Source organism: Thermobia domestica, chromosome 17, assembly GCF_964235325.1.
Source record: "Thermobia domestica chromosome 17, izTheDome1.hap1.1, whole genome shotgun sequence".
Lineage (NCBI taxonomy): Eukaryota > Metazoa > Arthropoda > Insecta > Zygentoma > Lepismatidae > Thermobia > Thermobia domestica.
Genome location: NC_137470.1, coordinates 159,295,846 through 159,440,024, shown reverse-complemented (window position 1 = coordinate 159,440,024; position 144,179 = coordinate 159,295,846). Strand labels below are relative to the sequence as shown.

Below are 144,179 nucleotides of genomic sequence, written 5' to 3'. Positions count from 1 at the left end.
TATTCCAGAACTGCAAATTCACCTGTATTCATAATTTACTTCTATCGTAGTTTTGATATGAGAATGAGGTGTCTGAAACTGCAACACAGGTCATTAAGACTTTTTTTTTTTGCTTTAGTCAGATTTAGCAGTTTTACTTAGCAGTTAGTCAATTTGGATCTGTGATTTTAGAGTTTTAGAGATTTCCTTAAATTTTTCATTTCTACAACAGTTGGCAACTAACACCATTAACGTATCTCTTTCGATATTTCCATAGGCAATGGCTTGGTCACTCCCAGTATATTTCATACAATGAACTACGGTGTCTTACTCCATTAATCCGAACTACATTTAATATCCAACAACTCTGTACATTTTCTCTTAAATCTGCAAACTTTCTACTAGGTTAAAACTGAGTATTTTCTATTTTCTTCCTTTCTTGCTAAAACGAAAGTGTTCTTTAGACAACCTGAAATGATGACTCTATATTACATTATGTTGCATAGGGCATTTTATATAGCATATCATTTGACAGTTGGACACTTGCTTCGTATATTGAAAGCAACAGGGATTAAGTCCTTCTACACTTACATGAGAAGTAAACAAACTCTTTTTAATTCGTGGAATTGTGCCAATGCACTAGGTCCAGAGAGTTCTTAATTTAAGATGATGATTATTATTATTATTATTATTATTATTATTATTATTATTATTATTATTATTATTATTACTATTATTATTATTATTATTATTATTATTATTTTATTGACTTAGGTTTTCCTGAATATTAAGCAATATTTCACAAAAAGCTGGTATTTTTAAACAAATGGGTTCGACCCCAGCTCGCACCAAGTGAATTTTGTGGTGGACAAACACCATGTGCATGGGTTTTCTCTGAGTTCTCCCGTTTTCTCCCACTTTCTTCATTCCACCATTTCGTTCATTTCTCATCATCACCGTGTCTTTTAGCCTAGTCGGTATAACCGTGGGTCGTAAAACTTAAAGATTTGATCTCAATAATTCCAACCCAAACAGTTGCAGGAAGTCATTTCGAATAAAACAAACTACTCTATAAAATTCTGAGTATTATTATTTTTTAAATATACAATTCTAGCGGACCTTATTTCTAAATCGAAGGGTAAGAAGACTAAATTCACTCTTATTATTATAGATTAATTTCAATTGAAGCAGTTAAAATAGTTGGGGAAAAATTAGAAAGCCATACCCTATATTCCAGTGTGCCACAACCGGATAACAGGCACACTGGCGTGCCCAACAAATTACAAGAATATTTGTCGAGTTTATTTTATTTATTAGTATCAACGATTCTTCCATGGATCAGCTGTCTGTATACAGTTAAACAAACAAGTATCACGTTGAGGGAATGAGTGTAATTATTTACTTTAATAGTAATAGAAAGGTACATTTTCTTGTATTTTCTACCGGGAATAACTGCATCCGGTCTAGAAAGCTGGGGCTAACAACGAAGGAACCCGATGTGCCAAACACACACCACTCTATAGTCATGAGTGCCACTACGTCTTGGCACCCTAAAGGATGTTGCCTTCAAAGAGAGAGAGAGAGAGAAATAACTTAAGTCTATTGCACTTCCATGCTTAAATAAATACATTATGTAAATAACTGTTTCGTTTTCTGTTTTTATTATTATTATTATAAATTTCTTAGGAAGTTGACTGCCATATGTATGCACACTGCTCTCCCGTGCAGCGCCTCGTGTATGATTTTCCATACATAAACTATATATTCCAAGTTTGTTGTGTTCGTTCTATAGGTGTGTTTGTAATTAGATGCATATGGCGTAGAAGTCAAAATTTAATGTCCACGCTACATATATGCAAAACCATAGACAAAGAAATTTATGAACAAAGACATTTATGGCGCTAAAACAAAGGGCAAAAATAAAGAATTACTGGCGGATTGTTGCCCGTTGTGCACAGGTATTAACGGTTAACAGTGTTAAATTTAAACACATAGTTTTAATTAAGCACGAATTTAACTTATAGAGTACAGTGCGGAAAGGCTGAGGAGTTTGCTAGGATCGTTACAATATCGAACCCCGTAAAATGTACTGCAAACCTGTCCGCAAGCCCCCCGTAATGTTCAACAGATGTTGTGTATTAATGCTCATTTCAATGCAAACCTATATAGACCTACGCACTTCAATACTCAACGAAGGTGCAGAGACTATTCATGAGTTCCAGTATTAAACTCTCTCACCCAATGTATTCTCCTAACATGTCTCCCAGCGATTACAATATTTTTTGGTATCTCAATCACTTCCTAGTAGATTAGCTTTAACTAGAGACCACTGATTAACCTGGTATTGGATGTTTCACTTTCTTACCTTTGGAGTTGACAGTCATGGGTTGGACTTTTACACGCAAATATCTAATATTAACAACGTTTCTTCTAGAATTTCGTAATATTGTATTATTTCTTTGTATTATTCATTAGCTTGGTTAGACTTGTTTAAACACTTTTCTCTTTGCACCTATTCCTTAACGTTGGATAAAAATACACTAGCTCTCACCGGGAATCAAATCCAGAACCAATGCACTTGAACCATTTGGCCACAGCAAGGCACATTTAAAAAGAAGTTTCGATTTTCTTAGGAAAATTGTGATTGGGTGTAACATTTAAAAATATATTTAAGAATGGGTACGGATGAAACGCACTGAATTTTCTCGCTCGAATTTCTCAAACTGACTCGTGTTAGGCTGCAGCTATTGCTGTAACATTTATTTGGGAAATGCGAATAAAATAATGTGTTTTAGAAAACTTTGTTCGAAGCAACTTACGTCCAAAAGTAAAGTACCCATTCGTCATATTTCTGCTAGAAATAACTTATGCCATACTTTAGAATTATTAAGGAGATAATTGTATGTGAACTATGAGCAAAAGCGTCTGAGTACTTTCTGAGAAAATCGTTAAAAAAGTCATCCCCAAGAATAAAATATCCCTTGTATATCTTTTCAGGACAAACGAGTTATGCTATTTATGAAATACGAACAAAATTGCCAGAGTAATTATCGACAAAATCGTAGGGTAAAACTTGCTCCGAAAAGTAATATACCACTTCTAGCTTTTTAGGATGATGGAATTATACCATATCGTTAGGTTATTTATGTAACATTTATTTATGAAATATGAACAAAATTAGGTCAGGCGTTAATGGGAAAATCGTTGAAGAGTAGGCTAAACTACCTCTTCTGAATGTTTACAGGACGAACGAGTTGTGTCATATTGTCAGGTTATTAATGATACATTTATTTATAAAATGTGATTGAGAAAATTGTTCAAAAAAATGCATCCCATTCAGTAAATTACACCTTACGTATTTTTTCAGAGCAATGATTCATACTATATTTGTAAAAATACAAACAAAATCTTTACAGCCGTTTTTGAGACAATTTAATGATTTTAAATTTTCATCCTTCAGTAAACTACCCTTATTTTTAGGTGTCGGAGGATATAGAATTCGAGACGATAGTGTTATAAACACAAATCTCCGGGTGTAGATGAAATTCCGGCTGAGTTAATTTTAGCTGGAGGCGAAAAATTGTGGAACAAGATACACAAACTCATTCTCCTTATATGGAACAAGGAAGAATTGCCACAAGAGTGGAAAGAATCAATAATTTTTCCAATTTACTAGAAAGGCGACAAAACTGACTGTAATAATTATCGAGGCATTTCTCTTCTATCAACATCCTATAAAATCCTTTCAAATATTCTGTTAGCAAGACTGACCCCATACGCAGAAGAAATTATTGGAGATTATCAGTGCGGATTTAGACGAAATCGATCAACTATCGACCAAATATTTACCATTCGCCAAATACTCGGAAAAAAGTGGGAATACAATACCCCGGTACATTAATTATTTATTGATTTTAGAAAGGCGTACGACTCGGTTGGGAGAGAAACATTATACAACGTTCTTACAGAACTTCGAATACCGAGAAAGCTAATTAGATTAATTAAGATATGTTTAAATGAATCCCAAAGTAAAGTCCGGGTAGGAAAATTTTTGTCCACGAGCTTTCACGTCGAAAATGGCCTGAAACAAGGAGATGCGTTGTCGCCATTATTATTTAACTTCGTTCTGGAATACGCTATAAGGAAAATCAAAGATAGCAACCAGGGCCTACAGTTGAACGGTATTGACCAGGTTACGGCATATGCTGATGATGTAAATTTAATAGGGGATGATAGGAGAACAATAGAAAGAAATGCAGAGATCTTATTAAACTCTTGCAGGGACATGGGTTTAGAAGTAAATGCAGAGAAAACTAAATACATGGAAGTGCGTCGGGACCGGAATACAGCAAATTATGGATGTGTTAAAATATTAAATAATACTTTTGGTAAAGTGGATAGTTTCAAATATCTAGGATCAATATTAAGAGAGGAAAATCATATTCACGAAGAAATTAAATGTCGATTAAAAGCAGGGAATTCGTGTTACTATTCGATTCAAAATCTCTTGTTGTCGCGAATTCTGTCGAGGAATTTGAAGCTTAAAATATACAAAACGATTATTATGCCTGTTGTTCTGTATGGCTGCGAAACATGGTCACTTACTCTGAGGGAAGAACATAGACTGAAAGTATTTGAGAACAAGATCCTGAGACGAATATTCGGACCCAAGAGCAACGGGAATGGGGAATGGCGGAAACTTCATAACGAGGAACTACACAATTTATATGACCTACCCAACATTGTTAGGGTCGTCAAGTCTAGGAGGCTTAGGTGGGCGGGTCATGTAGCTAGAATGGAAGAAACTAGAAATGCTTTCAAAGTCTTGACTGGAAGACCAATCGGAAAACGAACATTAGAAAGACCTAGGCGCAGATGGGAGGACAATATTAAGATGGATCTCGCAGAGATTGGAATACAAAGTAGAAACTGGATGCAGTTAGCTAGGAATAGAAGTCAGTGGAGAGCTTTTGTGACCGCGGCATTGAACCTCCGGGTTCCATAGGCCATATAGTTAGTTAGTTTTTTTAAAGTGTTATAAAAACTTCATGTCTAGAATTCGGTCCAGATACGTCGAACAGTATGGCCTCTATTTGAATACATGAAAAAGCGTGACGAACCGACAGACGAACAGATGGACAGACATCAAAATTACTTTTTCGATATGTGGGGGCGTGAAACTTGAATTCATTGAAATCTCGAATTCGATTTTTATCACTATTACTACAATTTCTTCTTTCGTCATTTGAACGTCAAAACGAATAGGAATACAACGACACGTAAGGTGATAATTTGTAATTCCCAAAATTTAATGAGTTAAGTTTAATGTGTTGCCGTGCTAGAAAAAAAGCTTATGTCTGTTTGTTATATCATTTTAATATCAGTTTTTCACGCTACTATATAATGTAGAAATATGGTATGATTATCGTTCATATTCATGCTCTCTTTTGGAAATATTCGTGTTCCGCATACATAGATCTGTATAATTTAGCTTCCTTCAACGAATACATTCCTTACACAGACTTATGATTGCATTTTGAAATCGTGTTTTTGTCGTCGTTAGAATTTAGTAAATATAAGCATAACACTCAAATTAGTTTTTGACTTTTACAGAAAACCAAATTTCTGTAAAAGAAAAGAAGAAGAAGAAGAAAAGAAAAAGCCCAAAAGAAAAAAACTGCGGCTGACTTAATCCCCACCCTCCTTGTGCAGTGCATAATAAAACGCAAGTGTTATATAAATTATCCCCTACTCTCATTCGTTGCTGCTAGCGCAAATTATAAATAAAATTTTTAAAAAAATCATTCCTATAAATCAAAAAGGCCATCTAATCAAAGTAAATAATTTAAAAGAAAATAAAAATTAAAAATAAAGTAATTGTTTTTAAGAAGCACTTAGGTTGTTAAGTATATAATTTGCTTGTAGTTTACTTATTGTATATTATTTGTTTAATCATAATACATAATACTCGTAATTATAATCTCACGTTAAATTCTTAGCCGTAATCGCTCGTAACTTTACAGTGTATTATAAAGATTTATAAATTATTTGTTTTAATTTGTTTTTTTTATTCATTATCTTTACGGCAAGCACTTTTCTCTTCCCCAATATCTTTTCAGCGGCCGGTGAAAACGGGAACTGCTTATATAGTTTATAATGACCTTTCGTGGGTGCTAAGAGCCACAAAGCCAAAGTTTAAAGCAAATGGTTAAAAAAATGTCGTCTGTTAGCAATCCAAAATAAATCGTCCTATTCCCAATAAACCCACAAAGGTCGGTCATAATTTCTTGCAATTGTGGATATGAAAAAAAAGAGAGAGGGAGAAAGTCAATACTCTAAAAAGAAAAAGAACACAAGCACACACACACACACACAGACAAACGATAATTTGACATCAGCTTTTTCCTTTCTTCCTTTTTTTCACGACAACAAGCATCATTCGATGTAACGTCATGTCGATATAACAAGGTGTAAACTTGGGAAGACTGTCAAGGTCGCGTATGTTATTTATCCTGTTCTTGACACACAAATCCGAAGTGAGTTGTCTGCTGTTCAAGAACGGGCAGGTAACATACAAGACCATAAACTGAAAACAATAACTGTTTCCAATAGTACACGTATTCTAATACTGAATAAATACGTCGATTAAAGGATACTATCAATAACTTATTTCCTTATTATACTGTTTCGGTTCTTATTAACATGAAAGTTATACACTTCCAATAATGTTTTGTTAAAAAAAATGGGATGGGATAGGATGGGATTCGATGTGGTGTCAAAATAATAAAATATCTACGAGTGTGACACTTTATCCACCTAACCACAGAGGCTACGTTGTGTTTGTTCTTTTTTCTTAAGAAATAATCTTCATAACCATGGTGCGTATCGCTTCGAACCTTAACATAAGAGTTTTTCTGTTTAATTCTATATTTTCGTACGACATCTTAGTTACAGAAGCTAATTTATATTTGGCAGGTAATCTACACACTAGGTTTTAACCAATAAATGCAACACTTTAGTCCAGTATCCTGTTCCTTGATCCATCTCCTCGACTTTCCTACTGAATTCCCTCCGCAATCGTGCTGTGCTACTGAAAAAATCCCTAGAAATCATCGTTGCCAGTATACACAAAACCGAGCATAATTTTGTTTTTTGTTTACATTTTTATTATTTTATTATATTTTTGGAAATATCTCCTTAGATGGATTGCTCTCTATTATCTCCACATACTAATAACTCAATTTTACCCATAAACGTAAGGAAAAAGGAATAAATACGGAAAATCGTGAGTTCAGTATACGCGCAATTTTATTTGCGCATGGGAGTACATGTGAAAACTTGAAAGTGGACCCAAAGTGTATTTTGAAATCAATTAAAGACTGGGAAACGAGCAAAATTTTAATATGCCACGGCTGTTCTGAAGCGGTTGAGAACCAAAACGGAGATGACTGTTTATTTATGTCCGAAGAAGAATTGGTTGAAAGGGCAGTGCGAAATCTAATTGAAATAGATATTGATGAACTATTTTATACGTACGCAAAATCCCACATGATCGGAATATGCACACAAGAGATCTTTTATGAAACATATTACGAATTGATTGAAGAACGGGACAACCAATTTTTAACCGAAGTGGTTGAAATTTTTAAAACTAAGGACAGGAAGAAAGCATATTCGAAGTAAGTGTTTACCAATGTGAAAATAAACTAAACAATCGTGAATTGTGTGTTTGTGTATATAGTTTACCAGAAAGTGAAAAGTGATTGTGTAATTACTTTGAACTGCAACAAGAAAAAATCATATTTAAACTATTTGATTACGATTAATCATGAACTTGTGTTTTACTTAAGACATTAGTGAAGTTTATGTTTTAAAAACTATATGTGTATACTTACGTTTAAACAATATTTTATGTGAACATTGCGTGTTGAAAACTTTATACGCAAAGTGCATAAATATGGGATTTGTTGATCCGTTTTTTTATTGGAACGTAAACGTGAAATTCCAACATGTGATAATGACATACAAGATCATGAATTTATTATTTGTGAATTTTGTTTAACTTTATACAGTACATTTGCATTGTTTAATTATTTCGTTTGTAGAATACAATTTATTCGGGTTAATAAACAAATTGAATTAAAAATATTTTTCCAATAGCTAATATTATTAATTTGTAAAATAAACAACATGCAGTATGAACAAAGATCATGTTTGCTGAGAATGTTTAATAACGGTAACTATTGCAATGTGTTTGCTGTAATTTCAAATGTTGTAAATATATGATAAAATGAAAAAAATATAGAATCAAATAAACTTTTCATTATACTAAAAAAAGTGTTGTTTTTTCTTTTGCAAAAAAATAACAATAAAAATAAATAGAAAAAACTTTACGAAGGAAAATGTTGGAAAGTAATACTTGTATTATATTTATATTCTTCTGCATTTACATTTATTATTTGATGATTAGTATTATTTCACATGTATGCATTATTTTAATTTTTAGTTATATCGTTTTACACTTTAAGAAACTATTTTAAACTTGAATAAAAATAATCTTGAAGAGAAAACCAACTAAGTATTTACTAAAGTATTACAACTTGAAATATAAATATCTTTTGCTTTAGAGAACGATAGAGTATATAACATGAAATAAATGTTTTATGGCAACACTTGTAGGGAAAAAGAAACAAACTTTCGATACTATTTGTTACTTGTTGAGTTTATTTTTTGTTAGAAGACGTGTTTCTGCATTAGCAAAAAGTATTAATTGCGTATGTAAAAAATCACTTATTGACATTAATTGTATTACATCCGCTTTAATTAATTAGATACCAAACAAATTTTTTCTCTGCAATGAATGTTATATTGGTTTGAAAGATAATAATATACATAGCTGTATCTTAAAAAGTAAACATATGTTGGACTTGGAAGCTTTTAGTATTTTATCAGAATACGATACGTACAAGAAAATTATGAAAATATATATGAAATCACATAATATTCGTAGTAAGAAGGATTATATTCTTATTCAATATATTTTTAACAAACATTATGAAAACGTTCTATTTCATTTGATATTATCCAATTCTGATTTTCCAAGACAGATATTTTTGCACAAAGATTTTTTACATGGCATGAATATGATTGGAGAAAAATAATGCTAACTTTTGTAGAACGCATGCGCATTCGTTGAAAGTTTTGTGCGCTTGCGCATTTGTTTATATATTTCTAAGAAGAAAGTTTAAGTAAAACAGTTTTTGCAAAGATGTGTAGTAAGCGTGTATTTGCTTCCGAGTATATTTCTCCAAGAGAAAAGGAAATTAAATCTGCTAATAAACATAAAATTATTTATGTAGATGGTGATATTTCTGAAGAAGAATATAAACTGAAAATATTATTACGTAAGGAAAAAAATATTGATTCGTTTAGAAGATTTTATAGATATGATGATGAAATTCGATTTGAAAAAGTGTATCCTAATTCATATATTGAAATTCCTGAATTAGATATTGTGAACTGTAAGTGCAATCGATTTAACATAAGTGAATTGTGCGTAAAAGAACTTTTTGAAAATTATCAACTGAATGAACCATTACTTTGCTTTGCTTGCTCAATAAGAATACCAGATGAAAGACTTCATTCATGTACATTAGCGTGCGATAATAGTTTGAAACGTGCTGTGTGGGAATTTGTCATTAAGAAGAAAACTCGTGACATTGTATTTGAACTTTATTTCAAGAAACATTGCTTAAGCAGTACTTATAGAAAAAATAAATCGTTTTTAAATAGATTTATCATACGAAGGCCTCTCGTTTTCTGATTCTTATATTTCACAGTTAGTGGAACTGTTTTGATAGAAAGACAAGAATGTATATGGAAAATAAATTTTGCGTGTACAATTGTACTTCTTTTAATGTAAATGAACATTGTGTGTTTGAATGTTATTCAAGATGGAACCCGCAACGTCGAGTTTTGTGTTACGGATGTTTTCAAAATCGAAGTGTTTTAGATGAGCATGAATGCATTACGTTAGACTATGATATGTTATGTTATAATGCATGGCGTGCTATGGTGAATATACAGACTTTTGATGATTTATATGAAGAATTTGTATCATTGCATAGTGATATAGAAATTGATGAATGGTCATTTAATTATGCGCTATATAATATTTTATTAAACAGAAAATATATTGAGTTAAAGTTAGAATTACTCCTTGAGAAGGATTTCTTTTATAATTTTTAATTTTGTTAGTGAAACATGTACAAAAGGTATAAATTGTAATTTTATATTGCTCATTGAATTTTTAATTATGATTTCTTTTGCGTTTACTGAAAAATATTATATAACATTGTATATGATATACTTTATTTATGATTCATAATCAACTTTTTTTTATATTTATAAACATGATTTTAAAATTTATATTATATGCAAAACATTCTTTTGTAAATAAAATATTATTCGTTAATAGTATTTCTTCTTCTTCTTTACATATTTTAAAATATTTTTGTTTTAACTTTTCAAAAAAGCTAATATTCTACCCAGATACATTTAAGTTCATACTCAAAGTTTGAAAAAAGAAAATAGTAACCGTAATATTACGAAATGTGTTAATTATATTCCGTGAACGCTATGAAAGAAGAAAAGTTATTGCTAGTATTGTTTGGACATTATACAGAAAATCATAAGCGTATTTTCAAAATGCACAATGTATGAATAGTATCACAATAGTTGTAATAATAATAAAATTAAACTGAACTGCCTTGATTATGATAGACTGTTTTCTAAGGATGAATGCTTTGCCAATCATAAAACAGTATTTATTTGCGGAAAGAGTTTATACGTTTAACATACCTCCACATAAGTTCTAAAAATGATTGCGGTGAACGTTATTCTAAAACATGTTATACAAATGTAAACGTTGATCATAATTATTTCGTTGAACGGTTACGGTACAACATGTAGGTATCTTTTTGTATATCATCTTTGATGTAAAATGAACAAGGAGAACAGGAACATCAGCTCATTTGTATTTATCCTTGCTACAAGTGTAAGGACACGAATCGTGATGATACATACTTTGTATGCGGAGATAAAAACGGATTCTGTTTGTCTACAACATTGATGGATAATGTATTAATAACTCGACCAATGTTTAAAAAATTATTCTACTTTCACATAATGTCAATAATTATGATATGCAATTTTATGTTTAAAAACTTTACCCCTGAAGTAATAATGTCGGGGCAAAAATTGATGAAATACGTTTAGGACAAAAGATTTACGTCCATGACACGTAGCTGTATATGGGAGTTAAATTATTTAAACTACCAAACACATTAGGTCTTTTTGGCAAAAGCGAGGTTTCCTATATTTTGTTTAATACATTAAACAACCAAAATTATGTAGGACCCTATCCGGGAATAGAATACTATGACCCTGAATCGCGAAGTACTGAAGAGAGACAACGGTTGGAGGTATGGCACGAAGAACGTGTGCAACTGGGAGAGCAATTTAATTTGCAAAATTATATGCTGGAGTGCTGTGAAAACGATGTGAGAATTCTCACAGAAGGTGTTATCAAATTTAGTAATATTATAGAAGAGAAAACGGCTGGTTTACAATGTTTCCTTGTTTCTCAACATTTGCAAGTTTAGCCATGCAAACGTATCGAACATCATATCTTCCAGAAGAAAGTATCTCTATTATACCACCTTTCGGGTTCCATCATAAAACAAAAACAAGCGAGAAAGCAATGAATTGGTTAAAATATATGGAGCATCAAATGGGTATAGAAATTCAACATGCTGGACGAAATGGAGAACAATCTTTTGGAAGGTATAATGTTGACGGATAAAATGCAGAGCTCAACGCTGTTTTTGAATTTATGGGCTGTTACTGGCATGCTTGTAAGACCTGTTTCCCGAATAACCGTGATGCCATAATAGATAACGCGCATGGTCCGTACAACACATTTGAAAAAAGGTATGAACATACGGAAATCCGTCGAAAATATTTCACAGAAATTCTCAAAATGAATTTGTATGAGATATGGAAGTGCTCTTGGGATGATAAAGTACGCACAGATGTAGACTTGCAAAAGTTCCTTAAAGAACATTGCAGTACTACCGCAGACTTTTTTATTCCTAAGAGTTGCTACAACGGCGGACGAACAGAAGTTTTTCGTACATATGTGAATTGTGCGGACGATGAAGAAATAAAATATTTTGATATCACATCGCTATATCCATGGGTAATGGCAAGGAAACCTCTTCCGGTGGAACCGCCTAAGGTACATAATGGACCGGTTTTCCCAGATGTGGGAAAAATTCATTGGATTTGTAAAATGTACAGTATTGGCTCCAAAACAACTCTTTTTTCCCGTTTTGCCGTACGTAGCGCAAGGTCGTTTACTTTTCGGACTTTGCAGACTATGTATGGAAGAAGAAACTAATGACAATTGCACACATAGCGATTCTGAACGTGCATTAACTGGAACATTTTGTACACCAGAGCTTCACCGTGCTCTTGCAAACGGTTATAAGATCGTCAAACTATATGAAATTTGGGAATTCGAACTAATGGGTTCTGAAGATCGGAATTCACCTAGTTTATTCCGGGACTATGTGAATACGTTTCTTCAAATGAAGCAAGAAACCTCAGGCTATCCTGCTTGGTGTAAAACTGAAGAAGACAAGCAAAAATACATTGACGATTATTATGCTCATGAAGGCATAAGATTAAATAAAGATAATATTAGAACGAACCCTGGACTTAGACAATGCGCGAAGTTGTACCTCGATTCCTTATATGGAAAATGGGGGCAGCGCACAGATATGACGCGGTGTGTGATTGTTGATAGTGGGACAGAGTTTCATAGGTTCCTTACTACACCGCGGTATGAGGTTCATAGTGTTATTCCAATTGGTGAAGATCATCTCATTCTCACATATAAATACCTGGAAACTGAGAATGTACCTCTGGAATTTTCCAACGTCATACTTGCTGGTTTTATTACCTCATGGGCTAGGCTACAATTATATGGTTTACTTGTGACTGTATGACCTAATGACGTAATTTATTGTGATACAGACAGTATTATGTTTACCTGTAGAAAAGATAGAGAACCTCCGTTGAAGCTTGGAAACTATTTGGGTGATTTGACTGATGAAATAGAACAAAGGTGGGAGTTTGTGACGTTTATAGGGTTAGGGCCAAAAAATTATAGTATGAGGCTTAAAAATGCCTCAGGGGAATTTCGTTATATTCACAAAATTCGGGGAATTTCACTATCTCATCTGATTCATTGGATCGCTTGCCTAAGCAAGCTCCGAGGAACTATTTTCCCTGTTGGAATTTTAGTTGGATCCTTGGAATTGTAATGTTTTATTGAATTAGGGTTAAGAAATTATGCATATAGGATGAAACCTTGATTATGTAATTTAAAATTAGAGGACGTTGGAGGAAAATTAATTGTGATTATTTTTAAGACGTAACAAAATAGAGTTAAACAACCCAGGGAATATTGTAGGAAAAGAAAGAGGGATTATCATTGTATTCAGGTCTAACATGTGGAAAATAAAAGACGCCAATTAAATCATGATAGTGTTACGGACATTATCATACGGTTATCGAAGTATTAAACCGTGTTAAAATAATTAAAAATGAAAAAAACTAGAACCGTGAAGACATGCATCTATACTAAAGATATTCAAAGAGTATTCTGAAAATCAACATAGCAAGCACAGAAAGATACGAAAAACCAGAAAAGAGAACCGTGAAGCCATACCTCAATACTATACTGCAAATCAACATAGCAAGCCCAGAAAGATACGAAAAAACCAGAAATGAGAACAGTGAATCCATACCTCAATACTAAGGATATTCAAAGAGTATACTGCAAATCAGCATAGCAAGCACAGAAAGATACGAAAAACCAGAAAAGAGAACCGTGAAGACATGCATGTGTACCTCAATACTATACTACAAATCAATATACCAAGTCCAGAAAAATACGAGAAGAAAAAAATCGACAAATTTTTATGTTCTGCCTAAGGTATGTGTTTACCAAATGTGTATCGTAAGCCAAATACTATGTATGATGGTATACATATCTTGTCCAGCAGGAAATGTTTACATTTACTAAGTGTTATGTACTACCTATTCCGTTCATCGTGCATATACTACCTTTATATCGCATATACTATATGATAGCCGTCATACATATACTGGATAGCATAGGAAAAGTCAGCCATATTTTTTTTTTCAACTTGAGTAAGCCTGGTGGATGCAAGTTTAAGATTGTACGTTTAACCATCATTAGTAGCCATATAGGGGATGGGGGAAGTCGTTATTAATATCATATCCCTAACAGCACAATTACATCACATGTTTCCTTGGGTACATTGCGAATGTCACCCATTTTAAAATATTATTCGTTGGACATGTACAATATGATAATATATGAATTATGTATAAAAAGTTGGTAATATCTACCATAGTCAGCGCCATTTTTATTTTTCTCCAGGTAGCGCCATCTGTTTTCTAGCTGACGTACCACTACCGCCATTAGTTTGCCCGCGCGCCGCAACCGTGTGTCATCTTACTTGCGCGGTGTTGTTACTCCCGGGTGCCGGAAGTAGCCCGCCCAATTGCCGGTAAGGTTTTTCGCTCCGTCCCGATCGCGGTTTTTCCCGTGCGCGACAAAATGGCGGACAATACGGATTCACATTTACAGTCTCCATTACCATTTACCAAGAATACATTTTCTATTAAGATATTTCTCAAAATAACATGAACCCGTAAAAATATTCTTATACTTATCACCGTACCTATATATGCTGATACACATTTAAGATGAAAGCTGACCCCTCCATGGGTAAGCGGTTAGCGTACACGCCTTTGGCGTGGAAAACCCAGGTTCGATTCCCAGCGGAACGGTTCGGATTCCATGACAATAACTAGATCTTCGTCTTATATAGCCTCGCTGCTCAAAAGGGGTGCTAAACTAAATTCAACTCAACTCAATTAAAATGAAAGCAATGTCTTATCGTAATTTTATGAAAAAAAATTACTCCCTCCGAAGCTTACTTTACAATGCAAGTTCGAATTCTCCATGAAATTTGAGACATCAAACAATAAACCCAACTCATAGAATAGATATCTAATATATACATTTACATAGTTATTATTATTGAAAAAACAGCTCCACTGTGTGCATCAGCTTGTACTAATCAAAATTTGTATTTATGCAACACGAAGGTTATGGCTTTTTTCTTTTCATTATTCATATCTCTCCGTGTTCTTTTAACAAAAAATAGACCTTATTTTCTAATAAGACAGCTTATGTTCCATTTGCTTTTTGTACACTAAGCTATCTCTAAAATCACTGTAATCTTCCGTTTTAAAATGTATAGCTATAATATATCAACGAACTATATGTTGGATGGTAAATTTCAGAGCGTGGTCTCCCCTAATCTCATAAGTTTGTTTGTTCCCCTACTCAAAAAAAGACTAATTTTTTAAGAAATGTTCACTTTCCTTTTCGTCAAAAAAGAATGAATGAACCATTGTAATATACTTACAGAGTTCAGAAAACCTTGTCCACCCCCCTCTCCGTTGGTCACACTGCACGACGTAGGGTAAAGGTTCATAATTCTTTTCAGGTAGAAACCAGTGTTGCCTCTATTCCTTGGCTTCTTTCATAGTTGAAACATATATATATTTGTTGTTAACTGGGGATAGGAAGGAAGAAAATCTTTCTCATTTTGTTGGAATTTAAATACCCAAGTGGTTTGTGGGTGGGGAATGGACGGAGTTGTACCAGCTCTGACAACAACAGTTTGCGGCCATGCGTTCTCTCTCTTACATGAATCACTCATCCGTTGAGATAAAGGGTTATATAAGTAGGAAGCAGTAAAACCTGTTTCAGACTTACCACAAAAGATATTTCCAATACCAACCATTTTTTATTTATTTAAAAAGATATTCATTTTAGTTGATAAATCATAATCCTATCTTATGTCTGAATTCAATTTTTCAGTATTAAGCTTCTAACTGAAATCACTGTGTCTTTTTCTACATATCATTAACTAGACATTTAACGTATATTAACAAAAATTATCTGTGTTGAGTGAAAAATCAAAATTACCTATAATTCAACTCAGGTTTCATATGTATGCAAATCAAACAACAACAACAATAATAATAATAATAATAATAATAATAATAATAATAATAATAATAATAATAATAATAATTTTGGAATGAAAAATCTAACTTCAACGGTTCAAATTCTATGTTAGCAGTAAGGCAACGTGTTATATAGTTCAATCATTATAATTGATCCTCCTTCTCCTCCTGTTCTTCTGCGTATGCCTGTTGATTCTATTACAGGATTTTCAAAATTACTCACCTTTACGTTCTGTTAGAGGCTGTAAATAAAAATATTTTCTTCTCACTTTTTTTTCTCTCTTAATGTCTGTGTTAGACAAACTATTTTTTTTCAATGTACATTGTAAGTGGTTCACGATAGTTCAAATCAGAGAATATTATTTGAATAATAATAATAATAATAATAATAATAATAATAATAATAATAATAATAATAATAATAATAATAATAATAATAATAATAATAATAATGTGAGTATTGTAAATATAGGTTCATGTCTCAAATAGCAATGCTCTTGCTAAAAATCACAATTTGAAAAAATAACTTAGTCATATATTAGAATAAAAAGGAGAAAAAATACACTTCGCTTTTACTTTGTCTACACAACTTTAATTATATATATATATATATATATATATATATATATATATATATATATATATATTACATTTTTTACTCAACTAGAGTTTTCTTGTTTTTAAGCGAAGGCGGCGCTCCAGGGCCTCGATTTTTTTAACATTTATAATAATTCTCTCGGCCTCCTCCTCTTCTAATGGAAAGAGAGCCCACAACGCTTCTTCTTGTTCCTCATCCTCCCTCTTTTGACACACTTTTCTGTTTTTCTTCTTTTCCACTGCACAAGATTTATCCCATTCTTCGCAACCCTCTAATGCAGCATCTATTAAGTCCCAGTTGCACTCCCATCTGTTTTGAGGGGAATGTGGCATTGTCGGGTCAATTCGCATTAGCACACACTGTTCCTCGTTGCACGTTTTGTATTGCAACGGCACCTCGTCTACAGTAGGGCGACACATTGAACAATCCCCAGATGATGTAGATGGCGAAATATCATGATCACACATTCTCCTAAAACAAAAGATATACATTCATAAGTTCTTTTTTATCGATAAGTTTATTTTTAAACATGAGTAATATATCTCATTGTAAAGATCAAACTATATTCCAGATGTATTAATCAATTTCTTAAAGTTCTGTCGTAAAGTTGTGCTACAAATTATACAAGTAATTTACATGAATTGTAGTATTTATTCTCTCTAATACTCACAAATGAGGTAAATACGGTTCTCAGCAATAGTATAATCTAAGATTTAATCCACCCTAAAAAAATCAAAACACAGTTTTTCCTTTTCTTATATTATAAGCTAACTTTTTACAAATAGTAGTAATGACATAATCGTTCAATGGTACATCGTTCACCTCCGGTGTTTAAGTTTGATCCCGCTAGCATTGTGTGTGGTGTACAAACATTTTGCTCGTGGTCTTTGGCGTGGGAGACCCGGGTTCGATTCCGGCGGGCCGGTGCGGATTCCACGTTAATCAATAGGTCCACGTCTCATATAACCTCGCTGCTCAAAGGGACGTTGAACTAAAAATCAACAATCATTTTGCTCATGAATTTTTCAGCTTTCATGAACGCGTTGGATAATAATATATATCCAAACTTAAAATATATATCCAGGGTTTATTTTTATAATATATATATATATATATATATATATATATATATATATATATATATATATATATATATATATATATATTAGCACTGCTGTAATATAAATCTAGTTCACATCTAACCAAATAACGTATAAGTCTTTCATACCATCGTCAACGAGAACGTATATGTTTTTTCTAACTCAAGTGAACAATTTTAAAAATATCATCAACTTTTCAGATAGCAAAGCTTATGTTAGAGTAATCAAATAATAATAAACATTTTATTTATAGTGTATTCAAATGATTTCTTTCTAGTGGATGTTCTCCTTCAGATTAGATAGTACAACAACGCACTGAAGCATATTGGGTTACCTACTACTTAGGGACTATGCAGATTTCAACCTTTTCTCTGCTTTTTTCCGATTCTGTGTAGAATAATGTTCTTCAAACCGTAAATCTTAAATTTCGTTTAACTGTGTTTCAATTTACATTAATAAGAATTTGATTTTAACAACCAGAATACAATAATAATAATAATAATAATATTTCCCATCGATAAAAACTCCAATCTTCAGTATCCCAGGTAAATAAATTTCAGCATAGCCAACCAAAATAAAATGATCTAATTTCTATCCTTTTCAGAATTTTCTGTAATCTAATTTCTCCATATATATATATACATTTATTATACCCCCTTCGACAAAAAATTTTCTGAGTGTGTCCCTCAGTCTTTTCTTATTCACAAGTTTTGTTCCCATACCCTTTATTTCATTACTAAAAAATATAAATAATAATAATAATAGTTTAAGCTACATATGTATCAACAGTACAAAAATAGTTTAAATCGCTTTTACAAAAAAATCCTACAAAAAAATTCAAAGTATGTTCCAAAAATTAACCCAAACGTATGTCTGACCAACACTTCTATTTAAAACTTGAAAATATTATAGGACAATTGTTAATATCACAGCATAATACTTTTCAACTCATATGTTTAATCAAGTTATTTATTAGTCTAACTAAATCATTATGTTAATAGAAGAAACAATTCTTCCAAAGAAATTTACCAAAATTATTGTATTTTGAGTAAATTAGTTGATGTATTCGATAACGTTCTCGCCTTTTCTGTGAACGGTCTCTTGTTCAAGTCCTGATAGGTATAGTCATTCAATCAAAAATAATTCTTAGAGCTTTTCATGGAATAGAATCATGCTAGACCCCCACCAAAAATTAATTTCTCCATATATTAATAAAATTTCGTAAAATGTATAAAGTATTTCTCTTCAAGTTACAAGAAAACATGTCACAAAGTTAAACATTAACATCTCTCTCTCTCTCTCTCTCTCTCTCTCTCTCTTTAGCTATCAACTGTATATGTTTTTCGATACCGTACTAGTTTAGTGATAACCCATATCATGTACATGAATTTTCTAATGCTACTCCCCCGTTTCCTCCTACTTTTTAAAACTATAAAAAAGCATCTATATGGCATATCGTAACGAAAATTGAAAATATTTCATGTAGCTCTGGTAATTGGGGGTCCCGGTTTCGATCCCAGCTCGCGCCAATTATTTAAACAGATTTATAAGAAACCTGAGGTTTGGATTATTTTATAAATGTGGTGCGTTCCCCCCATCTTTTCTCACATATTTAATCTACCGTTTTTACTCATCTTAAAAGTTCTGACATAAAAATAGCATAACACGTATAAGGGCTGTACGGTGAGACTATGCTCACAATCACATACACACATATGGAAATAAATCCAATCATATACATTTGTACCCGAAGCTGATCGGTTATATATCTTCAAACTTTATACAAAATACGATACTAACTTCACACCGTTCTTTAGTCATTCCTAAATATATCAATTTCCCATAAAAATGTCTTGCTACGCCATTACAACATTCCTACTCGTTTCTTTTCTTGTAGTATCCAAGAAAACAGAAATACTTTCTATGTAACACCATTGTTTCTAAGATCCAAAAATCCCATATCTATTCTAATAAGACGCATATTTATAAAATTTTCCGTGTACGTAACAAATAAATCTCCAATATTAAAGTTCGGACATCGACACCCGCAACATGCATATTCCACTACGTATCTTTTCCTTCGTTTACTAAAACAAAAATCAATTTCAAACATTATACTTTACGAAATCTAATTCCCCAAGCCTATCACTCTTATCCAATGTAAAACATTAACTTTCGCTCAGTTACAATCGCAAGTTAGCGGTTTGCTGTGTAAACTCCTTATTTATTTAAACTCTCGTAATTAATTACTCGAACCTATAAATAATTCGATTCTTGGTAGGAAGTTTCGAATATATCGAGGTCCCCGTCTCATTTGGACTAGTTGCTAAACAAGCAAAACGAATTTAAATTCTGTTTAAAACTACCTTTCGTGTAACCCCTTGCTCAAAGCACTGCTACACTTGATAAATTTATATGTCCTTCCATATAATATGACATTTATCTTCAAATGTTCGTAGATTAACGAAACGAAACAAACATTCCAACTAAATGATTTGTTTATCTACATATTATTTTTATTGTCCTAATAAATTGATCGAAAGAGCAAATATTTCCTTACCTGATACTTTTCAAACTTCACTGTCTAAACACACAGGATAGTCCGCCGTGAGAAGTAATCTAAAAAAAAGAAACACAATTTATTATTATATTTGAATAAAAAATATTAAATAATAACAAAAGAAATGTTGCACTGTGATACAATAATGATAATATTCATATTTTGTAGGCGGTACTTTTTTGTCTTAAAAACTCAACTATCAATAATTCTCATGTTAAAGTTATCATTTCGCAAAAATAAATTAAATAGTGTTCTACTAAAATGATTATTTAACATTTTCTCAATAATATAAATTAAATCTCATATTACTAATATAAATATTTATCATTTTCTCGATCATATAAATTAAATCTCATCTTATTAAAATGAATATTTATCATTTTCTCAATAATTTAAATTAAATCTCATGTTACTAAAATGAATATTAAACATTTTAACAAGGCAAACAGAGTTTTATTTCCATGTGTATATAATTAAGGAAAAAACAGAAATCAACGTACCTTTCAATATAAGTAATGGTGAAAAATTTTGTAATTACGCCGAAGCACACGAATAAATGAACAAGTCCAAATAGCAACACTCGCAACCAGAATACTTCACTTCTTTAAACGCTGTTTTTATATATATAACATAACCCACGCTAACTTCGAGGAGAAATTATCTTCTCTTTTTTTTCTTTAAAATCGTCTCAAAATTAAGTCCAAGAAATTTTTTTTACAAAAATACCGTCTTTAGCTTGTACAAATAATCATACCTGTTCCTTTAAAAGACAGTAATTGTTAAACCCCATCCAACTGCATACAGTAAAAGAAAAAAATATCATCTGATACCTTTTCCTGTAAATCCATACCAGTGTCAAACCAAGCAGAAAACATGATTTTTCTCTAAATACATTACCGATTATACCCACACATGAGTAAACAAAGCTCTTCCTTCCTTCACAACAATAGAATTCACAGTTGCAATCTGTTTGTGGATGGGTCAACAGCATTCGTTCTAAACATCAACTGTCTATACCAGCTGTTCACAAGCTTGATTTTTTTTCAAGTAAGTTTTCATTTTAGATCTTCTACAAATTATCTCTATACCTTACATCATTGATACAACACTTAGCTATCAAGCATGAGATCCATACTTCGATTCCCGATAACAAACAACATTCAATCCATGATTTTCGTTGCCTATACAAAATTGAGCCCGCGTAGCGTAATCGCTAACGCTCTTGCCTTCGGTGCGAGTGGTCCCGGGATCGATTCCCGGTGGGGCACTCGGTCAAAAAAGTGTAAAACGTTTTTTCAGCCCAGCCAGACTGAATGAGGTTTTTCCTGGGTTCGCACCAGGCAAATGCCTGGGGTGGTACCTAACTTATAGGTCCCAGGCCGCTTCCCCATCCTTTTGTCCTTCCCTTTCCCTGGATTGTGTACTCGCCGAGGGGTCCTCAAACGTGCAGGGTTAAATGGCCTTAGATGTTAAAAGCCCAGAAATCTAAATCCTAACCTAACATGCTTCAAAAATTGTGATATTTCATTTCATTTATTAAATGAGTACAAGTTTCACGCAAGCTATTCTTACATATGTTAATAAAACTAATTATCTCTCTTGTTTCACAAATCTATGATTAGTCATTATCCATTCGGGTTTGTTTATCTTTTCATAGGATGGATCAGATAAACTTCTTATACAATAAAAGACATAAAATTCATTTTCATTCAATCATTTATGTAACTCTAATATAAAGGTTCCATGTTTCGTTTGCTGTCATATGATTTGTATTCCACTCACAACATTTAAAAATCGTTATGCGTTAGCTTCACAACAAACAAAGTGCATTCACTCCGTTCAGCTACAATACGTTGGTTCGATTCCAGCGTTCGTCAATATAGTTTATTCATATTCTCTTTTTTTCAAGATTAATTTAATAATAACTAAATGCAACATGAAAAAGGTATGAGGGAAGAGGATTGGGGTAAAGGAACTTCCGTGTAAATTGCAAAGTTAAAAAACAATGGGGTCAAATGTTCCATAGCTGGTAAAAGAAATCGGTTCTCACGGTCAAGTTACCAAACTTTTAGAATAACAAGACACATGCTCTCCACCCTCTTTTTAAAGCAGAAAAGAAAAAAAGAATTATCTTTTCCTAAAATGTAGAAAAATATAACAACCATTCACAACATCTGCACCCCTCTCGTAAACAGGGCTACAATGTATTCTTTTTTTTCTCACGGTTTTTCAACAAACATATATATATATATATATATATATATATATATATATATATATATACAGAATCAATAGGGCTTCATCATAATGGATGGATTCTCATTCATACAACGGTTACACAAAATAGTTCATTTTTCAGCTTGCACTTGATATATATATATATATATATATATATATATATATATATATATATATATATATATATTCTCTTGAGTCTTGTAAACATATCCCTATAATTGGAGCTCTCTTTTCTTAGACATCACAACACAATTACCAAAACACACAATACGACATCACCTGTTATTCTCAACTTCCATACAGGATGTATTCTCCCCAACCACCATCCCCTCTGCAATTCAACCATTCTCATTATATATATATATATATATATATATATATATATATATATATATATATATATATAAATGTTGTTTTTCACAACTTGTTATTCTCAACTTTCATTATAGTATTTATTACAGTATTCCACCCACCACCACCCTCCTCTCCAGCTCAGCCTATTCAATTACATATGGTACAGCTGTGTTTATCTAGCCTAACCCTCCCCCCAAACTCTGTTTACTCTTCTTCTTTTGTTCATCAATCAATTTTGACAGTCAACATAACGTATATTCAACTACTCACCAGGAGCTAATATATTCGGTAGTCGAACTAGGAACCCCCATATACCAAATGTAAGCCATTTGCCGCTGTACCGTCTGCTCATCTTTTCAGCACCCCAGCTGATCTAATAGCTAACACGGACATGTGGTGAACGTGGTCCTGAGTTCGATTTACAGATGGGAGAGCATTGAAAGTCAAAAATAAAGCAAGCTTATTATGATAACTGTTTTCAAGAAACATATGAGCTTTTCCAAGTGAATAAAATCTCCCCACCTCTACCCTGCTACATTTAATAATCTTATTCAGCTTCACATCTGAAACAAATTTTCACTTCCTTATTCACACACATTATTCGATAGGTGTATCAAAATAGCATCTTTAGTAAATCTTATCTATTAAAAAACTTATTTTACATTACACATAACTCAGCGTTTTCGCATTCAGATTACACTATCTTCAGTCGCACGTGAGTATGTTCGTATGTGAAGACGACAACAAACATACATGTAATCTCAAATGCTGTATACGCTTGAAAATGCGATATTCACGAATCATGCAATGCGATATACACCTTAGCAACTAAGGTCTCTTCGATCAAAGAACAGTCTGCAAACAAATTCTATTCCCATGAACACTTACAAGTGAATTCGTGAGAATTCCAAGACCAAATTAGATAAAGCAAATAGTTCACGCCTACAGTTCATAACCTACAGGCATTTTGTGGGCGTAGTCTTTTGTGCTATGGGAATATGTTATAATTCAATATCTCATCACGGCATCAAAATAAACGCAAATTCATTTGGCATAATTTGATCTTTGATTTCTCTACATAAGTGATTTTAATTACTTGTCATAACAGACACCATCATGTGAATATCCACATAACAATTTTCACATGCAATACAATCGACCCTGCTGATTTGAGTATACAAATTTTTTTCATCCTACGTTTTTAAAACATTATGATATGCTATGAGTAGACTTCGGATTTTTGCATATTTGCATGTTTTAGTCCTGATGTGATATTGGTATGCTCTTTATACAGAAATTCGTTTCAGCTGTTTTGGGGCAAAATAGCAGAGTTTTATAGTGCATATATTTGCATATTTCGGAGGTTGGTGCATGTTTATGTCGTTATTGCATATAAATGCATATTTAAAGGAACGAACGAACTGATAATTTTTAACGTTCGACAACTTTCTTTATAAGTGGAATTTCAAGTTTCTAATATAAATAGACTCAAAATCTTTAAATAGTTCATTATTGTAGGTTCAGAATATCTTCCAAGGTCACGTGAAAGAAGAATAAAAAAAGTTTGGGTGATTCATCCTACTAGCAATGATGCATGAATGTCAGCTTTTTGGAAGAAAATACAAATAACGATGTTAAATCACCTAAAACAAAATTTCTTCATCACTCATCTCGGCAGTTAAAGTTGCTACTGTTGTGTGTGTGTGGATTTGAAATTGTGTGGTCGTGTGGCTGTATAGGAATACCAAAAGAAAAATCAGGGTCCATTTAGTTGTAGTGCGACATCTTCAAATTCGAATTTCAACTTGCTCAGGATTTTGTTCAATTTTTGTCCATTTTTGTCCACCCAAGAAAAAATTTGTACCATTCAAATAAACGAGGGAGAAACATTTCCAATTTTCGGTCAATTCGATCACCTGTAGTGCAACATCTTCAAATTCGATTTTTAACTAGCTCAGAATTTTGTCCATTTTTGTCCACCCAACAAAGAAATTTGTACCATTTAAATAAACGAGAGAGGGCCATTTCAAAATTTGTCCACATCGATTTAATCTTGTCCACAAAAAAAATGGCAACATTCAAATAAACGAGGGAGAGCTATTTCAATAAATTCGGCCATTTCGATCACCTGTAGCGCGAGAGCTTCAAATTCGAATTTTAATTAGCTCAGAATTGTGTCGAATTTTTGAACATTTTTGTACCACGAAGAATAAATTCTGTACTATTGAAATAAACCAGGGAAGGTTATTTAAAAATTTGGCCACTTAGATCACCTGTAGTGAGACGTTTTCAAATTCGAATTTCAAATATCTTTGTGGTACAAAAACGTACAAAAAATAGGAATAATTCTAAGATAGAGTTCGAATTTAAAGATATCACACTCCTGGTGATCGAAGTGGCCAAAATTTTGAACTGGTCCTCTTTTGTTAATTTGAATGGTACAATTTTTTTATGGTACACAAATGTATGGAAATTGGATAAATTCTGAGCTAATTAAAATTCGAATTTGAAGATGTCGCACTGCAGGTAATCGAAGTGGTAAATTTTTGAAATGACCCTCCCTCGTTTATTTTCATGGTACACCTTGTTTTGTTGTGGTGTATGAATGCACAAAAATCGAACAAAATTTTAAGCTTGTTAAAATTCGAACTACAGGTGATCGTATTGGCCAAATTTGAAATAACCCTCCCTTGTTTATTTGAATGGTACAAAATTTGTTCTTGGGTGGACAAAAATGGACAAAAATTGGATAAAATTCTGAGCTAGCTAAAATTCGCATTTGAAGATGCCGTACAGGTGGTCGAAATGGCCAAAATTTTGAAATGGAAAGGGATGCGCACAAGACGAGTCGAGACAGGATTTTTCCTGACAAAATTTGAGTCGAGACACGGCTCTTCCAATAGAGAAATATACATTCTTCGAGTCGAGACATCACTTTTACTGCACATTTTTGTGACGAGACAGCCACAAATCTTGTATCGTGCGCATCCCTAAATGACCCTCCTTTGTTAATTTGAATGGTACAAATCGTTTTCTTGGGTGGACAAAAATGGACAGAGATGTCGCACTACAACTAAATGGGCCCGAAAAATCTTCTGAAACAGTGGATTGAAGTTGAGAGACGTTAACAATGCAAAGTGTATGCTAAACAAGGAATATTTTCAAAGCAAGCAAGCTTGATTTCAGAAGAGGACATTTCTATTATTTTTGACAGCAAAAGCTCAAACGTCAGCAGCGCTCAATTGTTTGGCCTTCTTATATTTTCATAGCAGTTTCAAGCCTAATAAGGAGTTTATACAAGGAGTTTATAAGGAAACAACTCAAATGTGGCTTTTTTAAAATACCGACAGAGTTCATCCTAAAGAAACCGTTGAAGAATGTATTTCAGGAAGAAATGAACTACCCTTTGGAAATGATCTGTAAATTAATTAGCTCTTAAATGTTTGGTTTAGAAAATCTAAAACTTGTCACAGCAGTTACTTTGTGAAAGAAGGAGATAAGTTCCCAAGTTTTCATGTAAGGAGTTTATGAGAGTATTTAAATATAAGCTTGTGTTGATTTGATACACACCTCTGTTTCTCCAAACGTAACTTTCCTACTAAGCCTTCTGTTATGTTTTCGATAACTATATATTCTTTCTATTCATGCTCCATGTCTCGCTCAAATCACTTTATTCCATTTTAAAGTATCAATATTAATATTATACATTGCAAATTATTACTGTTTGAAACATCCAATGTTCCCTAGGAAAAAATATTTTGGGATTTACACATAATTGGATACAAAAAGTAATTTCAAGTGGATTTATTTTCTTTTAAACAAGAACATAAGGTTTCTGATTACAGGTTTTTAATACAGAAAAAACTGCCTTCAACAGGTACCTTATTAAACGGAAATTTATTTTAAACGGAAATATTTCACCTTCCCATGAATTTAAAGGTAAATGAACATGGTTAAATTCTCTTGATTAGGCGGAACCTGTGTTGCGAAGAACAGATGTTAAAATATATTTTTAATGGAAAGTTTAAATTCCGGAATGTAGCCGGAATTTTCAAACATTTAGAAAATTTTTCGACATTTTGTAAAAGGTTAGATATATGAACTACGTTTTCTGTAAAGATCTTCGCTTAGTTGTTACAAGACCCGAAACCAGCCACAGAGGTTTGGGGGGGCATGAATATGTTGGGGGGTCAAGTCATCAAAAATTTTCTTACAAATATCTAAATTATGTTTTTTGTATTGAGGTCTGAAGGGGCCACGAAAAGTTTAGGGGGGCCTGGCCCCCTAGCCCTCCTCTAGTTGCGAGCTTGCTTGTTGCCCTACATATTTAACCTTTAGTCCACCCCATGTAAGGCCCTAGATACCGTGCGATTTTTTGAACGAAGTTCAATTCACATAGTAATTTTCAAATACCAATAACTCGTTCTCTAGCTGGTTTAGAGACATTGTACAAGGAGCATAATATACACAATAGTTCAAAAGGGAGCCAACAGTAGAGGGAAAAGCGCTGAAAAGAGGCTGAATAGCATGTAGTTTTTGTCTTGGCCTCTGAAACCGTAGGTAGGCTTTTTTTTTTTTGTTTGTTTGTTTTTTATTGTAAGTTTTATGTGTATTAATTCGTAGCACAAATAAATACTGTAATTGAATACGGTAGGCATATGTACTCCATTTTATTTTATCTCGCTATATCCATTATATGTATGTACATAACTTAATTTTTTAAAACATACATCTATCTTCGTTAACTTTAAAACCTTTAATGGACATTTTTGAGAGTCCTGTTCAATTTCGCTAGGTAGGTTTTATTATATGTTTATGCCAGAAATGTTTATTTACTTCTCTGAGTATATTTATTCTGTATTGACAGATAATTGGCGCATTATTTTATATTTGCAAATATATATATATATATATATATATATATATATATATATATATATATATATATATATATATATATATATATATATATGTTATATAAGTAGATGTATATTTTAATTTCACATCCAGACTATGAACGCTTGCGGAGCTAAACACATTACAAGCCACCATGCGTTTATCAATACTCATTTCAGTTTGATTTCAAAGATCATAACGAGATTAGAAGAGCGATGATTAGGACTTTGTAGTGCGTTTGAGCAGTTTGATTCAACAACGAAACCGACACCATCAAAACCAATCGGACAAGCATTTTTTTCGAAAAGCACAGTCAATAGATGCGAAAAATCCTAGCATAAAATACTTGTCTAAAGTAAATAATATGTTCATGAGAACACCGACGCATGAGTTTCAGATTTATCGGCAAGTAACATTGCTTCTTTGAAATACTCTCTCTTAACGACTCGTGACACGGAAGGAACATTTTCCATGTACAGTAATGTTTTGACTGATAAATTCAGGGTTTTGCCAAAAAATCACGGAAAACTACATAGTTGTGTATTGTAGCATGAATGCATCATAGTTATACACCAAGTATAGGTAATGTAATACACCTTTTTTCTCTTTTTCTTCATTTAACTTTAGCTTTTAAATGGTGCATACTTACTAATTTTAGTGCATATTTGCATATTTTCAGTGCATATTTTCGTCATTTTTAGCGCATATTTGCATGCATATTTTGCCGTTTTTTAGTGCATATCGATCCGAAGTCTAGCTATGAGAATCTTCCGCTACCAATACGTTTTAAAACAATCATGAACTGCAATAATCATCTTATCAACTCAATTTCCTGAGAAGGTTCCAGACGAAAACTTTCACACAAGGGTAGTAACCTACAGACGTTTCATGAGAATAAGACAAGGGCTAAATCCTCACACTCTTTCGCAGGAGATCTGCGGGCTTCCATTCTTAGCATTACAAGATGTGTCTGGGGGCTGAGGGGGAAATCTAGCTATCCAATACAAGACGACTAAAAAAAAAGAAGACGAAAAGTTTTTTTAAAAATAAAAATGTAATCTATATGTGGAGCACTGAGGCTCAGTGATAGAGTGCTCACCCCAAGTTGGGTTACTCGATGAGAAAGCATTCAATACTTTAAGACATTAAGTTAATTCGTTCCTCTGGGGAAATCGGTTCCGATGATGTGCAAGTCAGTAGAAGATGTTTATACATGTCCCATATACTTAGGAAGAACCGCGACCCTTGGGGGTCCGGGTTCGATTCTTGATGAGAAAGCATTAAATATTTTAAGGCATTAAGTTAATTCGATCCTTTTTGTCGTGAAAACGAAGTGAAATTGTTTTTTTCATGCAAGGACTAGTTCAACTCTAAAATCATGAAGTACCAAATTCGATCCCAGCTCCCCATCAAAGTTGATTTTTGTGTACAGAGTGTTTATATCGTAAGTGAGCGATGCTACAATCAAGGTTAGTTGTCTGTTTCACTTTTCACTTCCAAAATAATAATAATAATAATAATAATAATAACGTGATGCTGTATTTTTTAAATTTATTTTTATGTTTGTTATTTACGTTTTAATACCACTTTGGTCCGGATTCGATTCTCGATGAGAGAGAGAGAGAGAGAGAGAGAGAGAGAGAGAGAGAAAGGGAGCATTGAACACCTGAAAGCATTATAGTGCTTCGAAATGAAGAGCTTCGAACAATGTATATCATATGCTACGCTAAAATGAATACGAAGTGCTATATACGTGAAATTCTTTTTTTTTTTTTCATGCAAGGATTAATTCACTCTAAATCGTGATGTACTGGTCTTGCGTTCGATTCCAATGATAGAGCTTTCAAAATGAAAGCATATTTAGGGTTCAGGTTCGATTCTCGATGAGAAAGCATTGACTATTTTAAGACATTAAGTATGCTCTACGGTTTCCCAGGAGGAACGGGTCGGGGAAAGACGAAGACCAATCAAATTGGAGTGCTTCGATCACTGAATATTAAAGGATTGGGGGGTAAAGGTCTAAAATAGCTATCCTATGCCATGCAAAATAGATATTCAATACATAACGAAAAGACAAAAATCAATCAATCAATTTGGAAGCTTCGATCGTGATAACTGAAAGGACTCTGATGAAGATCCGATAGCCGTCCAAGAGTATGAGCATAGCAACAACGTCCGCTTACGTTCTTCGCAGGAGAGAGTGGGGGGTTTTGGGGTTCAAATCACTAGCCAATACACGACAAGAACATGAAAATGGCATGTTTTATCTTGTTTCTACATCTGATAGGCGTCAAAGACTATGACCATACGTATACCAGCTTAGCAACAGCTCCCAGGGAACGTTCCCATGGGAAAATTTTTGAAAATTTTCCCACGCCCGACCCAAGTATATTATTCACTACTCCGGGGCCCGAGCGTCAGTCAAGGGATGAGAGCGAAGGAAGGAGGCGCGTCAGTGAATGTAGTGAAAACGAGTGGGTTTCGGCAATGATACGAGTTTGAATAGCAATATTCATGGTATCGAGGTAGTAGCGCTCCACTTGTAAACATAAACTATAACTTCTGTAAGCTATACAGAAATAAAACGGTGGTGGAAAATAGTATCACCGGTCATCTTTCATATACACTCCCTTAGGTAAATGTTTCGCAGAAGGTGACCAGAAGTAGGCAAGACATACGAAATTTACAGGAGAAATGGAGGATGCAAGTACTTAGACCTAACGCAACCTAACGAAATCTAACCTAATGAAATTAACTAACTTAAACTAACCTAGTATTAATAGAAGTAAGCAAAATTCTATCACATTTTGAAAATTAGCTGGAGCCATATACTAATATAATCTAACGTAACATAACCGTAACTAACCTGAACCAGCCTAAACTAAACTAATGTAAATAGAAACTACCGAAATTGTAACATTTCGTAGAAAAATTAGCTGGACCCTTTCTGCTAAACATTTTCTCTCACTTATTTTATCCGTCGTTAAAACTTTATAATGATTTTACACTAGTAACCCTACAATTGTAAACATAAAATACAGCTGTATTACTTTGTATATAATTCTGTTTGCAGAAATTTGATCCTTATAAATATGTCTTTTCATGCCAAGTATTAAATTTTATTTGTAAATCTTCTAAATTTTATTTGTAAATGTGGTGCGCCAAAAGTATATCAATACCCTTCTGACATATATATATATATATATATATATATATATATATATATATTTAGAGGTATCCAATTTAACAATATAGCACCTGGTATTAATATCAGTGGGATGTGCAGTATGGTTAGCATAGTAATTCTTCAATTTTCTACTTTTATTAAAAGAACTATTTCACAATGTTGATAATCGTCATTTAGTCAGACAAGAAAACTTTTCACGTGTATGGCACAAAAAGGGTAGGATTTCCTACAAGATATGTCGTAACATTTTTCCGAAGATATTTCCTAGGATTGATCTCGTAGTGTATAGCACTCCGCTGGATGAGCAGAAAGACGCCGAGCACTTTCCGTTAGGATTTGCGTGAACGCAACGGAATAATATGCGAGCAACGGAATAATTCCACAAAATAATATATTTTATAGCCATAATACGGTGGCTCGAATACTCTCCATATGAATATTATTAAATTTTATTTTATAAATTCATCACATAGTTAATTGTTAAGTTTTGTTAAATTGCACGATCTGGCAACACAAATCTCAAAGTTTTTAATTTCATGATGCTTGGTATTTGTGTTCTGCGTAGTCAATCCTAGTCATTCGGAGGCAAAATCAAGTGCAGTGAAAAAATGTTCTGATGATAATGGAAGGATTTACTTTAAAAGAGCAACTAGATTCTGCCCACAGCCATATTGAAGATATGGGATTGGCTGATAATGGTAGACAGATTCATCTTGCAGCTGATGTTAGTGAATATGAACATACACAACAGGTTTGTTAATGTTTCTCTTGTAAACAAATTGAATTATTATTGAATTGTACATTAACCGAAGTAACTGCCAATATTCAAGAATACAGAATATTCAAGAATGCAGAATACAGAATATTCTCTGGTTGATAATCTAGAGAATCATATGAAAAGGTTTATACTGAACCTAACCTATCAACTTTTGACAGCAAAAGAAAGAACACTGAGATTGACAATAGCGTAGCATACTTATAGCTACAAGTTCAGTGAGTTTTCCTTTCCTTATAGTGATCGAAAAGATTTGCTCTGGGCAGCATGACAATACCCCACTTTGCATAGATGAATGTCAAGGTCGCCACCATAAGTAATTGTTGAATACTTAACTCTTCACGATTTGCGTACAAGTAAGACATCTAAGCATGGCATAAAAACTGGTGCACAAAACGGTGCTGATGTAGTTTAGGCGCATCACATTTTGGAGCTTTTATAAATAAAATGGATGGAATTTAGTATCTCCCCAACTCGTTTCATGGTTCCAAAACCGAGTACCTTGTTTTTGTCTAAATTGTGACAAGGTAGAACTACAAGGGTCCTGGGGACTTCTAACTCCCTTTGCTACTTGTCCCTAGCTCAGCTATATTTTGTGAAGTAAGTAAAACTGTAAATCTTATATGGGTTATAGTTAAGGAGCCGTACTTCCTATTTAGGGAAGGACGAGAAACGCCATACTTTCAGGAATTATTCAATGACTATCTAGGATGTTAAAAATTAGGTAATAGACTGAGTTCGTGCCCTTGTACTTAGGGTGTTTAGGTAGTGCAACAGTAAGATGTGCACGGGAGATGAGAAGTAGCTGTTCTTAACTATTACCCTTATATGTGCAAGATTGGGGGAGATACTAAATATCAGTCAAATAAAATTGAATACTTTGCATGGAAACACATTTGTAAGGAATAATTTTGTACAGGCGACAGAATTAAATACAATGTAATACAGCTGTATTTTAAGTTTGTAGGTGTAGGATCACTAGTGTAAAAGGCATTACACAAGCAGACGGTTCTACCAAAGTTTGACACGTTTCTTGTATTTTCAGGTTAGGTTCGGGCTTTGTATTTCCTTTAGTGGAATATGCACTAGCAAAAGTGCACTTTGAGCAGAACATTCATAGGAACCGATACCTGACCTAACCTATTATGTACAAATAACAGTGATTCTATTCCTCCAATGGTACATCCTGTAACACTCATTTGTTCTGTTCAAAATATACTCTTATCCATGCACTAAATGAGAAGCTCTATTACTAGTTGCAGATTGACTTCAAGGGGGCTGTATATAAACAGTGTTAGCGTATGGCATAAAATTACAGTGCATAAACCACAAACCAACTTGTGCTAGGTGGCCACTAAGATGCAGTACAGTAATGCTATCTAACCGAATCAGAGCAGTAGCGACCGAGTGTGTCCTCCGTTGGGGGTTAGCGCGTCAATGACCTGGGTTTTATGCATACACAAGAATAGTGGGAAAACACTTAAAATATCTGTAATGGTGGTTCTTACCTTCAAAGATCCTGTAGATACTAGGGCAAAGGTGCATTTTGAGCAGAGCATTCATAGGAACCATACCTAACTCTAGAACACAGGCCCCCCCATATAGGTTAGTACCTAGGTTGGTTCGTTTTTGTCCAAAAGTTTAATATTTAATTCAAATAGTATTGCCGAGCGAGCGTCAGCGAGTGAAGGTGGGTTAGTACCCCGCAGGGCACGTAGTTTTCGGTCTTTATTACAGCTAAATGGGAAAGGGGACCTGTGTTCTAGAACCTCGCCAAGTAAGTAACACTGGGGGCCTTATTTATTTTTCTCACCCGATGCATTAGGGTTCTCTAAGTTAATCATAACCAAATCATCATTTTAGTTGTACTCACAGTTGACTCTGAATACCAAAAAGTGCACCTTCCCTAGTAAAGAGTTAGTATTTTTACTAACTAGTCTGTGACTAACCCTCGATTGACGAATCCCCTTTGAATACTGCCCTGGGAGTCTTACATTTGCAAGATTAGGGAACAAACTAAAAGATACCCAGAATCACTTGTTCTAGTCAAAGTGCACTGATACCGATACTTGTAATAATTCTTATCTTCAAAACGGTTTCACTGCTTTCCAGGTACAACTGGTCCGCTGCGAGGAGAAATTCGTGGACAACTGTCGACTTTGTTGCAGATTGCTTGAAAATCAGGGTTGGCGAAAACTATGGTTTTTATTGAAAAACAAAAACAAAAGAAAAAAAAACTTTTTTTTTTTTAATAATTTGCTGTATGTATTTATATCACATATGGATAGAAATAAGTTTGTTTCGCCTTGGTGTCATTATGCTGGAAGGGGACCCTTAAGCTTAAAACGGAATCCAAACCGTTGCTCGCCTTCCGAAAGAAATTATCCTCCATTTAGACTCGAAACCGGGACGAATTGGCCACAAATGCGATACGTCTGCCAACTCGCTCACGAAGGACTCGTTGTACTGATCTTCACATACTTGATAGTATAATTGTCAAGTCATTTCAGAAGGTCAAAAGGATGCACAAGTGAAACCATTATACAGAATTACATATGGACAATTTTAAAATACTACAGAGTACAGAAGAACTAATTTAGTCCAAGTTAGTTCACTACGACTTTTATTACTCCAAGTTACAGAAATACAACAAATTAATTTGCATATCACTAAGAGAAGTGAATAAAGATACGAATTATTTGAGTCCACTTTGGCTCTGTCCCATTTATACATAAAGAGATACCAAAGATACTTCTGATTTCAATAAATGCCTCTCGTGGGGTTTGTATGACCCCTCCCCTTTAAAAAAGTACGACATTTCGATGTATTTTATCAATAGTAAATATTATTAAAACTAAACAGTTTTTAGAATTTCTATGATTGCATAATAATAATAACAAACCATAAAAAATCACAAAAGAAACATTCTCAAACTTATTTATATCTATATATCTATCTATCTATCTATATATATATATATATATATAAGTTACTTTTGTAGTATAATCTCTGAGTAACGAATGGGGAATTTAGGTCTGAATATAATACGAATAATATACGGGAGTTAAACGTGATAGCACACAAATGTGTGTTCATCAAGATTTTACGAAGACTTACACTTTTACGGACATTTTTCGTTTTTTGGTTTAATCCAGTTTTTTTTTTTTTTTTTTTTTTTTTTTTTTTTTTTTTTTTTTTTTTTTTTTTTTAGAAACCAGGTGGTTTAAACCAGCCAACCCTGTTGAAAATATCTTCGGATATGTGACCTTTGAAATGATTTCTTCTGCTTTAACGGTGGGATTGAATAACGGACATTCCTCCACTTTATTTCTATACACTGTGTGTGCATTGAAATTTAATTCTGTCCCATCAACAGTACGTTCTTCTCATCATCCTCACCACTTGCTACTGTTGACACAAATTCTACAGAATGGTTCACTTGCAGATCTATGAATCCTTTGTGATTAAAACAATCCTATGCTTTCCAACAATCGGAATTTATTGTTGTACCAGGTTTTATTTTCTGCTTTATTACAAACACTAATGATTCCTTCGTTCGAGTCTCTACGGGAACCAAAAAGAATTTATTCTTATCTCTTTCCACAGCTCCAAACACCAGTGCTTACACGCGCCGACCTCTGTTAACCTCTTCCTGCATTTGGCATCAATTGATGCCACATCTTTCGGCGGGAAAAAATGTACTTGATTGCATTGAAGTAGTATCTATCGCTGCTTGCTGGCAACGCTTGTTGCCCGGATGATATTTTTGACGCGCCACTAGGTGGCTGGAGCAGCCACAACCTGTAGAAAATTTTGGCGCGCTTCAGAGAACTGCTTGTTTTGCCACTTTCTGTGTCGCTCCGTTTTGTATTGTTTTTTCATTAGGAAGAGTCGGAACTGGAGGTAAGTAAAAATCATATTCTCAGACAATGGTATCCCTTTTTTCATATTATTGTGTGTATATTGTAATATGTCGTTCCTTTCGAAAATTATGAGCCAATTAAGTGATGGCATCAAATGATCCCTCCATGCAGATACGGTTCTGATCAGTCGCATATACTTGATAACCGCTTTGAAGTATAAAATAGTATCTAAATATTATTTCTTGCCTACATTGTGTAACAATAGATATTTGAAACAATCGCAGAGCCACATAAAACGTGTTTTCAGTGTCGTAGTCTGAACTTGTAACACGGAGGTCGCCAATAAATCACAATAAAATGCTACCTTCTTATGTGCTGACTGCATTTCTCGACAATAAACACGTAGAAACGTGAGATTGAGGAGAATACGGAAACGAGGGAGTGTTTTAGGGCTTCGTACCAGCAAAACCTAAACTTTATTAGTAAATTGTGCCTAGTTTTAGATTTAATTGTACATAAAATTTTCTCTGATATTGAAACTGTCTTGCACGAATCCTTGCCGTAGCACTTGGTTCACGATTGCTCATTGCAAAATTAGATAATAGCACATATTTCAAGCAATAAAAGGCAAGATTGTATATTACTGACCCCCATGTAGGGCACCTATAGAAGATTTAATATTTTCCAAGTACAAATGTCAATATATTATCAACTAATATTCCTAATAATATAAATAATTATGTTTGATTATTTCTAAAGCAAATCAACCTGAATTTCGTAACCTAAAGCCAATTACGGGTATGGGAGGGGCAGGGTCAGATATCTACTTCCTTCCCAAACAGAATATTTATTTTTGGCAGGTTCATTCTACACAAGTTTTAGAATTAAAATGCTCAGTGGCGGATCTAGCCCGGGGCCGGGGGTTCTAGGCCTCCCCTGTTTTTTGGGCTACAAAATTAAATGAGGTTAAAATACTTATAATTAGACTTAAAATACTGATCGTATGTTTACCTACTTGTACTTGAATATTTATTATTTTTTACAGCATCTGCATGGCTCAAGGATTGAGGCAGGAAGAAATTGCCAGACTTCTGTGTTCAGAAGTCCCATCAGACTCGGAGGCCAGCTTCTGCAGTAGTGATGAAGATGAATTCCCGCGCAACGATCAGCGTCATGCTCCTTTTGAGGAAGATTTTGCTGAATCATGTGAAGATGACAGCGAAGTGAGTGCTTCCTGAAGTGAGTGATCCCTGAAGTGAGTGCTTCCCAAAACGATCAATCACGAATTACGATAGTAAATGCTCCTGGAAATCAGGTGCCTTCGGCGGCATCCCCAAGTAGCTCTGATGAGAATTCACGCCCCACATCACAAGATAATTCAATTTTTAGTGTGAGAGTGCCTACTAATTCTAAAAAACGTTCTTTGATTTGGTTTGCTGGTAAAGACAATGATTACACAAATAATGTCCCTGCTTTCAGCGGACAGCGTAATATCAATATTCACGGAAACGACCCATACGATTACTTTGTACACTTGTTCCCTGAGACATTGATGGAACACATTGTGACAGAAACCCAACGGTATGCTTTGCAACAAGGTAAACATTCATTCAAATCACTCTGAATGAACTAAAAACATTCTTAGGGATTAACATAATGATGACATATATAAAATATCCAGACAGACGTATGTATTGGTCATCAGTTCAGGGGTTGAGAATTGACCTTATAGCCAACAGCATGTCAGTGAACAGATTTGAAGAAATAAAGCGCTTCATACACTTCAACAATAACGACCTAAAGGACGATCTGCAAAATGATGCATACTGGAAAATACGTCCAGTTATTGATACACTTCATAAGACATTTCATGAGTCTGTGGACCCAGGTGAACACCAAAGTGTGGACGAAATGCTAGTGCCGTTCAAAGGTAATAGTAGAATGAAACAATATGTAAGACCAAAGCCGAAAAAGTGGGGTTTCAAAATTTGGGTTCGATCTGGTCCGGATGGTTACGTTCATTGTTTCAAAATGTACGAAGGGGCAACGAATCAAACAAGAAGCGAACTCGGTCCTGTAGGGGATACTGTTGTAAATTTGTGCCATGATATGGAGGGTAAAAATTACAAACTATTTGTTGATAATTTTTTCACTTCCATTCCTCTACTTGAACATATGAAAGAGAAACAGATTTTTGTTTTAGGAACTGTTCGATTGAATTGAGTACCCAATGTAGAATCAAAACTTGTTCGTGGCAACGATCTACCACGTGGTGGTTCTTCCATTGCAACCTCGAACACCAATTTCAGCCTTGTACGATGGAAGGACACCAGAGAAGTTCATACCCTATCGTCTTACGCAGGTGCGCAGCCAGAAGATGAGGTACAAAGATGGGACCGCAAGGAAAAGTCTCGTATTCAAATACCTAGACCATTTGCTATTGCTGAATACAACAGATTTATGGGGGGCGTTGATCTAATGGACAGGATGATTGCCCATTATCCTCATGGATTTAAAAACAAAAAATGGTACCTGCGAGTGTTTTTTCATCTCCTCAACATGAGCATCGTTAACGCCTGGATATGCTACAGAGAAGTGTCCAATATTCCATTACTTCAGTTTAAAGCTGCTATCGTTTCCACCATCATATATCATGGAACAAACAATGATAAGAAACGAGGACGTCCATCAAACGAAGGGGAACCACAACCAAAGAAGAAAAAGAACTTCAAACCTCCACATCCACTGCGATACGATGGTATAAACCATTATTCAAAAAAAGTAAAGGCCAAGCAAGCTCCTAGATGCCATGACAGATTATGCCGCAAGAGAACCAGGTACAGTTGTAAGAAATGTGAGGAACCAGTGTGTCCAGAATGCATGGAGAACTTCCACACGAGACAGTGAAACGAACGGCAGACTATTGGCTGCATAGGTTTTTGTTCCTTTTCAGTAAAATCACTTTTCTGTATTCACATATTGTATTGTTTATTAATTTTATGTAGCACTTTTTGGTATTCTTATATATATATATATATGGGCTGGTAGGTAACCAGTAGAAGATTACCAATAAAAAAATATATAGCTAGTAAATGTTTATGTGAAGAACTTTCAAGCGAGACAATGGAAGAAACAAAAACATACTATTCATGAACATTTTGCAGTGGACTTGTGTGCCTTTCTAGTGAAATAACTTTTTATATACACAGATTATGTTATGTGTCAACTTTTATGTAGCAAGCTGTTTAAAATTGTAATACCTTTATTAAATGTACTTTTACTGATGTAAATATTTTATAATTTATGAGAGTCAATCCTGAGGATGTCATCACTTTCATCAAATGGAAGGAATGGCAAACCACTATGGACTCACCTTGCTCAGGTATCTTCGGATATAATGTGCCTTTAGGAAGATCACCACATCATCGTCATCATCATCGAAGAGGAAGATTGCAAATTATTTGTCAGTTTGTCTCAGGATACTGACATCGGTTTATGCCAAGTCAAATATTCCTTAATTGCATGCTGGCAACAACTGATGCCAGGTCCCTGGGACCCACTGGGACCCTGAGAGAGCAAAATTGATAGTTTTTCCGACTTATTCGTCTAAATATTAGTCTGAATACAACATGTCGATTTTTTTTCAACACTGGAACACATAGCATGCAGGAAGAGGTTAAATTTCTGTGTCCACCTAAATACGTGCGAATTTCGAAATGCCCAGTCCACGCACCAGGGTTGGCTGGTTTAAACCAGCAGGTTTTTTAAAAAAAAACAACTGGTTTAAACAAAAAAAAAAAAAAAAACGAAATATGCTTTAAATCGTGTGAACTTCATGGTGACGTTTCCACATATCAAACCATCCGCATTACGTTTATCTACTTTTCACCTTTTAATCAAGGGGTCCCGTGTTCAATTCTCGATCGAACCAAAATCCATCTTTCAAGTGTAAACCAAGTAGCGATTCGAGGTGTCCCTTTAAGCGAAAGTCTTCTCCGTTGTAAACTTGGTATTTCGTAAGGATGTTAAACCTAAACATACGAAATGAAACCAAATTATATATTTCTATTGAATCACTGCCTGTTGTTTTATAAAGAAGCAAGGTTGTTTAAATATATTGATAGAAATTGGCAAAATTTATGAATTGCCTACGTAGCTTCCAACATCAACTTGGATTTGACTTTAATTTGATTTGACTTAATTTATTGAATATCTACATGCCAAATTTGTAATTTAATACCTCAGTTCTAGCGTAGTGATTATGATACGTTGGCCTTAAAGTTTTACATACAAATACATTTAAAGTAATAACAGGATTTTCCCAATGGCTAAAGCGGGAGTTTCCCGATTTATATATAATTCTGGTATAATGTTTTTACTTGTGTAACTGTTTATCTTTTTGTCCTGAAATGACTCTTGACAATTACATTAACAAGTAGGCCTATGTAAAGATCAGGACATCGTATTTTTATCAGGAGTCATTCGTGAGTGAGTCGGCAATCGCATTTGTGACCAATTAGTCCCGGTTCCGTGTCCAAATGGACAATTTCTCTTGGATGTAAGTCGAGAAGCGGTTTGGATTCCGCTTTAAGCTTATGTGGCACCTTTCAGCATAACCTTGTTGTTGCATAGTAACACCAAGGGGAAACAGTCATTTCTGTTCATATCTAATATAAATACATAGAGTAAATTATTAAAAAAAAAAAAAAAAAAAAAAAAAAAAACTGGTTTAAACAAAATAACCTGGCTGTTTGGTTTTTTCAATAAAAAACCATGGTTTTTCCCAACCCTGCCACGCACACTTCTCTACGATACGAGCTCCAGTCGCTAACAGTTGATGTGGTTATGTCAAGTTTACTTTTTATTATTTCATATTTTGGATATTTCAAAACGCACCGATGTATTACAAATGCCAATATTTTCTCCACAGTTAATTTCGATCCTTCTAAGAAAGCATCTTTCACAGCTGATACGCTGTGTTAAAGAAAAAAATGTATGTTTGCATTACATCCATCGCACACGTCCATTACTAACGTACAAGGTTTGTCCAAGAAGTGATGAGACTGAGTCTATAAACAGAAATTTATTCATTCGATTTTAAGATCTCAAAATTCTTCAAAATAGGTCCCTTGGGCGTCGATGCACCGCTGCCAGCTCGATTTCCATTATTCATACCCTGCCTGGAAGTCAGTTTCCGAAATACCTTTTAAAGATTTGGTTATGGCGGTAACATCATCAATGGGGCGATCTTTCAGGGCATTTTTCACTTTGGGGAAAAGATGGTAGTCTGCTTTACATTCCACAACCTGCACCATTGCACGGCACACGTATACTCGTCGTTGTTTTTGTTCATCACTCAACACTTTTGGTAACAAACTTTCTCATCTTCAATTTCTCGGTTACAACGTTCTGTACCGTTGACTTGCACATGTTAAGTTCTTCCGCTATTAATTGCAAACTCAACGGACGGTCAGAGTCCAAGAGTTCTTTCACCTTTGACACATTTTCATCCGCAGAGCTCGTCGAAGGGCGTCCAGATTGATCTTTGTCCTGAACTGTCTCCCGTCCGTCTTTGAAGTCCTTTTGCCAGCGAAAAAGCTGGGCTTTCGACATGGCGTTGTCTCCGTAGGACTGCTCAATCAAGGCAAGAGTCTCTGAAGCACTTTTGCCCAACCGAACGCAGAATTTAATGGCGTATTGCCGCTCCATTTTCCGCTTTCTACCCCGTGACCAAGATGAAAAAATCACACTTTGCGCAACTACCGATCTCTCACTGCTCAGAAGCGACAGTCGCGCAATGCGATGCTTAGGTAATACCCCCACCACCGATACCACCCATTGAGAGCGCTCTCGGCGGCCAGTCTCATAACTTCTTGAAAAATCCTGTACAAGCCGAAAGTTACTGCCGTTTATTTCTGCTCTATTTGCATTCTTGTGTTCGCTTCAGTAAATAGTTACACTACCATCAAAATTCATTTCAATATGCTGCAGGGTTTCAAAAAACCCCACCCACCTGGGCGCATGTGGGTTTTTTCGGGTTTAATTGGGTTGTTTCTAAATATTTCAATGTCTTTGGGGTAAAAATGTTAAAATATGATTTACATTTCAAGATTGTCATTGTCACATCTTGCAACAATTTTCTATTAACTGCTGTTTTAAAAAAATTGCCACTATTTTGAAATTTTATATTGGATCGCCGAGAAAATCTATACAGCAAATTTAGAATCTCTTGTGCTTCTACCCTCAAAATTTCAACTTAAAAAGTCCGAAAATTGAACCCTGTAGCATGGATGCTCGCTATTTTGAAAAATAGCCGCCATTTTAAAATGTTATGCCCCCAAAATATATAGAGGTAATTTAGTCTCTCGTGCTTCTACTCTAAAAATTTCAACTTGAAAGACCGAAAATTGCGTTTTGTAGCGTGGATATGTTTTTTTTAAGGCGTAATTTTATAATTTTACGCTAGTATGGCGGCAAGAATCTATACAGGAAATTTAGTGTGTCTCCGGCTTGTATCCTGAAAATTTAAGAGACCGAAGGTTGAACACTGTGTGGTACAGGCAGACAAACGAACAAATATAGATCGAGTCATCCCAGGAGCCTCGGTGACTTTCGACAAATATGAATACCAAATAGCTATATTAATTTGAAACAAAGACATAATTCATCAAAATGTCTTATATGAAATAAATATTTTTCAACGTAAAATGAATGGTTTTATTGTTGAAGTTCACTTTCGATGCTTTATGCTTTCAATTACGGGAATTTCCGGCGCACTTGTTGCAAGACGGTTCTTTTCCGAAAATTAATTTAAAACAATTAACAAAGATAGGCCTATAATTCATATTTTATAAGGTAAATGTTTCAGAATGTCTGAAATGAAACAAAATATCTTCCAGCGTAAGATAAATAGTTTTAGTTTTGAAGTATCCACTTCCGATGCTTTGTGGGTTCAATTGCGGGAATTTCCCGAACACTTCTTTCACAACGGGTTTTCCCTGAAAATGCAGCTCTGTTTTCTGTACAACGAAACTTCCATTAATGCTGAAGTGTGAATTCAGCACGTGAAATAGTAAGCGTTGCGTAGTGTTCGGACCTCGGAGCATTTAGCTTCTTAATTTTGACATGAATTTTTACGCTATTGCTGGTGTTGATTCTACAGAATGCTTATTTGAAGAGTAGAACAAATGACTTAACTAAACTGTTATTGTTGGAGAACCGAATTTTACTGAATACTTTTGTTACCATCAAAGATAAGAAATAATACTAATAGTTTTACTAATGTATTTACATATTTACTGTTAGTACCTGCATCTATGACCTTAAACCCGTCAACGTGTGAAGGATAACATCCCTCGGCGGCGCCGAATCAGGGAGCACAATATTCACGGATAGTGTTTTCTAAAATATAAAATTGCATATTTTACTTCAAATAGGCTATAAGCATAATCCATACATTAATTTGTTCTATAATTATCTCACGCTAAGGTGAGTTTTTTTTATTCATTCATTCAGTGCATTCAGAACTTCATAAAGGTCTTATGTTGAATGTTGTTGTTTAGCTTAACGTGAAAGCATCTAATTCGCCCAAAGTAAGTTCAAAATCTGATAAAAATAACTTTCAATGTGATCACCTTAGTTGTACCAATAATATACTAACAAAAAGGTTAAAAACCTAGTTTTTTTTTTTTTTTTCAGGTGGGTCCGACCCGAAAAAGCCAGCGGGTTTCTTCGGGCTGGGCCTGCTTGGGCAAACCCTGCTATTATTATCGCTGCTGCTTTCCTTATCTTCATTTGAAGAACTACCAGTACTACTTCTATACCTTCCTTCAGTACACCACCATTTTCCACATTGCTTGATGATATTCTTACTGTGATATACATCTCTGCAGTGTCCCGGTGTAACGGAAGCTGTGGTTTCCTGTGTTAATTTCAGAAGACATAATAAAATATTTGTTGTTACTCTTTGATTTGTACCTATATCAGTTCTCTTTAATTAAAATGGCAGTGGTAAGGAGGATGTGTAACTATTTTATGCCCATTTTCGGTAGCGATCTTGTTTATGACGTAGGTGGGAATAACTGAAGCTTGCGTTTTTGAACAAGCTCCATCAATTCTGCTTTTTTTAAGAGTCTTCATCCCGGCGAAATTAAAATAGCGCTAATTTTACAGTAATTCTGTGATATCTTCAAATAGATAAAAGATAATCGAAATGTAGAACAAGAGCGCCCTAGACAATATTATTTTACATGAGAAACCGTTATCACGACTCACTTATCTGCTTTCGTCCCTTTCGATTTCGAGCTATTTTGAAAATCGGCATTTATTTTCGCGTTTCTAAACAGCTGAAAACGGAAAGCCACTAGGTGACTTGTGATAACGGTACCTCACGCAAAATAATATTGTCTAGGGCGCTCTTGTTCCAGATTTCGATTATCTTTTATCTATTTGAAGATATCACGTAATTACAGTAAAATTAGCGGTATTTTAATTTCGCCGGGATGAAGACTCTTAAGGTCCGCTCATACTGGCACATGCTATTGAATTAACCATTGGATGATATCACTTTTTTTGTGGCCATTGTTGGAGTCTTGTTTAAAACCACTGATTGATATTTAGCATTGTCCATTATAATAATAGACAGTGTAGTAGGTTGGGAAGGAGTGATTCCTGGAACCATGTAAGAAATGTATCTTGATTCATAGTTTATCTTCTTTTTAAGAGGTGAACAGAATACAACAGTTTGGGAGGAACCTAGTGAATGTACCAGCATGAAGAAGTATAATCCTTTCTTCTTTACCTAGTGGCAATCTCATTGTCCCCTCAAGATTGTTGTTGGTCCATCGTTTATTAACACTGTGATTGGTGTTGACCTACGTTTAATCAAACTACACTATTTGATCAAAATTATGCTGTAGTATTTCCCGAAGAAATGTATATTGCCATGAATATCTCCGGCTTTTTTATAAGAATTTTTTATTTTCTTGTATAAAAATCCCAAATTTTTAACCATTGTTCTAAGTGAACTCTTCCTGCCATGGTTAAGTGGCGAGTACAATTTTGGCTGTGGAGTGCTCTCTCTCTCTCTTTTTCAAATAAGCATAAACATGTCGTCTAATAGCATTCTTTGGAAACTATCCAAATTTTTCACTCATTTGCACGTTATCCTCTTTTTTTTTTTTCCCTGGTGATTCTAATTTTGAAGACACTGATTGATTGTCTTTTATTTCAAACTTTTCTTCCCGAATTTTTACAATGGTGCTTTTGTTTATTTTTGTAACAGCAGAAGTTCTATCAAGTACTTTACTTATTGGAATAGGAGGCCCTTCATTGCCCCATTCTTGTTTGAAGTAATCTCGAACCGAATAACTTCATAGTAACACCTCTTCCGAAAGTGTTCTTCCTCTGAGTATTTTCCTAGTTCGTTTCCCGCGAAGAATCTCGTCCGATCCAATAACTATGTTTTAAAATATATTCCTCACACTCACAACACGCACACGAGGATACATACAGATATAAGTATATATAGGATTATATATAGAGAATAATGATAAATATAAGAAAACGACAACGAAATTCATTTCATGCACAGATGGATTCCTTCCATCTCAGTTGACATGTACTTCAGAACACGTTTTACAGGACGGCAACATTAAAATATTGTTCTTTCTTCCTGAAGACACCACCCGCTTGCAACTACCATAATCACTTTCTGATTGACCCTTCTCTTTGTGACCTTAATAACACCCGTGACATATATTCCCTTCACCATCAACTTCGAACATGTTTTTGAACTATCAATTCATCTCTTAATTTAATCAGAGTATAATATTCATACGGAAGTAAGTATTCATATAAGAAGTTACGCAACGTAAAGGCCCATTCTTCGCTTTTCTGCACATGTTAGTAGCCTGTAAAGGAAATTCAGTCTCATAGCAACCTTGAACTAAAGTGACTGTTTTACTTCTTCATTTCCACAATATTCTCATGCCTGTAACTTCAAGATTTTCCTTGAACTAAAGTGACTGTTTTACTTCTTCATTTCCACAATATTCTCATGCCTGTAACTTCAAGATTTTCCTTGTTTTAAGTACAATTTTTTTCTTAATAGTAGAACTCCTTTAAGATGTTTCTCATTCTTGACAAACCTAATCAGGCAATAGCAGGAAGACGTTCGTAATATTTTAACTTTAACACAGGTACAATCTGACACTTTTTGTTAAGATTAACTAATACTGATGTCCCACGGCAATCCTAAAAGGATTGTTATATTCGTAATATGTTTTCAGTAACTAATTCTGTTTTCTTCAGCAGCTAGACGGTTCGACTTTACAAATGAAACTCAGTCTTTTTCCACACAGTAGTTGCAATGTAGTTTGTACTTACAATCTTTTTACATCTTTGCTGAATATCACGTAAATGTTTCTGAAAAGCTCAATTAAGTAACTTGCACCGAAAAATTACGTAGTAGTGTAAACTTATGCCGTTTACTAAACATTATTAGGGTTATCAAGACTAGAAGGCTCAGGTGGGCAGGTCATGTAGTCAGAATGAAAGATAGTAGGAACGTTTTCAAAATTTTATCTGGAAATCCAATCGGAAGACGACCATTAGGAAGAGCTAGGTGTGCGGATGGGAGGAAATTATTAAAATAAATCTCGCAGAAATAGGAATACAAAATAGAAACTGGATCCAGTTGGCTACCGACAGAAGTCAATGGAGGACTTTTCTGAACGCGGCGTTGAACCCTCGAGGCTCCATAGGCTATAGAATGAGTGGGTTAGTGTAAATTTATGAACCCAGGGCAAATTCAATTCAGTGTTGTGACAAGAACTGCCTGCCTGAGACGTTGAAGGTAAATACTGTTGCAGTGCTGTCTTAGTACATATCTGTTTATTTCTTTGCTGGAGTATTAAGAACAATTTGTATTCCGGCACGTATTATATAAAGTATCTGCGTTTATTTGGATATCTATGATAAGATTTATATCTTTGTAACTCTGAGAAACGCAAAGAAACGAATGTTGTACGCTGCACTCTTGATTATACTATACAAAACATACATCAACATATGTTACGTAAGAGTCAACAGTTTACCAAAAGTTGCTTATAGTTTTACGTAAGAACAGGATTGGCTGGTTTAAACCAGCTTTTCTTATAAGGTTTAAATTAAAGAAAGAAAGAAAAAAAAAAGAAAAAAAAAACGAAAAATGCTTTAAATCGTGTGAACTTTCTGGTGACGTTTGCACATGCCAAACCGTCTGCATTAGTTTTATCTCCTTTTCACCTTTTAATCAACGCATCCCATGTTCAGTTCTCGGTCGAACCACAACCCTTCTTTCAAGTGTGAACCAAGTAGCGGTTCGAATGTCACTTTAAGCGAAAGTCTTCTTAATAACCTAGGTATTACATAAGGATGATAAGTTTAAACATACGAAACGAGACCAACTTGTATATTTCTGTTTGCCTGAATGCCTGTTGTTTTATAAAGAAACCAAGGTTGCTTAAATATATTGATAGAAATAGGCAGAATTTATCGACTGCCTACTTAGCTTCCAACATTAGCTTGGATTGGACTTTCAGTTTTAATTTAATTGAATGATATCTAAATACTAAAGTTGTAATTTAATACCCCTGTTTTAGCGTACTGATTATGATACATTGACCATAAAATTTTACGTGCCAAGCAATGACAGGATTTCCCCATTAGCTAAGGCGGGAGATTCCCGATTTGTATATAATTCTATATAATAGTTTCATTTGTGCAACTGTGTATCTTTTTGTCCTTCTGAAATGACTATTGACAGTTAAATTAACAAGTATGTAAAGATCAAGACAACGTATTTTTATCAGGAGTCCTTCGTGATATAGTGTGCAAGCCATCTAGTAAATTTTGAAAATTTGACGGAAGCCAGCACAGGTCACAATCAGTATATATCGTGTGAATTATAACTAAATTTGAAACTCAACAAATATTTATTAACAAGTAAAAGAATGATTTTTTTTTTCAACACGTTGAATAACAAGACAGCCCTGTTCGTTGCTTTCAACGACAGGTGATCCGTAATAAACGAGGTTCAGAAATAGAAATTCATATATTGTATTCTTTAAATACTTCTTATCCATAAATATTCTTTTTTATACTTAATATTTAAATACCACTTGAAATAGAATGTGAAAGTGAGGACAAATGATACGTGAGCAAAGGGCCTCGCGACAAGTAAAGAGTAGCAATATTTTTGAAGGTTAATAAGACTAAACATGTAATTAAATGAGGCCTTTTTATGCTGGAATGGTACCGTAGAACTTCCTTTCCCATTTACACATATATTTTAGAAAAAAATTAGTTACAACATAAATTGAGACCTAAATAGAAGTAGTAAATAACGTAATCCTACTTCTTACCTGCGAAAATCCAGTGATTGAAAATCGGTACGGCACGGTTAAGTTCCGGCTCTAGTACCGCAATTGCCCTTAAGATGGCAGCACACTTCAGACACAGGCTAATATACAACAGATTATCTCTCTGTTTTTACAGAGTTTTAATCATTGTGCTCTCACAATATATTTAATACATAGTAATAAATACAAATGCATTTATTGGGACTATTCGTTACAGTGAGTGTGACGGCAGACTCATTGCATTGGGCCAATTAGTCCCGGTTTCGAGTCCAAATGGAGAAGAATTTCTCTCTGATGTAAGCCGAGAAGCGGTTTGGATTCCGCTTTAAGCTTATGTGACCGCTTCCATCATAATCCGTTGTTACATAATAACACCAAGACGAAACAAACCTATTTCGGTCCATATGTAATATAAATACGTAGAGCAGATTACTTAAACCAAAGAAAAAAAACGGGTTTAAAAAAATGGTTTTTGTGGTTTGTTCAATAAAAACCGTGGTTTTTGCCAACCCTGCGTAAGAAGTAGGCTTCCATTTTTTTTCTTCGCTTGTTCCGGAGATTACTATTCACACAACGGAAAGTTCATTTCATTTTATGTCCGTCAACACGTAAGATGTATTCGATAACGCTTCTTACGGTTATGTTACTTTCTAATAAACTTGTAACAGAACTGCTTTCGTTATATTGTTTAGTGAATACAGTAGATCCCGTCAGGCACGGGGAGATTATTTATCCTTGTACTAATTTTCTATTTCCGGGCGTGTTTCGATTATAATGTTATTTTCACTTATTGATGCTATTCTAGTTATTTTTGTTATTTTTCCGGTTTGTATGCATTATCTGATACTTACACTTGTTTAGAAAAAGCATATAGATTTCAGGTACGATATTCTCAATTCTCGAATGACTAAGAATTATGTGTATTATTATTATTTCTTATCGTTTGTATAACTAAAATAAAACTAAATTGCTTTAGATCAATATTTCCCCCCGATATTTTGTTCATTCCGAATTTCAAGTTGTGAGAATGTGCAGAGTTTTATATCCAAATTACTTCGTACGGATGATTGCGTTGTTTATGTCGGGTTTCGTGTTTAGGTTTCCATTTGTTTGAGTTGAGTTTCAATACTTAATAATAGTGAATGGTAGATGGTACTTGTAGCGGAATTTTCTTCTGCTAATCCCAAGCATACATTGCCTATATATAAGGAAGAATTTAGTTTATGTATTCGAAACAAGTAAATTTAGAAATTGTTGGTAGGGAATTACGTAAATCTTACTAAAGAATTGATTCAGATATTTAGATTTTATATCCATGCTGATTTTAGTATATATTTTGGTGTTGGTAGAACTATTTCTTGTAAAGGAAAATTACGGATACCTTGGTAGTAGTTTTTGTAATACGTTAAGCGAGACGCTCCGAAAAAAAAAAAAAAAAAAAAAAAAAACTTATTTCTGTATGCTGTCAAAGGATGGACGGTGGAGATTATTTCATATTGTGTAAAACTGTTGAATTTTGGAATTATCTTGTAACTTTTTTGTTCTGCCTATCTATATAGAAACAGTATTATTTTTAGAAAAGCCAACGTTTTCTTCCTTTGCTTTAGCAGTGACTAAGCTATAAATAGATGAAATATTTTATTTTCATGTAGTCGTATTTGAATAACAACTAGTTTGTAGAGAATGCGTTTGAAGGGGATATTCTGAAACCAAGATTCGGGAATTCTGATGTGCTGTTTATTCTTATTTTGATGGATTATAAATTAGCAGTTTCATTGGAACTTGTAATTTACAAAAAGTTGTGTACGGAATTTTATTTAATTTTAGTTTAGTTCAGGTAGATACTTCTTCATTCGTTTATATATGTAGTAGCATTATCAGCTATTTTCCAAAATTGACATAAGTATAAAGAGTAGAATTAGTACCCTAATATTCTTTTAATTTGAAAATTTGCAATAACCATCACATTTGATCAGTTTGAGTTTCATCTTTTTATTTTGATGTTTGTTATATTGACATTAAATAAAAAAAGTGAAATTCTTTGGAACTTTCGGAAAACTATTGTAAGCTTCACGAGACCAGTGATTATGAATACTAAGACATTCAGACTCAGATGCGTTAAAGAGAGCAATTAGAAATCTAAGTTATGTCCCAGTAAAATTAAAAGTAGTTAAAATTTCAGTCGATGTTATGGTGTATAGTGATTTTATGAATAATTTTATTATTGGATCATATTTTTTTCATTGTAAATTACTTCACTCAACAATGTATACTTTATTATTATTTTCTTTTAGGCTGCTTTGAAATATGAAGCAAAGAATGATAGAGGCATTGACAACTCAACAAATGGAGAAACCGGCAGTTGTGTAAATGAAGAGCTTGCCCAGGATGGAGGAAGCAAACAAGGTTGGGGAAGCGTGGAGAGTGTTGCCGTTGGAGGTGCACGGCCAAAGATTAAAACTTTCATTCGTAGTGTACCGAATAGATTAACCACTCAATGCTCTCCGGTTGCTGCGTCCAAATTAAATAATAGTATTTCGTCAAGAAAACTTTATAACACAGATGATGAAGTTCGTAGTATGCCTGCTCAGAACAATGGTCGTATACAAATTGGTGAAGTTGAAGAGACAGAAGACATTGAGCAAGCTAGTAGTGGTAGCAATTGTGTAGAAGCGCGTGCTGTCTGTGGTAGATACTCGAAAGAGGAATGTGATATGAGTGCCTTGGCGAGACGTGACGCTGCTTCAGATTGTAATGGCTCAGACAACGCGGAAGGTGGCAAAGGATACGGGAGTGAAAATGATTCTGATAAAGGTGATAGTTGTGCAACGGATCAGCATGATGATGATGATGCATCTAGTGATCAGGTTGAGGATGGAATGTTTGACGAGTTTTGTATTTATACATACAAAGGAGATCAAGCAGCTGATCTAAGTTCATTCTTCAAAGTAGATATCTTAAACAATGATCGCTTGTATTCGGATTTCTCAAATGTTGGTGCTAGTGGTGCAGTGCGATTGCCTGGAGTCCCTGGCCAGGAAATGCATGGTTCCAGAGAAAGAGCTTTAAGTGATAACAGTCGCAGTGTACATAATAATATTTCAGACCTAAAATCGCCTAACATTAGCCTGCAGTCAGCTTTATATCATTGCGTTATGTCCAAACAATTGGTGTTGAACAAGCAGGCGTCGTTAGCAGATGAAGAATCAAATACGGTAAGTATTTTTATTACAAAGATATTTATTTATTTGTTTGCTTTTTTTAAAAAATTTAGATAAACTGGTTTCTACCTAAACTTATTGTGTTAAAATTGAAATTTAATTTATTTTTATACAAATACTTTATTGTTCAGTCACCACATTTTCTTCTTTTCCTAATAGTAGCTGCCAACCACTACAATAAACCGGAAAATATAGCTATTAGCAAAGTACTTAAACTATTCATGATCCCGATATTGCTGACCAGAAGGTAGTTCGTACAGTTGCTGCTTTAAGTTCGGAAGTGTTTACTCGTTGCAAAGAAATTTCAAGTATTTTTAGTAGATTAAGGATTTTTTTTTTAACAAAATGCAGAAAGAATTAATTCTGTCAAGTGAAACAAATGAAGCGTTTTACTGCAACAGTGACGAACCAGGTTGCTTACCGTGGTTTTGGTCATATTTGAATAGACCTCTTGAGATTCTATTAATATGACTTTTAAAATAAGACTTAGTGAAGCATTAGAGAACTAATGTTTCTATAAAGCAATTATATTTTGCCCTTCCTACAACCTTCGCAGTTATTTTTAATCACAAATCCAAATCTTACATCATTTATCACAGCACAATAAATGATAACATTGTTGTAGAAATTCCAAAGTTTTGGCCATGCAAAATTGTGAGTAGTCTCTCTATAATCTGTACAAGATTGTCGCATTTTCAGGATGATGTAATAGTATTCATACAGAGCATAAGATCATGATTGGCAATAGCGTTATAAATATTGGCTATTTGCTTTATTTTGTAATAAATCTATAGTGAGACCCTAATTCGATTTCCTATTGGGAGCACGTGTGGATCGGATTCTGTATTATATTGTAAGCCCACGTCATAGATAGTCTCGGTACTGAAAGAAACTTCGATTTTGTAAACAATGTAAATGCAGAATAAATTGTTTATATATATATATATATATATATATATATATATATATATATATATATATTCCTATAACATTTCAGTCAGTCATAATATTACCAGATACAAGAAATATTCGTTTGCAGATGTCTCGTGTAATTCACAGATGAATTTCAATGTATAAACTAAGTTAACAATGCATTAAGCAACAGACAAAAAATATCTGAGTTATTCACAGTTTCTTTAAATACCTTTTTCTTAGTTTAGAATATATTGACAAAATTGTCCATTACTAAAGTATTACTTACTTGCACTCACGAATATCTGACGCGTAGTCCTAGGTTCGAACTGTGCGTTATATTGAAGGTCCAGGTTTCATATACTATAGTTTGGGTGCTGAGATTAAATTTCAAATTATGTAATCAAACGAACTATTGTACAACGCCTCGGGCAAAATCTCGATTGAAATTCAGATTTTTCTTCATGGGTTAATCCTATTGCTCATAACCTTTTCTACAATGACGGAAAACACTCAGTCAATCTAATTAAGAACGTTAATGTATTGCGTCATTGACAGAGTTGTAAATAAAAAAAAAAAAAACATAAAAATACACGAGGCTCCGTTTTATTTTTAAAACAAGTATTTTTTTTTAAAGACAAGTGTGAAAAAAGTCTATAACAACTAATAGAAAATAAAATGGGCTAAGTTTAACTTCTAATGTAGATTTACACATTAAAAAAAAAATAGCAATGAAATTTGTACGAATGCCTCCTATATTTTATATAGCCAAATTAATGAAAAGATGATTAAGATTTACTTTCATTTCAGTCATTAACAATTACAAGTTCATTATTATTGATACAGTGTGTGTCATAAGTTTTCATCGAAATGGTGAAAACGGTGGCAGTGTTTACTTCTCCATTTCAGCCCGGTGGACCAATGAAAATAAGATGCCACTAACTAAGGAAGAACGGATTGACATCATTGCGTTCGCTGGGAGTCATCCGTCATATAGCACTACAGAACACAGATAACCCGTGACACGGTGGCCAAACTTAGGTTCCGTCGCCGTAACCAGTTGTTTTGAACATATGACAGTTGAAGCTTGAAGCACGATAAACAATCCCCTTATTATTTACATAATAACGATTGATTTGTATATAGTCTATGTTCTCTCCTCGGGGCCCCTTGCTGCAGCAATGGCTAGCCCTTTCTTTGTGGAGGCCATGAGAGGATGACACTATTAAAACAAGCCAACCTATTAGATCCTTCGATTTCAACAAAGATATATTACACAAAAAGCTTCGATAATTATCATAATGAATAGGCTATATTTGTGATCGGTTTCACCGACGTTGTGACTTTTGAACTATTCTACAGGGTGACCCAGTAAAACCTCCCATATATTTTAAAAACTAATAAAACAAGAAGGATTGCAGATAGAAAAGTTATTTATTCAAAAATACAAAATGGCACTGAAAACAGATTGTAATTACTGCTGGTCTTTTAGAAAAATCCTTCTTAGTGGGGCCGCGGTGGCTCAGTGGTAGAGCGTTCACCTCTGGTGCTTGGGGTCCCGGGTTCGATCCCAGCCCCCGCCAAGTGAACTTTGTGGTGGACGAACACCGTGTGCTTGGGTTTTCTCGGGGTTTTCCCGTTTCCTCCCACTTTCTTCATTCCACCATTTCATTCATTTATCATAATCACCGTCTCCTTTAGCCTAACGGGCATAACCGTGGGACGTGAAACTCAAAGATTTCATTTCATTTCAAATCCTTCTTACACTCTCTCTAGAAAGCAGTGTTGCAGGATTGGGAGATTTTTTTTTTTTTTTTTTTTCAAGTGCCCTTGCTACAAAAATTTCAAGTTAGGCGACATGCTTGTTTTTGGGCTACTTTTAATTATTTGCTGGCTGTAAATCTTTAAAATACGCCACTTTTTAATTTTCGTATATAAAATCACAAAACATTGTTAGGTTTGTGTAACACACACACACACACAAAAAAAAGTTGTTTGTTGAATATAGCTTTTATTAGTTGAATAGATAAAATAAACATAGATTAAGCTTATTCTTGAGCTCTCAGCGGTGCATGTGATCTATATTCGAGAAAACTAATCGTGCTTTCATTACGTTGAAATTTTATATTGATTGAAAATTACTTGCGAAACATGGACATACATTTTATATAAGTGTATAGGTAATTCGAGCTATCTGTATCTATTTTGTCTCTCTCGCCAAAACAAGTGATTCTTAATTTTCTAGGTTTCTTTTGTATTTTCGTAATTTTGCTGGACGTGAAGGATTGAATAGTCAAAGTATTTTTTTCGCTGTATGATTTTCGTTAAATTTTGGATCCATTTTTACCCGATCATATACATTTATCTGAACTTTAGAGGTAGACTATGCTAAGTCACTTTTTGAGTTAAGAATATTTTTTTAATGGACTATGTTGTTTCTAGTGGTGCAATAATGTAAGTCTAAAAGCATCCTACTACTTCGTATAGTTCGAAAAACAGTACTATAGGTCTTACTTAAAGAACCGGTTTTTCGCTTCTGCAAAATTACGAAATTATGACTTGGTTTAGTTTACCTCTGAGGTCCAAATCTAATAAAAGTCATCACCATCGTCATAATCAACTATTATCAATCCACTGCTGGATGAAGGTCTTTCCAAGTCTATTTTGGGCAATTCTTTTCCCGGTTACTCCCCAGTGGTTTTTGATTTCGTCACACCTTCTTGTATGTGGACGTTTCCTAGCCTGTTTTTGTCTCGTGGTATCCAGTCTAGAATTGTTTTTGTTCATCGATTATACTTTCTTCTAGCAATATGTCCAGCCCATGTTAAAAATTATTTCATTAGTACGAGTCATTAGTTGCCAAATAATTCATTCCTGTTTATTTGGGCTACAAATAGTTCAAATCCGCTACTTTTGGAGCACATACACGCTACTCTTTGATCTTCGGATCTGGCAACACTACTAGGAAGCCCAGGAGATGCAGCATGCTACCTTGCAGAACTTTTTGGCACCTGCAAACCAGACTGTCTCACAGCCTCAGTATTATCAGGTATACGAGTATTTCTAGATTGGCTAGATGTTTTTTCAACGCTGAACCCGTTGTTCAGGACCCACTACAAGATAATCTTCCGATCTTTTCATTACACGGAAAAAGCAGACTTTTGCTGTAATGACAGAACTGCTCGTTTTGAAAACCATTTCGATGCATACGCACGTCGAGCTCCTGACCAAACCAAAATGACGACTGAAAATAGCAAGAGAGTGGTTTGCTGAAGGAACATGTCCTACTCCTTTCGCCGCCCCACTGACAGCGCTACAGCTGATTTAAATATCTGAGGTTTTATTTGGTATTATTAACAATAATTCTAGTGTCAATTGTTGTGTCATTTCAATACACAGTAGAACAGAGTATTCAAATCAGAGCAAAGTAATTGCAAAATGTCTTCAAATATCATTTTACATTTTTGAATGAACAACTTTGTCTGCAATACTTTTTTGTTTCACATGTTTTTAAAATATGGAGGTTTTATTGGGTACATTTCCTCCCACCATCTTACTCCACCAATTCTTTCATCGTTCATTGGCCTTAATCATCCGTCTCGATTAACCTAAAGAGCACATTTGTGGGACGTTCAACTGAAGGATTTCAAAGATTTTGTTCTCCTTTACCCCTCCTGGCCCAAACTATTCTCTTCAACACGTTTATATTAGTTCCTCTTTACAACTTCTACATAGTATTTCAAGTAAAATTATTGGTATGTCCGATATAAGCCTAATTATTCTAAATTTCCTCGCTCTGGGCTTAATTTTTAGCCTAAGTTGTAATTTTTATATCCTAGACTAGCAGCGTTCACCCCGCTTCGCTGCGGTCACCCCGGAACGCAATAAACTTTGTTACTTAGATAATTTTTACTTTTTCGCTTTCAAGTGATATGATAAAAACCATAGAAGATTGCACTAATGTTAACATTATATCGCCTGTCATTTATGTTAACCCGCCCCGCTTCGCTGCGGTCACCCCAACCCGCCCCGCTTCGCTGCGGTCATCCCGGAACGCAATAAACTTTGTTACTTAGATAATTTTTACTTTTTCGCTTTCAAGTGATTTATAGCGCCTGTCATTTATGTTAACCCGCCGAGTCACAGGGTCATGCGGGTTGCATATAAGTACGTTTATTTTTATATGATGAACTAATAACAAAGGATTTGTACGTATGGACACCTGAATGGTCAATTATCTCAAGACACTGGTAATTGAAAATTAAAGTGATATGATAAAAACCATCTAGGGTCCAAATCCTAACAACCCCCCAAAAATGAAAGAAATCGGTTCAACCGTATTAGCGTGATGAGCGGACAAAGGATTTTTTCTACGTATGAACACCTGATTGGTCAATTATCTCAAGACACTGCTAATTGAAAATTAAAGTGATATGATAAAAACCATCTAGGGTCCAAATCCTAACAACCCCCCAAAAATGAAAGAAATCGGTTCAGCCGTATTAGCGTGATGAGCGGACAAAGGATTTTGTGCGTTCTCTTTTATATATATAGATATCACTTGGTTGCTTTCTTGCCTTACGTTTCATTTTTCAACGAAAAATTACATAGTTAAACATTTCTTCCTTTGGTTTTCTCCCGTACTCAGTTCGTACATTGGGGGGCGCGGTGGCTCAGTGGTAGAGCGTTCACCTCTGGTGCTTGGGGTCCCGGGTTCGATCCCAGCCCCCGCCAAGTGAACTTTGTGGTGGACAAACACCGTGCTCGTGGGTTTTCTCGGGGTTCTCCCGTTTCCTCCCATCTTCTTCATTCCACCATTTCACTCATCTCTCATCATCACCGTCTCCTTTAGCCTAACCGGCATAACCGTGGGACGTAAAACTCAAAGATTTCATTTTCATTTTTCAGTTCGTACATTATTCTCCCTAGTGCTTTCCGCTCTTCATATTGCATAAGCTTTTCCGAATCTTGTTACAAAAGTATCGTTAGCTTCGTATCTTTGTCGCTCACTTTGTTTTCTCTTTTAACATAAATACTAGGTGAGCAGTTTCTACTGTCATACGTTGTTTCCAGTATATTCTTTTTATGTTCCGAGATTATGTTCTCCTGAGTGATTATCTTCTCATTCTTGCAACTAGTATATCCGACAGTGTTAGGGCTGTGTGTCATCGTTAGAAGACAAATAATAGATATAATTTGCTAATTAACAACGTGTTTTTGCGTATACAATACATAAATAAATAATCTGTTCCGGCGGAATAAAATTTAGCAATTATTATTGGTGTCGAACAACATCCTTTTTAGCGCTATAAAAATTATTTTTCTCGAAAACTACACATGAGAATTTACCGTCAAGCATCCTTTTTTTTTTCAGTTCGATGTGATATATCAATTAATATCTTATTATCGGACAATAGTATAGTGAAACAAAAATTGAAGGTTTTTTTTTTTTTAAATTTAAGAGGCGGAGAACTTTATGTTGAAATAAAACAGGGAAATATGTTTTTAATATCCACGAAATTGGCTTTATTTGACAGACCATTTTATGACATTAATGTTTGAACATAATTTCAGGCATGTGCCCACCGCAGCTGACGCGTACATGTTGTAACCAGGATTTCCAATTTTCATACCTGGCCAGTTAACAGGTCCATTTTGTGAAATTAATCGTTCGTCAAATGTTTCAATAAATTAATTGTGGCGCGCGCTCTGTGGCATGTGGCACCGTCCTGCTAAAACCACATGTTTGCAACATTAATGTTTTTCAATTGAGGCACAAAAAGTGTTAGTGATCATGTCTCTGTACCGCTTACCGTTGACTAACGTTCTGACCAGCATAATTTTTTAAAAGACACATGGTCGAATGATTCCACCGGCCCATAGAGCGCACCAAACGTTGATCTTTTCCGGATGTAATGGTTTTTCGAGAATGGCTTGTAGATTACCATCGATTATGCTGATGGACGATTATCAGCACCGCAAAATGCACGTAATGCCCGATGATTTTGTCGAATTGAACCATGGTTTTCAAAATAAATTTGCACAATTTGCAAACGTTGCTTCGGTATGAGTCTATTCATAGTGAATTGCCAAATTAAACTAACCTCAAAACAACCGAGAACTGTAATATCCGCTGTCACGGAAAACAGTGTTGCTAGTTTAAAGTTCTCTGTCTTAAAAACAAATTTTAAAAAATGTATAAAAATCCTTCATAAGAGTTAATGCTAATTTTTGGCTGTAGGGTAAAAGCAAACAATTCAGGACATTGAAGGGCAAAAACCATAATGCTTCCACCATAACATGCTATACATCAATAGAAAGAGAATGAAGTGTAATTACATGGTTTGCAGAATTTCTTATGAAATTGTTGTTTATTGTAAAGTAATCAGCTTGTTTGTAACAGAAAGTGTATTAATGTGCTGTTGTGAAATGAAAGGGAAGTGCATAGTTTAGTTATTGTTTCACTGAGCATCTGTGCAATACTTTCACCATTCTTCATAGAAATCGTCTATGGAACGTTACCTTCCAGGCCAAAACAGAAATTATCAGCTCTATGTGGGTAGGCATCGCTAGTTGCAGTGAAATCGAGAAGACCCGTGGTGTTATGTTACGTACGTCACGGAAAAGGGGGTTAAGTTTATCCTGTACAATGAAAAGCGCGTGGACAACTTTCATTCGTTAAATTATTCAAATAGGTCATACCTTCTAACAGTAGGAATTTACCGCAAAAGTTTGTGACATCTGGTTAGCCAATAAAGTGCGTGACCAACGAACTGAATGCGTGACGTACGTAACATAACGGTATTTGTTACGTACGTCACGGCAATTAATGTCTAGTTATGCCTGATACTAGCCTTTTTTAGCAGTGGAAACAATATATATTAATTGTTCCTGAATCTAGTAGTATTGTTAGTACAAATGGCAGTAGTGCATCGACTGCTGCGTGTTCATTAGAGACAGGATTATCTTAGCGTTGATTTCAGTTATGGTGTGTGTTGAAAGTGCACCATTGTCATTTCTTTTCTGCAACTTTCATATATAAATATGGCACCAGTTAGCCCCAGAAGTCCACAACGGAAAACGCTAGGGAAGTTAAGTGAAGAAGAAAAAGCAGCAACTCATGAGAAAGAAAAGCATAGAATGCAGCAGTACCGAAAGACAATGTCAGCATCGAAGGCAAAAAGTGCGTCGACAGACAAAAATACGCATGCAGAAGTCCGCAGCGAAAGAAACCGAGAAGAATCTGTCCTATCTGGATCGAGTATGGGCTATCAGAATGCTGCATCGTTAGCATAGCCCTAGAAGAAAACTCAGAGTGATTAAAAAATAGTGGAGCTGTTTGGCGTGGCACAAAAGAAAACACAACAATGTAAAAGCATCGTACTAAGAAGCAACGCAAAAGCAACCGTAATTAATTTCAACAAGAGTGACAATATATTCCGAATGCTCCCTTGGAAAAGGATACCGTTTTCATATACAGCAGTGATGGGAAAAAGGAAAGATGCAAAAGAGATTCATGATGTTTTACATCAGCGAGACACATCAGCTCTTCATTACCGAATTTGCAAAAATATACCTATGAGTTAAACTAGTTTCCTAAATCTTCACCCCAAAGAATGCATTACTGTATCTAAGTAGGATCACTTGTCTTGCTTGTCCATATTGTGAGAACATTCAAAAAATGATTGGCGCCAAAGTGAAATGGAACGAGCTACCAATGACAAAGAACGTGCTTGTTGAGGGAAGTGTATGCGATACAGAGAGTGAGATATGTATGAAGAATAAGTGCATGACATGTACGAACGTAAAACATACATCCAAAGTCGGTTGCGTGAACCGGAAGATCGTGAGGAATTGGTTGAAGTTTATCAGTGGAAGAGAGGCACCTTAGAAATTGTTCATTTTGACTTTCAATATGTGACAGAAATGGAGAAACAGTTACTAGTGTATCGGTGTCACATATAGAACATAAGAAGACAAAACCAGGAGCTGAGCACCTTCAAAGAAGAAATGAAAATAGGGCTTCATATAGATGAAGTGGGTTTGAAGACAGACTTCGCAGAAAATTACGCAATTAAACATCAAAACGAAGTTATGGCCGCCCACTGGTCAAACGCAGCTGATCCTACTGTCACTATTTACATCACAGTAGCATACTTCAACAATGAAGAGCGAAGTTACGGAGTAATATCTGACACGAAAAACCATGGTACTTTCCAAGTAGCTGTCTTCAATGATTTAAGATTTTGCTGGAAGTGCCCATTAAAAAATACACCTGAGGACAGACAGAGCGAGGCAACATTTTAAAAACCGGAAATCCATTGTCTATCTAAAGCTACTAAATGAAATTGTACCAACAGAGTGGAACTTTCACGAAAGCTATCATGGAAGATGAGCACATGATGGAGTTGGAGCAAAGATGAAAAGAGAAGTTTGGTTCCGTGTTCTTCAAGGTAAAATAATAATGAAAAACGCTAGTGATTTTCATTCCGTCGCTCTCAAAAATACCCAACAAATTGAATACCTTTTTATATTGCATCAAGACAGCCAACTACGACTTTCCCTTTGTTACACACTTCATGGACGTGAACTTACACCAACTAAAATCAATCAAGTCCGTAAGATACGTTGTTCCTGCTAAAAGGTTTGTTGCTGTGATATATGAAACACAAGTGCCAATCTTGAAAAACTCGTACCAATTGCACATTGCAATTTACAGCACCAGTGGAAGTGATACATATTCAGATCCAGATGAGCCTGAGAAAAATATTTCGCAAAGTGTCAGAGACAAATTGCTTCCCTCCCAAAATGTTGACATCAAAATCGGAAGTTATGTTGCAGTGGTGTATGTAGTCGGACCGCGACATAAAACATGTGGAACACGTAACTGCTGTTGAAAGTGATGGAATGCACCGAGTGAAATGCATGCGTGAAAGTGATCAGGGAAAAGATACATTCTTTTGTCATCCACGTGTAGATGACTTTAGTTCTGTGGAACGAAATCGCATCCAGGAAGTTCTTCTAAAACCCCTTGAGAAACGAGATCGCTACACTTTTGCCCACGAGTACCTGAAGGATTTGAACATTACTAATTAAAATACACACTATACATTTGTATGCGCATTTTTATATTTTTCATACTATGTTGAATTTTGCGATGTCTGCCACTTCCAAACGACTGTGCGTTATCATCAACAAATATCAGTAATTTATATTTGTTCTGTGGCTTTCCAATCGATCTCTCTTCGAGACTTTCAATTTTGAGTCTCCACTCCACAATTGTTTCTTCTAGCCAAAGTGCACGCTGGTGGCTCAGTGGTAGAGCGTTCACCTCTGGTGCTTGAGGTCCTGGGTTCAAACCCTGCTCCCGCCAAGTGAACTTTGTGGTGGACAAACACCGTGTGCGTGGGTTTTCTCGGGGTTCTCCCGTTTCCTCCCACTTTCTTCATTCCACCATTTTCATTCATCTCTCATCATCACCGTCTCCTTTAGCCTAACCGGCATAACCGTGGGACGTAAAACTGAAAAATTTAATTTCATTTTTTTTTCCAAAGTGCACGCTGTTACGTACGTCACGAAATATGTGCGTACGTCACGCTAGTTATGATTTTTTTGCTAAGATACTGATGCATCGAAAACTCCGGTTACAATGCAGAAATAGCATAGCAGTAGTCACCTATACACGCAATTTTCTTCGAGCATACACATGCAACAGCAGAGCAGAATTTATCGTTTTCTTCTCGATGTCTGACTTCAATGTCCATTTCATTGTGCGTACGTCACGACGTTTTGCACATTTATGCAATTTGTTTTTGGTAATTGATTGATGTGTTTTTTATACCACCTTAAATCTGCATTTCCTATCTGCCCAATAAAAAAAGAAATAAAGCGGTATCTTCATTTTGAAGGCCGCTACACTCAAAGAAAGTCAGAAAAGGGAGTCAACATGTTACGTACGTCACGTTGCTTTCACCCTGTAACCATATTGTGTACTGCCATTTTCGTAGTTCCATAGTAAAAAGTTTGATGAGGGTACACGTCAATAACATTTTCATCGTGTTAAGTGATTTTAATCGTGCACAATTAATTTTTAGGTTTACAAGAAAAGTCACTTTTTTCGTAAACTATGCATAAGAATTTATACGCTCACTCATATTTTTTTTTTCAGCTCTGTGAGATCTATCGAGATAGATAGCATATGTGTCATATTGGCTTTTTTGTTAAATGCTAATAATAATAATGTAGAATTTATAATATAATAGTAGAGAGAAGAAGGAAAAGTCGAAGCACTAGTTATAACATGATGCTTCGTATAAAATATTTCGAGTAAAATTTCTCCTTTAGCCTAGCGAGCATAACCGTGGAACTTCAAGTAAAATTTCAAATTTGTCATCACTTAGTCACGACTGAAGGTTTGAAATGTGAATGGGAAGTAGCTAAAACAGTCTATAGAAAGAGGGAAAGGATGTTTTGTGGGTCGTTAAATAAAGAGTTACGGAAAAGTTTTCTCAGTGTTTAATATGGAATACAGTGTAGTGTAGAACGAAATATAGACATGACGAAAGAAGATTTTAAAACGACCAGAATTCTGTAATGTGGGTAAATATTGAAAAACAGAAAATTAGGTGGGTGAGACAAAAAATAGGTATTGGAAAGAGAAGAACAATAATGAGGATGGGGATAAAGAGGAAAAAAGTGGTCAGAGTATTATTTGAGAAGAAACTATTATGTTACGGATGGGGTATAAAAAGACTACAATTGATGAACAATATAAAAGAAAGTGATTATTACGTCAAAACGTGAGATTAACGTAATACCGGAGTGCATGAAAACTTTTACATTTATGTCAAGTAACTAGCCGCTTATTGCTTCGTAATAGACACATTAAACCAGAAATAGGCATTATTGGAAACTATAAAACCTCAGTAAGTTGTTTGTTTAAGTTGGGAAACGGTGTTAGTATTGCAGGGTGTCTATCGGTCACGAAATCAGAAAAAACGTCATGAAAGTCAAGAAATTTAGCTTTTGGGTCACAAATTTTTTGTTATCTGTATAAATATAAGTAAAGACTGGAAAATTTTGCTCTATAAAACGTCAAAATTCACCGCCAAATATGTTTATGATCGGCTTTAGACGCTACAAATCGCAAGCAAAGCATGGTTCTATCGCATGCATGAGAATTCGGCCTAATTCGTACCAAAATTCACTCGTAAGATTGTCCCTCTGCTGTCATCATTGAGCAATAGCGATGCAAATCGCATCGCATTGCCGAAACCACCTACGCATCTAACCAGTTTATTCAACTGTGAGAAGACTCTCCAAGTTTTTATCGCTCCAGGGAACAGCCTTTGAAAGTAGAGATAACATAGATAAGTGCTAAAGAATGTTTCGAAATTTTATGGTTTGGTAAAGAAAAGGTCACGAAATTTCATTTTGGAATTTTAGTAAACACCCTGTATTGACATGGAATACTTTGAGAAAGAGACCGAATACAGGTATTTTAACCAAATCTGATATGTAACTCTTGGATGGTTAAAGAAAGCTGGCATCTGACAGATGTAAGTGTTGTAAACAAAACGAAGGGGAAGGTTGTTCGCCAATCAGTACAGTATTCTGTCACACTGTTTCTAGGCAACCAAGGTCACTGACCGCGCTGTTGCCAGTAGTTTAGTGTTGAATCTCCTGTCAAATATTCCAAGTGCTATTATTTTTATTTGGAAATCAGACGTTATAAATTACTCTGTCATATTATTACTATTATAGAATTATAACTTGACAAATGTTACTAATTTCTCAACAGAGCTGCAATCTCTATTGTTCCAGAGCCTTTGGCAGCATCACCTTTTATGCACCATATATTCGTTTCAATCCTCAGACTCCAGCTTTCTTTGTGTAGTTGTACATATGTGTATCTAACGTAGTATGTGTACATATGTAAATCTAACGTTGAAAGATGATTCAGCGTGATGCTGTGCGCTGACAGAAATTACTTACATTTACACTCTCATTCGTTCACGAAAAATATTTCACATCGTATTATACCTATAAATTTTCTTTTTGGTAGAACCATCTGTTCGAGTGAGCCTGTGTAAAAGGATTGCAAGTGATTTATGACGGATAAAATAAGTGAGTGCATATGAAAGATGACTCTATTAGATTTTATTTTCCACCGCAGTGTATTTCTACCCAGTGTACAGAAGCTGTATTAAAATAGAGCCTTACTAGAAACCATGACAAGTGCTATTGAGACTCGTATCGTTGCTAAAAACCATTTCTTTTCACTGGCGTTGCTTATACGTAAATCTAACATCGCTAACGTGCCCGCTTCATTCGGATGCACCTCAACGCTATCGCGCGGATCCAGCAGCTTTGCCCTGAACTGATTCGGTTAGATGGCATTCTGGCTTTTTATTGGTCACCCAGCACAAGTTGTTTTGTGTTTTTTGCACTGTAGTTTCTATGCCATAAATTCGGGAGCCTTATTTATACGCAAATCATAAAAGAATTGTAATTTTTCAACGAATACCTGTGGTGGCCTCTTGAATTTTCTCTATGCCAAGTGAGGTGTTTTCATGTTGCCCACCGTAAATCTTTTAGGTGAGAAGAAGAGGAATATTAGTTAAAATAATTGTATTTTTTCAACAATTATTTCGAGTGGTGCGCCAAAAGTAAACCTGCACGCGGAAAAGCAAATCAATCTGTGCTAGGTGTCCACTAAAAAGCAGGAAAGCTCTTTAACTGAGTCAGGGCAGGGAGAAGGCGGCGTAGCCATGCGAGAGTGCGTCAGCGAAGTTGGTATTGCGGGTAAAGAAAAGCAGTGGAAATATGTGGTTTTTCGCAGTGATATGAATTTTTATAAAACTTGGGATATTTTCACACTAGTAACGCTATACTTTTAAACATAAAATACAACTTCCGTAACTACAAAGAGGGTGCAGTGTTATTTTGAATATTGAAATTTTAACTCTGTTTTAAAGTTTTGTGTACTCCATCGATGGTATTAAAAATTCAGTTTTCATGAATTGAAGTGTATCAGTCAAGATATGTGAGGATCTAGAAGTGATGCCATAAAATGGAAAGAGTTTTAGGTGATCCCATGTTCTAGTATTCCAAGAAAGTTCTTTTCGAAGGCGAATTGTGGAAGGACAGAAGAGTAGCAAGAGAATAGTTACATACGAAGGGCCCAGAGATGGCTGAAATTATATAAAGGAAATAATAATAATTTTTATACAAGTTAGTGCTTGTTTGTCACAACACTAACTTGCCGCCTTTCATATTAGTAACCTGTTAAACTATAAGATACACATAGTCGACGGCCGTATTTTACATTTTAACTACTCATATTTTTTAGTCAGTGGCTCTTTATGCAATGCGCAATGGGAAGAATACGTTTCATTTTGGACATAAATGGCTGAATTTGGATTTAAACAGCATCAGAAGTGTCACTGTTCATGTCAGCGGCTGGCAAAACTATGGATTTGACAGTAATATCGGTCATTTTTCAGTCATTTTAAAATATCTTCCCTTCTCTAAGTTTCACCGTCAGAGTGAAGCGATAAACATCCTAGGCCCGAACCTCATCTATATTGAAAATTTGTTCGAGATCGGTCGGTTGGTTCAAGAGTTATTAAAAAAATGAAATGAAATCTTTAAGTTTTACGTCGCACGAATATGCCGGCTAGGCTAAAGCAGACGGTTATGATGAGAGATGAATGAGATGATGAAATGAAGAAAGTGGAAGGAAACGGGAGAATCCCGATAAAACCCACGCACCACACAGCTTACATGGCGGTGGGAGCTGGGATCGAACCAAGGACCCCATGTACCGGAGGTGAACGCTCTACCACTGAGCTACCGCGGCCCCACTAGAGTTATTAAGTCATACACGTAGTCACTTCCATTTTTATTTTTATATATCTCCTGTCTTCTCCTCTCGTAAGTTGCAGCTTCAAAGTGAAATGATTAAATCCAATCCAGGTTCGAACCTGATATATATTGAAAATTTGATCGAGTGCTGTCGGGTGGTTTAAGAGTTATTAAGTCACAAACATAGTTACTTTTATTTTTACATATATAGATAAGCATGCCTGTACGGCAGTAAAAAATAAGAGTATTGAGAGAGTAAATTTAAAAAAAAAAAGTTTAGTGGTTTAGTAGAAGAAATACTGATTTTAAGGTAACTTGTTAAGGGAAAGGCACAATGATGATCATTATTTTCGTAGTCTTATCCAAAAGGACTCGAATGTAGAGGGATTTTCATGTATTTATCAGTCCAGTGCATATCTCCACTCCACCCCTCCTCATTACATGCTCTTTAAATGGCGCCCAGTTATTTTTATGACACTGATTCCGCTTTAGCTTTATTATAGACAGCCATTCATCTAAGTATAGATTATATGTAGTGGTTCTTGGTGTCGGTGATCTCACGATAACCTGTGGACAGTGCTGATGGGCATTAGCGTTAGTGAGGAATATTTCCCGAAATTACGGCAACAAAGTTACGTAATTGAGCGCTTTTTAACTTAAATAAATGTAGGATGGTGGGACACTGAACAAATACACTTCCGTTTAGTGGTATTACTACGATTCGTAATACTGTACAGGGTGGTTCTAAAGTCAATACTTATTTGAAACAATGAATATTTCAAAAAGTAAACAACTTATCACAGTTTTATTTCCATTGAATACATTATTAGTGTGTACCATTTGGTTATTAAGTTACATTTCTACGTATGCAACAGCTTTTTTTTTTTTTTTTTTTTTTTTTTTTTTTTTTTTTTTTTTAACATATTTCTGGAATATTTTAGGAACAGAATCCAGGGCTCTTCTTAGCATCTCAACTAGAATTTGCAAACACTTCACGGACATCTTTTGTTCAAGACTGTTAATATCCCTTGGTTTTACCTTGTACACGTGTTCCTTAGCCCAACCCTGAAGGAAGAAGTCGCATATAGTTAGATCGGGGCTGCATGCAGACCATTCTGTCGGTCCCCGGCGGTCAATTCATCTGCCAAGGAAATTTTCATCAAGCCATGCTCTCACTGTGATTGCATAGTGGGGCGGAGCTCCATCTTGCATGAACAGCAATTCCCTTCCAATTTTCCCATCCATGAATCATAGGTCATACATACGTCCGAAGTATCTCCAAATACCGTTCACTATTCATAGTGTTGCGCATCACTTATGAACCAATGAATCTGGTAGATGTCATTCCACACCAGACGGATACCTTTGGTCTTGATTGCATTTTTCTCCACCAGATCGACTTGCATCTAACACATTACCATTTGTATTAATTTTTTATGACTTTTGTCGTCTTAAGGTTAAGCGTTGCATTTCTACCTTGTTCTTGCCTTCATCTGACTACTGAAATTATGCATAGTTCTTGTGCAAACTTCTTGAAAAAGGACACGTTTATCGAAGAAGAAACTTGTCATGCATCATGAGAATCCTTGTCACCATAGAGTGTCGTTACAATGGCTAAAATGAATGAGTTGTGCGCAGTGCTCGAAAAATTTTCTTCTGAGCTAGGCGCTAATTCAAAAACCGGGCACCGTAATAATCAAAATCCTACACGTGTTGGCCTTAAATTAGATAGGCACCAGACTCGTATTTCCAGTCGCCATTGCGATCTGAGGTCCGGGACTTTTCGAGCCTTCGAGTGTAGTATGATTCGTTTGCTACCCAAAATTGAAAAAATGCCTTGCTGAAGATGTATTTTCTTCAAAGAGCTTGAAGTACAGAAGAAGTATTTTTGCAGGCCTAGATGAATATTCTTTTCGCAATGGCATAAAACCTTTAGAACATCGTAGATTCGATTTTTAGTGCCAAGGAGACTTGAAGAATAAACACAATTTTCAAGAGATAAAACAGTATTTGGTACGTCATTCCGAGAACTTCCCAAATGATCCTCGAATATACTCTTCTTAATTTTTCTCTAAACAATCTCCTTATTCCTGATCATTTTATTTTCGGGAAGGAAAGGATTGAGTGTTCATTTATTTATTTTTTTCTTTCTCTAAATTCTCTTTTTCTCATTCTGTTCGGAAAATATAGGGTTGAGAATTGAACATCAAAACAGAAAAAGATGAGGAAGGAAGTTTTTTAAATTTATTTTTTATAATCCTAACTTAATCATATATGTACTAAGTAAATTAAGATAGTACCTACGCAGTGATCTTTTGTAATCAAAGCGTTCACAATCTTTCGTCCACTCCTATTGAATTCCACCATGTAGTTGAAACTAAGGTTAAAAGTCTTTTAAAACAAACAGCACTAAATTAAACTTTCTTTTTGACGAAATTTGCAGTATAAAGAATGTTTATTTACTTATTTAGTAATAAATTTCCATATAAATCTATGGAACTATTTTACGAAGAACTTAATTATTTGCGTAACGCAGATGGAATTTTTCGAAGAAAGTTGGTCAAGGTTTATATTTAAAGTATAATCCCAATGTTCTTAATGATGCGAGAATTCACTCCCGCCTAGTAATGTAAAATTAAAAATTTTAAAAAAGATATACACTTATTTGTCTACAACTTGCTTGAAATAGCACGACTTTGGAAATTCCTTAGCAATGGTTACTTTTAATAACAATAATAATAATAATTCACGATTTACAATAAAATGATATCGAGCTTGTTTGATGCTTTAGCACCAATTTCCTTAGTACAACCTATACAAAAAATAGAATCTGAACAACTATATTTTCACGTTAGATTATGATTTTATCAAGATTGAAGTTATACTATATGCAGACATCTTACACGCAATTCATATTTAAAAAAAAAATAAATAAATAAAATTACTCACACTTGATATTGATAAATATTCAGTTACCTGTTAATGATGTTAATGGCACCTTCCAGAATTTTAATATTTACAAATGACAATTTTAAATAAATGCACAATTAGATATTTAACTCAGATATGCGGATTTCAACAGTAAAATAATCAAAAATTCATTGTAATGATTTAATATGTAAATTAATAATTTCTAAACCAAATAAATTAATTTTAGAAATGCATTCAAGGTTAGATTATTTCTCTATATTTTTAAAAAAATAATGTTCTTAGAATTTACGGATAGTTCCGAATGGATAAGCAATGTCCCGAGGTTATTTTAAAAAAAAATGTGGGTACGGAGAAGATCACGAATCCCGGAAATTGGCCTCTGTTTTTCCTCAATAAAGAAAATATTAAAACTGTTCATCCTACCTTATGAAGACTTTCCTTCTCCGCTTACATATCCACACTTTATAAGAAAACTGCACTTTACTTTCCTGAGTACCACAGTGGTTCCTAGTGTCCATTTCCAAGTCTTCCGGTAGCGTCTCCCGCTCAGCTTCCTGGGTTCACATCCCGGAAAAGAAGTCCTCTTCTTGCTGGAAGTCCTCGTTGGCCTGGAGCGTCTATCTCTCCTCATGGTAGGGCATCTGTCTCGGTTGACGAGCTTCTTCGAACTCGTGTCTATGTCCCTCTCTATTCTCATGGTGTTGGGATGCGTCGATATGTCTACTTGTAAGTGTTTATCCATTGGCACGTTCATCTTCATTTAAAATAGTTTTTATTAAGCACGACAGCACCACAAACTTCTGCCTATTCCTCCTTCACTGATAGCATAGTGCTAGACATTTTCGATGCACGCAGCTCACAGTCACCAAAAGCAATTAATTCACCGAATAAAATGAAGCGTCACAATTAAATCCTGATAATAATGCGATAACCATAATAATGTATTAAATATTTACAAGAGAAAAAATCGATATCGGACGTAATTAGTTATGGATAAAATGTGGGCACCGAGCCGGCAGGTACTATAGTATTAGCCTGCCATGTTTATTGAATGAAGCACTTAAAAATATATATGTTTTGCCTGAGTATTTAGGTATGACGTAGCGTAATGTAGATGTGCTCGGTACGATAGACGATCTTGAGGTGTTCTTCTCTTCCGCTGAGGCGTTTTTCGAAGTTTTCTTTAAAAAAAAAAAGCTTCTTTTTTCTTTGTGTCAATTTTGAATTTTTGCTTCTGATTCGCTGTTGTGGGTCCGTGACACCATTTTCCAAAAAATCGGTTAGTGGCGTGGCTTGGCTTTCTAGCGTCGTTTTCTTGCTAGTACATGATTTTGGTGAACTTCATATGCACTTGCGAAGATGCAAGATAAAAATTTTTGATTCCTGGTTGTCTGCTGCGTGAGGTTCTCAAGATTGCTCACCTTATGTCCTCAGAGATTCCTTCTCCACTAACAATGGCAGTGCATTAGCGTTGAGTCGAGAGGTGCTATGGTGGGTGGTCTTTGAGCGCGGCTGCCGTCTTAACATTTTCTTTTTTTTTTTTTTTTTTTTTCTGAACTACAAAGAAAATTCTCTACCTGAGAAAAATAAAGGATTCGCTTTGCAGAAGAAATGAAACAAAATAAAATATGTTTCTTGGGTTTCAAGATTAATTCAGTTTAAATATTTATTTCTGATCTAAATACATGACTAGTTAATCAAGTGTGTGCTAGTGATTGTCACAGTAACCTAGATTTAATGATTTACCTGTCAATTTAATCTCTTACAAGATCTTACAAGATTTCAGATCTTACAAGAGTCGGCCTCACCAGAAGCTGTTAGTATTGATGATGATGGTGACGACGATAATCATTATATAGTTACGTTGGTCGTAGGGCCAAATGATTTACATTTGAAACGAGACATAGGTGAAACAGAAGACGCAAATGCGCTAGAATTTAGAAGAACTTTTAACTGCTGAAAGTCATTCCGAGGTTCTAGTAGAAGAAAAAGAAAGCATAAAAGTAGATGGAACAGTTGCAAGTGATGTGTGTGAACCACAAGTGAGTAATCAAGAAGACTTAGTTGTGACGGAAGAGAGTACACCAGCAGAAGTAATGGCATCGACTGCAAAGGAGAACACTATTGCCAAAGTCTGATTTTATGAAGTTAACACAATGATTTTCCTCTTCTTGAAATGGTTATCATATCATATAACAAATGTATTACTGACTTTACTTACTGCTCTAGCTAAAGGCTGGCGCGTGTATCATTAGTAGATGTGGTCCCACGTTCGATTTCCGATGGGAGAGCATTAAAATTTGAACCCATTACGGTTGTTTCGATTCAACATAAAATTGTGGTTCCACGTCTCATATAGTCCAGGATGGTCAGTGGTAGCACTTTACTACTTTCGCTGTAATTATATAGAATGTAGTTCGAAACCTAGGGATCGTGAAAGTTCAGTAGTAGAGCCAAAGACTATTGACACAAATTAAATTGTGCTTGCGTTTAATCTGAAATGAAATCCGTGATTCCACACACCAAAGGTATGTAATTTACACTGGAACAATCAGTGATAGTGGAATATTTTATTACTTAAGTCTTTTTACTTGAAAGTGTTCATAAGTAGGGAACACATTTTCGTTCACACGAACAACCAGGGTCGCGAAAGTCATGAAATCATAAAACGGTCATGAAAGTCAAGAAAAAGTCGCGAAATTTAGCTTTTGTGTCACAATTTTTTTAATCTATACAAATATAAGTATGGACTGGAAAATTTTATTCTATAAAACGTCAAAATTCACCACCAAAGATGTCTATGGTCGGCTTTAGACGCTACTAAATCGCAATCAAAGCACGCTTCTATCGCATGCATGAAAATTCGCACCCAAATTCGCTGTTGAGAATGTTACTAAATTGTATGGTTTGAGAAAGAAAAGGTCACGAAATTTCGTTTTGACTTTCACTACTATGTTCACTTACTTGAGTTATGCATACTTTCTGAATTACGTAAATAAAGAACACTGTATACAAAAAAGAGTACCTCATTATTTGAAAATGATTCCGGTTCTCGATTGGTACTTTTCTCGTGCAAATTTTCGAAGGTCAATGTACTGTAAATTCATTGCACCATGCTGGCAACCCTTGATACATTACCCTTCCCACCAGTGTAGAAATTGAAGCACTTTGAGGTGGGGGAAGGGGGGTTAGTGTGTGACCAAAATATACCTGTACTAAGAGAGTGCAGACTAACTGTCAATTTCACGGTGTTAATTAATGCAGTTTCAATGCATTCCAAAACAAAGTTTTAGTCGCAAGGAAATACCCATGTACAATATGGAAAAGGTTATGATTTCTGTTTGCACTATTTTCTTCGCAAAAGACTTGAAAAATCAGTTTTTTTCCTTAATGTATATAGCGTATAGCGTATTTCTAAAGAATTCTGAGTCATGATTTTTTTTTCATGTTTGCTAGTTTTTTTCCAATTTTTCATCATTTACTTTGCGTTTGAAAAACTGTCTTATATCCATTGTTCACAGTAAAATAGTTTTCAACGAAACACAAAACTAAACCAGAGACTGCAACACACCTGAACCTGTTCACAGTTCAGGAGATGTAACTTTTCAACATTTCGGATAACTCATTGTACTAAAATATTGTACTATGTCTTCTCGGAGTAGATTCCATTTCGATACAGATTCCTTAGTAGTAAGTTGAAAACTGATGATTTCTTATCTATATATATAAAATTGAAGATCACCATGTTTATAGCTCTAAATCTCCTGAAGAGCCCGACCGATCTCGATCAAATTTGTAACGTGAATGAGGTTCGAGGCTGGGTTGGTTTTAGGCTATTCACTTTGATGGTAGAACTGAGGGCAGGGGGAGGGGGTATAAAAATAAACAAAACTTAACTCCTGAACCACTCTACCGGTCTTGATCAAATTTTCAACATAGATGAGGTTCAGGCCTGGGATCGTTTTTATGATTTAAATTTGACGGAGCCACGTAGGGGAGGAGAAGGAGGGGAAGATATATAAAAATCAAATTATATAAGACAAAGTGGCTATTTTTGTAACTTAATAACTCTTGAACTATCCGACCGATATCAATAAAATTTTCAAAATACACGAGGTTCGGATCTGAAAACATTTTTGTAATTTCATTTTAACGGTAGAGCCTAGGGGAGGGGAGGGGGACATATAAATAAAAACTAACAAAACCTAGTAACATTTGAACCACTCAACCAATCTCGATCAAATTTTCAACATATATGAGGGTTAGGCCTTGGGTGTTTTTCGTCTTTTCACTTTGACGAGCCAACTTAGGGGAGGGGGGAGATATGTAAAAAAAAAAAAAAAAAAAAAAAATTATAATGACGCCTTTGTGAATTCATCACTCTTGGACCACCCGACCCGATCTCAATCAAATTTTCAGCATACATGAGTTTAGGGACAGGGATTACTTTAGGCTATTCACCTTCAGGATGCAACGTGAGGGGGAAAGGAAAAATTTAAAAATGATCAAAAATGACTGATATTAGTGTTGAATCCATAGTATTTGGGGTCGATGAGAGAAACAGTGACAGTTCTGATGCTGTTTCAATCCAAATCCAGCCCTGATAGTTGGGAAGGGAGAGGAAGCAACCTGGGGAGGGGAATAAACATTTTAAAATGATCGAAAATGACTAATATTAGTGTCGAATTCATAGGTTTAGGAGTAGCTGAGATTAACAGTGACAATTCTGATGCCGTGTGCCGCAGCATGAAGGAGGGGGAGCTATATATAATAATAATCGAAAATGACCAATATTAGTGTCTAATTCACAGTTTTCAGGATCATTCAGATGAACAGTGACATTTCCGATCTGGTTTAAATTCAAATTCAACCCCGCAACTTGGAGGGAGGGGGAGAAAGAGATATTTAAAAATGATCGAAAATGTCCGATATTAGTGCTGAATCCACATTTTTTGGGGATCGCTGAAATGAACGATGACACTTCCGATTCCATGGCCCGCAACATAGGGGAGGGTATATATATATATATATATATATATATATATATATATATATATATATATATATATATATATATATAGATAGATAGATAGATAAATGATCGAAAATGACCAATATTAGGGTCGAATCCATGGTTTCTGGTGTCGCCGTGATAATCAATGATCTTCCGGAGCTGTTTAAATCGATGCCATTAAAAACGAAAACAGCGTATTTCATGGGTACTAAACACATAAGATATGGAGTTGTGCACTTAAATTTTCATTTCAACCCAGCGAAGCGGGTAATATATGCTAGTTTGTTCATAAATTTAATTTTTGTAATTACACATGAAGGTTTGATGTAATTACCAAGTTCCCCCACCAGAAAGCACAAAGGGAGCGAGGTTCTGGGGACGTGTTCAGAGGTGCCTCGGGATTTCCCCCTTTCCTCCCTTTAATTACCACACTGTGTCCCACACGGAAAGGCCAAGCATAAACTATTTTTCACCCCCAGATTCTGAACATAGAGTCGTCCTTTTTGCACTCTTTGCCCCATCTCCCCTCTGTATAGAGTTTTCTCGTAGCGAGCGGTCTGTACCAAGTTTCACATCTTTGACAGTTTGGTAGATCTGGTAAACAGAAAACAATAGTGTATTTCGAAAAATCTCGTCTTATATACAGTCTGGGATGCAAGTGGAACATTTCCACGAATTTTCAAGGTCTATGCTACGGAGTTTTGGAGATCTATTGGTTAGTGAATGAGTAAGTCAGTAAATTTACTCTTTTATACATATATTACGTCTCACGTTTTATTTATTTATATATTTATTTTAGTGTACTACTCACTAAAATTGATTTCGTCCAATACGTCAAGCATCTTCAATGATTAAGATGTAGTTTCGGACTTTGGATCCGGAATGGAAGGTATGATTTCAAAATATTCGTTCTTGCTTGTTTCTGGTGTCTGAATCCCTTGGTGTTTTTTTTTTTTTTTAATTTATTTATTTTAAACCTGGCTTTCACTATGTAGTGTGTCGCATGATTGTGCTGTGGTTTTGTATATCGTAGTAAGGTGATGGTTGCTTGCTCATTGAAATTGCTTGTTCATATTTGAAAAATAATTTTGTGCCTGTCCAACTTCTGTTCACTGTCTGTACTGCATCCGTAAAATCTGTCCTCCTTATTTCAATGTATCTTTAACTTATGGGTGTATTTTTTTTTTTTTTTTTTAAATTTTCTGCGCAATCTTTCCACATGTCATAATTTCTCAATACTCTCAGTTGTTACAAATCTACATTCACACTAGTTATTAAACCACAGGAAGTAACTGAATTATTCTTGTATTATCCTTACCCACAGCACTTATTTGGCTCTTACTGTTTAATTATAAGTTACTTGAATATATTTTTTACTCATATCTAGCCTCTATGTGAATACGACGAGGCGAATTATATTGGATATATTTCGTTGTTCAACGTTAACATAAAATCGATTAGGTAAGTAAATTGTCGTATGATCTATCTAATAATATTGATAAGAATAAATGTGGTAGGCTTAACATTGGTAAGTCATTTCATACATTTCACCAGCACGTGAAACAGGAAGCCAACCCGAAAGTATAGTGCAGAGAATTTTGTGCATGTACACTCCTCGAAATCTTAATTACAAGCTTGATTTGTTTTAAAATTCTTTAAAATAAGCAGTTTGGGAACATCGCATTGAGCGAGACTTTCGAAGTTGTTACTTATTGCAATCTTACGTTGAGAACAAAATACAGGGCTAGCATAAATAATTCATTCGTTTTGAAGAGGTTATATTTTCAAAAGTACTACATGTACACACATGAAACATATATGAAAAGAACCACAAACTTACCAAGTTTGTGTTGTGTAGAGTTTGGAACCCCCTCATTGGCACATCCCAGTTCGTGACTACCTAAACGATGAACATCCGCATCGCTGGATTGGGAAAATGACCTAGCTTTGTTCCTCTAGCCTCCCAGATCTCCTGATTTAACGCCCTGCGACTTCTTCCTGTGGGGGTAAGTTAAGGACCTTGTTTACGTACCCCCATTACGGCAATCCTTAGTGGAGCTCAAATAACGCATCAGTGCTGCAATGCAGACAATTGACAGGCTTATGCTACGATAGAATGAGCTCGAGTATCGTCTGGACGTGTGTCGTGTCACCAAAAGAGCACATGCTGAACATTTGTAGAGGGTGTATAAACTTTGTGAGTGTATGGTTCTTTCCATATATCTTTCATGTATGTACGATGCGTATGTGTACGTGTAATACTTTGAAAATATAGCCTTCTCAAAATGAATGAATCACTTATGCTATCCCTCGTTCCTTGCTAATCGCGAAAAAATTTGCATATGGCTCAACAAGACGTACACGCTTTCCTACCAAAAACTAAAAAATCGTCAAGAACAAAGAGGGCTGCTAAGGAGTTCGTTAAGTATTAATACAACTGAAGGATAACTCTGTAGTTATTTCGATAGCCGTGCGTGTTAAATTGTTTGTTTGTATTTGGATTCGATACTTTTAAACCTTGTTCGAATCTCATTGGTTAATTTTTATTATTTTGTAAGTTTTCTGCTGTTCGTGTACACTTTTTTTTATAACACGGAGATGATTGATAACTTTCTAACCTAACCAACAATAAAATGTCGCACAGGTGTGAAACCTTTTCTTTTGTATTTTCTAACATAGTTACTCCTAAGTTCAAGTCCCATCTTACACCCATCCGGAAATTTTTTGTGAAGCTAAAATGAAATGTCGAATTTTAGTGTTGAAGAAATCACTTTCAGTCATAATAACCATTTCGTCACTGGTATAACGTAGTCTTTTAAACTTTTTTCTTAAACTGGGGAACGAAAAAGGTTTGAGGATACTTTAGTAAATCTGGTGAGGCAACATTTTGTTATTTTATTTTATTTATTTGTTTATTCATTTATTTGCAGTTTGTTGTTACACCTGTAATCTTTCTGTTGTCTTGGCGCATCAGAACGATTTCAGATAACTTGTCACGGCAATCTTCTCTTTTTTCTCTTAAACGACTTAATAGTTCGAATTATTGCAGTTCGGCTACTGTAGTACCTTTAGGTAGAGAGTACACCATCAAAATGCTCTCAGAGCAAGGATGTTATAATACAGAGGCATTACAGCCTACAACCCTCAGCCAATTGTTCCGCCAAGACAGTTGCAAGTTGTTGTAGAGACGTCGGTGGTGGGTAGCGGGCTCGCATCTTGGTCTCCAAAACTGACCATAAGGGCTCAATGATATTGAGGTCTGTCGATTGTGGAGACCAAGGCAAATGTGACACTTCATCTTCGTGCTCATCAAACCAGGCCTGGACGATGTGAGCTCCGTCATCTTGAAACACGGCATTACCATCTGGGATCAAAGTTTGCACCCTATTATGCAGCTGATCACTCAAAATGGTTACGTAGTCCGTGGCAGTAATATGTCCATGCAGAGTGATGATGGGTCCGGCAGAACACCAGAATATGGGTGCACTAATCTTCATTGAATCACCACCATGCTTCACTCTTGATAACAAACAGTCTGTATCGTGCGCTTGTGCTGGCGTTCTTCACACGTAAACTCGGCCAGCAGCTAGAACAATGTAAAGGAAGACCCGTCCGACCAGATGACCGTTATCTACTGCTCCATTTTGTAGTTTTTATGGGCATTGCACCACTGTCTCCGTATAGCAGCATGGTCAACAGTCACGAGTGGTTTGGAAATTGCAGATCTGCCATAAATACCTTGCGTGTGGAGTTCTTTTCTGACTGTTTTGACACTAACAGGGTTTGTAAACACTGTATTCAGCTCAGCTGTGAGTTTTGGTGCCGTGGTGATCTTGTGCATGGTCACAATCCTACCTAATATGCGTCTGTCTCTATCACGCAACACATACTTGCGTTCACGCTGATGCTTTGCTAATGCGTTTTTTCCGGAACACTCGTAGAGAGTCATGATCTTCGAGACTGTGCCTCTTGATGCACCAAATATTTCTGCTACTTTAGTCTCGGAAACCCCATAATTTGCCTTCTTTGAAACTCTGTTAGCTCAGACATGATTCACGATAACCTGCACGGATCGGTAGCTGAACTGTAACTGCCCCATCTCTTCAATTGGCTAGGTTGTATAGCTCATAGGATGTGCCGGTGACCACAGCGACACCTACCATTTAGACGCAAGTCGTGTTTGAAATGGCTGCCTCTTTTATACCAGGTGTTTCCATATTTTTGATCATCCCCTGCATATGAAGCCATTATCATAAAGAAAATTGTGTTCCGATTTGTGACGTCTTAGCAGATTTGCTTCCAAGTTATTAACCAATAATCTACATTTAGAAGAAACATTTCAATGTGATTCACTGTATGTTCTGTTAATTCTTCATCGTTAGACTTAAAACGCTGTAATTATTCGTTTCCCTGGTGTTTGGAAAATCGTCGAAAATTCTTAAACGTGACTACTTCTGGAAGAAAACAAGAAAGAAATGAATCATAGAATCAAAAAAGTAAACTAAGAATAGTAAAAATTTAAGTAATAATAATATCTAGTCGGATTCGAACCCGGTTCAGAAGTAATGAATCCCAGCACAGAAAAACAACACGCATGGCTATCGAAACAATTACAGAATTACTTTTGAGTTGTCTCAATACCAACTCCTTAGCAACTCTCTTTATTTTATTATTATTATTATTTACGAATTTTTAGTTTTTGCCGAAAAGTGTGTGTGTGTGTTAATTCTAGTAAAGTTTCCTCCATTTCTCAAGATATTGTTTTGTTCTAAAAGTCACATTCCATTAACAAATCAGAAGCTGATTATTTGAAACAGGGTTGTTTTCGGAAGTCTCGTTAGTATTTATTCCTTCAAGGCGTTGTTGCCAAGCAGCTTATTTTAAGGAACTTTAAAAAAATTCATACACGCAATTACGTTTTGGAGGAGAGTGCATATTTCGGTACTCTATCATCTAATGTGTAATGCAACATGCATCGAAACGCTAAACAAGATTAGTCATAGAACTCTGACGCTTCCAGTGCTTTTTACTACTTTTTAAAGACTTTTATCAGTTTTCTTTATAAGCGAGTAGATATTAATTTTCACACTAGTCTTTGAAATTATTTAATGCGATTGGCTCTTCCAAGGTTCTGAAAGTGCGCGATTTTTTTTATTTTTTTGAATTTTTTTAAGCGATAGAGAACGAGAAACATTAAACATTGTACTAATTACCGCATGTTTTACACTCCTAAGTAGTCATGTATCTTGTTATTTGAAGATTTAAAAAAGTGTTAGTGTAATTGTCAGCCTTGTCATATTAATCACTCACATATATTTCAGCCAGGAAGTTTCTTCTGCTTGGCGTTAAATAAAATATTTGTAGTTTTAAATTCGATTATATTTTCTTTCACAAGTATGTTTATTAACCTACTATATGAATTAAATTTTTAACTAGAAACGTCAGTTTTTTTTTTTCACTTGCTGATATTACCGCTTTTTAACTGTGTTCAGCGTCTCCTTTTAAGCCATACTGCTTGAGCTTTGTTGGTTGTTGCTTTAATTGTATGTACATATTTATATCTGTCTATCTAAATATACAGCGTGTTCATAAAAATAGTATCATACTTTAAAGTTATATTACGTCGCTTTGGATAATCGTATATAAATGAAATTGGTTATATTTGAAAGAAAAATCTCAAATATTTTTGTGTATGTGAACAATGGACTACAATATTAATAATGGACGGGATCAAGCACAGAAAAAGTAAATTCACTTATGTTTACTTTGTGCTTACCTATTGGTGAGCACATTTGTGTTTACATGGTCACTAATTTACTTCCACAATTGGAAGAAGAAGAAGGCAATTACTATTTTCCAACAAGATGGACCACCTCCTCACTGGCATTTACATGTTCGGGAAAATGTGAATGAGCGGCTTCCAGGAAGATGAATTGGACGTGCCGGAAATGATGATAATGTCTTTCAGAAGTGGCCGCCGTGGCAGTCTATGACTTCTTCTTATGGGGTTACGTAAAGGATTGTGTACGTACAGTTCGCAGCAAAAAAAAAAAAAAAAAAAACCTGCAACATGACCATGTAAGCTTATTGTGAAACTACGCCTAACAGCCCAGGGAATCAACATAACGTCTAAGTGGCACGAATCACCCAGGAGAAGCCTCGGCGTCCTCACCTGCACACTTACTTTGGAGCAAAAGACTTCGTCGTTTGACAATAAACTTACATGCTCATGTTGCAGGTTTTTTGCTGCGGACTGTACCTCCATTGCCTCAAAACCTGCAAGAGGTGCAAGTTCGTATCAATGCTGCCATCTAGTCCGTTTCATCAGATATGTTGGAGCGTGTGTGGCGTGAATGGGAATATAAAAATAAGGTTAGCATTGAATAGATTAATAAACTGTTCTACAAATAAAATAATCTCCCCTATGACAGATGGCAAGTTTAAGTTCAACTTTTAGAACAGACTTTCAAATGTACTAACCAGTCGTTTTGCTTTGTTTGACAATTACACATATATATTTTATTATCATTTATATTCTTTTAGGGAGGATATGAAAATACCGCATTTACCTTACTATAAGACAAGTTTTTTTTTTTTCTTTCTTCGAAATTCTACATTCGAAAAATACGCGGTCGTCTTACATTCGCACATTAAGCTTTGGTTGTTGAAGTGAATGATTTTACCTCGTATAATAGCTCTTCCAGAACTTTAAAATAAACTCCCATTGTTGTAGTCATTGTTATTTTGACTTAAATACAGTAAAATGGGTTTTGAAAAATTAATGTACCGTGAACTACCGTAATTTTTATTTACGGTACAGTTTATTACTATAATTTAGACAATCAATAATGAGCGTAAGTTTTCAAGAAGTAGTATTAACTTTTTGGTGCATCTGAAGGTATTTTACATCAACAAAACAACTTGAAATTTTTCTTATTCAGAATTAATTAAAAGTAAGAAAATTCTGAAATCTCATCAAAAATTGAGGAGTCGTCTTATAGTCGGGTAAATAGGGTGTTCTTTCTCGAAGCTTTCCAACGTTGCTAAGACCAGTGTTTAACAAGCTTACTAAGTCTATGAGGCTCACTGAGAGTGTGGTTTCGTGAAATCAATTCTACTGATAGTATTCTAGATTTTTCTAGTTGCGATCAACAAATGTTTGGATGATACTTTTACTAAAGCGGAGACCATTTTATTTCCTTAATCCAGTTTCTAAGTCGTGTAATCGTCTGGCGATATCATCGCTCAAACACAAAATACTTTATCTCAAAAAGTTTAAAACCACTTCCCGGTCCACTTTGTCCAAAGTAACCAGGTCCTGACGGACCAACCCGAGTTATTACGTTTTCCTCATTTGTTTCAATTTAGATCAGCACGAGTAAATTCGCACTTTGTTTCGTCTATCGTTCTTTCGTGATTTACTTCGAAATATTTCGTGTACAACATAGTCACGAAAATTCGACGTGAATTGCGTTTCTGGTGTGCAGATTGCAATGTAGCATTTTGTGTTGCCCCTTGCTTTCGTGTGTAACACACAGTCGCCGCCATATAGATGTCAACCAAAAAACTTTATTTCTGCTTATACGATCAATAGCCACGATTACTGCAGTATAGAACTCAACATTATAATTGCTTTTTCTAGCAATAGTATAGCTTACACCTCAAACAATTAGGGCCCAAACATGCAAAATACACAATCATATATGTTACAGTCCTGCTATTACGTTAGTGAGACGAGTTAACTTAGGTTAGTCCGAGCATTATTTTATGCACATACCTTCACAAACAATTTTGCCGAATTGTAATCCTTTTATTTGTGATCTTTTGTACCTATTCAAAATAAATAGCGCCTTCTTGACGACAATGTACATTTATATGTGTGTATATGTTCCATTTAGAAAAAAAAGCTCCTCCGTGGCTAAGCGGTTGGCGTACGCGCCTTTGGCGTGGGAGACCCGGGTTCGATCCCCGGCGGGAGCTCATGTGGTTCGAATTCCACGTTAATCAGTAGGTCCACGTCTCATATAGCCTCGCTGCTGAAAGGGACGCTAAACAAAAATCAACTCAACTCCATTTAGAAAAGGTACGAGTTAACTCGGGTTAGTCCGAGCACCGTTTTATGACGTCACATCTCCACAAACATTAACGAGTTTAGAAAAAAGAGAGAGATAGTATGCGCATGTTCCTCTTGAAATTGAGGCAAATAGCGAATGAAAAAAATAGTCCTTTTTGGTTTGAATTCATTTGACTAATTAAACCAGAAGTGACATAATTAGTAAAACGAAATAACTCGGCTTAAACCGGGAAGTGGTTAATATGTGAATTAGGAATTAAATATAGTAAGAAAGGAATTAAATATACTAGTGAAATATAATATTATCTTGAAGCGTGTAGCGGATCAGAACTGAATGATTTTGATATTGCTGCTGAAAATCTTTCTTATCTCCAGGTTCCACAATCTTACATGTAATTATTCTTATTCCTTAGATCCAAAGGACTGCACCTTCTATTGCTGACATTGAAGAACTGTGTTGCATATGTTTGGATAAGGAAGAAGATAATGGCTTCAAGTTTCGCTGCAATATGTGTAACATTGTTGTACATATGGTGAGTTGTTCGTTTCATTGTTATGTTTAATAAACTTGGTTAGTGACGTTTTGTTTCATGTGTGTAACGTTTTTATACTTTGTATTCATAGGGAGTTTCCAGATAAAGATCACCGAAACCATTTTGTCATTTATCGACACTTACAAGGGAGGGAGAGAGAGAGAGAAAGAAAGTACCGTATTTACGCGATTCTAAGACGTACTTTTTTTTGTGAATTTTTTGCCCGCAAAATCAAGATGCATCTTAGATTTGAGTTATGCAAATTTAGGCCAGATGAGATGGAGTTTTGCAAAAAATTGCTACATACTGGTATAATATCTATATATATAAAATTGAAAATCACTATGTTTGTGACTCTAAATCTACTGAACCACCCGACCGATCTCGATCAAATTTGCAACATGGATGAGGTTTGAGGCTGGGCTGGTTTTAGGCTATTCATTTTGATGGTAGAACTAAGGGGAGGGGGTGGGGAAGGGGGTATAAAAAATAAATAAAACTTAATAACTCCTAAACTACTCGACCGATCTTGATAAAATTTTGAATATAGATGAGGTTCAGACCTGGGATCGTTTTTATGATTTAAATTTGACGGAACAACGTAGGGAAGGAGAAGGAGGGGGAGATATATATAAATTAACTTATATAAGACTGAAATTGACTATTTTTGTAACTTAATAACTCTTGAACTATCCGACCAATCTCAATCAAATTTTCAAGATACATGAGGTTCGGATCTGGAAACATTTTTGTAATTTCACTTTAACGGTAGATCCTAATGGAGGGGGAGGGGAGGGGGCATATAAATAAAAATTAATAAAACTTAATAACTTTTGAACCACCCAATCAATCTCGATCAAATTTTCAACATATATGAGGGTCGGCCTTTGCTGTTTTCTGTCGTTTCACTTTGACGAGCCAACCTAGGGGAGAGATATATGTAAAAAAAAGTTAAAATGACTGCCTTTGTGACTTCATTACTCTTGAACCACCCGACCGATCTCAATCAAATTTTCAACACACATGAGTTTAGGGGCAGGGATTGCTTTAGGCTATTCACTTTGACGATGCAACGTAGGGTTGAGGGAGAGAAATTTGAAAATGATCAAAAATAACCGATAGTGTTGAATCCATAGTTATCGAGGTCGATGAGAGAAACAGTGACACTTCTGATGCTGTTTCAATCCAAGTTCTGCCCTGATGGTTGGGAAGGGGGAGGGTACAACGTAGGGGTGGGGGGATAAACATTTAAAAATGATGGAAAATGACTAATATTAGTGTTAAATCCATAGATTTAGAAGTAGCTGAGATTGACATTCTGATGCCGTGTGCCGCAGCATGGAAGATGGGAGGGGAGCTGTATATAATAATAATAATCGAAAATTACCAATATTATGTCTAATCCATAGTTTTCGGGATCATTCAGATTAACAGTGACATTTCCGATCCTTTTTAAATCCAAAATCAGCCCCGCCACGTGGGGAAGGGGGAGAAAGATATATATAAAATGATCGAAAATTGCCAGTTTCGAATTTATAGTTTTCTGTGTCACTTAGATGAACAATGATACTTTCGATCCCGTTTAAATTCAAATTTAACCCCGCAACTTGGGGGAGAAAGAGATTTTTAAAAATGATCGAAAATGACCAATATTAGTGTCGAATCCATAGTTTATGGGGTCGCCAAATTGATCAATGATCTTTCCGATGCTGCTAAAATCGATGCCATTAAAAACGAAAGCAGCATATTTCACGGGTACTAAATACATGAGATATGGAGTTGTGCATTTAAATTTTCATTTCAACCCAGCGAAGCGGGTAATATATGCTAGTATGATAATATGATACTGGCAATGATAAACTGACTTAAGCAGGTGGTGTACCGTAATTACATTAGGAAAAAAAAGTATCAGCAGATGCACATGAATATACCATAAATTCCAGCAGTAAGTTCAATGTTCCTTTATTTTCCCATCACTATTTGTTTTCCCATGTTTATGATTTTTTCATTCTTTAAAATCAATGCAGTGTAGTTTTTTTTTTTTTTTTTCATATTCGTGAAGGGTGCGTCTCTCATTCTAGGATTTTGTTTTTCAAAATTTTCCTTCACAAATTGGGGATATGTATTACATTTGAGGGCGTCTTGGATTCACGTAAATACGGTAGGTTATCTCAACGCCGTACTGGCCAGGCGGGAAACCGGGGAATTTCCCGATGGACCCTGGACGGTGAATTTTTCAGTGGGCCGTCCGCCTCGTATTGTAAGTAGCGGTATATGTACAAAAAGGCACACGTTACGCACTCCTCGCGTATGGGAGTAACGGAACGGAGGATGATAATACGTCGAGTACCGGCAATACAGTCACCTAATCCCAGACCAGCGTTGCCAGCCCATAATGTTGCGAAAACAGCCGTTCACATTTTTCGTAATTCAATCCTTGAAAGGTTCCTGATTTCCCACTCTGCTTTATAATTTTACTAATATTGAAGTATTCAGCGAAATTGAAATCTCAAACGATTCCATAACTTGAAACTAAATAATAATTTACATTTTACAGCACCGTTTTTTTCCGTATAGAAAATATACAGAGCCGGATTAAGACCTTTGGGGGCCCTGGAACGGGAAAATATAATGGGAGGCCCATCTAAAAATTGTATGATGGTCCTCTCTCAACATGTTCAAGATGTGAAGTAATGGAGCTTGTGCAGATGATTGTACAGTTGCAAGAGAAGAATGTAGGATTGGGCATTACGTCAGATCAGTCAGTCAGGTCAGAAATTACTGCCTAAAAAAAAAAGTTTTAAATCTGCATTGTAAGATTTTTGAACAAACTTGATCCGAGTGACATTCCCGGACTTTTTTATTGTCGGGGAAGGGGGTAATACATAATGTGAGTGGAACCCCTAGAAAGTACCTTCGTGGTGGGCCCCTGGGTTGTAGTACGGCCCTGGGTTATATTCCGGAGATGATGCTGTTTGGAATTCCAGAAGATAAATTGTCCTGGTGATTCAAAATTAAATAAAGGAGTTACAGGAAAAGATAAGGATTAGATTTCTGGGCATTAGGTAGATATGGCCATGTTAACCCATAACGTATTAGGGATGACGTCCCTCGGCGATCACACTACCTGGAGAATCGGGGAAGGAAGAAAGTTGGCTGGGACCATTATTTTAGGTACAGTACCATCCTTGCCTGGTGTGAATGAGATAGACCCAAGAAAACCTCACTCAGGATGACTGACTGACCTTTCATCAGCTACACCTCTGGTAAATCAGCAGAATACTTGCCAGACATGGTATTGTTCCATGTCATTGCGCTCCATGAAAACAAGATAGTTTAGTATAAATGTAGTTATTGATATAATTTAAATTTGATTAGTCCTTTTAAATTCTATCACATATTTTTATACGTAGGGTAGTATCTTTACTATTCGATTAAACTTTTTTTTTTTTAAGCATGGAGGCATTGTAGAACACATTACATATGGTTTCACATCTCTCTGCGTCTGCGTCGAGACAAAGGGGGCGATGATGTCATAAGAAAAAATAAATTTCTGTTAGGCCTATTTTTTTATTTTTTATTTTTTTGCGAGCTTACTTTTGCACTTATAAGACTCAAATTTTGCACACACATTTAGTGCGTCTCTTACAAGTAAACCTTACGTTTGGGTGAATCGAGTTGCTGACTGAAACACATATGACAAAGCAGAACTAAATTTGGTCAGTATTTCAGTGAAGTTGTAGGTGCGAAGCTCCAGTGGTTTAGGAGATACAGCTACCAGAACATCACATGGAAGTACAGAATAGTCTTCATACAGTTGGAGGTAAAAGCCCTGTAAGACCTCTTGTAACGACAAAAGGTGAATAACAAATATATGGGTATATATTAGGACTAGGGAGAAGTCATATAGTAAGGATATACCTGACGGCGGCCATCTTGAAATCCGCCATTTTGAATTAAGGTTAAGTTTTTAAAATAGGAATAGGGTCATGTGATACATGATTTAAGGCGCAAATTTAATCAGAAAAACAATGGTGACGTTAATTTTGATTTACGCGCAATTGGTAAAAAGTTACAGGGAAATTAAATATTGTTGCAGCATATGTATTAGTCCTTTACCCCACCTTGTAAATTTTGTGTTAATGATAATAATTAAATAAAAAGCAGGTGGATAAATATTAGGTCTATGGTAAGAGTTGCCTTGATGGCGGCCATGTTCAAATCCGCCGTTTTGAATCAGACAAAAGTTTTAAACAAAACGCATAACAGTGACACCTTACTAATAGCAAATTTTACCATAAATCCAACGGTATAACCATTTTTGCTTTATCATTAACCAGCATTTTTTATTGCATAAACAAGTTGCTAATTTAAGGAAAAATGACCAAAGTTGAATTGAGTCATAATTGAACTTGGGCTTTCTTCCAGAAAAGTCCTCAATTAGTACAATCAATATGTAGTTCAGAAAAGAGTGCATGACTTGCACAAATGCTCTGCTCACAGTGAGCACACCTGACTGATTCAAAATGGCGGATTTGAACATGGCCGCCATCAAGGCAACTCTTACCATAGACCTAATATTTATCCACCTGTTTTTTATTTAATTATTATCATTAACACAAAATTTACAAGGTGGGGTAAAGGACTAATACATATGCTGCAATAATATTTAATTTCCCTGTAACTTTTTACCAATTGCGCGTAAATCAAAATTAACGTCACCATTGTTTTTCTGATTAAATTTGCGCCTCAAATCATGTATCACATGACCCTATTTCTATTTTAAAAACTTAACCTTAATTCAAAATGGCGGATTTCAAGATGGCCGCCGTCAGGTATACCCTTACTATATGACTTCCCCCTAGTCCTAATATGTACCCATATATTTATTATTCACCTTTTGTCGTTACAAGAGGTCTTACAGAGCTTTTACCTCCAACTGTATGAAGACTATTCTGTACTTCCATGTGATGTTCTGGTAGCTGCATCTCCTAAACCTCTGGAGCTTCGCACCTACAACTTCACTGAAAAACTGACCGCATTTAGTACTACTTTCTCATATGTGTCTCAGTCAGCAACTCGATTCACCCAAACGTAAGGTTTACTTGTTAGTATTTTCAGATCTCTGCGTTAACATTGGGGGATCCAGAGGGCCAAAAAGGTAAAAATAAATAAATAAATAAAATAAAATAAAAAAATAATAAAAGTTCTTTTTTCGCGATTCACCCGTCTCAGATACATGATGGAGACGTGTAAATGGTGCCGTTTGAAAGGCTGTTCTCTTCTAAAAAGAGTAAGGTACAAACCATGATCCTAGGATAAATAGGGATGTCTCAGGGAATTTCCTGTTTTATACGGTAATTTGGAGTACTGTGTTGATATTTGTAGCACATTGGTAAATATTTTTTCCTTTACTTTTCTTGATAGAAGTCTGAAATTTTGTACACATATTTAGTATTGCCCTTAGTATTTTTCAGCTGTTTTTGAGATCCCCCACTCACAGGGTTAACACAGGGTCTCCAGAGGAGCCCGAACTTAGAAAAAAGTGATTTTTCACCAAAAATTCCTATTTTCCCTCAATATTTTCCGCCTCAGGGACATGATAGTGAAATGCGAATGATACCGTTTGAAAGGCTGTTCTATTCTAAAGAGAATGAGACACAAAACATGACCCTAGAATGTCTCACGAAATTTTTATATCAAATCCGGGTCTTTTGGGACCATCTGGGGCATTGTGGAGATGTTCTTAACTCATTGGTAAATATTTTTCCCGCCCTTACTATTCAAGATAGAAGCTTCAAATATTGTACACACATTTCGTGCACCCCTTAGTATTTTTCAGTTGATGTTGAGATCTGTGCGTTAACACAAGGAACCCAAACTTAGAGAAAAGGAATTTTTCACCAAAATTCCCTATTTTCACTCAAACTTTCCCGCCTCAATGACGTGATAGAGAAATGTGAATGGTACCGTTAGAAAGACTGTTCTGTTCTGAAGAGAATTAGATACGAGCCATGATCCTAGGATACATAGGAATGATGCTGTAATTGCTTGACTGAAAGTCATTAATTTACCTTAAGAAAGCCAGAATTGAAAAGGGTTAACATGAAGTAAATTTTCACACAAAATGTCCAGTTGATTTCATTCTATGACATGCCTGAAAGCTCTTAATGAACTTGATCTTCAGAAACCAAACATAGTTTGAGGAATAGCTTCAACCTAATAAAAGTAAACAAAGAAAGCATTATTGAAACATGGGCCTTGACAGTGTGTAAAGATAGAATCAGAGGTTGTATGAAATGTATCAATAAATTATTGATACAGAAACGATTTTTTTTTTAATGGAAGTCCATTTGTTTGACATTACATTTATGACCCAAGGCAGAACAACATGCGATGGTGCGACAATGTCGCAGCAAGAAAATACGGGCTGCAGAAAGATTGTCTATCCTGTAAATAAAAATTACGGTTGCAGAAAGATTTTTTTTCTCTCTCTCTGATAAATAAAACACGATTCAGAACAGTTCAGCATTTGATAGTCATAATAATATACCGATAAACTTGAGAGGCACTAAAGAAAAGAGTAAGTGATACAGTTGACAGTGCTACAGTGGATGCAGCCGAGTTGAGACTGTGCAGGTATCCGGTGGCAGGGTGCATGCTGAGCCATTACGCATTGCTTGGTTGCTCTGCCGTCGTGGTTATAACCTGATTGTGATACTTAGTAAATGGCTACCTCAGGACGATTTGTGAAGACTGGAAGGGTCTCTAATTGACAATATATTATGACCAACTGCACTGCAGCCAATAATTTTTCATTTGAAGAGATTGGTACAACTGATATGTTGGCTTACATCCTGAACCACCTGCAGGTTACAAGGGAAACAGGAAATTTTTGAAAATGGCCTTGTCAAAAATATGGTAGTCAATACCACAAACATTTCAAGCCTATTTCTGCAGACGAATTAATATCTAAAGAGATGACATGCAAAGTTATAAGAGGGATTCAAGGAAACTTGCATAATTCATCACCATGTTTTAAGATGTATTGTTATTACATGTATTGTTATGTAATTGTTATGAAAACTAGCTTTTTGAAGTGGTTCTTACTAATAGGGTTGGAGTTCTTAGCGTTATTTACAACAAAAACAAACCATTTTTGTCGCCATTTGTATTTTCTTGTACGTTAATAACTTATGGACAAATGCGTTATTTTTATCGAAGTTAAAATGTATGAATTCATTACTTGAATAGAAAAATACACATAAAAATGTTACTGTGTGCAAGAATCGAGCTCAATACCTCTATCTCCGCAGTCAAGTACCGGTACATTACAAGTACTAGTACATTTTGTTTGTTTTGCTGATTTGTATATTTTGCTAGATATTTGGCCGTTCGGGAACTTCTTTCGCACCCTGTATATTATATATAAGAGAGAGAGGGAGACAGACAGACAGACAGACAGCAAGAAAGAAAGGAAGAAAGAAAAGGTTGTCATCGCTGCGCCTCTTTGTTTTGTACGAATTTTCTGTCCCTTAGTTATCATATTGTACTATTCGTCCTGTTTTATGTCTTCACAGTTTTCGTTAGTAGTTCTGTTTCCCTTTATTCATTATTATAACCTTTATGTTTCTGCCTTCCTCAATACTACCTTGTTTCTAACCTATCTATTCTATGTTCAGCATCTGTTTCGTAACCTATGATGTGGTAGCTATATATATACAGGATGAGTCAAAATAAGTGTTACAAGCCAATATCTCGCGAACTATACATCAAACAACAAAAATGTTAAGAGTCAATGTATAACACAGAGGGGCCTAAAAATGGGCCAGACACGAGGTTCCTCCCGCCCCCCATTTTTGGGGGAGGGTGTGTACCTGAAATTTTGAACTGGGAACATAGGTCGAGTGATACATCGTTTGAAAGAGCTTTGTAAATTGAACAATTTTTGTAGGAAACAATTTTTTATATGGAGCACCGTTTTCAAGGTGATCCTCAAAAATGGTCCTGTATCAGATAAAATTTCCACTACTTATAAATCAGAAACGGCTGAGTAGAAAACGATGAAACAAACAATGAAAAAGGAAAAAGCCATAGGCAACGTGGAATGGTGTTGTCGCGGCGTCACCAGGGCAATCATGGGGTCCCGGGACCAACTTGAAAATTTCAAATAAGAATATAGATCGAGTGATGCTTTGTTTGATAGACCGTGGAAAACCAAACAGTTTAGTACAAAATTTGTTTTAATTTCGGGCAAGCCTGGCCTCCATGATCTCCTGACCTAACCCAATTTGATTTTTTCTCTGAGTTATGTTAAGGATCGGGTAATGTCCAACGTACCGACAACTACTGAAGGCGCGTATTCAATATGTGTGCGTCCATCACTTCAGAGATGCTTCATGCTGTACGAACATCCCTATGCCGCCGCTTACGAAGGTGTGTGGAGCAGGATGGAGGACATATCGAGCATCATTTGTGACACGGTAAGTGTTGATATTATTTCCTTTACAGTGATTGAAATTACAATTTTTAATATCGCACATACCCCGTAAAACTACTGAACGTTATTCTACTATTTCACAGGATATTAGCTTGTGGTAATTCTGTTGAGACAGACTTGCCTGAAATCAAAACAACTTTTGTACTAAGCTGTTTCGTGCTTCACGATCTATCAAAGAAGGTATCACTCGCCCAATGTTGCAATTTGAAAATTCCACGTACACCCTACCCTCCAAAGGGGGGGGACTCGTGTTTCACCCATATTTTAGGCCGTCTGTATTGTACGGTACATTGACTCAACACTTTTCTTATTTGATGAATAGTTCGCGGGATATTGGCTTTTAACTCTCAATTTGGACACTGCGCTTTGTATCTGAACATGGAACCATTTTCGGCGACCATTTTGAATCAGGCTTGCCCGAAATCAAAACAAATTTTGTACTAAGCTGTTTGGCTTTCCATGATCTATCAAACAAGGTATCACTCGACCTATATTCTCATTTGAAATTTTCAAGTTGGTCCCAGGACCCCATGATGGGGACCCTGGGGACACCGCGACAATACCATTCCACGTTGCCTATAGCTTTTTTCTTTTTCATTGTTTGTTTGATCGTTTTCTACTCAGCTGTTTCTGATTTATAAGTACTGGAAATTTTATCTGATACAGGACCATTTCTGAGGGCCATCTTGAAAACGGTGTCCCATATCAAAAATTGTTTCCAACAAAAAAATTGTTCAATTTTCAAAGCTCTTTCGAACGAGGTATCACTCGACCTATGTTCCCAGTTCAAAATTTCAGGTACACACCCTCCCCCAAAAATGGGGGTGGGGAACCTCATGTCTGATCCATTTTTTAGGCCCCTCTGTGTTGTACATTGACTCTTAAAATTTTTCTTATTTTATGTAGAGTTTGCGACATATTAGCTTGTAACACTTATTTTGAATTACCCTATATATATACAGGGTGTCCCAAAAGTAATGGAAAAAACTGAAACCACAAATTCCTGACACCAAAACCAGAAAAAAAAAGTATATGACATATAGATCGGAAGTGGACAGGGGCGAAGCTAGACAGCTTCGAATTTTGGAGAAAAGGAACTTCATACTTAGGGAAAGGAACTTGCCGACTTACAAAACTGCATTGAAGATGCATGCAAACAGTTACGCAACACACCGGGAGTGATGGAATTCATTCGAAACTCACGATTAGCACGTTGCATAGATGTGGGAGGACAGCACTTTGAACATCTTCTGTAGGTACGTTTATAGATAGCACGTATGATCTAGTAGTTTGTAGTGCTACTCTGTGTAAGATACTACGCTATAAATACTGTATGTCGCTCTGTATTCTGCCTGTTATTTCATTACATTACACGACTACTTACACTTGTTCTTATTTCTACCCTCTCTCTGCAAGTGTATATCTGGTATACCACTTTTCATTGCCCTCTGAGATTATGCAACCATGCTAAGAAATCTTTGTTTTGACTCCCATTGTTCATGTGCATGCAGTAGTGCCATGGATAACAACTTTTTTCTGTATGGTTTCCATCTTTACTGCGCCGTTTCATTACCCCTACTGTACAGACATTCGATGAATCCCTAAATGACGGTTGGAGATTCTCTGACGCAGTTATGTAACATGCTTTTAACGTGTCAAGCCGATATGTTTTATATTTCTTTCTGAACCCCTTCCTAGCTCCTATCATTATTCCGCTGGCAGGTGTGAAGTTCCTGTCTAGCTCCGTCCCTGACCACTTCCGTACAATATGTCACAAACTTGTTTCTTGTTTTGGTGCCAGGAATCTGTGGTTTCATTTTTCGGCCATTACTTTTGGGACACACGGTGACTTAGTGGTCGAAAGTGCACTTCAGCTGCCAGGGATTCATGGTTTGTCATGTGACTTGTGGTAGACAACATTGTGTCCATGAGTTTTTACAAGGTTCTCCAACTTCCCCCGAATATCTCATTCCACGAATTATTTCACAATAATTTCCTTGCATTAATTATCCGTCTTCTTTAGCTTAAAGGGCATAATTGTAGGACGTAATTTCATTTCATTTTTTCTGCTCCCACCGCTCCTTAAGTACCGGTATATTTGTTGGGCATACCACTTAAAACTTGACTTCACCATGGTTGACAATTTCTAAGGAACACACATTTATGTTTTATGAATACTCGAAAGAAGTTAACTGGATAGTTGAATTTGAGTTGCATTTTCTGATAAAATCTTCCTCTGTCTCCGAAATGGAATGGCTTTACTGATCAGGACATGACTTTATGTAAGGCAAATGACTGAAATTACTAAAACTTAAGGGCCGTATTTAGAAACAATTTTACATGCGATTAGCGTCACACTAAGAATTTAGCTAACGCGTGATTACAATTTCGATATGCAGATGCACGTTTGTTGATACTATCCACGACATTTTATCAAACCACGAACTCATCAAGTTTATACGCCCTCTACAAATGTTCAATATATGCTCCTTTGGTGGCACGACACACGTCCAGATGATACTCGAGCTCATTCTATACATTTTGTAGCATAGTCCTGTCAATTGTCTGCATTTCAGCACTGATGCGTTCTTTGAGCTCCACTAAGGATTGCCGTAGTGGGGGTACGTAAACAAGGTCCTTAAAATGCCAGCCAGGAAGAAGTCGCAGGGCGACAAATCAGGAGATCTAGGAGGCCAGGTGCTTTTCCCTTTACAGAAGCAACTAGTGTCCTTGAATTGCCGATACCACCGCAAAATGTTCTGTTTTCATGGCAGTTCTTTCCCACACTCTCTTCTGAAACTGCGTTGTATAACTATAACAAACAAACATCTGGCATATTCAAGTACACAAAAAATTTTTTTTTCGTGCTTTACCTGCACTTTCGACAGGTATTAACCTCGTACTGCCACACTGCCACACCTGATCGGAAAGATAATGAACTCGTGCTGCCACACTGTACAAACTTGGCGAGTTTCTGCTTCTTTTCATGTATTTTTCATGTGTGCACGTGTAATACTTTTGAAAATATAGCCTTTTGAAAACAAATGAATCATTTATGCTAACCTTGCAATTTGTAGCACACAATTAACTGTAGTTTAAAATCTGGATATAGGCTTAAAATTCTTAATACATTTGTTGAAAGTTCTCAGAATTTGCAGTACAAAATATGAAAGGGTAAGTAGATTTTCTTCAGTACTGATTTGTTTAAAATTAATGTGCGTCAAGATTACTTAACATACTGAAGGAACTGAGCAGACTACATCTTAAAACAAAATGCCATTTAGTGAGACTTTTTTTTTTTTTTTTTTTTTTTTTTTTAAGGACTGTTATGGTTTCTCAAATATACCGAAGGATCCGTGGTTGTGTAGTAGGTGTTTGCAGTCTTCATGTGATATAATATGTGCTTTGTGTCCTAACCAAGGTGGTGCTTTAAAACGGACCGACGATGGGAGGTGGGCACATATTGTGTGCGCATTATGGATTCCAGAGGTTCGCTTTGCAAATGCCGTAAGTTACTGCTTCATTGTATGATGAAAGTATTTTATATTCATATTTTATATGTATTTTAAATAACTTACACACTACTTAATTCATGTAATTCTTGAATGTTACTGGTACTTCCGAGGTTTCGACTCTGCCCTGGAGTCTTGATCATGGAAGAAGAAGAAACTAAAAATATCAAGAGAAAAAATTATAAATGGAAAGGACTTACCAAGGGAAGGGCTGAATCTTTGAATTTGAAGAGGTGTGTTTCGGCACCGCTCTTCCCTTGGAAAGTCCTTTCCATTTATAATTGTTTCCCCTGGTGTTTTTTTGTCCTCTGTGACCAAGAATTCAGTGGAGAGTCGAAAGCTTGAAAGTGCAAGTAATATTCAGAAATTACAGAAATCTGTAAGTAAAATGATAGAATTCTTGAGTGTGACTTTAAAGTTCTTAATGAACTTAGTTCCCAAACTATGACTTAACTTCCGTAGAAAATACGAAAACTCGATTTGGGGGAAGTTCAAAAATGTTGTGGCCCCTGATTCAATTGGCTCAAAAAATCCAGTATATTTCAATCAAATTTTTTTGTACGCCTTATATCTGGAGAACTACATATAGTGTAGCCAAATCCAAACTACCAGTTAACTCAGTATAATAAGTTTATTCCGTAGGAAATACGAGAAGTCCATTTTGGGCCGTTCAAAAATTTTGTGGCCCCTGATCCAAAAACTAATTATTGGCCAAGATCGCAATCTTTTGATGCAATTTTTTCATCATTCTAAAATTCCTGTTTTTAAATAAACCAATTTGATTTGTTTACTCTTTTTCTAACAACTTTTACGTAATGCATCAGATACGACAAGAAATAGGAAGAAAAAAAAAACAGGCAAGACATATTGTTTCTTACATTTGTTCAGCTCATGTATTAAATTTACCTGCTTCTTGTATACAGTCATTGTTTCTTAATATAAAAGGAACAAATAACCAGTGTTGTAAAACACTTTCAGTATAATAACTTTGCGACTGCTTTATATAGAGAAGCTGAAAAACCTGATTTTTTTTTTCTGACACATGTATGGTGAAATAGTTTCGTAGATTGTAATCTGTATATTAAAATGCTAGGTTTATATGTTCGTCTCCAAAGAAAAGTTTATATGTTTATCTTCAATCCTTTCGACAATGAGATCTCAAAAACCACAAGTGCTAGAAACGTGCTGTTTTCACTGGTCGATTCCAAATTTGTGTAGATTGTCCAGTTCTAATTAAATATTTAAAAAGATGGCCATTATTTCTTTATTACATTTTTAGAGGTACACTGGAAATGATGAAATTTTAAAAAAGTAGACCATCATATCCTACGAGTTATACATTCCAACTCCACATAATTGTATACAGGAGTTGTATATCTCTCAAGCGTTCGTTTCATGGCCAAATGATAATGAAAAACGGATAACCATTTCTCCAGTCTAAGATGAATCTTTATTCTTTGAAGTTTTACCCAATGAACACCATATGTCACTGACATTATAATTAATTGTGTGTGTATTTGCTTATTATATACTGCATGCTAGAAAAAAGAAAACACTGATCATACATGAATTAGAAACTCCAACAGGAAGTAGGCTTAAATTTTGCAAAGATATTTAGAAGAAAAAATCTCCCCTTTATGGCACCCCTTGCCGATTTTTATCAAGGCGTCTTTCACTTTTCTCTGTAAACGGACATGTACAGATGTGAGGAATGAGAAGGAGATCCATGCTCATATGGAATGATGTGCTGAGTAGACATCGCAGGTTCAGCTAGTCTATATATTAAAATGCTAGTTTTATATGTTTGCCCGCAATCCTTTCGACCATCAAATCTTGAAAACCAGAAATGCTAGAAACGTGCCGTTTTCACTGGTCGATTCCAGATTTTGTGTGGATTGTCCAGTTTTCATTCAAATCTTCAAAAACCGTGTCGTTCTATTCAACATTTTAGGAGCCGTTTTAAGTCCATAAGATTAACATTGTTGCAGGCCGAAACTATTTCGACCATGAAATCTTGAAAACAAGAAGTGCTAGAAACGTGCCGTTTTCACTGGTCGATTCCAGATTTTGTGTAGATTGTGCAGTTCTCATTCAAATCTTCAAAAACCGTGTCGTTCTATTCAACATTGTAGGAGCCGTTTTAAGTCCATAAGATTAACATTGTTGCAGGCTGAAACTATTTCGACCATGAAATCTTGAAAACAAGAAGTGCTAGAAACGTGCCGTTTTCACTGGTCGATTCCAGATTTTGTGTAGATTGTGCAGTTCTCATTCAAATCTTCAAAAACCGTGTCGTTCTATTCAACATTTTAGGAGCCGTTTTAAGTCCATAAGATTAACATTGTTGCAGGTGGAATCTACAGTGTTAGGCAACCAGCAGAGAAGTTACGTATGGCGGGTTGACGGACAGTGCAGGCGCTTTGCTTAAATCTGAATGGCAAAACCTATTGCATGCTGGCAACTTCAAAGGCTTCAAGAGACACAATGAGGCGTACTCGAACGGATATGGATTTATCAGGAAAAAAAAAAAAAAATATTTCCACTTGATATCAGGTTACTTATACAAATTTGCTGCAAACTCACTCCAACATCTATACATAGCAGTTCACTTCCTTTGTGAGTCTCCTGTCCTTTACTTGTGTGAGTAGGGAGACATGCTCAGTGGGAAAGAGATTCACGGTCATAATAGGACGATCTGCTGAGTACACAGCGTAGATTCAGCTAGTAGTATGTTAAAAGTTGGTCGGTAACTGTGAAAGAATGCGAAGAAAATTGTCAAGCAATTGATTCAGCCGTACAGAAGATCTCCAATCTGGCATGAAAACGTAAAGCTGAAAATATGTAACATCTTTCTAAACCTATAGTTACAACACTTGATGAAGTGCATAAGAATAATTGCAATAAGAAGAGTTAATAAGAATATGTAAAAATCGTGAATAAGTTTTGAAGCAGCTGATATTCCGAAACGCTTTTTCCTTTGATGTTGAAGTTTCAAGTTGAAAGAAAATTATGTAACAAGCCGTATTTTGATTCTACAGTAAAGACACTCATGTCAAAATATGATTTTTGTTGAAAAGCCACAAATCTGGAATAGAGAAAGAACAGCAGTTTATATTCCGTTATCGTACAGTTACTAACTGCACAAGCGTCTACAGCTAGCGTTTTTCTTTTTTAATTTGGTTTTGTTAAATCATCGCTAAGAAACGTTTGGAAACTCAAAACACTGCTAAGTTGATAGTTTTGTTTGAAGTGTTAATAAGAAGCATGAAGCTGCTAGCTAGTTGCATGCATGACATATACAATGGATTAACTGATTGAGTTGAAATTAGGTACAAAGGTGTTAAAAGTTAAAAAATAAGATAACTACAAGGGGTTTGAGAGTGGTAGTGGAAAAGGGTGGAGTAAAGTATAATAACTATAGTTTCTAGTTTATATTAGTATCAGTGACTGCCAGTATTCTTTGATGTATTATGATAAATTAATAACGTACTTATGTATAGGATATTTGAATGAAATCTATGTTTGTACATTCTTTTACAAATTTCCCTTATTTTTGCCGTGTTCTGTGCATATGAGGTATTGCTTTTTCACTTTCTCTACCCTTAAAGTTACGAACATTAATTAGCAGATTGGTATCATTTTTAATTTACAATACAAGAAGCTTAATAAAAATAACGAGGAGAACAAAAGTGTAACTACAATACATCTGTGCCTACTACTCCTGGAAGTGGAAGAGCTGTATTTAGTATTTTAATATATTCCGGTTGAGAATGCTCCAAGAGCATTGCAGAGCCAAGAGAGAACGAACTTTGAAAGAATGGAGAGATGGAGCGGGAAGGATAACTGTGATTCTCCCTACATGTAAATCTTTTTATCCGCACTTTCTTGTTTCTCGCAAAAATTCGCAAAATATCATCTCTCTCTGAATTACAGGTCCGAGATATGGCTCCTAAAACCGAAATTCGAACTTTTTTGACCAATATCTAGGGAATGATGGCCAGTTAGCCAGTGGTCACCGGTTACTATTTGGCACCAAAATGTTTACCATCCGCTCAGATATTGATCAACACCAATATCATCTCTCTATGACTTCTGGTTTCCGAGATATGACTCTTTAAATCTCCGGAAATCGGCCATTTTGTGCCCAATATCTCGGAAACGGTAAGAGTAGCGCGAAAAATCCCATCACTTTCTCAGATAGTTTTTGATTCTCTATCGAATGGAGGGCTCAAAATTTAAAAAAAAAAATAAAAAAAAAATAACAGACACACACAGAGACACATTAGAGAATTCAGTAACAAACTTTTTACGTTCTTTGATAATATAGTTCAAAATAAGTTTCCAATATAAACCGGAAAAGAGAAACTGACGATGAAAACAGATTTAAACCAAATAAACCATAGTGTTTTTTTAAATATAAAAACCTGTTTTTTTTTTTTGTTTTTTTTTCTTCACAACCCTGCTTATACTTAGCCTAGCATTCAAGAATTTTTGTATAAAATTCTGAGTCGCTATACCCAGTAGTTTCAGACAACTGATGAACATTGGAAAAAGTTTCAGGGACTTGTTAGTACTCCTGTAGAAGTGGGAAACTTGGTCTTCTTCCCTACTTGAAATCTAACGTTTGAACAAAATTTCAAGTTTCGAAGATTTGATGAACAACTAAAATACTTTAAAGGCTCGCTTTCCTTGTTCATAAAGTTTGCATTTCGCAAAACCCCGTCTTATCTACAGCATATGATTAACGGAGAATCTTACATATTATTATTATTATTATTATATATTTTCTTTCGTTTTTCAAATCATCGATCAATTGTGTTCCTCTTCTTCCTATTCCTCGCTTCCCTTCCATCTTTCCTTCTATGGCGGTATGAAGAAGACAATTTCTTCACAAGATGTAACCAATCCAAATGACCTTCCTACGAAGGATGCTGGCTAGAAGAGTCCTCTTCTCTCCTATTCGTTTTAAAAATCTTCGTTTGTTACTCTTTCTGTCCATTTTATCTTCTTCATCTTCCTCCAACACCACATTTCGAAGCTCTTTAAATATTTCTTCTCTAACTTCCGTAATGTCTAAGTCTTTCAACCATAAAGTGCAGGAGTGGTGAGGTATGTACTGATGTTACTTTGGTCCCATATTATTTTCCAAATTTGTTGTTTAAATTTTATTCGGTTTTAGAGACAGCTTTGTCAGTCGTGTGCAAATCAGTTCTTAGATAACTATAAACTATTACAAGGATGTAATGTATGTATTGTTTTTGAAATAAATGTCACTTTAAAAATCCGTGGCTATTTCTTCAACAAAATCGGAAATTATGATATAGAAATTGGCCCCATTGTAATGCAATAAATAGGTAAATAAATAATAATAAACACCAAAACGTGTGTTCGATATTTTAAAGGAAAAGTTCATACCGAAATTTCACACCTCCAACTTCTGCAAATTCTCATATTAGACATTTTATAAACGTAAAGCCCGGAAATAAGAATGTTACAGAAATTTTCTCCAGCCGAGCAGAATTTAGGTAACGTTGAAACATTTTTTTTCTTTTTTTTTTTTTTAACGAGAAGTTTACTTAATTTTATACCTCCAGGGTAAGCAATTCATGAAATTGCATACTTTCTAAGAAATTCTTGCCAATTTTTCAGTGTTTTTCTTCTTCTTTGTCATTTTTTATGATCTTTACATGTCAATTATATATTTGTTTAGTGCCAACGTTCAGATTTCGGAATTCGGATGGTTCTAGGTTAAATATTTTTGATCTTCAAATCGAGGGGCCGTCTAGGTATTTTGTGATTAGCAGCGTACAATCCCATACAAAACTTTGTCTATGTACTATATCAAATATTACCACAGCATTACAATTTTGCTGTGTTTGTAAAATAATTAATTGAAAGTTTGGAAGACTATATCAACACATTTGTCATTGTAGAGTGCTGTTATAAAGTCCTTGCTATAAAACAAATGCTTGTAACTTTTCTTTTTTTAAAAAAATATATTGCAGTGAATAAATGTAAAGATCTTTATTGAGACTTACATTTTGTACCACCATCCATGGATACACTGGCACCATCATCGCCACACCTCCAGCTGGGCTCCGTTGACATCCATACATTCCTGCAACCTCCGACGAAATCAGTGAATGCTATTCCATTTGGCGTTGTCAGAAATCTCATGGATCACTTCACTAATCTTAGCTTTCAGGTCCTGCAAGTCCTTTGGTTTTTCCGTATACACGTATGTCTTAACGTACCCCATAACCAGAAACACAGGATTTCAAATCGGGGACCTGGGGACCAAGGAATGGGGTCATTGCTCCCAATCCACCTGTCAGGTAGCTCACGGTCAAGGTAGACCCTGACGACTTGTGCAAAATGTGATGGGGCTCCGTCTTGCTGGTAATGGATGCGATGCTTGATTCCCAACCTAACCAATTCGGGCATCAGAAAATTTATACGCATTTGAAGGTATATCTGCCCTGTCACATTGTTTTCATTGAGGAAAGAAAGACGAAAAAAACGGGCCTATAAGGCGAACCATTGATACGGCACACCATACATTCACTTTTGGGTTGTCTCTTCCGTGCGTTTCATATTCTGGAGGATTTTCAGTTTCCTAAACAAGACAGTTGTGCCTGTTTACCCTCCCTGAAACCTGGAAAGATGCCTCATCTGAGAACGTGAGTAACTCAAGTGGTTTACCGAGCGAAGTAGCTCAAGTTGTGGAGCGTTGGCTACGCATTCGGGATGATGTGGGTTCGATTCCCGCTGCCAACCATCCTGACTGGGGTTTTCCAGGGTTTTCCTCAGTCCTACCAGACAAGTGCCGGAATGGTACCTAGTAAAAAGGCCTTAGCCGATACCTTCCCAAATTCTTTCCATTGTTATTGTTGTTGCTAGATATCCAGTGAAAACTGGCCTCTGAGCTGTATCTGGTGATTGTCAAATCAACCAATAAATAAATAACTGCAGAAGGTCCTTGTCACTATCCAGTCGTTTCAGAATCAGTTCACAGAACTCCAGTCTCGTGTCTTGATCATCTGTCAGTTCATGCACAAATTTAATCTTGTACGGTTTGGCTTTGACCAAAAATTTACAGATCATCGCACAATTTAAAATGTGTTTCACCGCAATATCGTTCGTTTTCTAAGAAGTTATAAGCATTTGTTTTATAACACCCCTGTACTTTATCGGATAACTTTAATTTCTTGAATCACTCTGTCCGTGGAACCTTTTACTTTCCTAATGCCTTTACTATTTCTCATGTTCTCGTGAGCCACTTTCTTTACAGATAGAAGATATGGTCTCTGTCATCAATTCTGTGAAATGTTCCTAATAAATTGGTTTGTAGCCAGTAGTAGATTGTGTTCTTGAAAGGAAACAGAGCGAGTAAACATCGGGTTTCCAAGGGGATTAAAGACAACAGCCATGTCCTGAAGGAAAGGCAATCATAAACTGTTTTCTGTTGTAAAAGTAGCCCACTTCGATAATAAATTACGATCATAGATGCATTAGATGCATTTTGCATATAAATTATGATCATAGATGCATTTTGCGATACAATTTTTTTTATTTGCATCGCATTTTTAGAATTTTGTGTTACAAACTGCGATGCGATACCGCTTAAATAAAACGCTGTTTATATATAAATGTGAATAACACAGACAGTATTAACACCAAGGCAATTTATTTTGGCTATGTTTTACATTGATATGTTGTACATCTGACGCATGAATCATTTTTCGAAATGTTCCCCCTTGGCCTTGATGCAGGCACGAAGTCGGTCCGGCCACTGGTCAATAGCATTACGCACCACATCTATGGGAAAATTGTTCACTGCTCGGGTCAAGGATTGTTTCAGACTGTCGACAGATGGATGCCGTTTATGGCAGACCTTTGCCTGAAGGACTGCCCAAAGTTTGTAGTCCAACGGGTCTGGGCTGCTAGAAGGCCAATCAGCGGTAGAAATGAAGTCGGGGACGTTCCGTGCCAGCTACTCCTGGGTTGTTATCGCTTTGTTGCCCGGAGCGGAATCCTGCTGGAAAGTCCGCCTTTCTCCAGGGAACATGGTAGCAAAGAGTGGTTTCACTATAGGTGTTAGCACTGTGTCCTGGTACACCTTGTTCGCAATAATGCAGCTGAGTTGTGCCTGAGTAGCTCACTCCCCACCAAACCCTCACTGAGGCAGGATGATGTGCCCTCTGAACCCTTGGAGCTGCCTCAGCAGCTGCAGTAGATGACGTGGCATACACACGGTCATTTTGGGCGTTGTAGGCCTGCTCAATTGTGAACACCTTTTCGTCAGTGAACAGAATCTTTCTGTGCAGATTGTTGGCGTAACGCCGCAACAATCTTTGATTTAAGGAACCTTTGTGACATTAATGTTCGGGTCAGAAAGTGACCAGTCCGCCTCTTATACGCCCGTAGATGTAGGTCACTCCTGAGCACACGAGACATGGAATTTCTGCTGATGTTCATCTCAGTAGCCATCACAATTTGTGTTGGAACAGGATTTCTTCGAATTCTTGCTGCGACTGCTTTCTGGACCTGCGGGGTTCATACCGTTCGTGGTCTGCCACTCCTTGCGCGGCCAGCTGCCGTTCCAGTCTCGGTGTATCGCTGTATGGCGCGATACACGAATCTCTTGCTCATTTGTAGGGATTTCAAGAGGTTGAAAATCTCACCTGCTGTCTTCCCGACCTTGTGTAGTGCAATTACTGCTACACGATTTTCGTAATCGCCCCACTCCATCAGAAGTCAGTACAATATCAACATACGTCATGAACAGTCACACACACACTACATGCATCTTCCGCTTTATACACAGATGGCAGCACTGTGCCACACCGGATGCCTACAGCGCCAGTCCAAACTTTGTGACAGTATTTATGATATAACTAGGTATATAGTAAAACCTGTCAACTTGTACACTAGGATGTATCGAAAAGACGTTTTTTTCGAAATCTTGTTACCCTTAGTGGCCATTTTTGGCCAAATGTGTTTAATATAACATACGAAAAATTTCAAATCGATACCTCAATTTTTTGAGGTGCCGCCATTGGCTTCAAATTCGACAAAAAAAAATCGTAGATTTTTAAAACAATAAATGAAATATTTATTGTTTTATACAGTATTTCCCTTAGTAATAATTGTTTTTTCAAAAAGTTCAAATATAACGAGAAAAGAAATTTAAAATCGTTAGCCCTTGTTTATGAGGTGCCACCATCGCTTTGACTTGGGAGGGGGGAATCGATAAATTTATAATGTTTGTGTGTGGCACCTGCCTCCCGTGCAACATAATTATCGAAACAAATGGAATTGCCTGGCTCAGACATAACAATCAGTTTGAGGTGATTTATCACATTTGAGCGTTGTGCTTTTGCTAGTTTGGTAGCGTTGACGCGTGATACTGTTTTCTTGCTTGATCCTCTTGTCTACTAGCCTGTGACTTTTTCCGTATATGTTTGTGAGTATGCAGTTGTTTTGCTTGTATCAACATGGAACTGGAGAATAGGACTCGATTACGGCCAGAGGACACCCACCCGTTTTTGTTATTGTGTTTTCAATCCGAATAATTCAGTGTACCAGACTAGTTTTGAGGTATATACATATATTAAACATACTGTAGTATTTTTTTCTAGTACTGTATAGTATATTGTTATGTTATGGAGAGTTTAATCTTTTTAAGTCAGTGTAGGATTTGTCCTAAGATTCCCCTAGAGTTAATCTCAGTCATGTTATGAATAAATGTAACTTTTGTAAATATTTATCACTTCTGTAAGTATTTTCTTCTGTTGTTTTTTTATGGAGAACCATTTCCCTTTTTTTTCGTTATCTATGATATCTTTCGTTTTTGTTATTACACTACAGAGAAAATTTAATTGATTTGTTCTTTTATACAGCTATTATTGGAACCCATCTCCAACATTAATAAAGCACTTGCACGTCGCTGGAGATTAAGTTGTTATATTTGTGAACAGAAGGGGATCGGTGCGTGCATTCAATGTCACGCAACAAACTGTAATATAGGTAATTATCTTTTGTACGTTAAAAATTATAGGTTTTAAGTGTATATAGTGGGCGAAGAGTGAGTGACTGCTCTGAGAACCGGACTGGGTGGCGTTGTGGTTAACGCATCGGACTGTATGCCGAACGTCCCGGGTTCGAGTCCCAGTCCAGTTAATCACCTTTTCTTGCTTTCCGACTTTCTCTGAAACTTGCTTTGAATTTACTCCCACGCCTATCTTACTAACCGTAACATTATCCCTTCTGCTATTATCATTAATATTCTAAGCGGTTAGCGTACGTGCCTCTTGCTGGGAGATCTGGGTTCGATTACCGGCAGGAGCTCATGTGGTTCGGATTGCACGTTGAGGTGTAGATCCACGTCTTATGTAGCCTCGCTGCTGAAAAGGATGCGAACTCAAAATCAAATTAAATCATTGATATTAAACTGAAACTTCTTATCCACGTAATCAGCGACAAAAATTCTTTCAGTTTGGTAAAAATTATTTCGGGAATAACAGTGGTATAGCTGAATCGTACAGAAAACTACATTCTTTTTAATTTAATAAAAACTGTACTGAAATCGTCCTTCCATTCTGAAGATATTTACGAAACTAATTTCAACAAACGGAAAGAACTTTTGTCGCTGATTGTACAAGTGTATAATATCTTCTAATTCATTAATTTTAATCAACAGTTTATTTCCTTTAACCTCCACTCTCGTAACTACTTCCTGAATATTTTATTCATGCTCTCTTTCAAAGCCAATAATTCAACTTCATAATTGTATACCTGTGCTCTTCATTTTTAAATTTGCAGTTATCTCCTTTTCTTTATTTACAATATCTCCGTGTGAATTTTCATTCACAAAATTTAGCTCTCTCAATCCATTCGTTCTCTTTTTCTAAATTAGATCCTTAAGATACCATATGCGTTATTATTTCTTTTTGGGGTCCAATATATTTTAATCTAAAATTTCTTGTACGCCTTATATCTGGAGAACTACATATAGTGTAGCCAAACCCAAACTATCACTTAACTCAGTATGATGTGCTTATTCCGTAGAAAATAAGAAAACTCGACTTAGTAGCCGTTCAAAAATTTTGTGGTCCCTGATCCAAGATACAATATATTTCAATAAAAGATTTTTTTTTCAACTTTTCATATCAAGTTTTTCCGATTTATTGACTGCCAAGCAGCCAAAATCCAACGGCGTACGTCTGACAGACGCACGTTGTAAACGGCCTCCTGGCGTCCAACTTGCTTTGTTCATGATATAATTTCTATAGAATTGTCTTACATACTTCGAATGGATGAGTGATACACGCATCCAAAAGTTGCAACACCCTTGTCATGCCGCCAGGAATAATCACTGGGCCACAGTTTCCTTCTTTCAGTTTGGTTTCATTCGATTGCCAGTATGCCCGCGAAAACTATCCAAAAGAAACATTGATTTTGAGCGAAGAAGTGTTCCTGGCCGCTTATTTCACACTGCTGAAAAGCGATTCTAGGACAGTTCCTCTCCGTCATCCACCCACCATCACGAGCTCTTACAATAATACTAGCTGGGAAGCTTTCTTTCTTGGGGAGTTTTCTGATGAAAAAAAACATACATTGGCAGTTTTCGTCCATTAGCCGTGATGCTCAACATCACTGTGCACCGCTGCTTTTCAACACCGCATATACGTATTTGCATACTAGTTCCTCTACATTATTTTCGTTAATGCTGTCCAGCATATCAGAATACACCGCAGTTTGAACTGCATTCCTATTTGGGAACGTAAATAAATAAATAAAAATAAAAAAAAGTGCGTCGAAGTTGGTTGGATCACGTAACGCTAAAAATATATCAAACTGTTTTCGTAAGCTTGAGGCAGTTTTCGTGCAACTGTAGTTCTGCGACGAATAGATAGATTACTTCGTTGCATAAGTCGCCGAACCCACTCATACGAAACTTAAATTCCATTAGCAAAATGTTTCTTTTACGTACTACTTTGCAGCCTTCAATTTGAATCATTTCAGTTGTAACGGTATATCCACATTTCCTGTTTTAAACTACAAAATCAAGCGTCTTTTTCCACATCTGGCTATGTGCACTTTTGCTTTCGAAATGAACACCGATTTTTCGAACTATTTAAGCATTTCTTTTCACTTGTATTCCACCAACGAACTTAATAATAATAATAATAATAATAATAATAATATTATCATCATCATCATCATCATCATCATCATCATCATCATCATCTCCTCCACCTCCTCCTCCTCCTCCTCCTCCTCCTCCTCCTCTGCGTTCAGCTTCCTGCGTTGCTTTGCATAGGGTTCAATCCATACGAAGTGGTCCAGAGTTGGTTGCTCGACCATCTCCGAAAATTCTAAAACCCATATAAATAACATTGGAAAGACCTTTCAGTTCCCCATAAAACCTCTGTACGGTTGAAAATCTTTATTTTTGGCCATTTACTTAAGTAACACTAACGGAAACATACAAGCATACCGAATTTAAAGTTTTTATTCCAATTCCAAGTGCCTAAAATGTGAGATTATAAGTCCAAAAAAGGGCCCATTTAAATAGCATGGAGAGTTTCTTCATCCTCCCTTTAGACCTCCTAAAAATTAAAAATATTAACTTTTGGCAATTTTCCTGTGACTTAGTACTTGAAAGCTACAAGCATGCTAAATTTCGCCTTTCCACGTCAACCGGAAGTATCCTTTTATTTTATGTCAGTTCATGTAGTTTTATATTTAGTTAGGATAGATGTAACGCAACTTTGTGAACATACTAACTTCCGTAACTTGGATTGGATTTCAATATCCCTTTGGTGATATATTAAGTGCCTTAATACCGCGGTCCAGCTTGACGATGGGTGTCGTGGGTGCAAGGGTGAGCTAACCCCCTTACAATATAGACGTGGCAATGATCATGGAGCTAGAAAGATGGAATAAACGCCAATCGCAAGTTTTTGTACAACTGAACACAAACAAAAACAGGCCTAATTGCTGCACCATGCGTAGTTTTTGAGATTTAGCATGAAACATATTCAGACATTTAAATTTTCCGGGCTACGACCATCCGTCACGCAGGTGCTTTTTTCGCGGTTTTACCATGTTCTCACTTTTTTCTCCATGTAATATCAGTCATGATTTTTTTGCAATAGTTTATTCACATACAGAATTACTTTGTGGCATAAGCAGCAATTTTTAGCATTTTGCCCTCCTGAGATATTACGCCCCAAAATCACAAACTTCAACTTTCGGACCGCCATAAATCTACGGTGCCAGTAGTATTATAGCTGTGGATATTTCTACACAATCTTTACATGCAATAGTATTCAGCACAAAACTTATGAACCCCCTACTTTATGCCATTCCAAAATACAGTCCGTTTAAAAGTGTTAATTTTCTCTAGTTTTTCTGGTGATATCATGTATTGGTTTGCAACCCTGCATATTTATTTAGACGCAAAAGTTTATATTTTCACCATGTACCTCAGTATTTCCTCTAAACATTAGTTTTTGTTTCGTGTTCGTCTGATTTGTACGTCCTAAGCAACTGTAGTTTTCGTAAACGCTTGCAAATGCAAAAATTGGCACTCCACCGACAACAAAGATGGCCGCCATTCAGGAACACTCGTACATACGACAAAGTGATTAATGTTATTGACCTTCTCATGCACACGGTTCGTCACACTCAAATTTTTATAATTTTCGGAGATGGTCGAGCAACCATTTTCACAATTTTTGGACCACTTCAGATGGATTGACCCATAGCCGATAACTTAAATTTCGCTGTGTAACTGGTATTCTATTTTCTCATTGCGACTCACGAACCAAATGACAGCTTTTCTCGAATAAATCAACTTCGAACTCCTTTACACTGTCGCTTAAATTAGTCAAGTCACCAGACTTTCCAATACGCAAAACTTGTCCTATTTTTGATGAGTAATTCTTAGTTATACGTGAGTTCTAGAAGGGGAGAAGATGCAACTCAAAGTAATGTCTAATTGAACTTTCTCGTAAATTCAGTAGTGCGGCCTATATTCGCGCAAATACAATGACACAAAACCGCACACAGAGTATCAACCCTAATTATCTGTTGTCACTTAAAGAAGTCCGTAATCATGTTTAGTTTGGTTTGATTTTATTGTTTTTGCACAGTGAACAAAATCTTCAACTTCATTCACTGCGTGAAACACATTATTAATTACATTTGGTTTAAATTCAATAGGCTTATTTAAGATTTCCAACCATTTCGGACTCTTCACATGAGGTTGGCTCGCGCTATTGTTTACCTCATCGTCTTTATCATCACCAAATGAATGTGTTTTCGTGTAACTCTTTCCTACGGTTGTCTCTAGGTAACTGAAAACCAGTTGAAACTGCATTCTGGTGTTTGCAATCTGCCCGCCCGATACAAAAAAAAAAAAAAAAAAAAAAAGTACTGGTTTACTTCGGTTCATCGAAACAGGAGGTTCAAAAGTTTGATTTTACCATTGCTTTCAGTACAATTTTCAAGGAGAATAAACTTTTTTTTTTTTTTTTAACTATCCAAGTTCGAGTTGAGTTGATTTTGAGTTTAACGTCCCTTTCAGCATCGAGGTTATATGAGACATGGACGTACTGATTAACGTGGAATTCGAACTACATGAGCTCATGCCGGGAATCGAACCTGGGTTGCCACTCCAAAGATGCGTACGCTAAACGCATAGACACGAAGGAGCTCTATCCAAGTTCGAATTAACGAGAGTCCGCTAATATATATATACAGGGTGTTTCAAAACAACACCGATAACGTTTAGGAGGTGATTCATGACACCAAGATAAGACAAAAGGTATAGACCAATCTGGGTGCACAAATGCTTCCTTTCGGAGTTATAGGCTGCCGAAAACATGAAAAAATGAACTTTAAAGGTTTGTAGCTCCAATACTATGGGACCTACCGTAGTCGGGTCAAGACTTCTCTTAGGAACTAGAATATGCCCTATCCAAATATCCAAGTTTCAGAATCCGGAGGTACTTCCGCAACAATGTTTATAGAGGTAGTTGGTCAGTACTTTAAATTATATGCCCGTAGCCAAACTGCCTCTGTAAAAATTGTTGCTTGAGTACCTTAGGATTATGAAACATGTATTTTTGGATAGTGCACATATTGATTCGTAAGTGAAGTCTACCCGACTAAGGTAGGTCCCATAGTTTTAGAGCTATGGACCTTAAAGCTCAGTTTTTTTTTTTTCATATTTTCTGTAGCCTATAACTCCGAAAGGAAGCATTTGTGCACTCAGGTTGGTCTATACTTTTTGTCTTACCTTGGTGTCAGGAACCACCTCCCAAACGTTGTCGGTATTGTTTTGAAACACCCTGTATATGTACGGTAGTGGTAAATCTTAATTTGAGTCTTGACAAGGATGTGATATATCGTAGAGTTCAACCAAACTCATCCGACCTAGATAAAGCTTTGCATGGTGGTAAACGTTAACCTGCTATGCAAGCATGTAAAATATTATAGTGCCCATACCTTTAATTCCTAATCAAATGAAAGTATATTTATTATTATTATTATTGTGCATAAGTTTACTTGCTGCATATTGTTTATATTATTGTCTATCTCATTTCATGCAGGATTCCATGTGACATGTGGTCAGAAGGCCTCATTGTACATGAGATTGCAGTTGGTAAGGAAAATTCAGGATGGCGTCGCAAGCTTAATAGTTGCAGAAGAAGCCTATTGTGTTTCTCACACACCATCTGATTCTGATAAGTTTCTAGTAAGTTTTAACTTCAGACCATCTGGAAGTTTTAACTTCAGATATATTTGTGCTACACACTAAAAATATATCTTCTAGTTAATTAGGGGCAGCATTTTGATTAAATATTTTATTCCAGACCAGTACCATGTATTAATGAGGGACATTTTTTAAGACTATGGAAGGCGGGGCACCCAAGTTTCCTTTAAATACTGATATCGAATGAGAGCGTTTCATAGCTTAGAGTAAATAGATTTAACATGAACTGAGTAACTGCACCTTTTGTCTGGTATTTTTCTTCTACTTAGGCGCAATCTTCGCTCTGCATTAACATTGCGTCTTATTTCTAACGTAATTGGCTTATTATTTTCCTTAACCCTTTTAAATTATGGCTTTTTGGGGGTAAATTATTAGACTTTCAGTCAAGCGGCTGCAGCATCACCCCTATTTATCCTAGGATCATGGTTCGTACCAATTTCTCTTTAAAATAGAATGGTCTTTCAAAGAGCACTATTCACATTTCCGTATCATGTCACTGAGGAGGGAAATTTTGAAGGAAAATAGAGATTTTTAGTGAAAAATCTCTTTTTTTGTAACTTTGGGCGCCTCTTGACACCTTGTGTTAACGCACAGATCTCAAAATCAACTGAAAAATAGTAAGTGGTGTAATAAATGTGTGTACAAAATTCCAAACTTCTATTTTGAATAGTAAGGGCAGGAAAAAATATTTACCAATGAGAATACCATTCATTCTAGCTTTGGAACTTCTTGTATAAATTAAAAGACAAAGTCTGACCAAAGCATATATTAACTAATAAATAATAGCGTTACAGTTTCAGCAAATTAACTTTGCCTTCATCAGACACATTATCACATAAGTAATGTGTCTGATGAAGGCAAAGTTAATTTGCCGAAACTGTAACGCTATTATTTATTAGTTAATATATGCTTTGGTCAGAATTTTGTCTTTTAATTTACCAATGAGCTCCATAATGCTCCAGATTACTCAAAAAGACCCGGATGTAATATAAAAATTCCCTGAGACATCCCTATTTATCCTAGGGTCATGGATCGTACATTATTCTCTTCAGAATAGAATAGACTTTCAAACGGTACCATTCACGTCTTCATCATATATCTGAGGTAGGAAAATCGCGAAAAAAAAAAAAAAGGATTTTTGTTAAAAAAAAATATCTTTTACTTTTTTTGCCCTTCTGGACCCCCTATTTTAACGCAGAAATCTGAAAAATACTAAGTGGTGCACTGAATGTCTGTGCAAAATTTCAGTTTTCTAGATGCAAAAGTAAGCCCGCCAAGAAATAATATCCCCACAATACCTCAGGTTCCCACATAAAACAGGATCTCAGTTAAAAATTTCCTAAGACATCCCTATTTATCCTAGGGTCATGGTTCGTACATCATTCTCTTCAGAATAAAACAACCTTTTAAACGGTACCATTCACATGTCGTCATCGTGTATCTGAGGCGGGAAAATCGAGGAAAAAGGGATTTTTTGTTTTAAAATATCCATTTTTTTAAAACCTTTTTGCCCCTCTGGACCCATCCTCCCAGTTTTAACGCAGTGATATGTAAAATACTAAGGGATGCACTGAATGTATGTTTGTCCTTCTAGGTACAAAAGTAAGCCCGCCAAAAAATAAAAAAAAAGGCTTAACAGAAATTTATTTTTTGTTATGTCATCATCATCCCCTATGTCTCGACACGAGAAGGCGTGAAACCATACGTAACGTGTTCTACAATGGCTCCGTGCTTGAAAAGAAACTGAAGTAAAAAGCTCTATTGGTACTTTTTAAATTTAATAATGAAGACAGTACGTTAGTACCTAAAAAAAAAACTTAAAGGGTTAAACCGTGTTCCTCACTATAATTTACTTGTTTATTTTTTTCCTTTCTTTTCTTAATATTTGTTTGATTTTGTACCATGTACTGAATAGTTCCTAAGTAATAGAAACGTTTTGGACGGGAAGCAGGTTCATTGGTAGAGGTATCATCCTGGGAACGCAAGTCTGTCTATTCCACCCTTGAGCTTGCCATGTACACTTTGTGGGAAATAAAGATCATGGATATTTCTTGGTACTAAAGTTCTATCACTTCCTGTTATATTTATTCATTACTATGTGACGTTTATCGTATAAATTCCGAGCCTTAAGCTTTAGATTTTATTCCGTTTCCTCAAAAGTAATATTTGTGAATGTATTCAGTGCTGAAAAGTTAAGAACAAGGAATGAAGATAGGAGGTTAACTTATAGGAAACGTTGTACAATACACTGTGTTACCAATTTCACAGTGTGCGTGCTAGCTATTTCAAATCTTGGCTTCAATATCTTGCTTGCAGATTATGGAAGTTAAATAAGCATGTTTATTGTAGAATATGAAAGATCTATTTCCTTTTATCACTAGTATTAAGGTGGAGAACTATTTTGACTTTCTAAATCACGAATCTCGTTCTAGTAAATGAAGTAATTGTGTAGAGTGATCACAAATTTCCGTTACCCCTATCGCGTGTCCACATATTCATAGATGGTCACTTTGTATTAATGTGGAATTATGGCAAAGGACAACTTTGAGGTAGTGTAAATATTCTGTATTATTTATTCCTGAGTTTCTGTGTGTACATCATCGTTTTCCTAACAGAGTATGGTTCTCCTCCATGTACGATATGAAATTCTCAGCATTGCTGGCGTGGTGGCAGTAAATGCACGTCGAACAGCATCCTTAAGTTCGTCAACTGTCTCGTAACGTGTGGCAGCAACCTTTTATTTGATGAACTCCCATAATGCATTGTCGGAAGATGATAGATCAGGACTTTGAGGTGGCGACTCCAAAGGTGCAGGCAATTGGACACAACCTCATCCAATTCATTTATCAGGAAATACCTCATTGAGATATTCTCTAACAGCATTAGCATAATGGGCTGGTGCTCCATCCTGTTGGAACCATACACGACCGAGCAGTTCCCGATCTTGCAGATATGGAATAAACCAACTACGTAACATGGTGAGATATGCAATGCGATTTGCAGCATCATTAAAGAAATATGGACCTACCAAATGATTGCATACATTGTAGTCCAGATAATGACATCTGGTGGGTTGTCTTCAGGTTCTTCATAAAAATGGTTTTCCTTTACTCCAGAAATAAACATTTCTGTCCTTGCACTGCGATATATTGCACGCTCGTCCGATATAAACACTTTCCCCCTTGAAGGAATAGTTGTAAAGACATCGATCATTCTTCCATAAGCTTGCTGGCGTTTTTTGCGTGTCACTATCACTCAATTCGTTTAGAAACGAAGGATTAACTGCCTTAACTGCAAATCCTTCTTCATATGTTTTTGTAATGTCGAGTATGGAACACCCAATTCCTGAGACCGTTTACGAATGGAATTTTTTGGCGAACGTTCGACACATGCTGCAGCCTCGACACACGTTTCCAGTCGAGTTACTGGTCGTCCTGAGCGGGGCTTATCTTTTATGCAGAAGTTTCTGAAACCTTACAGTGAAATCATGCTGAATATCACAAATTGATTTTCCTGTATGAAGTCGTTCGTGAGCCCACGTGCTTATTACTCCATGGTGTAAGTGGACTCATTAGCCATGATTTAGATGTATATCAGTACCTGCAAGAATAAGAAACAACAATTCATTAACATGTATGTAATACATATGGGGTAACAGGACTTTGTGATCACTCTTTACTGTAGAATATAATTTTTCAGTGAACATCGAGAGGTTGACACCCTCAAATATGTGTTAATTTTGTTTGACCTTTATATATGCATAGTGTTAGTGAACTATACCGACAAACTGTAAGGGGTGATTCCTTACATCAAAATAAGCGAAAAATTCCACATGAACCTCCGGGGAAAAGTGCATAGTTTCAGAGCTAGGGCTCTTCCGAATTATCGAAAAGCTAAATTTCAGCACGCACTATTTCGAATAAGGGAAACTTGGGAGTTGCGTTCCATATCAGCGTAATGAAAAGTCATACATACGCAGTTCAAAAATGCATATTTCATCTATATGCATTGAATGTACACGGGATTCCGAATAATGTACAATTCCCAAATTTTCTCCCAACAGAATTCTCGGATATGCTCTTATTTCAAGGCGAGTCCAAAGTAGACAAAACGTTAGCCTTGACAGCAGTAAGTATGGAATACTTCGGCTGAAAGTCGGAACTGTTATGGACTGCCAGCTCCACTGTTACTCGTATTCGAAATAACGTGTGCTATGATGTTTTGTTGCATGAAATAAACGTGAAATACGAGGGGTTATCATAAAGTTTGAATTACCATAATAATAAAATCAAGATACAGGGATTTTTGTTATTTGTAGTTGTTAACCCCTCTCTTGCCGTCGAAACATTCTGTGCCCACTATTGTAAAGGCTTACCTTTTGCCTACTTTGGATCCACCTTGAAATAAGAGCATATCTGAGAATTCTATTGAGAGCATGTCTGGGAATTATATCCTGTAAGGAATATCTTGCACATCCATTCCACGTTGATGAAATACTCATTTTTGAATTGTATATGTATGACTGACTTCCTTTACGCTGATATAGACCGCCACTCTACGATTTCTCTAATTCTAAATAGCGCGTGTTAAGATTTAGCTTTTCCACGATTTTGGAGAGCCCTAGCTCTGAAACGATACACTTTTCCCCCACATGTCCATACTAAGGTTGTGTCCAACATTCGGAATGCGATGGAATTTCCCTATATAAAAATATGGCATACTTCTTTCCAAAATATTATGAAAACTATTTTATACATTTCGTAATTCGTCCAAGTGTTTGTTAGTATTATATTAATATGTTCAGGTTTACTTTTGCTTGCTAGGGTAATATTAGAGCGCGCTAATTAAAAATTAATTTTCTTCCATTTAAAAGCTGTTTAAAATTTGGCCTCTATTTTGCAACAGCGTAGAACAGCAGATAGGAGGCTAACCAGGTAGGTTTCTTTCATTCTCTACCCCCTGATAGGTCACGTGTGTGAACTTCGGATTGTCCCCGGAGATAAAGAAACCGATGGAATGCAGATTGACAGCAGATAAGAGCAAAGTCTGTTTTCTCTCTCTTCATAGATCGTAAAGATTTCATTGATTCTACGTAAACATCTCCGCGAATAGTTACCTGTAGAGGGGTATTGGAGCTAACAGTGTACAAAAGTTTCAGAAAATCTGTCTATGTTGCTTTCAAGTGAGGGAAGTGTTCATCTTATAAAAGTAGTTTCGATATAATGTAGAGTAAACTCACTTATTTGTCTCCTATCTAAATAATATGGAGATATTTTTTCTTTCCCTTAGTAGACACTCTAAAAAATAAAAATGTTCATTTCTGGCAACTTTAAGTTAGTTTCGGGAGGTTACGGATACGCCAAACTAAGGCTCGGTACAGACGAGTAGAAAAGTTTGCTGCGGGCTCGCAACGAACTCGTGCTGGCTTTTCAGTCCAATATAGAAAACAGTTTATTTTATTTTCAGCCACAGTTATCTCCCATGTTTATTTATTTGCGCAATGACGAAGAGAGTTCTTTAAATTATTTTCGCATGAGCAATACTTCGTTTGATGAACTCTGAACAAAAATAAGTTAAGTGATAATATTAAAGCAGAAGGTACTATCATAAGACTTCCGATACCACCAATTCAGATGTTAGCTGTTACATTAGATGTAAGCTAATTATGTTAACTAACTATCGTTTGTATAAATGCAGAAAGTAAGACATTCGGGGACCTATTCATAGACATTTTCAGTTGTTATTAGCTTCCATTAGCGTGGTTTAACTATCGCGTGACTAATTTCAATTTTTGGCATATTTTGACATATTTTGACAACTTTAAATTAAAAATTAGACGCTTTATATGAGCGTTTCCAAATATTCCGCTCCTAAAAGGGTAAGAGAGGCATTTCAGTAACAGTAAAATTTCCCTTTATTTATTCAGAAAGAGCCAATGAAGCACAGGTTCCAGCGTTTTTGATTTTTTTTTCTCTTGAAAAAGAGAATGGGGATTTCTATAGTAGTGGGTTCGCGATGGCTAAGTGGTAGTGCGTTCACCTCTGGTGCGTGGAGTCCCTGGTTCGATTCCAGCTTGCGTTATGGGCTTTGTTGTGGACAAACAACGTGTGCTCGGTTTTTCTCGGGTTCTCCCGTTTCCTCCCACTTTCTTCATTCTACCATTTTATTCATCCTCATCTTCACCATTTCCTTTAGCCTACCCGGCATATCCGTGGGACGTAAAACTCAAAGATTTCATTTAATTTTATTCATTTCAAAGATTTCATTCCATTCCTATAGTAGTGAAATTTCCCTTTATATATTGAGAATATGTTTAATGTGAGGATTTGCTTAAATTGGAGATGTGAAATTCCGAATGTAAAGTTTTAAATAAAAATATTTGATTTAGTGTTTCCGAATAGTCTACGTCCAAGGTGGGAAAAGGGGACTATTTTTATAATTGTAACATTTCTCTTTATACAGTGCCGTGTGTGAGAGTTTCTTAAGTTAAAGATGTGCACTCCAAATATGAACCTTTATATGTAACAATGGAACATGTTTCAAGGCTTTCGTATATTCCACTGCTAAAAGAGGAAGGGCGGTCATTTATATATCCAAATTTCCACTTATTTATTTACAGTCTAAGTGGATAGAGGAGTTTAAAATTTATGTCAAAAATAGAATATCTAATAGGGTTTTGTAATTACACTTTTATTGAAATGCGATCATCAAGGGGAAAGTGGTTCAAATATTTTACGAATAACTATAAAAGGATTTGAGAAAATTCCTAATAGCACACCACAAGGAGGCAATGCAGCAAACGAAAACAGAAAAAGATGGGCTGAATATTTTGTAAACTACATAGGTAGAGTTTCATGGCAAGATTTTAAGTTGTTCTTTATGTCAAGAAACATTCAGTTGCTATCTCTAAAATATCAATGATGTGCACAATATTATCAATTATACGAGAACCAATAATATTTTTCTTACGCATCCAGCACGCTTTATATATATATATATATATATATATATATATATATATATATATAGCCTCATGAGTACCCTGACGTTCAACTAATTTTCGTGTTAAATCTAATATTTTTAAAATTTAATACGTTAACAAAGGATGACAAATTGTCAGCCGAAAACGATGTTTTTTAATTTCTTTTCTGTGCTGCTATTATGTTAATGGTTGTTTCTTAGACTTCAGCGTCCCTTTTCAGCACAGAAGCTATATAACACGTGACCTCGACCTAAAGTATAATGCTGTGTTACAAATGGTCCAGTCATTCCGGAGTGAGTAATATAAGAAATCTCATCAAGGAACTGCATCAACAATAGAGTGTCGTTCTCCAAACCTATTTGTTGTCTGTTTTTGTTAATATCACAATAAAGTGTTCATAGCCTCACTGTTGAAAAGGGGTGCTAAACGAAAATCAAATATAAATACTGCATGAAATTATTTATTGTTATTATTACATTCGCTCAGCCGCGTAACTCTCAACCGGTGCCTTGAGCATTCAAAACCGGCGAGGTATCATGCCCTTTAGACCTCTTAAAAATTAAAAATATTCACTTTTGGCAATTTTCCTGTGGGTTAGTTTCGGAAGGTTACATTCATACCAAATTTCATCATTCTAATCCTGCCGGAAGTGCCTAAACATTTTAAGGGTGTAGAAGACGTCTCATATGAATAACATATGAAAGATTTTTCACTTGCCCATAAAATCGCCCTACATTTGAAAATTTTTATTTTTTGGTGACTTACTTAGGTAGTGCTAACGAAAATGTACAAGCATACCGAATTTCAAGTTTTTATTCCAATTCCAAGTACCTAAAACATGATATTATAGGTTAAAAAAGAAAGGTCCATTTAAATAACATGGAAAATGTCTTCATCTCCCCTTTAGACACCGTAAAAATTTAAAAATCTTCACTTTTGGCAATTTTCCTGTGACGTAGCCCCGGAAAGCTACAACCTTGCCAAACTTCAACATTCCACGTAAACCGGAAGTACCCCTTTATTTTATGTCATTTTCCTTCTAACTTTTGTTCTATTTTACAGGTAGAATCTTCGTCTGGATCAGCCTGCGTCTTCTGTAAAAGTAGAGTGAGAAACTGCGTTTTTTGGCCATGCCTGCACTTTGTTTCATGCAGAAGATGTGGGATTCGTTGGGAGAATAGTAAATGTTATGAATGCGGAATCCCCATAAAATCCGTTTTTCCTCATGATTGTGATACCAGAAAATGCTTGGAAGCTGGGCGTTTTGTACACTTGTGCAAACATGGTGGCAGTTGCCGATAAGCAAGTATGATTTGAACATATTGTGAAAAAAATTTCGAGATTTGGTATGATCATAAAATAACACGTATCTTAGTCTTTGAATATGAAACTACGGTGAACAGAATTTTGGGCTCATACTTAATTGAATAAATTTTCATGTTCCAACCACTAACGAAAATATCGTGTGTGATGTGTTTATCCTTCAGTTTGGGGTGCTATCATTTGCAGCAACGGAACGATTGTTACTTTTGTACCTATACAAGTAAATGAAGAATGTATTACATTTGATGATTCATTAAATTAGTTACTCAACCACGTTGCGGCATTCTTGTAATGTTAAATTATTTATATTGATCTTAGCTTGAAAATGTAAGTTATAACAAGTTTTTTGTTGTTGTTTTTTTTTATATAAATAACCGATTTCACTGCACCCGTTGAGGTGTTTTATGGTACGTATATGTTCAAGCATGTATCGCATGTATTTGTGTATGTATATGTATTCTTAATGTATTGCATAGTGCGTGGACAACGAATTAGGAATTTCCAAATATCGTTGTAATTTTATTTTATTTCAGTTTCTTGTAAGTATTTATAATTTTATCACCGCATTTGATATTGTGTATCCACCATATTTATTTCTGCATCCCTGGTATGATTACGCTGTTGTTGAGGCAAAAGGTAGTGCAACAAAATAAACTTGACGTGGTGAGCTTTGTATGCTCTGTGCTACTATTTTTGGAATAGTCTTTGTCATGTTGCCGTACATGCTATAGACGATCTTCAAGTTCGAAATATTAGAGCAACTAGGATTGTTGATCTTGTTCTTCAATCCCTTTCATTGAATTAAGATCTGGTTTGTTTCCTAGAAAATACTGTACTTTGGCCCCTTGCTACTGTAGGTGATTCGTAATGAATTTGGAAGTATGACACGGTGTTTTATCCTGCATAATCATTCCATCTTGGTCGGTTTGAATGAATTAAAGCATTCATTAACTTATTAATTCATGAAGTAATGAAACAAATAATCTTAATTTATACTTTAATAATTATTTGCAGTCCAGGCTTTGCACCTCGTGGCCCAACACAATATTTTTTTTCTTGATAGCTGATGATACTTTTTTTTTTTTTTTTTTTTGCTTTTCTTCCACTTCGAACACGGCGCTTTAGCTATTGTTGTTGATTTCTCCCTAGTACATATATCATGCTAATTTAACCATATACTTACTTTAATTACTATAGAAATATCAAAAACATCTACCAAGGTTGAGGTAAGCAACTTATTTTTTCAACATTGGACGAAACTAACAATCTGTAAATAGTAGCATCTTACCATCTGCTGGCAGTGGTTGGGTGGGGAAATCAAACCCCAAATCTATCTGGTGGGAATAACTAAATCTAATTCATGCTTAAGCGAAAAGGAATACTTTACATTCATTTTCTAATAAAAAGACGCCCCAGGTGTGTGTAATCATGCCGGAAGTTTGTGAAGTGAGATCCGAATAAAAAAAAAAAAAAAAAAAAAAATCCTAATTCGTTATCCGCCCACTGTGTGTGTTCCTTATTTATATTATTTTTGTTTTAAAAGAAAACATATCTTACACTTTAAAAAATAAAATTATTATACATTGGTATTCAAATATTTAATGCAGTTTCATTATTATTTGTTATACAGCGATCCGAGTTTTTAATTAATAACAACTCTAGAATGTTACGAGCGTCAGTTACCCGCTTCGCTGGATTAAATTAAACTTTTTACTATTACTGAAGCTCTTTCTGTTGTCGGTCATTTCAGATCATTCTTATATGTCTCCCTCTTCCCCTCAAAGGTGCTGGGCTGAATTTGGATATAAACGGCATCGGAAGTATCATTGTTCATCTCAGCGACCTCGAAAACTATGGATTCGACACTAATATCGGTCATTTTCGATCATTTTTATATATTCTCTCTGCCCAAGTTTTACCGTCAAAGTGGGGTGACATCCAGAAGTCCTAAAGTGCAGAAGTCCTAAAATGCAGAAGTCCTAAAAATATGGGCATTAGACCTAAATTTTAGGACTTCTGCAGTTTAGGACTTCTGCCTCGGTATGATTTTTAGGACTTCTGCCGTTTAGGACTTCTGCATTTTAGGACTTCTGCCGTTTAGGACTTCTGTCGCGATATGATTTTTAGGACTTGTGCCTATTAGGACTTCTGCCATTTAGGACTTGTGCCTTTTTCATTCACTTGCTTTAGTTCTGAAATTCGCCACCACCACACGAAATTGGGACGATGCAGCAACTAGTTGGCAATAATGTTACGAACGTATCTAATTCCAACAGTAACAGCTATATTTGTACTACTAAGATTATTATTATCACTCTCTGTTCTGCACTTATACACGAATTACATAATACAACCTATTTCATTCTAAGAATTAATTACATAATTAGTTAAGAAATTCGTTTCTTTCGAATGGAGATACGAGAATCCCAAGACAAATTCCTAAAACGAAAATAAATAAATAAATAAATAAATAATAAAAAATGTTTAAAAAGCATATTTTACCAGACTTCTGAAACCAAGCAAACATTCAGAATTGCAATATATACTGTGCGGAGCGTATTTTATTAAGAGTAGGACAAAAATCCACCGAAGTTTACTTAATTAGGACAAAAGCTCACTAGACATTTCACGAGTGAACATTAAATACCAACTGTATGCATAAAGAACGCAGTAAATTTAAAATTGAGCAAAGAACATTTATTATGCAATACAGTGGGTGACATTCATAAGTCTTAAACGGCACAAGTCCTAAAAATATAGGCACTAGACCTAAATTTTAGGTCCTGTGCCATTTTTGCAGAAATTACTACATAGTCATTTAGGGGTGTAGCCTGCAAATTTTTCTAGGAGAGCATGATTTTTATATATTAAAAGCAAATCAAAAGTTTATTTCCAGATTACGAAAGCTTCAATAAGACAATAAATTTGTACATATTACACATGTACACAAATACATAATATTATTATATTTCCAGTTAGTTCCTTTTTGAAACCTGGACCTTGACAGAGCGTAAATTTAAAATCACAGCTTGTGGGAAATGTACGAATCAGGTAGTTATAAGAAATCGGAAACTGTTCATGGAAATACATTTGTTTGACTGTATTTATCTTCTGTACTCTTATATAAAAGAGTAAAGATGAGTAATTTTTTGGGCATACTACTACAAGTAGAGTCGTTAAATTTTAATTATAAAATATAATTTTCTTATGAAAGCAGGACATAAGAAAGAATTTTTGGAAATAAGTATCGTAAAAAGGGTGGGGCAAGATTTTTTTAAAGGGTAGTGTATCTCGCAAGTTTCTGAAGCTAGTAAAATGAAACTTGGCATATAAACTTTCCTGTTAAAAAAAAACTGAAAATTGAACACATAAAAAGGAAAGAGCAAAGGGAGCACTTTTTTTATGTTCGAATTCCCCATTACTTACTCAGAAAATATGTTTAAGGTGCCTTCCATTTCAACTCAGGCAAAAAAATATAAAATTGTACCATCACCATCTCAGATATTGTTGAAACTTTTTTTATAGCAACTAGACATGTTTTTAAGAGACCCATATTTTTTGTTTTGTCGAAAAAAATTTTCCCGCCAAGTAATGGGCCATCAAAGACGGAGAGTACAATTTATGAATTGTAGAAGACATGGAAAATGGTCAACTTCGGAGCCTCACCATTCGGCTATGGAGACAGGTAGAGTTATAATTCTTGTTGTGGTATGTACATAGGGATATAAATAAACTATATTTTATTATAGTTTGGTTTGCGCATGCGTATCTTTTTGTACGTCAATTTATCTGAAAAGTCGAAGTTTGCGAATTTTTTTCGAGCACTTCTAGTTCGAATTTTAAAATTCTGTTTTCACGGTTGGTAAGACCTGGTTACCCGCTTTCCGAAACAAATTTTGTATCGCTTCTGTGTGCAACCGTTTTGTCGCAAAAAATTCGAGAAATTGTAAAATTTTCAAAAATCGCCATGTTTGGGCGCCATTTTCTCGAAAACACCATCTTTTAAAATTCTGAAATTTTGTCAGATGGTTCAACTTTACATGAATAATAAACACACCAAACACCATTCTCGACCAATGCTTCATGAATTAACTGCAGCCTTTTAAAGTTAGCGAAGTTTCCTTAACTTTGATGTCACAGTTAGCAACACTGGGAACAATAAAAGTGCAATGATTTGATGATGTTTGTGGTTCACATTCATTAAATGAAGAATAAAAGGTTTTCTTGACTGTTTTTTATTATTATTTTGATCAAGAAGGCTCTCTGAAATAGTAAAATGACCCTCCCCCTACTCCTCCGTTTTCTTAAACCGAAATAATCTGAGGTGGAAATTACGATTACGAAACACAGAAATTTCAAGTTGACTTACTTAAAATGGTCTTCGGAAACAAAATTTCACTGATTAATATTATTATTACTATTACTATTATTATTATTATTATTATTATTATTATTATTATTATTATTATTATTTACATGGACCAATCATTTGCTTGGTTGGTGTCTTCTTCGCTAATAGCATGTAACCATCCAGGTGCTCCAATAGGTGTTGGCTCACTCACAACTCGTCCAGGAGTGGATCTAGGGGGAAGAAATTTTATTTTATATATAAATAAAACCGATCTCAGAGTTTGGAGCATTTAAAAGTAGCTCTAAGTAGCAGTATTATCCCCCTCCCCCTTCCAGAAGTCCGTCCTGGATCCGCCCCTGCGTAGCACATTGGCGATAGTCACAAATGCTGAAGGTCCATGTGGAAGCATAAACAGCACTTCAACTTCACGTAATTCATGATTTATTCATAATATTTCTGCTACGCACCACTGGTTATCATACATATAGGCCTATGTATGTAACAAAAGTTCCTTTTTGCAGATTTCTTAAATCTTCACTTTGAATTGCAGAAGTTCGATTTTGGGGGAAGCATGACGTTAGTTCATGGTGACCCGTTACTGCCATAAAAACTTCGCCATTTTCCGAAAGCCAAAGATGATTTCGTTGAATACCAGTTACCGGTCGCATACTTTCCTTTTTTTCTTCCGGAAGTCGTCGAATTGAGTTCCAGGCAACAAAACGAGAGTAATAACCGGAGTTTGTACTTGCACTATACTCACGAATTCTTCTGCGGTTTTAGTGGCGGCGCGGTGGCTGAGTGGTAGAGCGTTCACCTCCGGTACTTGGGGTCCCTGATTCGATCCCAGCTCGCGCCGTGTAGGTTTTGTGGTGGACAAACACCGTGCTCGTGGGTCTTCTCGGGGTTATCCCGTTTCCCCCCACTTTCTATATTCCACCATTTCATTCATTTCTCACAATCACCGTCTTCTTTAGCCTAACCGGCATAAACGTGGGACGTAAAACTTAAAGATTTCATTTCATTTTTTTCTTCTGCGGTTTTAATACTGTGTATCTGTTTTGCTTAAGGTTATGCCGCGTTGCCACATTCTTTACACCCCCCCCCCCTCAATACCGTCGCAGAGACCCTTGCATGGCCGGTTTCACTGCAAAACCACTGCTTTAACGGACCTGTCTGCATCTCGAACATCTGACAGCGATTTTTAAAGTGGGATGCAGCACCACCAGAAATCACTGACACGGTTTGGGAAATTGTAGACACTTTTTTTTTTCTCGTATTCAAACCTTTTTCTATAAAATATATTTTTGCTTTTCTTCGAGTATTTTTAGAATCTTGTCTATGGCTATGAGTAAATGAGCCGAATCGTGTGTTTTATCGTCGTTTATTACAACAAAACTGTTAGTTGTTTCATATTCCGGTGATAACTCTGAATTTCACTTTGCAGAATAACAGTCCAGTTTTCAGCAAAGTCCACATGAAGTAAAATATAATTTGTATCTTGAAATTTTATACGGTGCTTTTCGGTAGCAATTAATTCTCTTTGGATTTTCTTGATGTAGTCATGAATTAGAATTCTTACAGTTAAATCCGCAATGTACGATACGAAAACAGGAAGTTTCAGTTTTTTTAACGAGATTATTGTTTTCCCATATGGCATACGTAACACTCATTTTCATCAGGATCAATGATTAAAGACTCCACACTTATTCGTTCCACTCCAGGGCATTCACCACATTCTTGAAGAAGACAGTTGTCATTTTCTACGGATCATACTATTAAAGGAAATAGGTCACTCATGACAGCTTCAATACAGGCTGAACCTTGGATTTGTAGCAACGCAGTAGCAGCTAACCTAGAATTTGCAGAATACACACACACACACATACACACTTCCCTCGCAGGTTGCGGACTGACCCACTTTAGTCGAATACTGTAAAATTCCGAGTGACCCATTCTTATGTTGGGATTGTTTTGTTTAAAAAGTCAGTAAATTTCTTTGGTACGCGTAAGAAAACGTTTCGATTTTTTTTTTTTTTTTAACTTTTTGCCCTTTTTCGATCACTGTAATGACATCGCACTTAATTGAGACTTTGTTTGGAGCATTCCAAATCATCACTGAGGCAATAATTCAGACTTTTTGTAGATCATCAGAACTTATTGGATGGCCATTTCAAGTAAACTTAAAATTTGTGTGTTTCGTAATCGTAATTTCCACCTCAGATTATTTCGGTTTAAGAAAACGGAGGAGTAGGGGGAGGGTCATTTTACTATTTCAGAGAGCCTTCTTGATCAAAATAATAATAAAAAACAGTCAAGAAAACCTTTTATTCTTCATTTAATGAATGTGAACCACAAACATCATCAAATCATTGCACTTTTATTGTTCCCAGTGTTGCTAACTGTGACATCAAAGTTAAGGAAACTTCGCTAACTTTAAAAGGCTGCAGTTAATTCATGAAGCATTGGTCGAGAATGGTGTTTGGTGTGTTTATTATTCATGTAAAGTTGAACCATCTGACAAAATTTCAGAATTTTAAAAGATGGTGTTTTCGAGAAAATGGCGCCCAAACATGGCGATTTTTGAAAATTTTACAATTTCTCGAATTTTTTGCGACAAAACGGTTGCACACAGAAGCGATACAAAATTTGTTTCGGAAAGCGGGTAACCAGGTCTTACCAACCGTGAAAACAGAATTTTAAAATTCGAACTAGAAGTGCTCGAAAAAAATTCGCAAACTTCGACTTTTCAGATAAATTGACGTTCATTTGTTAATTTATGTACAAAAAGATACGCATGCGCAAACCAAACTATAATAAAATATAGTTTATTTATATCCCTATGTACATACCACAACAAGAATTATAACTCTACCTGTCTCCATAGCCGAATGGTGAGGCTCCGAAGTTGACCATTTTCCATGTCTTCTACAATTCATAAATTGTACTCCCCGTCTTTGATGGCCTATTACTTGGCGGGAAAATTTTTTTCGACAAAACAAAAAAATATGGGTCTCTTAAAAACATGTCTAGTTGCTATAAAAAAAGTTTCAACAATATCTGAGATGGTGATGGTACATGCTCTGCCTGAATTGAAATGGAAGGCACCGTAAATAAATTAAGGAAGGATTTGTTTAAGCTAGATGCGTGAAACTCGGTATTTGAACTTTTAACTAAAAGTAATAAAATACTATAGGTTTCAGCATCTTGAAAATTACACTTCTAAGGGGAAGGTGGGTCAATTTCTATAATATTAAAATATCCCACTGCTTATAAGATTTGGGCAGAAAACTCTTTTCCTTTAGGAATCGGTTTATCCAGTTAAGCAAACGAGAGTACAAAGTGGCTAACTAATTAGGTTCTTTTAATTATTTTAACATGTTGACGTAGTTTAATTCTTTTAAAATTGTATTCTTTCACATTCTATTATAAACATCCTTCATTTGCTGTAATTATTAAACACGTTTAGTAAACATAAAACAGACTAACCCCCGGTCCCGGGCAGGAATGTGTTTTTGGTGTTAAGCCATCATTTGCCGTCCGTAACATAACCTTTGATTTTAACTTCACGTACTCTCAAGACTCAAGTCTCAGAAATGTAGCATATATGAAATATACTACTACTACTTCTTCTTCTTCTACTACTACTACCACTACTACTACTATTACTATACTACTACTACTACTACTACTACTACTACTACTACTACTACTAATAATAATAATAATAATAATAATAATAATATGCACTTCTGAAATACGTAAGTATCTATGCGTTATTAATTCTTTCATAATCTTGAAAGAAACTTTGGATTTGTTTTTAGTTTGTAAAAATCAAGGCCCTCTAGAATAACTTGCTGGCTACTTCCTGAATGACTATGTATTGGTTTCTGTACACTTATTGTGTTATCACTTGCTAGTCTAGTGTTATTTGTAGAACAAGACAATGGTTCTTGTCTTGGAATATTACTAGTTTGGTGTGGTAGCACAGTGATAGAGTGTGACCTATAATTTAATTTCCCTGTAGGGTATGCTATCTGCAATGCAATAAACTGTATATGCTTCTTCTTCCTAACAAGGATGGGCGATAAGCCCCTGCAATTCCATTACAAATAAGGACGAAATTATTTTATAAACTACTTGGTGAACCTTTCTTAATATAACGCTATTAGTTCTTACAAACTTTTGTTAATCTTATTTAACAATTGCAAAATGGAATAAGAGAGAAAATAAATAATGATGATGATTGTTTATTTACATAAGATATACATACAACAAAAGGGAATCTGTGGGTCACTACTGCGTATCTGCTAAACCAGGGTCAAACTCTGTGTGTCACAAAAGTTAGTTTAACAGAGTTTAAAATAATATATATTTTGTTCCAAAGCAAAATAGGCTTTGAAACAGTGGGTGAGATCCAAAGCTATTGCTAAGAGGTATCAAAAAACTAAAAAAGATTGGCTCTGAGAAACAGAAACGCAACTTCTAAAGACTTAAACATTTAAATGGCTGAGTATGGTGTAGACATTTCGCCTGATAATGTTCGAAGGGTTCTTTGTGTTAAGGGAATAAAAGCACTCAGGCCAAGAAAGAAAGCAAAAATTACTCCAATCATTACAAAGAAGCGCCTCGAATGGGCACGTGGCAAAGAACATTGGACTGCTGATGATTGGAGAATAGGAGTTTCAGTGATGAATCATATCTTCGTGTCTGATGAATGTTCACAATATGTGCGACTAGTGTTGCAAAGGTCTAGAAAAAACAAAAAGGAAATTTTGGGTAAAAAAACAGTTTTTTACCGTTTTTCCCGAACCTGAAAAAAACGAAAAGATTGGGAAAAATTGAAATATTCGAATGTTTCACACATTATGCTTTTAAAATGAAAACTACACTATTTTATATTTACTGCTTTACAGTTAAGATCATTGAGTGGTTATGTTTCTTGTATTAGAATAGGGAAATTTAATGGCAATAAATATATTTACACCATTCCTTTAAAGTTAGCACCGTGATGGAATAGAGTTATGGCTACAAAAAATTCTGAAATATAATCGAAGTTAGATTAAATAATATAGACGCATTTAATTTATCTTAAGTAATCTTATAAAGTTACCGTTTCATGGCAGGGAAGTGTTAAGAAAAGACATTTTAGGAACTATCAATTTTTGTGTAATTAAAGAATAACTTGTGAATTTTTTTGAAATGTTCTCTCAGTTAGTTTCAAAGAGCCTGATTAACATATCGAACCTTTGTAAGAAGAAATGAAAGCACGGTGGAATTGTTGCGCTCCAATAGGTTAATTTTTGGACCGTTTTCTGTGGCAATTGAAACGCAATTCCTGTAGCTTTCTTAGCTCCACGGGAAGACAACCAATACGAACTCACGCAACGGTAAATATTATATGGGAGTATTTTATTTTCTATGAACGAGTAATACATACAAAAATTTTACATTTCCAAATGAAACTACATTCATTACTGGGTCACTTCAAAAAGTGGGAGGCAACTGTTCCCTTTGCCGCCCATGAGTAAAAGGATATTCTAAATATTTTAATTCACTGAATCTTAATTTCAAAATCACTTAAAGCTGAAAATTAATACACTCCACTACAATTCCTGTTCATATCTATCTGTAGACGCAATCATGGCGTCCTTGACTTGAGATTCCTTATTTTAGATTTTTTGACTGTTTTAGAGTGAAATTTCGCTCAGTCGAGACTCTCAAAATGTTTCCTCACTATTTATTTCATAATTAAAAACATTTTACCTGGATTTTACTTCTTTCTCGTGAAAGAATCCAAAATATTTATCCGAAGCCAACTAGCATGGTGTTGCTTGGTGCTTTCCAGATAGAGAAGTGACAAGAAGCGCGCCTTAATACTAGAGCGTCGGAAATAGTTCCAATCAGAACAAAGAGTTTTGGCGGTGGAAAATATAAAGCGAATAGAAAATAGTAAAAAGCGGATGAAACCGGAGTTTGGGAGAATATGGGCATCTCAGATAGATGAAGGGGTCTAAATTATTCTACCAAATATCAGATTGGTTTATAATTTCAAGAATTTCTATCCAATTGCAGACCTTTGTTTTCTTATAGAATTAAAGTGTATAATTTCAATACTTATCCATTTGAAATGCCCGTATACAGGGTTTACATTAAAATAATGTATAACTACAAATATTCTTCCCCGAAATATAATTCCTACTAGGCTATTCAAAGCTTCCACATTGATTTTGATTTAAGTAAAGCACAAATGAATTTACTACATGGACCAAAAATATATATTGAAAAATCTACAGTACACAGTACGTTCAAAAAATATTTGGTCCCTCCAAACAAAAATCTCACCACCTCAACTTTAATGGTACATTATAGACTTTTGAAACCCTCTGTATATATGCTAGTATTTTTCATATAGATTTTTATAAAGCAATGTGAATGATCATATAGAAAATATATACTGCTTAAAATCCAATTAAATTGCAATCCATTAATTCGTAACATCTTAATTTTATTTGTTTACATTGAATGTTTACTTGTTTTTTTTTAATTTTTTTTTTACTTTATAGCATGAGTATTATCTGCTACGTACGACACAATTATTTATAAATTGAATTTAATTAGAATATCAGTATACAGTTGCTCTAAGAACAAGTTTTTGAAAAAAGTGAGTAATAATGGTAGTATCTGAAATAGATTTTGCATAATTATGTACCCCAACCGCCTTGGAAAAGTGGGCACTTGAAACTGTCAATCCCACCATTTTACTTATTTTGCTTCAATGTTCATGAAATCCAGTATAAAATTATATTACGTTGAAGCTCGTGTCTGTAGTAATGCGTTCGAAGCTGTTTCATCGGGAATCCAGTGCATCAAAGGTTTAGAGTCCTCTTTAGAATAAAGTCCAAATCTCGTATAGTCTTAATGCTGAGGGATGTTAACCTCTAAAGCAGCGTTTCCCAACCCTTTTCAACTTGCGGCACACTATGATTGTAACTTGAATTCTTGCGGCACACTCATACGTTTTATTATATTTAAATATAAAATACGATGGTATCTTTTTCTGTAATTACTGATCTCCTCACAGAGAAGAAAGCTCGATCACTGGTTTTCCACCATGGTAAATCATTATGCTTATTTTTCATTCTAATTTAAAAATAGAAAACAATTGCAATGAAAATATTGGACTTAAGGTTTGTAAAAATACGCTTTCTTTTTCGAAAACTTCGTCCAAATTTTCACTAACAAGGAAGATCACTAAATAACGAACGAACAAACAAATTTCTTTTACTTTCAAAACACAAATGTAGGTAATTCGTATGCATGTTTGTTTTGTCGAAAGGATTGAATATTTTAAAATTTGAAGTTACGAAATAGTCTGCAACAATAAAGAAGCCATAATGGTCATAAACTCATAACAACGATAACAAATACCTTTTTCAATATTAAAAATGTACAGAAAAGTAACGCGGTATGAAACTTAAAATTGTAGATTCACATTAGAGGTTCTTAGTAATGTATAATGCAAATATGCATTTTCCCTATGTCCTGCAATTTAATTACTATAGAATTAATAATTTTGTTTCGATTTACTCGCGGCACACCAGCTGCCCATTCACGGCACACCGGTTGGGAAACGCTGCTCTAAAGTATCTATTAGCTTAGCCAAATGATTAGCACGTTGGCTTTGAAATTGAACGTCCCAATTTCGATTCCCGACTTCCCCATTGAAGCTGTTAATTTTTGTGAAACTTAATATTTTAGTGAACCCATGCAATAAAACTTAACGGTTAACTGTATTTATGCTTGTTGTACTTTTATTTCAAATTTAATATCGCTTGTCAAAAAGATGAACAAACAAGGAAAAGCTTATTACACATAATTTTAGGTTAGAAAATTAATTGTAATCTTCGTCAATATCTGTGAAATTTCGGAAGAGTGACAGTCACTATGAAAATAGCAACTATGTCTGAGAACTTTTAGACTGAGAAAAATGATTGGGTTGAAACGTGACCAAGCGGTGTGGTTAAGTTTGAAACCAAATTGGATTGTTTGGGAACGATGGGTGGTCACTTGCAACCCAACTGGATTAATCATTGGGTCTACGAAGTGACCACATGCCACTGTAGAATGTTTTAAACCAATACTTGGGTCATACCCGGTTAACGAAATGTGTCATGATGCGTGAAGCATATAGTCTAAAGGAAGCTGATTTACATGGACAATTTAGTACTGTAAAAGTTACAAAACATGTTTGTTATTTGCTGTCTATTTAGTCGAAAGTATACAGAGTCATATCTTGAGAGAGCAACGCCTAAAAGGAAAAAAATGCATCGAAGCTACAATGCATGAATAGCAGTGCTGTCATCTGTTTTCCTTGTCCGTTATTCTTACGTTCTGGCACTTAAGAACAACAGATGACACAACTGTTATTCGTGTAACTGTTGTCAGACTATTCACAAATTAAAAAAAAAAAACTATTATTGGGAGCAATTACAAGAAACATAGAACGTTATTAGTTACCTGGCATAAATGCCACATATACTACGTAAAGCTTTGCTCATACCAAACAATGATATCCAATGTTAGCCAATAAGTAGTTATTTCTGATATGCTCTGAAGGCGATATCCTTGGTGTTCAAACCAAGTAACACCTTAAAGTGGTACTTATTTTGAGTTGTTTCAACATTTTTTTTTCTGTGTAGTGTTGGATCACCTTTGTAACCAACTAACGGTTTAACATTAACTATATGTTGAATTAATGTGATCTTGACTTTTTCAACCCATTATATCGTCATGTTTTAACTCAATCATGGTCAATTTTACCTCATTGTTGGGTTATTTGCACTCCTTCCTTTCTCCAAAGGACCCATAATGTGGTCATTTTTTTACCCAACGCTTGTTCACTTTTTAACTATACGTTTGGTCAAACGCATAACCGAGTTAATGGAATTTACACTGTTGGACCATGTACTTCAATTTGGGTTACGCGTATTATGCGATTTAATACCAATTGGGTCTTTGTGTTCGATTCCTACATTTAACTACACGTTCGGTTGAACTTATTTCAACCGAATTTAACTAAACACTGACCTTATTTGGGTCAGATCAGTTTTAGCCACCTGATTGGGTGCACCAATAGGTTCAATTTCAACCCAATCATTTTTCTCAGTGTACTATAACAAATACTTGTGCTAAGATTCTGCTTTAAGTGACCAATTTATAGGACAAGCATTTCAATTGGAAATAAGCATGTATGTGTTTAAGTTCTGCCAACTGCCATGCATGTCACAACACATAACAACCAACAATCAGAATCATTAAACTAATTATACATTGAGGTATGCATATTTTATTCACGCCTAGAATTATCAGGGCTTAATTCATGTCATAAAACCTTACTACAGGAGTATAGTAGAGAGTTCGGTTATGTTTGGGTTACTAAAAACTCCTCGCAACGCACCGTAAATAAGATTTTATGGATAAACCGAAAGCATAACCACAATTTACAGGGTGTTTCAAGACAACGTTTGGGAAGCAATTCCTAACACCAAGATAAGAAAAAAGTATAGACCAATCTGGGTGCAGAATTTTTATAGAGGTAGTTGATTAGTACTTCAAATTATGTGCCCGTAGCCAAACTCTACATGAAAATTGTTGCGTGAGTACCGCAGGATTCTGAAACATGATTTTTTTTTTTTTTTTTTTTTTTTGGATAACGCACATATTAGTTCCTAAGTGAAGTCTTGACCCGACTACGGTAGGTCCCATAATATTGGAGCTATGGACTTCTAAAGTTCATTTTTTCATGTTTTTGGCAGCCTATAACTCCGAAATGACTGATTTCTGCACCTAGATTGGTCTATACTTTCTGTCTTATCTTGGTGTTAGAAATCACCTCCCAAACATTGTCGGTGTTGTTTTGAAACACCCTGTGTATATATTTTGATATACATAATATAAATATCTCATATAAGACGATGAGTTGTCTATACGTATCAACAATGAGAGAATTTAGTGGTTTGGCGAGCATTCAGGTGAGATCCAACGACTGAACTGGCCACCAAGAAGCCCTTATATGAACCCCATTGAACATATCTGGGATGCTCTTGAACTCAGTCTCCGGGCATTGGATCTTCAAGCCACGAACAGGTCACAATAGGCTGCCGCTCTGCAGACTGTGTGGTGTCAACTGCTTCCGGATGTGTACCAGAGACTTGCAGACTCCGTTCCTCGCTGTATCGCTGCGCTCCACAGGACCAAATGGGGCCCGACCAGATATTAAGTGGGTATCTCATGAGTTTTGCTCAGTCAGTATATATCGCTTAATGTAGAATACAACGGAAATTCGTATTTGTAAAGGTATTGTTGAAGAATTTCGATGTTTTATTCTGGATTACAGATTTCAAAATACCGGTCATAAAGGGGTTGGTAAGAAGCTTGTATGGGGTCACCGGCCTTAAAATAACAGCAATATTTCGGCCAGGCCGATGAAATACCGGTCAGTTGGCAACTCTAATTCTAACCCCGGGGGCGCGGTGGCTCAGTGGTAGAGCGTTCACCTCTGGTGCTTGGGGTCCCGGGTTCGATCCCAGCCCCCGCCAAATGAACTTTGTGGTGGACAAACACCGCGCTCGTGGGTTTTCTCGGGGTTCTCCCGTTTCCTCCCACTTTCTTCATTCCAACATTTCACTCATCTCTCATCATCACCGTCTCCTTTAGCCTAACCGGCATAACCGTGGGACAAAGAAAACTTTTACTAGTAACTCTGATACTTACAGCAGCTCTTGGAAGCCCGAAGAACCGGACATATGGCAAGAGGCAAGAAAGAAAATATATGTCTGAGTGACGCACATGAGCAGTTCTTCCGATTCTCCATTCAAGGCGATTGATTATGTGAAGATTAATGAGAACATCAACCACTAGCGGATCCAGAAGGATCGCTTGGGAGGGGCGGTTCGCTTTCTCGAAGATGAGCGTAGCTTCAAGGTGACCAGAATTTTAATTTGCAAGAACGGGAATCATTTGAATCCGGGGCTGGAGGGGGGTGGGTGTAAAAAAGATTCCCAGATTCCACTTTGGGAGCCGAACTTTTTTTTTTTTTTTTTGTAATGGAAGTATTTCTTCCTGTAGATTTTAATTAAATACATACTTTCGTTTCGGAGGCGTGGCGGTGTCATGATTCACTTCACACACAGTCACCGCAACATATGCGATGCACTGTCTGGCACAGTACTTGCACAAAAGAAAATACTGTATTGACGATAACATTCATTTTAACGAAAGAGTGTACAATTTGCTCTAATCATTTATATTTTGAGTAACAATTGCGGGAGAGCAGTTAGAAAAATTAATACAAAATTAATCTATCTTTATATTTGTGTGGGGTCCACGAAACATAGTGTAATTATAGTTATGCTTACAACAACAATAAAATTACCTAGGTATATTATATTAGCCTTTGTCTAGGTGGGACTTCGCCCCCAGATCCCCAATCTGCTCGGCATACTGCCTTGCACAATATAGCAAATGCTCCTATGTGGTACTGTGGCACAATATTTCGCGTTCTTCCTTCTGTCTTTCATATAGAATTGAATTGAGCTAAAACTGTCACGAAATTCAAACACCTCGTAAGGCATTTTAATTAACCTTTTTTCCTTCTCTTCTACGTTAAGTGAAAAAGAAACGTTCAAATACATGTTGAATTATTTTAAATGAAAAGTCAAACTACCAACTTTCATGTTTCCAACCGCAAGAGATCCCGAGATATGGACATCTTATAATAATAATAATAATAATAATAATAATAATAATAATAATAATAATAATAATAATAATAAATATCATCCCTTTTCTTCCCTTCTAGGTAAAATATCAAAAACGCTGGGATACGTATTGAATTATTTTAAGTCGAAAGTACATATACGAAATTTCATGTTTCTAACCTTCAAACATTCTTAGATATTGATATCTTATAATATTTGCAATCGCCGCCACTTTTTCTTTCCATCTCTTTTTTCTCTGTTTTACTATAATATAAAAAAACGTTGAAACTTGTGTCAAATTATTTTAAATGAGGAATCCAAATGCCAAATTTCAAGTCTCTAGTCTTAACGGATTTGAAGAGATGACCATCTTATTAAAATAATTTCCACCCCATTCTCCCTTCCTTTCTTCGAATTCCCCCCCCCCCAAAAATCCTTCCTTAGTGATACTCTACGTAACAAATCTTATCTACTGTCCTAATTTCATGTTTCTGACTTAAGTGGTTTGGCCTGTGCGAAGTTACTCACTCAAAATATTGTCTTTTATGTATGAATTACAATAACAGCTTGTAGCTTTTCTTATTTCTCAAGAAAAGATGAAATGCCATTTGAAGTCACAATAAATCCCTAGTCCCTTCCTAATGTCTTCCGTGTTGAATTCCAAAAGTCACGGCTCTCTTTGTTGATCTAGTAGCTAGCGAACGTACGTATTATCTTTGATGCATGAGGTTCTGTGGTTTAATTCCCGGTGAGTGAGCATTGAACGCACTACTGTGGCTCAGATCCAACTTTAAACTCTAGTTCTCGTTCTGTAAAGCATCGCTTTTGACAAACGACTTAAATACATATTAGTCAATCAACCAACCGAAAAGTCTCCTCTTAGATTCAGAGACCTTTTCTATATTTCTCTTTATTAAAGGTAAAGATAATTGAGGTTATAATCCGGATTTCCGAAATCCATTTCATATCCTTTTTCTAGAACACAAAACACATTTTTAGTACAGAGTAAGCCGTCTTACCCTCCTTATTACAGTTGTTCGCCCAACGAATGAATCATATTCTCGCTACTTTGGGGCTTATGGTGACCGCCCCAAGGAACTAGCGAGAGGAGTATTCGCAATTCAAATATGTCTGTATTAAAACTATTAAGTACCACACATTTTGATTAGATTCTGCTATGCTTGTCACACAGATTGTATCGGTCGGGAAAAAGACTATATTAGTATTTCCCAATGATAAATGCTGAAAGTTCAAAAAACCTTTGAAGGGGGCGACCGCCCCCTCCGCCCTCCCCGTGAATCCGCCAGTGACATCAACATCAAGACATTCAAGGCAAGAGAATCCGGGAAAGAAAATTTCGATGAAAATAGTGACAAGTTGAGTGTAAGCAAATAATTTGCAGATATAACAAAATGCGGTAACTTGTAAACAGGTGATACCGGGCATCTCGGCGTTCCCTAACGCTACGCCACTGGCCAGATGTGAAAAAAGATACAACTCGGTCTTCAGGTTGGGAAAATTTGTGTAATTGCAGCCAAATCAAACTTTCATCGACAAGTATTTTTAAACCAGAAGAATGTTGTATATATCTTTCAAATGTTTTCCATAAATCGCTTTTTTTTTCGTGCTTAGAACGGTCATTGTGCAGGCATGTTACACAAGGCTGGTTTTAACATTTCTTTCAATTGATACAGTTGTCAAACGTGACTTCAGATTTACACTTGGCAAAGCCATACGCATTATACACAGGAATTTTTAATCCTGAGTCTAACGCGCACACGTTTTTGCGCAGCCTTCGTTTCTTTCTTACATCTGGTCTAAGCACATAAAGTTTTTGGTTTATACGCCAAGGTTATTTGGACTCGAAAGCTGACTTTACACTTGCTAAACCATACACAGTAGACGTGCTTGCTTACTAGAGAAGCTTCGATCCTTCTCCCCTCCCAAATGAACTTCATCACGTTAATTTTTATTAATTCTCTACTACTAATTAATATCTGGTCACTAGCCATAATTGTGAACTAGCATTCAAAATTGACTTATTGTTGCTGATTAAATTTGAAAATGACATTTAGAAAGTTTAGTGAGGTGAAATGGGTTTATTATTTTAGTTTTACGGGCGTCAATTTAGTCTACTTCTGGGCTACAGAGAATTGGATTTAAATGAAGGTTGAGATTTTTATACAGGGTGTCCACAATGTCTGACCAAGAGGCAGTTTTCTCTGAAACGGTTCCGAGTTAGAGACTTCTGTTAATATGTAGTGCATGTATTGAAGGGGTCTGGTATTTGAAGTGATCGTGATTATTGGGTGACCCCTGGGGCTAGAAGAAAGGGGTCAACTCAAAAATCTAAAATGGAAAGGTATGTCAAATTAGATGACATTCGCAAGCTCATAAGAAATAGTGATCAGTAACGTTTCTCTCATATCGATATACCAAAGGGCAATGGTGGATCTAGCCCGGGGCCAGGAGGCCTAAGCCCCTCAGTTTTTTGAGTGACGAAAATAATTGAAGTTGTATTTTTGAAAGTTTATAGTAAACTCATGATATACCTATCATAGTCTAGGGTGTGGTTACTTCCAAATTTTACTTTCTAGATCCGTCACTGTCAAAGGGGTCACGAATGGTGTCAAGTCAAACTCCAAGTTCAATCTCTGTCGTTATGTCATGTAAAGTCTGATCCTGAGCCATTTTCTCAGACTTTTTAAAAACTTTTTTAGAACTAACATTCAATAGAAAATTCTGAATAAATATTAAAGAAAGTTAATGTGTATACTATCGTTCCCTCCCTCCCTTACCCAGGCCCGAATTTGAGATGGTTTTAAGCAGCGCCGTAACTTAGATTTTTTCTGGGGGTGGGGTCAAGCATTAATACACGTATTTGGGCCCCCTAAAAAGAGTTGTTTTTCTAATTCTTGGGCCCACTCTTTCCATCTTTCTCTTACTCTTTATGGGCCTTCGGAGCCTGTGGGCCTTCCTGCACAGCAAGGTCTGTGGGGCCGTTAGTTACGCCACTGGCCCCGTTCCATACATGACAAATTAATTAAGAGGACAATATTTACAAATCTCAAAGCTATACGAAGAATTATTATTTCTAGGTCTCCTAATCGTAGACATTTTTTTTCACTAAGATGGGCCCATGGCTATTTTTTGTTTTATTTACCTTTTGTGTGCTGTTTTGTTTATGCAATGTAGTGAACCTGTTTGATGCTTCATTTATAATTTCATGTCCGTATCCTATAGATATGGAACAAGAAAACTTTGTCTTAAAGTGGCCCCCTCGAACGGCGTAGAGCTTCCGTGGGGGACAGTTGCCCCCTGCCCCCACAAGTTACGGCCCTGGGTTTAAGGAGGTTTGAGCCCTGAGCCTGCACTAAGAATGAAACACGGCTATGGAAGGATGAACACGTGACTGATATGTCGTTATTAATTGTTGACGTGATTTGAAAACAAATTTACACTAACACTTTTTAAGTAGGGTTTATTTTATTTAGTTGGATTTCATTTTCTTATAATTTATGTATTATTTTTATTGCGCAGTTTCATTGAAAACTTTAGCGATATTGACTTCTTTCTGAGGAGCCATACCTGTGGTCTTTCTAGAATTACATAATTCAGTCATATTTCTTTCTCTCTCTCTCTCTCTCTCTCTCTCTGTGTGTGTATGTGATGTGATGCTGAATCTTTAGTATAAGGTATTAAATTGTGTTATTTTATTTACTGACCATGACAAATCTCATTTGAATCTGAAAAACTCTTGAACGTGATCGTACACTCTAAACATAAATGGAGCATATTGTAAAACAAACTATTATTATTATTATTATTATTATTTGCTTGTTTGTTTCTTTGTGTATTAATAAAATCCTAACTTTGCTTTCAACTTTACCTTGAAGTATGAAAAACTTCTTTTCAAATGACACTAAGAATATTATATTGATTTTAAAAAGTACGTACAAATAATTTATCTTAGAGACACAAATGGAAGTCACAAATTTTTACATTGCTCTGAGAAGAATAAGGGAATAACGACTGAAGCGCCACCGCGGAAAACATCAAAGAGAAAATGGGGGAATCCGAAACCACAACATGATAATCGTTTCCCCTTTCTCCGCTCAAAGGTCTCATCAAAGCTTCTCATTCGTCAGTACGACTTGTATCAGATCCGTTGTCTAGCAACCAGCTGCCTTTTGTCGGTTCCGCTTACGTAATTGATTCAGCTCCGACCTACTTCGTGAGACATCGTAGATTGTCGGTTATCGCATGTAACTGCCGATAGCATTAGTTCCAAGAATCGCAACCCATGGCGCTAACATCATGTACTTCGGATCATTCTGCTCGTTGTAGTTCCCTGAAAGTACACTGTAGCGCCACTATTCAGAGCATCCCAGATTAAATGGAAGATGTGCGAGTAATGATAGGTATTTCTCCAATAGAGAACTCTGTTGCCAGATGCTAGGATTAAAAGCAGCGAGGCTGTGTTCGGAAAGTAGCAGATTTGAACTATTTGTAACCAAACATGAAAATGAATTTTGCTGCATAATACAATATATATATATATATATATATATATATATATATATATATATATATATATATATATATATATATATATATATATATATATATATACAGGGCCGGATTTTCATGTTTTTCGCCCATGTTCCCTAGCGAAATTCCCGCCCTTAACCACACAAATCGCATCGTTCCCCAAAACTTCCATTCTCCTGGATCCACTTCTTAAAATATTACTTTTACTTTTGTTTCTAAATTATAATTATTACTATTACTAGTAATTATTGTTCTTATTTCTTATTTAATTCCTATGTCTGGAGTAGCCTAGATTCATTAAAACTTACCCGGCTTCTGCCGAACCTATTCAACATTACATAGTGTAAAAGAAGGCAAAATATAAAACAATCTTAAATGATATAAAGAGTTATATTATTATACCTAAAAATGTACAAACTGACGTTTCTGAAACTTTTGTGTATCAAAACTGGTTACGTCTTGCTTTGACATTGGCAAAATCATTAATAACGTCATCAAAATCAAGCTTAACAGTCAAGTCATTTTCGATGGCTAATACACCTAGATGAATCAGTCTCTTCTGAGAAAGTGTAGATCTCAAATAGTTTTTGATTCTTAACAGTGTGGAAAATGATTTTTCCGCCGCACAGTTAGTTGCTGGTGTACATAACCCTTTAAGCCAAATACTTATGTTAGGATATAAGTCCTGAAGATTTTTCGATATAAGAAATCGGTTAAGTTGCGATAGTGATAGACCTAACCGATGTCTATCAAATTTTCAACATAGATATGGCTCAGACCTGGGACGATTTTTGTCGCTTTACTTTGTGGTGCAACGTGGGTGGGGAGGGTGGAGATTTATGTGAAAAAAAATTAAAAATAAACTAAAAGTGACTGTTTTTGCGACTTCCTCAATTTTGAACCATTCGATCGATCTCAATCAAATTTTCTACATGGATGAAGTTCGGTCCTGGGATGGACCTTATTTTATCAGTTTGACGGTAGAACTTAGGGGAAAGGGAGGAGAGGGGAAATATATAAACATAAATAAAACATAATAACTCTTGAGCCACCGACCGATCACGATGTAATTTTCATTATAAATTAAGAAAGCGCCTGGAACAGACTTAGGGAAGGGGAGGGGTAGATGTATGTAAAAATTAAAAATTATACTGTCTGTCTATCTCACTTCATCACTCTCGAATCACCCGATCAATTTCGATCAAATTTTCAACATAGATGAGGTTCGGACCTGAGATGTTTTTAGTCATGTCACGTTGACGGTGCCGCTTAGCAGAGGGAGAGAGACATTTAAAAATTGTCGAAAATGCTTTAAATTAGTGTCAAATCTATAGTTTTCGGAGTCCCTGAGACGAACAGTGACACTTCCGATGCTCTTAAAATCCAAACTCAGCCCCATATCTTTTGGGACGGGGAGGGGTAGATACATAGAAATGATACCCATATTAGTGTTGCATCCATAGTTTTCGGTGTGTTAAGATGAACAATGACGCTTCCCATCCAGTTTAAATGCAAATTCAGCATAGCAAGTTGGGGGAGGTTTACGAAGGATGTATATAAAAATGATCGAAAATGAATATTATCACTGTAGAGTCTTGGGTTTTCGGGGTCACTGAGAAGAACAATGCATGCCTTGCAAAATGGGGGAGGGGGAAATCGAAAATGACCTATATTTGTGTCGAATCCATAGTATTTTGGGTCGCTGAGGTGAACAGTGACACTTCCGATTCTGTTTAAAACTAAGTTGAGCTCCGCAACCTGGTGAAAGGGAGGGAAGAGTTAAAAAAATATTATCAAAAATGACCAATACTAGTGTCGAAACCATAGTTTCCGGGATCGCTGTGATAAACAGTGACACTTCCGATGATGTTTAAATCTAAATTCAGCCATCGAACATAAAGAGAGGTGGGGAGGTAAATATAAAATCATGGAAAATGACCGATATCAGAGAGCGCTTTAGTGATGATAAATATTTACTGACTAACAGAACGTATTATTATTTTTTCTCAATTTAACCCGGCGAAATGGGTAATTGATGCTAGTATTGTACTGTTCATAACATTGGACTGGAGACAACTATGTACCGGAAGTGTCATATATAGGGTGTTCATTTCTTATGTATCGAAAATTCCACTGGTGAAATCCTCACACCTAAACAATAAGAAAAGTTCATAGGAACATTAGGCGAAAAACGCGTTGTTTCAAAGTTATAAGATGCCGAAATGGAGAAAACTGTAACTTTGAGGCTACCTAACTCGAAAACTATAAGAGATATCAAAGGCGGTTAAATAAATATTAGAGGAACAAGTGCGATGTCTGTCTAAATAACCATACTTCAGAGTTTGCTTGTACCGGCGCATATGATTTAAGAGAGAGGTGAGGAAGAGCGAAATATGTACGGCAGCTCCGTCTATAAAATTTGTAGCGCCGAACTGTCTCAATTCTGAAACATAATCGTTTAGATACACAGCGTACTAGCTCCTCTATGATTTCTTTAACCGCCATTGATATCTCTCATAGTTTTCGACCTAGGTAGCCTCAAAGTTCCAGTTTTCTCGATTTCGGCATCTCGTAACTTTGAAACAACGCGTTTTTCGCCGAATGTTCATATGAACTTTTCTTATTGTTCAGGTGTGAGGATTTCACCAGTGGATTTTGGCTACATAATAAATGAACACAGTATATCTATCTATCTATCTATGACACATCCGCTACATAGTTGTTTCCACTCCAAAGTTAGGAAGAATACATTCCTGTTTCTTTGGATGATACAACTTAATGACAGCTTCTTAACTTTAAGACCCAACTTTGACTAATACTAGGTCTGCATTAACTGCAAATTTGAAGCGACTAGACAGACCTTCATTGATTGCTCATATAATTATTTTAGTGCATCAATTGTTTCGTGAACGAGCACGACATGCAAATAGTTGAAATTGGCATATCAGCGACAAACATAATAGCTTTGAAAAATTGTGTTCGCAAATACAAGCGAAAAGGGCTTCGCCCTATTTCTAATGCTACAATTTCTATTTTCCATTATTTACAAAGGGAATTCGAGCGCCACATACTTTTGTAATGTTAAGTATATGGGCATCCCGTTTTTCGGTGGTTATTCCTCAGTGGTATATCTGATGTGGGTGTGTGACCCCTTACGACACTCAGCGCGCTCTCTCAAATCACCATGTCAAATTTGGTTTTAAAAAAAGAAACGGGTCAGGCACCTCAGAAATCCGTTTTTTTCTGTGATTATTTTTCAATAGTATGTTCAATTGGGACATGAAATCGCTTACGACCCTCAACGCGCTCTCTCCAATGACCATGTCAAATTTGGTTAAGAAATTTCATATTTAGAACGTATTATGATTGGAATGGTTTAAGGATTTTAGACATAAGTGTTTCGAATGCAATATTCGGAGAAAATTATACATTATTATGGAATTTTGAACAAATGTAAAATCTGATATTCTGTTTAGACGAACTTAAGGGGCTATGTTTTGGGATCTCTTTGGAAGATACTTCAGAAAATAGCATACACCCTTGCTATGCTACAATGTTTGGAATTTCTGAAATCTATGTAATATTAATGAAGATTAATAAGATATATAACTGAATGATGCAGGACATGTTTATTTAAGTGTTAATTATTTCATATATTTCGCAACTACTTAGGTTAAGAGCCGGCGGGACTCAAGTGACCTTGACAAATCGCAGATAGAGTTTCTCCTTGCAGTTCAAAGTGTTTCCTTATTTTGGCAACAGATGGGGTTGTCGCTGAAATGCCGTCAAAGCAAATGCACCCGTCCTTTTCCTTCGTTTTCCCCTGCATGTGGTCAAAGTTGGACAGCGTAGGAGGGGGGTGGTTACGGCTGTAAATGGGACAGAAGAGTGAAATTCTTTTCTTTTGGCTAAAAGAGAAACAGAACTGAAGAAACAAATAAATAAGAGGGACCAACATGATATCAGCCGTCAGCTCCGTGTCAGAGAGCCACTCAAATATCTACAACGGTCACAAACATACCATAGAGAACTAAAGCACTTGTCGCCTGTCTCTTTCTCAAAGGATTCTACCTATGGTAAATAACAGAATAGTGCGGGAAGAATCTGATATAAAATGAAGAGCTATGCCAATATTAAAAAAAACACACACGGGAGAGTCCATATTCTAATTTATTTAGGGCCTTCGTGGTTAAAAAAAAAAAACTTGGAATTGAAAGGCAGAAGACCCAGACAAAGATTTGAAATGTATTGACAATGTGAATAATTTTTTTAGTGGAATCCATTTCCTTATTTTCTTTTCAAAATATGACCACCAGATTTACCCTCTCTCTCACCTTCACATTCGAATGGTCCTGGGTTCGATACCAGTTGCTGACCATCCTTAGTTTTTCCTATTATAACAGGAAAAAGCCGCAATGTTACATTCAGCCTTGGGGGCCGGCTTAGAAGGACAGGAGGGAGCACATGCCCTGCTTGATGTTGGTTTTTATTGGGGGAAATAGACCACTTCATTAACAATAGAATTAAAAGATGTGTCACTCATGTCCAAAATTATTGTCGCATGTCTATAAATATGTTATTGTAGGAATATAATTTGATAACGAATTCACCCGGTATTTCTTATAATGTTAGTATGCGTACAATTGGCAAAGACATGTGTGTGGCAAATTTCATGTCAAAAGAGCAGTAAATAAGAACAATAAAACGAAAACAAA

The 144,179-nt window shown here is 35.6% G+C and overlaps 1 protein-coding gene across 4 annotated transcripts; it reads left to right on the top strand.

Annotated features, from left to right (window-relative positions):
- Window positions 1–31,656: 31,656 nt before the first annotated feature.
- LOC145674440 (uncharacterized) lies at window positions 31,657–120,398 on the top strand. Of its 4 annotated transcripts, XM_081744499.1 has the most exons (7): window positions 31,657–31,860; window positions 50,443–51,363; window positions 82,580–82,699; window positions 94,521–94,706; window positions 104,614–104,740; window positions 110,335–110,480; window positions 118,543–120,398. In XM_081744499.1, exons 1-7 carry the CDS (start codon window positions 31,726–31,728, stop codon window positions 118,780–118,782), a joined length of 1,875 nt encoding a protein of 624 aa, XP_081600625.1. In that variant the 5' UTR covers window positions 31,657–31,725; the 3' UTR covers window positions 118,783–120,398. The 4 variants fall into 4 exon arrangements, with proteins under 4 accessions (XP_081600625.1, XP_081600628.1, XP_081600626.1 ...); XM_081744502.1 differs by lacking the exon at window positions 110,335–110,480 and having other exon boundaries at window positions 118,543–118,722; XM_081744500.1 differs by lacking the exons at window positions 104,614–104,740; window positions 110,335–110,480.
- The last annotated feature ends 23,781 nt before the right edge of the window (window positions 120,399–144,179 follow it).

Excerpts from the sequence above, each read along its gene's own strand:
- LOC145674440 (XM_081744499.1), top strand. The coding sequence starts at position 31,726 with ATGATAATGGAAGGATTTACTTTAAAAGAGCAACTAGATTCTGCCCAC. Across the intron at positions 82,700-94,520 it reads GTAACATTGTTGTACATATG|GACTGTTATGGTTTCTCAAA; the intron begins GTGAGTTGTTCG and ends TTTTTTTTTAAG. Across the intron at positions 104,741-110,334 it reads CGCAACAAACTGTAATATAG|GATTCCATGTGACATGTGGT; the intron begins GTAATTATCTTT and ends CATTTCATGCAG.